Genomic DNA, 144,179 nt, shown 5'->3' on the forward strand with positions numbered 1-144,179 from the left:
TAAATGATTTTATTTTAATTGAAAATCCCAAAATTCCTCCCACTTGCATTCTCCTACAAAATCCACTTGCATGCCTAAATCCTTTCTAGATTCTTCTAACTCCTAATTAGCCCTATCCTAATCATTATCACATTCCTAAATAAAAGGAAGACACTTATCAAAAACCTCCAAAGTCTTCAATAACCATTAAAGGCTTTATGTCTTCAAATGGTTAACCTTTAAAGTCTTCCAAACCATTAAAGGCTTTTACATGACCATTTATGGTTAACTCACCTTTTACCTTTGGCTAGAGACTTTCCTCTAACTTAACCATCCTTTTGACTCATGGGTCTCTTCAAAGCATTTATTTCTTTGACTAAGGTAACCATTTAACCCTTGCACATTCATTTGTCCCTTGGATAAAAGGAATATCCATTAACCTAACCCTAACCCAACCCCCTGGGGTAACCATCATGTCCCCTCAAACATTTAATGCTCCTTATCTCTCCTCTCAAGCCTCCTCATGGTGAGACTTGTCAACATGGGATTGGGTTGAAAGTCTCACATGGATTGAATATCTTTCAATCCTAACCCTTGTTAAGATTTTTCAATCTCAACCCTTCATTTCCCCATTTGTTCTATAAATAGAACCCTTCTCCTCAAGCAAAGAAGGAAGCATTAGAGTATTGTTGTTACATGGTATTAGCATAGAGCTTTTTCATAGCATCACTATCTACACTTGCATAGCATTTGTTTATCATATTCAACCATCTTGAATCTCCATATGACATCCATGGCTAGTGCTAAAAGATGAGAGCTACACTCATGTGGAACTTGGAGAGGAGAGGAACAAGGGAGGAGAAACTATGAGCATCTTGATTAGCATTTGGAGGAGTATAGTTTATCTATTATATGTTTGTATGCTTTCTATTTCATGCTTAATATCTCTCTTGATATGCCTATTTAGGATAATCTTTTGTTGCTAACACTAACGTTTGTTTCTTGTGCTCTTGTGTGTGTTGCCATCAAACAAATTTTCTAATCCTTTTTGCAGAGCATCATATAGAATTATTTGATTGCAATATGTAGAATACTATTTTTTATGAATTAAATTAGAATCCTTAATTTAATGTAAAATAATTGTTAGAGTTAAGGTTAGCTTAAGGTTAGGGTTAACAATTGGATAAAATTAAAGTTTCCATCCTAATATAAAGCTTAAGTTAGAGCTGGGGTTAGTATTAGAGATCAAATAAGGTTAGGCTTAGTGTTAGAATTGAAGTACATGATTACTTTGTAAGATAAAGCTTGGGGTTACTGTTATAGTTGAATTGGGATTAGGGTTAGCATTAGAGCTCAATCAAGATTGGAGTTGGTGTTTCTAAGAATTAAATTAGGGTTAGAAATAGTGTTATGGTCAGGATTGAACTAGTATTAGGGTTAAGGTTAGTATTTTGGTTAGAATTAATGTGTCTTATATCAGGGTTAGGATGTAAGTAAGGTTACAGTTCTTTTTGTAATCCTAACTATAATCATATTCTAGACCCTAACCCTATCTCCAACCCTTGAACCTAATTCAAGTCATAAACCTAACACTAACCTTGAATAAGTCAATTATTTTCTTGTATTCTAAAAAGGCTATAGTGTACAATGGAGGATCCTAGGAGACCACTGAGGAGGATCTCACTTGTTGATTTATGTTCGCTCTAGCATTCTATAAATTATTATCACTATTCCTTTCTATTTGTACCATCCAATATATTCTTTAATGTATATCTTACTATTGACGTAACCATTGCACCTCTTCTTGGTGCAAGTGCTAGTTGTAAGGAAAAAATTAGTCAACATTTGTTTATGTTGTGAGGGACCTAATTCACTTTTCTATCATGAAAGGTAATTTAAAGTTTTGAGGTTTGATGATTGTAAAGCATAAGATGTGATGGGTTCTTTGAAAGAATTATTTTCAAGTTTTGTGTTGGAATATCACAACATGTAGTTTACATCAGTCTTTCTCTGCAAAAATATTCTAGTTTGTGAAATTTAGTACACCTAAGAATCCATAATATTATCTAAAGAAAGGATTAAAGCATCTTGCAACACATCACCTGCTACATTTGATTCCTTATTTTTTTCTTGTTGTCCATCTCCTTGTTTTCCTTTTTGCGACCAACAATCTTCTTTAGGTTTCCTTTCTTCCCAAAATGCTAGCACTCCAACCTTGCACTATATTTGGATCTTCCCCTCTTATATATTTCTCACCATTTTTTGGGCTCTTTCCCCTTTCCCTCTATCTTTACCTACTCAACAGTCAAAGCATTATTTGACGTCTCATATGTGTTTTTTTGTTGCATTTCCTCATTATGGATGACATCAACAACATCATAAAAATTTAAAGTGTTCAAGAACTAGAGACATAATTACTTTGACCAATCTATTATTGCTTTCTAACAATGAGCACAAAATCAAGAGATCCTGAACCTCATCATCAAAAGTTACTTTTACAAAAATTAGCTAACTAGTGACCATGTTAAACTCATTCAAATGATCAACAATAGACACACTTTCTAGAATCTTCATATTAATTAAATATTTTATAAGAAATACCTTATTGGAAGTTGTGAGTTTTTCATATAGTCTATTTAATGCCACCAGTAGGTCCATCGTTGTTGTTTCCTTTTCTATATTGAAAGCCACCAATGGTGTTAGGCATGACTGTATTATCCCTAGTGCCCTTCTATCGAGAACCTCCTATCGTGGATATGTCATAGTCATTGGCTTCTTTGCTTTTCCACCCAATGGTATGTGAACATCCTTCCGATATAGATAATCTTCCATTTGCATCTTCCATAGTTGATAGTTTTGGCTATTGAACTTCTCAACCTTAAGCTTGCCTTCTTATATAATTCGAAATCTCATACCAAACGACTGAAATACACAACTTTGATGCCAGTTGCAGCCCGTTTAGCTAGAGGAAAGCAATAAACAATATTAAATACAATGCAAAAATAGTCATTCGCTTTCTTTTGTTATCCAACAAAGAGAAAATTATAATTTGATGATTTTACACATTCCACGACCACTTATTTATCAGGCCTTTTTGGTGGTTTACAAAGGTCAGTTTACAAATCAAAATAACAGTCAACTCCTTTATTAAGTAATGGGCGATTTTTGCTTTGGGGGCACTACCCTTACTGGCTCCCAATCCCCTATTATAGGCTCCGCCCTCGGGCCCCTACCAGAAAGATAGGCCCCCTAAGCCCCATAGGAAGGGCTCTATCCCCCCTACACTCTCTTGTTAATTAATTTGAGAGGAAAATGTCTCTACTTCTCTTTGTTTTCTTATCTCGATGTCTCTATCTCTCCCCTCATCTCTCTATCTCCTTATATCTCTACCTCCCTATCACTTTATTTCACCATCTATATCTCTCTCTCCTTCTCCCTTTTCCTCTATATCTCTCTATTTCCCTCTCTCTATCCTTATCTCTTCCTCTTCCTCTATCTCTTTATTTATTTATCTCCCTCTTCTTCTCTCACATTATCTTCATCTGCATCTTTATTTTACCTCTCTCCCTCTTTTTAGACCTCTATATCTATATATCTTTGCCTCTCTATCTCTCCGTAAATATCTAGCGATTGTAGCAGGAAAAGATATACAGATAAATTAATATTTGATGATTGTTGCAATTAAATATATAGAGGATAAATTAATATTTGATGATTGTTGCGATAAAATATATAGAGGATAAATTTATATTTGATGATTGTTACACGAAAAGATATAAATGATAATGTTACTGTTATGTGGTGATGCTCCTCATCCATAGTAGCGGGCATGAAGACGACTTTATCAAGAAAGGGGAGGGGGTGAAGTGGAGTGAGTATGGGCGAGGACGAGCGAAACAAACATAAGTGGTATTGATGGACAAACAAATAAGCTCATCTTGATTCTAATTCTATCAATTGTAATAGTAAAGCATACAATTATTTCGTACAAGCCTGTTTTATTGCAGTGAGTGAGTTCAACAATATGACAGTGGTTCTTTATATCATTGGATATATGTGCTACCACAAAAAAAATTCTAGGCCACTATAGGTTAATATTTTGATTATAAAAATGCTAATGTTGTAAATGTGTTGATATGCCTACCAAGCACTCACATTGTAAACTACACAAATTATAAGCCGCTTAAATATCATGAGGCTTTTATTGGAGTCATCTTAAAAGTTCAAAATAGGAGATTGTGGTTTGCATCTTTTCCTTGACACCTAATAGCATTGTTTTAGGTAGATGTATTCAAGATATCTATACTAGTTAAATATCATGATAAAAAAAAGTAATAGAAATTAATAATAACAATTACAATTAAATTGATATTAGCACTATGTTCTTGCAGTGAAAACATGAGATAATGTAATTGTGGTGATTGTGTTTTTACAACGAAGACATGAGATAATGTAATTGTGGTGATTGTGGTGATTGTGTTTTTACAACGAAGACATGAGATCATGTAATTGTGGTGATTGTGTTTTTACAACAAAGACATGAGATAATGTAATTGTGGTGATTGTGTTTTTACAACGAAGACATGAGATATTGTTCTTGAATGTTGTCCATGGAATGTTGTTCATAGAATGTTTATATTAGAAATGAGAAGATTTATGACTTCATTTCGTAGTGTTGGAAAAAAAAAATTTCACAATTAAGAGAGGCACGGGTATGCAATTTTTGGAAGATCGATAAACTACGAAATTTGGTTCGGAAAACAAAGATGGCGCACCCAAGGGCACGAGAATAGTCCTTAGTGGCGGGAAAAGGCTGTTTTGTCCGAATTGGGATTTCAGCTGAGTTGTCGCTGGAGATAGCAATAAAATTCAGCAACTAGAGTGGAGACTATAATTTGAATGCTGGTATTGGAGGTACAATTTAATAGAAAGAAATGGACTTTAGTGGTTGTGATGTTGAGCAATGGAGAAAAGCGCTGTCCGATTATGCCCTTCACATAAACAGTAAGCTTGCAGAGTTGGATAAGTTCTACACGCAGGCTCTTCCTCCTATATTACAAGCTCGAAACCCTACTTCCTACATTACCAAAGAAGAGCTCAAAAAGATCATGGAATGGAAACTAAGTAGAGGCAAATGGAGGTAAGTGCTGTCTATGAAGAAAAGCTTTTGTTCGTTGAGTGTAGTGTGCTGAATTAAGAGTGGAATGCAGGCCGAGGCTTTTGAGCTTTGTTTCTGCAGCGGATGAAGAGGAAGTGAAAAAAGCATCACAAAAGGCCTTTGCAGCGCTTCCTGATTTGAAAGAGGCAGTGACTGCGATGTGTGTTGTCAAAGGAGTGGGCCCCGCCACTGCTTCTGCCGTTCTCGCTGCATATGCGCCCCAAATTGCACCCTTCATGTCCGACGAGGTGAGCTTCCCATTTGCATTGCACCCTGTTTTCTTACATAAGACTTAAACAGCTGGCACATTCTTATTTGAGATATTTAAAACTTGCTGAAAACTAGTAGAAATCACGAGTATGCGTGAGATGCAAGTTGCGGGCTGGAACTAGTGGTGAGTACTCGTGAGTGCTGGGCTAGTCTGCGCTGAAAACTTGTCCAATACCGGGTTTTGCCCAGTTGCGAGTTTCAAAACTATGATCGTAATTCCCAAATAACAAACAACATGCAGACTGTTTACTTTTGAGCATTTTCTTAGGTTTTCTAATTCTTCTTTCTCTCTTTTGATATTCACAGGCCATGCTGGCAGCTCACGGCAGTTCAAATGACTATTCCTTAAAAAGATATCTTGCCTTTGCAGAGAAGCTTCAAAACAAAGCCAAGGTTTGTTGTTTTTTCTGAAGCCTTTCTTAGTCCCACAGAGCTAGACATTTTATTCCATTTGTCGTTGTTTATTTGAAATTTGGAGTCCAACTTGTTCTTCAATAAAAAATGATATATATACATGTATGAGTACCACAAATCATCATAAATCACATATCGCAGAAGTCTGAAACGTGAGAAGCACCGTAAACATCAGCCTGGATAGCTTATTTTGTATGAGGTGAGAAAAAGTAGTTTTTATTCGATGACTATATCAGTAAAACATAGGATTAATGGGAGTTAGAATCACTCCCGGGCAAAGCTAATGACACAACCATGGCACCTGGTTTGATCCTTGTTTAAATGTGCTTACTGCTATATATGAATGTTCTTCCATTGATCGATTTTCAAATGAAATGATTCTATGAATTCAATGATTGGCTTTCCATTTTAAGGGATGATATCCCTTTATTTTCATGGTTATTTGTAGTGGTTTTACATAAAATACAAACTCAAGATTGATGTGGAGGACCAATGCAAGGAATGAAATTGCACGAAGAAAGGGAAATTGGCCAAGGTAATGACAAGGCCACGGGCACAGTGGCTACACTTGGTTTATATTATATATTATCAAAGAAGGCCATTGGGAACTTTTTTACGAGAAAAAATGTATTTACAATCTATTTCTAATCTTAACAATTGCATTTGAATATAATTAAAATTAAATATAAGATGGTATCAATGAACAAGTAACAATACTTTGTCATAGAAACTATGTTGGAAAAATAATCCATAATATCAAGTTTCCACAATCCATCGTACTATGCGTTGTAATTCTGGATTCAGTTGTGTTGAAGTTTTTGCATCAACCTTTCAGATCATGGGGTGTGATCCGGAACATTGATGCAGAAGCTTCAACACAATCGAAACTATAATGCACAAATAATCCACTTTGGACTACAAAGGTACTAGAAGTTTAACGGTAGAATCCCTTGTTGGACCCATATAGAATTTTTGTATTGAGTCACGTTTCATGTCAAACATGGTCATTTTCATAATTGCAAATCATATTTCAGGTCTTGTCTAGTTCGTTTTGTCTTGTCAAGTTTTGTCCTTTTCAGACTTTTGTAGGATTGTGGTCTAGAGGCTCTTGAAATCATACGTCTTGATGAAGGAAGGGAGGTTGCTGTTGGAGTGATGTGCTAAGTCCAAAGATTTTCATGTACTTTTGGAAAAGAGATTAAGTATCAGAAAATCAAATTGTAGTGCTAAAGTGTGTAAAGGCAATTTAGTTTCAAAAATAGAAGCTCACAGATTGTATTGAGTTGTGCGAAGTATGGAAGAGAAATTGTTTTTCAAAAGAAAAATATATGTCCTATTGTGAGTTGCGTGCAGTAATTCAATCGGTATGTCATTTTTTTGAGCATTCTATGGCTATGACACTCTTTCCTTTATAGATTCAGTTATTTCTAATAATAGAGTACCAAGAGCATGAGACTTGCTTGCACAAAGCCAAGATATATAGAGCGTCTTGAAAGAAAAACTCTTATGCTCAAAACCAGCAGAAATTATGTGTAGACCAACATCGCACAAAGAGGAGTTCGATGTAGGTGACATGGTTTTCTTAAGGATACAACTATATAATATAGATAGTCTTATATCAAGAAGAGTGGAGTTGAAAAGTTCAAGATTCATTTTAATGGGCTAGACAGGTTCACACAAAGATTTGGTGAGGTGGCTTAGGAGCTTGAGTTACTAGAGCACAATAGGATACACAATGTGTTTCATGCATCATGGCTCAAAAGGGCATTGGAGCAGCTTGTTAGTCCTTCTACGTGGTTGCGTCCTTTGGATGATGAAGGCAAACCTATATTGGTATTTAAAACTATCTTGGATGTTTGGAAAAAAAAATGAAGAAACAAGACGATTATGGAGCATCTTGTACAATGAAAGGATCTTCTGATTGAAGATTCCTCTTGGGAGGGTCCAAATCTTCTTGAGCATCCTAGCTTGCAATTTGCTTGAGGGCAAACAATTTCAAGAAGGGCGGACTATAATGTCCCCTTTTTCAAACTAAATTAATCGGAGGACTTGAAGCCTATTCTTATTCCATGGAGATTGAAGGGGAGGATTTGCAAAGGAATAATATAATAATAATTTATTAAGTTGTCCAAAGGTAGTATAACTATATCTTTGGAAAAAGGACACTTGATTTACTATTAAATGGGGCCAAAAAGTGAATAAAAACTATAAAGTGAAAAATGGTAAATATTCAATCAAAAGGAATATTAATTATCCAAAAGGTAATTAATAATTAAAAAGGAAAATAAAACGAATATTCAAATAAAAAAGTAATTTTTTAATTACTTTAAGGGTTGGATAGAAAAAGGATTAAAAAACAATTATTAAATTTTTTTTTCATTCTATCATTATTGATTTCCAAAAACCCTTGTTGCAAAGCTTTGATTCAACATCTTTTCTTGTGGATGTGATGTCCCCATCATCTTCACATCTTGTCAATCAAGTATCTTCAATTTTGTGAAGTCTTTCAAAGAGACAAAATTGTAATTGGTATCAAAAGATCATACATGAAGATGTTAGATATATTATCAATGATAAAAACTAATATATCAAGGGTGAAATAAGTTTGAGCAAACACTTAGAACCGTTAAGAAGAAACATCATGAGCACATATCAAGATCAACCTAAAGTGACTAAGCAACAATTCAAGACTTCATCCATATCGATCATCACCCATACTTATAACTTGCAGTGGATCAGTTGACATTATCGGGTTTCCCTATGTCTATTACTACAATCTAAAGCGGACCATATGTTTGGATAAGTCAAATTGACATTGAGGAAGTAATACAAGTTGCTTTGAGATTATTATCAAACTGTGGTCATGTTAATAGTGATAAGGATATTCATGATTCAACAAAGTAATAATCATCGATTATTAGTAAGGAAGTGATTAGTCATGGCCATTGGTGTTAACACCTAGTTGTTAAGAGATCATCAATAACCTATTAAGGTGGCAGTGATTACAATCAATTAATTATGGAGTAGTACAAAGATGTGTTTAGGAAGAGACATCGGACACGTCTCTTGGAGGCATTCTATCTAATTGCAAAGATATAAGAAGGCAATATGTAATGTTCCCATTTTCAAGTTCTCCACTAGTGCAGTTGCTGCTAACTTTTTGGATTTGTGTCAACTTATTCAGAGGGGTAATTTGATGTTACCGGTGAGCTTAGATGGTTTAGAGGAGTCACATGATGCTATGATGCTTTCAAATGTTATTTTTGGCTTATGGTTTGGGCTCCAAGATTCTTGGAGGGAGCATCTATTTTTAATAGGTCACCCAATTGGGTCCGTTTATCATCTTTCATCATCAAGATTACTCCTACACAGTTAGATTTCAATTTTGATGCATTTCGACCATTGTCACTAATTGGGTGTATTATTGAGCTATATTTAATTAATTTCACCAAGGTTGCCATTTTAATTAAAATAATGTATTGGGCACCTTAGTGTTATAGCTCGTTGGAAAGAGAACAAAGAGTTTTAAATATTGAGACACTTAAAAGTGACTTTAAGTGATGGAAATGTTTAACAAGTAAATTAAATCTTTTTTTGGAGTTAAAAGGCTTAATAAATTAATAATGTGATTTTAAAAGGGGGTTTCTGGAAAGTCCCTAAAAGGCTTATAAAAAGGTGAATTGAGAGTTCATTTGGTATGTTGAGTTTGGATTTTGATATTGCTTTTGTTTGGAGGAGGTTACTTCTTCATCTTTGGTTTATGAGGACGAAAACCCTTGTAGACAACATGTTCTACGTTGTTGAGAGATACAATCTGGAGAATACTTGGTGATTTCATTCAGAGGTCAAAGCTGGGCTCATTGAAGAAGATCTACATTTCAGTTTTGGAGAGTTTATTGAATATCTAATTGATAGAGATTGATTTGGAAGGTGATTTGGAGGGTTTTGTTGTTGTTCATTGTTGGTTATACTTCCTCATGTTAGTTGTACCATTTCAAGAGCTTGGATGTGGGGGTTTAATGGCAGAAGATTGGTCTTTGAGGGTTTAAATCTGCCTTCTTGGTGTTTATAATTTGCTACTAATCAGTTCAACCCCCAGCCGTACCATTTTGAAATCACTTGGTGCAGTACCTAGGGTTTCTGGACATTGTATTTTTTGGTCATTGCTGAAGTAGACCTTTATTTCATCAAATCAGCAAATGGGTATGTCTGAAATAGATATGTAATATCGTTTTATGATCTAGGTTGCTCTTACATTTGATAGATTTTGTTAAATCAGATTTGAAATTAATTCTAGAATATTTCAGCTACTTGTATTTATGAGTTTCTTCAATAGGAGAATGGTCACCTCTAGCCACATCTATCTTCCCCTCAATACAAGATAAGACCACCTCTATAGGAAAAACCAGAGTAACCCCAAGATGCATAAATTGAAGCACAACGAGCAAAGCAGTGGAACCAAGAAGGAGAGGGACAATATAACCCTCATCACAAAGAGACCCAGGAGTCAAAAGATATAAACATAGAAAACTAGACCCCATCATTAGGAAAACCACATACCAAAGAGAGTCTGCAGGAATCCATAACAAAAAAACCTCTCCCAATAGATCAATATAAACATAGGAGCTCAAGGAGAGAAGAGAAACAATGATACCACCATATTTCCGCCTCAAGGGCCAAGAAGAAGCTGAGACATCCAAAGAAGCCCTCAAAGAAACAAACTTGAAGCTCTCCCAGTCAGGGCAGAAACAACTTCCACATAGCCTCTCAGAAATATGAACAACAACAAAACCCCATAAGAGAAAAATGGATCTAGAAAAGAGCAGGGGCCAAAGATCAAGCAAAAAAAAACCCTTATAGGTTCTGAGACCTCCATCCGGCAACCAAACAGGAGCCAAGCCCCATAAGAGCATTTGTCACAGTCATAAACCGAATGGGGGCAGAAAACACCAATGAAGTCTCCCACCAAAAGCATCCACACTTGAGGAAAGGAGTCCTCACACTAGACTGAAGCAGAAGATGAAGACCTCCATCCAAACAAAAACCGAATGCTGGGCCAATCGAGCACGACAAGGAGAGAAAAGCATTGAGGAAATGGGCTTCCAAGAGTTCGCAAAATCAACATGATGAGCACCCCACACAAGAGCGTCCTCCAGAGAATGAAACAGAGGAACAACTGCCTACTCTAGAAAACCCAACACAAATTGCAAGTCAGCGCCCTCGAGCATCTTTCTCCTGCTCAAGCAAGCCAACCAAGAAACAAGAAACAAGGCCGAAAAAAGGAAGGAAGAAGGCGAGGCAGCCCACACCATCCACCTCACCATCGAGATCTCCCTCATCTTCACCGCTTGCATCTTCCCTTGCAGCCCTAGCCGTTCTTGCTCCACGCACGTGCTCTCCCATTTCAAATCCTCCTGCTAGTTTTTCTATCTTTCTTGTATTGCTATTCATCAGTATTTTCTCCAACCTTTGATATAAAAGGTTAACATATTTGGATGATATGAGAACCTATACCTATATATTGAACCATTCCTAGTAAAGGTGTACAAGTTATTCTTTGGAAGCTATATACCTAAGATATGGCTGAAAGCAAGTGCACTCTTGCCCTAGGGTAGGTTAACACTCTTGAGCTGAAGAAGACATGCCTCAAAAGCACAAAGATGGGTGATATCAATCCATATATTGGACGATAGTGAATTTGTGAAGAATTTTTACATCAAGGCATACACGTCTAAAGTACCACCTTGTATACTTCTTTTATTAATCCATATATTGCACAATAGTGAATTTGTGAAGAATTTTTACATCAAGGTACACAAGTCTAAAGTACCACCTTGTATACTTCTTTTATTTCATATGAAGAGGAATGTTTACGTTGTGTTTGCAAGGTAACTTGCCTCTAGGAATAATTATTTCTCAAAGAGTAAAATGCACATGTTGTTTTGAATGCCCAACACCCTTATTAGGATCACTTTCAACAAGGAGAGCCTTGGTAGCAAAGAGTTGTGGCTTGTGCCTATAATTTTGGATCAAATATGGTTGAGGAATTATGATTTGATAGGTTTGTACTGGCATAATGTGCAACACACAGAATTGGAGGAGTTGAACATGAGTATTGCACTATAGAATGGAGATGGAGTTACTGCTTGTCCTAAGATGTCTTTTATCTTGATTCTTGACCAAACCTTTCTTCATACTATCATGTGTAGAATTATTTGCCCCATTTTCTCTTCCCATGTGTTTCACTACTTGACTTTGGAAATTAATTTTTATTGGCATTTACCTTCATCTTTGTTATAGTGTTTTGACAATATCTTGGGATAGTGAAATGTTATAAAAGTTGTTAACACCCATTCTAAAAACCTTTCTTTCAACTCTTTTTTTGAAAAATTGTTGATGACTTGAAGTTTGCCTAAAATAAAAGTATTCACATCCAATGCCTATAACATCATTTTTTGTTTGAAAAATCAGTTTTTTGTGGCCTAAATGTTGTTTTTGGTGAAATTGATCTTTACATTTTGTTCAAAAGGGAGATGTTTTTTTTTCATTCAAAATTGCATTCTACTACTTGGGCTGCATTTTTGCCAAGAGGTTGTCAATAGGGGTTAAAAAAGGACAAGAGGAAGTGAAAAATTGCATTTTTCTCCCTTTTTCGTCATGATTTTATGACTTTGGCATTGTTTTTGTTAAAAATGGGTTTCAAAATTCAAAAATGGCAAGAAGGGAGAAAAAATGTTTACTCATGAAGACATTTTACATTGTAAGTCGCAAATTTCGCAAATTAGGTGTCATTTTTTCTAAAAAGCTATATAAAAGGTATTATGCCTTTTTAATACTTCTTGCAGTGTGTTTTCCCTTTTCACAACTTTCGAGCAATTCTTAGTCGAAGTGGGTCTGTTGTAATATCCCCAACAATTTTTTTTTGATTTTTAACAGATTTATGTAATGTTCCCTAATAATTTCCTAACCTAAGTTAAGACAGGGAAATATATTAATTATTTTATATATTAATTTTCCATTTCATTAATATAAATTAATTAATAAATCATTGTAATATTAATTATTTTATGTTAGTAATTTATTCACTAATATAAAATAATTAATAAGTTAATAAACCATTATTTACTAATATTTAATTATTGATGGTTTATTTTCTAATATCTGGAAAATGGAAGAAGTATCGAAGACATGTCAGGTAGTTTGAATTCAGTTTGCGGAACTAATTTAGTTCTTCATTTCAAAGCTTTTAAAGGAAGGCTTCACTGTAGGGAAAAATATACGAAGAATCTGGTTTGTGAAAGCATTAAAGTTTTCCAACGGAGTTTGGGAATAAGACTCAGTTCCTTTCGTCGGGTTATGCCTGGCCTATTGGAAATTAAGAAGCTAGTGTGGTTTGAAGGATATAATACGTTCCAGCCAAACGGAGAATAAACTAAGTAGATTTTGTCAGAGAAAAAGACAAGAAATTGATCCTTTCGTCAGAGTAAATCTGGCCCATTGGAGTGGAAGCGAAATTTGAAAGATGATTGTTTGAAGATATCGGGTTTAAACAGTGCGGAATTTCTGTCACACATGGCTCCAAATCTAATTTAATTCTGTAGAATCGTGAGTTGAATTCTCATTACTGTTCGATAATAAAGGTGTGCCGTGGACAGATTACGGCTGGTGACATATGTTGAGCCGTTCCATTGACAATGCTCAGAACCGAAGCTTTATGCAATCAACAAAATACAGCCACAAAGATTTGTGACGGGTCTGTATATTCTGGTTTTGAAGATATCGGAAGTGAAGAATCAGCAAATAAGAACGCCAATTGGAAGATTGCGACATCTGGTCTGCAATTGGTATTTTCCTCTACATTAATGCTACAAATTTCAGGTGCATATTAATTCGCAAATATTCTATAGCTTGTCAATTTAGCATCCTTGTTTTCAATAATAATATTATTGTGTGGAGTGAATTTCATGTTTTGAATAATGTATTACGGAATATAAATATAGTGGGAAAGAGTGAATGTATACATTGTTATGATGCAGTCTTCAATCACTGGGAAATTAAAGGTTGTTAATTCGTGTGAAACAGAAACATAAGAGTAATGGCTATTTATTTACAAATTATATTTAATATGGACAATCTCATAAACCATTGAACCTGTAGAATGTATATGTCCATTCAAAAATTATCTAGTTGCTGCAATGGACCATTACTTTGTCTTTTGAAAAGGGAATACGTCTAGGAAGGATTTTTACAATTTACAACACACCAATCACTCGTTAGGGTTAGAATAATGTAATCCAAATCAATTGAAAGGAACCCTTCCACCTTTTGATCACTGAGAGCCCAAGCTGGAGGGTGGGAGCATACAGTGACAGGGGATCGTTAGATGCAAAATTTGAAATGCTGATTACAATACTCGGGCGGCAAGCCAACCCTTTCCGCTTATACATCGGGATATTGAAAACAATGCAATCACCTGACAGTAAACCAGCCAAGGACAAGCCAAAGAACTGAGAATGCAATCACTCAACCGCTTGTGCAGCGGGAGGACTAGAAGTGAAAATTAATATCAACTCCATCGCTTATTTAGCGGGAGGACTAGAAGTGAAAATTAATATCAACTCAACCGCTTATGCAGCGGGAGGACAGTATTACAAACTCAGGATAGGCGGCCAAGCCAGCCTCTTCCACTTATGTAGTGGGAACCAAATAAGAAATCAGAAGGATAGCTGTTAGTACTACTAACCAACTTTACAATTCATTACAGATAGTCCTGAATATAAGAATTATTGCTAATCTAAGGTAGGTGGCTAAGGCAGCCTCTTCCACTAATGTAGTGGGACAACAGAAAGCCAAAATGTTGCTGTTAGTACTACTAACCAGTATTACAATGAATATAGAATTTGATAACCAAGTGCTGATTAAGAGCTGACAGCTGCAACGAGACCTCCAAGCATCATCTAACAACCGAATCTACTCACTCTCTCAAAATCACACCCAAAATCCAGCTTTCGAAAATCTGATATATATGACTGCAGGCTGGAAATGCATAACCAACAACACCAATCCACACCAAAATGCTCCTATCTCACTCAAAACTCACTCAAATCACCCCACAACACACCCAAACTGACAATAAATCTTAAGCAACCAAATACCAACTGAAAGACAGCATGAACACGACCTCAAACCAACAACACGCTTCTCAGTGCACATCCCAGAGAAGTACGTCTAAGCTGAAAGGTATGGTTTGCATTATAAAATTGAAGACTCAAAATTAGAAGCTGAAAACTTACAAATATCATTGCCTGATGTATAGAATTTTTTTGAGCCAATACCCAGAATCACCAGGAGCCCGCACAAAGACTTAGGAGTGAAAATATGCTTCAGCCATGACGCCCTCCAACAACCAGGAAAACCACAAAAACTCGCACAAAACAAAAAACCAACTGTTGCAAACCATTCTCAATATGCTCTATCTATTCCTCTGAGTGAGAAATAGTCTCTCCACAGCTAGGTGCTATATCTCAAGCATGAAATTGACATAGGCTAGGAAGCTCGCAACTTCGAAGCACAAATCTGGCACCATTTCGGCAACACTTCGCTATACAAATTTCATAGATACCAAAACAAGAGCCCATCACTCTTATTTATGACTTTTTAGAGCCCCAAATTCAAATTCAACTCCCTCCAAATGCGCCCAAACCAAATGCCATTCCATTTCATACACATTTGGCATTGCATTTCATTTCATTTCCTTGCACAAGTTCGCCCAATTCATTTTCACTGTAAATCGCCATATTTGATAAGTATAAGACATATAAAATAATGTATTAAGTGGGCGCTCAAATATGACTTCAAAAAATAAAAATACAACGGAGGCAATTTACTTAAGAAATCACCCATTTGCATTGAGTTATAATTTAATCCCTTACACCAAGTTGATCCTTAGAAGTCATAAACAAATTTCGCCTAGGCCATGGATAAAAAATAAAATATTTAAAAAATACTTCCTCTTCCAAATGCTGAATTCTGTCAAATGAATTGAGGCCAAAGTACTGAACTGCATTGCTGGAAATAGACATTGAGCTGAGTTGTTGACCCCTGCTAAAAATAGCACTGCCAAAAAGAGTACTTACTATAAATAGTATAGTGCTAAAAATAGTGAGTGTTTCTAAAGTGATAATCTCCACATTCTGAGCAACTGCTGAACTTAGTAAAAATAGTAAGTCTCGGAAAGGTCTTCAATTTGGTTTGCATGTTATACCATCGCAGAGCTCTTAGAAAACTCAGAAAAACCCAAAGAACTCAGCTGCTTTTACCTCCACTTACTAAAAATAGTAAGTCTGTCAAACTCCATTACTCACTATGCATGTACCCTCATTGTGAAGCTTTCTGAAAACCCAGAAGGAATCCAAAACCCAGACTGACAAACTCCAACATGCAAGCCTTCGAAAATGCAAAAACATCCTCCCAAAGGTAGGAAACCCTAATTTCTGCTTCCGAATATCCTACGTGTCTCCGTAATAGGCTAACGGTTAACTGCATTGATTATTGTCAAGAAGGGGACATTATAGTTCACCCTCCCCAAGATTGCTTGTCCTCAAGCATCCGCAAGCCAGGATGCTACAAAATCTCGTCATTATCCCAAGTAGCATTTTCCACAAGTAAGTTCTTCCACTTCACCAAATGCTCTTTGATTGTCCTTCTCCTCAAAGAACGTTCTCTAAAATCAATGATCTCCTCTGGAATCAATACTAACTGTCCTTCCTCATCCAAGGGAGGCCAATCAGAAGAGACAACTACATTGTGTCCAAGTGCCTTCTTGAGGCGAGACACGTGGAAGACATTATGAACTTTGCTACTCATTGGTAGCTCTAACTCATAAGCCACTCTCCTGATGAATCTAAATGGCCCGTAGAAACGTGGCTTGAGTTTCTCTGCTCCACTCTTCTTGAGAGTAGATTGTCTGAAAGGCTGAAGTCTAAGATAGACCATGTCTCCAACCTCAAATGAGCACTCTACACACTGCTGATCAATGTACAACTTTTGCTGATTCTGTGCAATTTGGAGGTTATCCTTCAAAGCTCTAAAAATATCTTGACACTGCTGCACCATATGCTTTGCCTAAGGGGCTTTGCTATCACCAAACACCAACCCAATAAAGCTAGGGGTCTCATACCCATAGAGTGCCATGAAAAGGAGAAATTTTGATGGACATGTGGTAGGAAGAATTGTAGCAGTTTTCCCCTACGTGTAGCCATCTCACCCAAACTCTCTTCTGCTCCACATGATTCCTGAGATAGCTGAAATCAATGCCATGTAACATATCATGCGAAGACAACTCTATAAAATCCACATTAGCAAACTCACTGACAATCACGATCTTGAGTAAAAGAAAGAATATTCCACTCAACCAAAAACATAAATTCAAGTATCACTTCTCATGATGTCCTCAAAATGAAGAAGATCAATCATTGTTACTACTCTAAAATCTACCAACCAAGGAATGCCTCTACTGTCACCAATCGAAATCATAACACCAACCCTTAACTTCCATGTCTCAAGGGAAGAAACTCGAGTACCCCAACAAGCAAAACTCACTGTAGTCAACCAACCATCATCTAGAAGTATGCATACTATCACCATGAAGTGACGATAGTGACCCAAACTCTCCCATGTAGAAGTGGGGAATAACAGATTCGTACCCAAAGGATTTCCTGTGGCTGGTTGCATAATCGTCTGCAAATGCTCAAAATCAAACTTCCCAAATTGAGAGGTCACCAAAAACAGTGTGGAACAACTCGGACAGCTATAAACGATCTGAAATCTCCCTAAATGCATAGGGGACATGAGTGTGGGAGTAGCTGAAAAGCCAACTCCTCTAATCAATTCATCTCTACCATCAATCCTCAACCATGAACAACTCATCTGCTGCCTTGAAGGAACCATCCAATACATCTGCTGATCAGAATCTGAACTCATGTGTAAGCTGATTAGATTGTGGACAGTAGTGGTAACGCCCATCATCACAACTCCAAGGCTCTCTGAAATATGAGCCATAGCATAAAGAAGTTCACTGTCCTAGACCAACTTTGGAGGTAAACTGTTAAAGTTTACAACACAAACCTACATAAAGAGAACTCCTTGAGTTTGGAAGGTCTGAAACAAACAATAACTACTGCAGTAAATGATGGAAATCAATGAAGTGCAACCTGATTGAAGTGCTCTACAAAGGAGACAACAGTAGTACCAATGAAATTTCCAAGTATAAGCATGAAAGTTGAGCATTGCAATGCTCAAAAATAAATCAAAAGTGGCTGGAAAACACCTCCAAGCAATCTCCAATTGAAAATCATTACTTACATGACCACAAAAATTGCCCCAACTCCCTTGAATGAGAGCAAACCATAAAGTGAAGTGACTAATCTGCAACCAATCAGCAAGCCCAAATCTGAAAATCTGATCCATTCTTTTGCAAAGAAGAAGCCCGAGTGTAAGCATTTGATCAATGTTCCAACCCTTACTTAAGATTTCTCTCCAATCCACCTGTAGGTGAAACAATGGTAACACACAATGGCTGGTAAAGAAAGGAACAAGACCTTTAAGTCTGAAATCTTGATCCTTATCACTCCAAAGGTCACTCCTATGACTCCCAGTACTCTATTAACTCTTGTTGACAATCCGAAGCAAGGATAGCCAACCAAGAATAATCTCTTGCATACCTCGAAAGTTGCACACTAGAACTCCAAGTGCCATCCAAATCAACATGCACTTTAGCGGAATATGTGACTTCTTGTGTATCCTCATATAAGTCATCCATGAAAGCATTAATGGCTAAGGTACAAGGAGTAATTGTTGACTTCAAAACCAACCCCAAAGGAAGACTAGTATATGCTAAAACATTACTCAATTCGAGGGATGGATTGTCAAGTATGTAGATTTCATATTTATATCCTTTCTCCAGAGCTACATAAAAAACAAGCTGGAAACTACCTTTCCTTACTGCTGTTTTGAAAATTCCAACAAGCTTAAGAACAATGTTTGGAACCCTTTCAAAATACAAAGTGTAGAAGTCTCTATGAATCAATTCATCCCATGAAGAAGCAATATCTCCAACTACATATGAAAGGCATGCAAGACTACTCATCAATTCTGATTTGGTATAAAGTGTCCCACTTTTTGGCCAATTCCAAAACTCAAGACCACACTTACAACTCGTGTTGTAAGAAACAATGATGCCTCCTACTTTCATATCACTCCAAATGCATCCTCCTTCTATCTCTTCATTTTCATATGTCATATCTAATGGCTTCCCAAGAGGTAGCCAATCACCTCATAAAGTGAACATGAATCAAAACCAAGCTGGAAAGCACACTCCAATTGAAGTCCTGGATCCCACACCTTGCTGTTTTCACCAAGTGCAATGCTGCAATCGTGAGTTGTTCCATCATCCAACTCAAAAACTGGATTGTCATATGTCTTCTCTATACCCATCTCAAACAATGGGTTATCATTGGAAACCACAAACTGATTTTCCCAGCTGTTATGATGAATACCAAAATTAGAATCTTTGTCATACTTTTCAGCAGCGACTCCATGGCTGCCCCTAGTCTCATGTACCTCCTCTTCGAAGCTTGTCTCATCATCATTATACCCAACAAATCCCAAACTAAGGTTTGATTCCTTGCCAAGATGAGGTGAAGGTGATGAAACAATGCTAGGCTCAATTAGAGGGGAACCAAAAGAATTCACACCTCCTTGTGGCTGATCTATCATAGCTGCTTGTATAATCTCAATGACAGTATCTTTTTCAATCTTCATCTGCTCTTCCTTTGAAAGCACATGAGTGCATTCAACACCATCACTAGCTCCATAAGCAACATTAAGGGGTTCATCATGCAAAACCTCAAATATTGATTTTTCTTTTTCTTGAATGACAACCTCATCAATGGTGGGTGCATGCATGACATGGGAATCATCATCAACATTCTCAAGCTCCTCACTTGAAGTTTTTCTTTCCTCTTCTTGAGCAAACAGAGTAAGAGCTATCATATGGTATATTTTCTTTGCAAACTCAGTCTTGTAGCATAATTTTGAATGGTGGTTCATGAAACAATTGAAAGGTAATTCTTCCTCAATGACTTGAGGAAGTGTATCATATTCCTCAAACATGCCAAGAATTTCTTCTCTAATCTTCTCCTCATATGAACCCATCATTAAATTCTGAATTTCTGCTGAAAGCACAGGATGGTAGGAATAACTGATTTCTCTATCACTCATGGAGAACTTTGATCAATCTGAACTCACAGGTTGGCAGGAAAACCAACTCTGATACCATTGTAATATCCCCGACAATTTTTTTTGATTTTTAATAGATTTACAACACACCAATCACTCGTTAGGGTTAGAATAATGTAATCCAAATCAATTCAAAGGAACCCTTCCACCTTTTGATCACCGAGAGCCCAAGCTGGGAGGGTGAGAGCATACAGTGACAGGGGATCGTTAGATGCAAAATCTGAAATGCTGATTACAATACTCGGGCGGCAAGCCAACCCCTTGCGCTTATACAACGGGATATTGAAAACAATGCAATCACCTGGTAGTAAACCAGCCAAGGACAAGGCAAAGAACTGAAAATGCAATCACTCAACCGCTTGTGCAGCGGGAGGACTAGAAATGAAAATTAATATCAACTCCATCGCTTATTCAGCGGGAGGACAACATTACAATCAACTCAACTGCTTATGCAGCTGGAGGATAGTATTACAAACTCAGCATAGGCAGCCAAGCCAGCCTCTTCCACTTATGTAGTGGGAACCAAATAAGAAATCAGAAAGATAGCTGTTAGCATAGTTGAACTACTCGCGACTCGGCTCGACTCGCCAAGCCCCTGGGAAAAAAACTTGGGGAAAACTCGGGAAAAACTCGGCAACTTAAAAACATGCTTAAACTTAGTAAAAAGTGCATTTTTTTTGCAAAATTTAATGAGAAGATGCATCCAATGAGTCAATAAATGATAACACAAAAGAAACAAGCTGATTCTAGATATATTTAAATGCAAACTGTACAAAATTGCATCCTCCTGAGGAATGCTGATGGTTGGAAGCAAAATAGTAAATAGTTTTTGTAAAACCAAAAGTAAATAAATCATTACAAATTACAATTACAACTTCCTCTTCCCAGCTGTAGCTAAAAGCCTAAAACTATTTACTATTCCTCTTCCTCTTCCCAGTGGAGATCTTCCCAGTTCTGAGGGTGAAAAAAAGAGGGGTAGAGAGATAGGTCTAGATCTTGGTGGAGATCTACAAACGCGCAATATTTGAAATTTCATCATTCATACTGATAGTTTCAAACTTTCAACTCTAAAATGTATAATACCAAGATTTCTTCAATGCTAATTATGTTGTTATATGGAGCCTAATTAGACTTGGAGGTTAAATTTTCCCTACTTCCATCAACACAGTTTCCCCCTATATTTTTCAACGGGGGTTTGGGGGCAGAGCCCCTTGCGAGGCCAAAAATACTTTTATTATTTTATAAAGGCATCGGGTGTTATAAAGTATAAGAAAGGAAAAAGACATATTGAAATGCCACTTATACTTAAATGTTATATTCCATGTGTATATTCTGATGAAGAGAATGAAACTGACCTGAAAAAACGAAAAATGATAATTTTTTGACATGTTTGGGCCTAATTTTTTAGTCTAGCCGAGTTTTTTAAAGAAACTTGCCGTGCAAAAACTCGGCGAGTTTTTGCTGTGAGTTAAAGTCAGAAAAACTCACAGAGCTCAAAAACTCGGGGAGTTTTTGAAACTCGCCGAGTACTCTACGAGTGTGCCATCTATGGTTGTTAGTACTACTAACCAGATTTATAATTCATTACAAAGATTCCTGAATATAAGAATTATTGCTAATCTAAGGTAGGCGGCTAAGCCAGCCTCTTCCACTTATCCAGAGGGACAACAGAAAGCCAAAATGTTGCTGTTAGTACTACTAACCAGCATTACAATGAATATAGAATTTGATAACCAAGTGCTGATTAAGAGCTGACAACTGCAACGAGACCTCCAAACATCATCTAACAACCGAATCTACTCACACTCTCAAAATCACACTCAAAATCCAACTTTTGAAAATCTGATATATATGACAGCAGGCTGGAAATGCATAACCAACAACACCAATCCACACCAAAATGCTCCTATCTCACTCAAAACTCACTCAAATCACTCCACAACACACCCAAACTGACAATAAACCTTAAGCAACCAAATACTACCTGAAAGACAACATCAACATGACCTCAAACCAACAACACGCTTCCCAATGCACACCCCAAAGAAGTACGTCTAAGCTGAAAGGTACGATTTGCATTATAAAATTGAAGTCTCAAAATTAGAAGCTGAAAACTTACAAATATCATTGCCTGATGCATAGAATTTTTTTGAGCCAATACCCATAATCACTAGGTGCCCTCACAGAGACTTAGGAGTGAAAATATGCTTCAGCCATGACGCCATCCAGCAACTAGGAAACACACAAAAACTTGCACAAAACAAAAAACCAACTGTTGCAAACCATTCTCAATATGCTCTATCTATTCCTCTGAGTGAGAAATAGTCTCTCCACAGCTAGATGGTATATCTCAAGCACAAAATTGACATAGGCTAGGAAGCTCGCAACTTCGAAGCACAAATTTGGCACCTTTCCGGCAGCACTTCATTATACAAATTTTCATAGATACCAAAACAAGAGCCCAACACTCTTATTTATAACTTTCTGGAGCCCCAAATTCAAATTCAACTCGTTCCAAATGCGCCCAAACCAAATGCCATTCCATTTCGTACACATTTGGCGTTGCATTTCATTTCATTTCCTTGCACAAGTTCGCCCAATTCATTTTCACCATATATCGCCATTCTTGATAAGTATAAGATATATAAAATAATGTATTAAGTGGGCGCTCAAATATGACTTAAAAATAAAAATACAACTGAGGCAATATACTTAGGAAATCACCGATTTGCATTTAGTTATAATTTAATCCCTTACACCAAGTCGATCCCTAGAAGTCATAAACAAATTTCGCGTAGGCCATGGATAAAAAATAAAGTATTTAAAAAATACTTCCTCTTCCAAATGTTGAATTCTGCCAAAATGAATTGAGGCCAAGGTACTGAACTGCATTATCGGAAATAGACACCGAGCTGAGTTGTCGACCCCTGCTGAAAATAGTACTGCCAAAAAGAGTACTTACTATAAATAGCATACTGCTAAAGATAGTAATTGTTTCCAAAGTGTTTTTCTCCACATTCTGAGTAGTTGCCGAACTTACTAAAAATAGTATGTCTCGGAAAGGTCTTCAGATTGGTTTGCATGTTACCATCGTAGAGCTCTCAGAAAACCCAGAAAAACCCAAAGAATTCAGCTGCTTCTACCTCCACTTACTAAAAAAAGCAAGTCAGTCAAACTCCATTACTTGCTATACATGTACCTTCATTGCGAAGCTTTCTGGAAACCCAGAAGGAATCCAGAACCCAAACTGACAAACTCCAACATGCAAGCCTTCGAAAATGCAAAAATATCCTCCCAGAGGTAGGAAACCCTAATTTTTGTTTCCGAATAGCCTTCGAGTCTCCAAAATAGGCTGACAGTCAACTGCACTGATTACTGCCGAGAAGGGGACATTACATCTACCTTCCCTATTTTTCCTACAAGGGTGTATGTTGCAAAGTGGATGTATTTCGGAGTTGGGTTCCTGATGCAGAGAGTCTTGGAGCTTGATCCAATTCACCTTCTTGATTGACTTGTCTTACTCAATCTTTCAACTACTCAAGCCCATCCAATAGCACTTAGTAGGGGTTTTGCTATTAAGACCTCCAAGGTCTAAACCACTTTGGCTTGCCTCCAAGGTTTAGCCCCTGGTCTTAGACAATCAACTCCTCCTATTGAAGTTGCCACCTCAATCTCCACACACCACTCCTAAGGCTCCAACAACTCCTGCAAGGATCACAACACTCCAACCTCATTCAATGGACTCAAAATACATCTACATAGTGTCTTTGAAGTCTTTTGAGGCTTTTAGCATCTTCAAACCCAACAACATGGTTTTCTAGCCTTTCTTTGCCTCTACCGGGCTCAAATAGGCCTAATTCAATTAGCTCTCCCTTGGCAGTTTTAAGGACTTAGTTTGAAAACTTCCCAAACAAGGCCACAAATAAATTATAGTTTTGGATACCCTTTTCAAGGTTACTAACAATATTTCAAATCTGCATTTGGGTTCTTCGTACAAATATGGGAACCAAATTTGTCCTATTTTCAAGGGTTTTGATCTACTCGGGTGACTTGGAAAGTTGTGCTTCAAAACCTTCACCAGTCAAACTATCTGCTCAAAACAATTTAGGATTCTTGAAGGGTATCCACAAGGCTTTCCAACCATGCCTTAGTTGTGACTCCACCAATCCATATGTGCTCAGAATTTGCACACTTGCTGCTGTCCTAACTCACCAACTCCTAGCGGTGAGCCTAGGGCTTCATTGTATTTCCTCCACAAAGGTCTGCAAAACAACAAAACCTATTCTAAACTTATGTACAGACCCTAACCTAGCATTCCACTTGATTTCAACAGGTGCCATCAATGGATGCTCAGGTTAGAGCCATTTTGCTCTTAAACCCTACCTTGCAAGGGTTTTACAACTAGTTTCAGAGAATGAATGAGATCTCTGCAAACAAACACAAACAAACTTGCTAATCTACTTTGCTGGAAAGTACATTCAACAAACACTCATGCCCAACAATGAGATTCTATAATCAAGTCCGTACTGGACCGTACTATGCAATGAAAACAAGGAAAAACTGTCAAAAACAGTGAAAAGACAAGATTTCTTGAAAACACAAAACTTGCTCTTGCATTCCAGATTCTCCAACCCGTACAACAAAGTAGATTTTGGCTTATATGTTGATGGTTTAGTTGGTTCAACCAACTTTGCAAAAAGTTGCAAAATGTTGCTCAGCAACATTTACATCTTTTGACACCCGAGATGCAACTTTTCATTCTAGTGCATTCCAAGGCTCCCAAAGGCCCTCAAACACCCTAGAAGACCTAAACACAATACAATAGACCCCTATTACATGATAACAATGATCTGGAGTACTACTCCTGTGATCTACCTTAGCATTTCAACTTCTTAGGCTGTCAGCATCCTGAACACAAATGACACAACCCAAAATTTGAACCATGGCTCTACTGAGTCGCAAATGGTTGGTCCATTATTACATCATAAAAGACAACACACAAAACTTAGAAGAAAAACAAAATTGCATGCTTGGAGTGTTAGGTGCCCTGCACCAGTTCCTCAAGCAAATCATGTATTTTAGTGGCTCTTGAAAATTTGCTAACCAACAATCCTACTTATCCTCTAATGCAAAGAAGTAGACTTGATTGCTTGTGGTCCTATCATTGGCACATTTTGTCAAAAGTGTGACACCTTTAGTAGTAGAAATATCCCAAGAAAATCTCTTGGCTAGAGCCCATTTGAATTGCATGTATTTGCATGATCACACCGACTCAAGCTTCTAACTATAGATGTCAACCACCAATTGTACACCTATCAAGCACATGCTCCATGGGTTATCACATCTTGATGATTTCAATCATTGAAACCAATTGAACTTCACAAGCTTATTTAATGGTTTCCCTTTGCTAGATCTCATAGGAACACCACTTTTGGTTGGTAGATTCTTTGTTGGGATTTCAATAAGCGTAATTATTTGAAGTTGAGGAATTGTGGAAGACTTTCACGTCTCATCCTAGCTGTTTATTTGATGTTTTCAATTGATCATCAAGAGGATTCCCCTCCTTTGGCATTTTCCTCCTTTTTTCTTTTTCTACAATTCTTCTTTGTTGGCTTAGATCATTGGAGGTGGTGTGATCTCAAAGTTCTTATTGTATAAATATGAGCTTCACCCTCTTATAAGTCCCTTTGGCTATCGTTAAATTAAATTGTCTTTACATGTTCTTATCCAATGCCTTGTCTAGGAGAAAGTCCTCAAACTTGAAGAGGTTGTGTGTTTTGTGCTTGCTCATGGTTCTCTAGTAGAAGTAGTTCAACCAATATGTATGAATATGTGCTCTTGACATCACCGATTTTGTTGATGAAATGCATTAATGCTTGTTAGTTAAACTATGGAAGCATGTTTGAACCAACTTTGGCTGCACTTTGCACTTCAATGTGGATGGAAGGTTGGACACCCTAAGGAGAGTTAATTGATCATGTTTTTTTGGGATAATATTCCCAACTTTATTTCCTTGAACCATATCCCCCTTCTAACCTTTTCCCTTGACATTTAAAAATGGGAGTAAATTAACATTTGAAATGGGTTTTTATTTTTTACACTTAGAGTAGCACTAGCTACCTTCTTTGGAGATTCCTCCATGGCTTAAAATCATTGTTGGCTTGTTTAGGTTCTCTAGGCTAGCAGACACAACATACACAAATCATTCCATTGGGTTTGGTAAACAATGTAGCAAGCGTACAAGTTCCATTGCATAGGGAGAGCCTTTTGCAACTTGATCCCCTTTGGCCTTGTATATAAGCTTGTTGGGTCCCATTGCACCCTCTCTTCTCCTTGAAAGGGGAACTTCTTTTGTAGTGGTCAAGGCTACACTTGTTACCCTTTGCCTCTTTCCCCACTTCCCTAGGGAGTAAACCTATTGCGAGGCCAAGAGTGCTACTTCAATTCCCCAACAAAAGAAAAAGGAACACGAGTGAGCGAGAAGCATGACCCTTAAAGGCATTTCTATTGTAAGTTGTGTTTTTGCAACTTGGGCAACTTTATTTCAAAAAGAATGTCAAACAAAAAAAATATAATATGTAAGGTAGCAAAGTTGTGAGTCACAAAGTTATTCACACTTTAAATTTCACTTTCTACTCATGGATGCTTTTTTGGTAAAAAATGCTTGTAAACAAAAAGGGATAGTAAGATGGAAAACATGATAATGCATTTTTCTACTTTAAGTTGCGTTTTGGCTCTTTGATTGCCGATTCATCCAAAAGGCGCCAAATTGGAAAAAGTGACTTAGGGCCATCAAAAACTTGTTTAGGGCATAAAATTTCAAAATTGTTGAATCTGCACTCAATCTACCCATAGTTGTAGAAATCTTTAAATATTGTGATTTGTTCCAATAAATCACCACTCAACCTAGATGCCATTTTTTTTGTAATTATTTGCGCAAACCCTTTTTGTTGACTTTTTTTGACAAAAAAAGTGCAATTATCCAAAAAAAGGTGATGAAATCATGATTTACTGAAAAATCACAGGTAAATCACAATTAAAAAAAGGGATGTTTTTTCTCTTGAATGGCAATTATATGATTCATTTCTAGGTCTTTCTCTCATTTCTGCAGCAATTTGTGCTCTTATCCTAACCACAACCCTAACCCTAACCTGATTTTTTCTTGATTCATTGAAAAATTCTGTCGTCTAGTTTGTCAAGATATTCTTTAGATAGATTTTTGCTACGATGAATCTATCAACCATGTGTGAGACTTTATAGCTACCTAGGTCACCTTACACCATAGAATAAGGACAAAATTGGCTTCTTTTTCATAATGAAAAACAAGAAGAATATAGTTCTTGCTGTAGAAGAGTCCAATGATTTAGTGGTAAATGACCATCAGAAGAAGGAGATTGTATCTAGATAAGAGTTTATAGAGAAACACAAGCATCTAGGGTTTGCTAAAAAAAGGGGCTTAAGGTCTTAATGGAAAGAAAAATGAGAAGAAGGGTTTTTAGATAATGATAGAGATGCCTAGGGTTTATTGTGCAAGGTAAGGAATATACAAGGTTTTCTCAAGAAGGAAGCTAGAGTACCTAGTGTTTTGTTTTCACAATTTTACAAAAAAGAGAGCCTAGGGTTTTCTTTCTAAATTTCACAAAAGAAGCATACATGGTTTTCATGAGATGAAGGTTTCAATGTCTAGGATTTATTCTTGCAATATAGAAACAATCACTTTGGCCAATTGTATCAAAAGCTAGTGGGTACAATAATAATTATTTTAGAAATGTAGTATCACTATCAACTCATTAAGCCACCCTTCGAAATAATCTTTGGTTTTCCTCTTAAAAAGAGATGAATTTGGTATATGTTGACATACAAGATTTGTTTCCTGAAGACAAGGTCAAGAAAGGGAACTTTGTGGTAGCTAGACTTTGTGACAGTGGGTTAGTTCAAGCGACCTCATTCATAATTTCCATGCAAAGCCAAGAGATGGTGATTATTGGTGTAGAACACTACAACAACAATACTCAAGAAAATAGGGTAGAGAATGATGAAGTAATGGACAAATTCAGCTTTGATTTCATTAATGAAGCATCTAGTTTGTTACCCTATGAGGAGGCCCAGATGGTTGTTGGCGGCAATATTGTACATGGAAATAAAACTAGTTAATTAAGTTGTAATTGTGTTGGTTAGTTGGCAACCGAGGGGTGGCAGTTGCGGTGCGACGGTTGGCGCTCGCACCCCCTCGATATCTTTATATACTTCCGAATGTAACTTGTGAGGGACAACAATTATGAATGGAATAATTTCTCTTATATTTGACCTGATATCTATGGCATTATTATTCTGCATTACGTGCTTTATCTGTGTACTTTAAGCTATTCACCCGAGAGGTTAAACATTTGGCGTTGTTGCCTAGACGTACTCAGGAACGGAAAACGCGGATAGCGCACAGACACACGATGGGCCTACCCGTCGGTGAGATTAACCTAGAGGCCGACGACGCGCAAACGGAACAATCGTTGTGGGACGCAGAGCGTGATGGCAAGAGGCAAAGGGGAAATTGAACCCTGTAATAATCCCGACACAATGTTGAGATAAATTGTGGTTGAAAGGAAAAATAATAAAAGTTTTTTTTTGTGTACATGGCGTGTGCTTGCTATGTACGGAAGTGATTTATGCCCAATGCATTAAATAAAGATAAAAAAAAAAGCAGAAACAGACGAGTGGGAGGCCACGCAAAGGGCCTTGATTCTGGAGCAGCAAGTAGAACGTAGACGGAGCTGAGGCAACTTGCCAAAGGGTGGCCCGAGGGGAACCAAGGAGGTGTCACGGAGGGTGCAGAAGCCGACGGAAATTTCTACGCGTCGCTAGAACACCATAGGGTGCGGAGCCATGAAGAGTTTTTGGAGGAAACAAGGTTACGGAGAGATCTAGTCGAAGAGACCCAGGATTGGTTCAGAAACTTATCCCTTACACCACAAAGTGAGGATCACCAAAGGGAGCCAGGAGTGGGTGCGGGTGACAACGAAGGGGAGGATAACCGTACGGTAGGTGCCACACTCGGCAGGCAAAACACCGTACCTCTAGTCACCCACGCAGAACACACCACTGGCACTGGAGGGAGCGGTGCAGGGGCACAGACACAGCCACAACCACCTCCAGGAAGACGACCCCCATCGATGGGGAGTAAACAAAAACTGTCGAAGTTCAATGGCGACGGGAAGGAAGATCCCGTCCGCCATTGTCGAACGTGCGAAACCATATGGTCAGCGAACGGTGTTACCGACCAAGACGAATGGGTAACACAGTTCCCAACAACTTTAAGGGGAGTGGCCATAGACTGGTACTCAGACATGGATAAGGCCAAAGTCGGCACATGGCCCGACTTGAAGGAGGAGTTTGGGATAGAGTTCCGCCTCCTGAGAGATGACAACGAAATAGTCGCCGAGATCTATGGAACGAAGCAGAACAAGAATGAGACTGTTCGAGGCTATAGTCAGCGGCTGAAGGAACTATAGGGAAAAATGGAGAGTCAACCAGCAGATGGGTTGAAAAAGCGATGGTTCGTGGAGGGACTAAAGCATTCCCTCCGAAAGAAGATGAAAATCATTCCACCTACATCGTATGAAGACGCATACAATAGAGCGATGGATCTCTAGAGTGAGACCAAGACATCGAAGAAAAAGAAGAAGAAGAATAGCTCGTCCGAGGAGGATGACTCGTCACAGGAAAGCAGCAGTGACAGCGAGGCTGGCAAATGGGTGCAAGCGCTCCAAAAAGACATGGAGCGAATGAGGAGGGAATTCAAAACAATGAGAAGCACTGGTCGGATCGAAGGGGACATATGGTGCACTGAGTGCAAAGAGGAGGGGCACACAAAAGGTACTTGCCCGAAGAAGGCATTCTGCGAGATTTGCCGAGTGATGGGACACTCCACCAAGGAGTGCCCATACAACATGAAAACCCGGAATACGCAAATGAACCAAGTGCTGTTCACGGAGCAGGCAACAACGTCCGCACCAGTGGGTATGGGCCAACAAGCAAACAACAATGCAACCTCGGGAGGCTACCGAGATAACTGGTGGGGAGGATGAAACAACAATAACAACAATAACAACACAAGGAGCCGGATCCAATACGACTCCAAAGGTCGACCGATGGTACAATGTAGAGCGTGCAGCCAGTGGGGGCACTTCGCTCGAGATTGCCCGAAGGGAGAGGCCACACAATATTTGTGCAAATGGTGCTGACCGGGAGACCACGAAGACGCCACCTGCCCGAAGTCCGACGTCAACTTGCTCAATGTTGAGGAAACCAAAGAAGAGGAAGTGCTGGCCGTAACCCGCACCCAAGCCAAACACGCAATGTGCCCAGACCCGGAGATGGAGAAGCGAAGGGCACAGGAAGCACGGGAAGAAATTGAGAAAGAGATACGAGAAAGGGCGAAGGCGAAGGGTACGACGAGTACTTCCAGCCGACTGGAGGTGGAGGATGCTATACAATCAAATTTTAAAATTAAAACTGGAGGTGCTTGTGAAGGTAGACGACCTCCTCCAGACGATGCCTCAATTACGAACAACGTTGCTGAATAATTTCTCCCAACCACGCACCAATACCAACCACCACACAGATGTTCCTGGGGGGTCTGCAATAGACCCCATGCTGTTGGCAGTTAACACTGGAAGGAACCCGACCATTGTGGAGATGGGTATCCTTGGCACCATTCTAACCGATACCATCGTCGATGGTGGATCAGGAGTGAATGTTCTTCCAGAAGAAACTTGGTGGAAGCTGGGGAAGCCGACGTTGTGGCCATCTACATTCAATCTGCTCGGAGCAGATCAACATGGAATCAAACCCATCAGGACACTGATGAGCCAACAAGTTGCCATCGAGATGCAACCCTTCATACTGGACTTCGTGGTAATCCCACTAAAGAAAAAAGGGTATGATGCGATCTTAGGGAGAGGGTGGTTGGTGGCAGCCAAGGCCACCCACAACTGGAAGAACACTGTCTACGGAGAATGGAGGAAGGAAGTTTATCATAGACCTCGGGACACAATTAGTTAGTGAGGAACTGGCATCATCTTCGGAATCGGAGGGTGAAGGAGAAGGCAACCTAAGGAACGAAGGACGAGGCTGCAGGGAGCCCAACGACGAAGGGATTCTCAAACTAGGAGAGTGCTCCGAGGATGAGACAGGGTCATTGAACGGGCTCTTCCATTGGCAGATGGAGGATTATGAAATGTTCCAGAGCTACAGGCTCGAAGTAGAGGAACCAGAGCAAGCAATAGAGGAGGTGTACCTGCCAGAATGCATAGAATATTGGAAGGGAGACGCCCCAAACCTCGGTGACGTAGATAATCCGAAGATCAATTGTGTCGGCAACGATTGGAACCTTGAGTGGAAGGCCGCAACTTTCAAAATCTTTATTATTCTTCTTATTCTTATGTACGGGAAGGAGACCGTGGTCCTTGTAGAATTTGTGGTTCCAGGTCTTCGGATGACCATTGAAAATAGACTTGCCACCAACGGATCCAAATTGAAACCCTACCACGCGAAGCGCGCAGGGGACCCGAGAGGCCGGAGGGGGACCTGAGAGGATGGAAGGGGACTCGAGAGGCCGGGCAGGCGACTTGAGAGGCATGGGACCAACGCGGGAGACTCTTGGGCGAGGAAAACCGAGAAGGATGAAGGGCGATCCCAGAGACAGGGGACCCGAGCCGACGACTCTCTAGACAACTAAATTAGGAAATTGGAAAAAAAAAGAAAAAAGAAAAAAAAGAACACACCGTATGCTTGTATGGGTATGTACGGCAGTTGACCGTACGACTGGGGAAAAAAAAGAAAAGGCGCACGATGGTGGGGGCCACCGTGCGGTGGACCACCGACGGTGGAACCCCTGCACATAAAAGCCCCGCATGAGTCCGCACATGCAAAGGAGAAGAAATAAAAACCCCGCACGAAGAAAGACATGCAGCCCACGCCAAACAAAAAAACAGATGAAGAGAAAAAAAGGAGAGACGCGCACAACAACGTAGCCATACACGTAGCCCCAGCACAAACAAACACATAGCCGTACGGTGGAGGGGTGTTGACTGCACGGGAAGGTGGCCGTACGATTGGAGGTGTCAGTGTTGTTGTTGACCGTACGGGGAGGTTGTATGGCCGGGGTGCCATCGGGGACATTACAATGGGAAAAAAAAAAAAAAGAGACGACGACCAGATTGAAAAATTATTCGATGACATCTGGAGGCAGGACACTGAAAATATTAGAGTGGAGAAGGGTTTTGACATCATAAAATATCACAGAAATGATGCGCGCCATGGACTTTCGTGTGGTTCTGAGGGTTGTAAATTGGTGTTGGCGGTGGGGGCGTTGCCTCGGACCTCGCGAGGGGCATTGCCCCTCGACCCCGCTGGGGTGCTACCCTAGACCCCGTTGGGGGCACTGCCCCTAGACCCCCAGTTTATTTTTGAGCTACAATACACTTTTTGAGTCTGGCGAAGGGCATTAGAGAAGGCACGATAAGTGTTGGGTTGTCCCGTACTGTGAGAAAGAAGCCTGTAGCTAAGCATTGGCGGGGAAGCCATAAGCCATAGAGGGAGACGTATTTGGAGGTTGCGAATAAACAGAATTTGAGGGAAGGCATTGCAAGAACGTGAAGTTATACGACACCAGAGTTATTCAGTTCAGTTATCAGCCTTTGGGGAGTGTGATGCAGGATTTGAGGCGTCTCCTAGCCTTTGTGCTAGAGGGTTGTGGCCACCTCCAGGCAGAAATGGTACGCTTTGAGGAACTTGGAGTATGTCTCGGCTGGACGTGAGGTTGCCTTGGTGGATGCACAGAAGGCTCGGGAGGAGCTGACCACCAGGTTGGAGGTAGTACTAGCGTGAGACTTATCTCAGCGTACCAAGGAGTTGGATGCCGAGAGGGCAACGCCAGTGGCTATCGAGGACAAATTGGCTAGGGGGATAGTATCATTTGAGTAGCAGTTGGTGGAGGTTGAGACTGAAAAGCATGTTTTGCAGATAAGCTTGGTTTAGGCACAGGAGAACTGTGATGTCAAAGAGGCACTTGAGCATCGGATGGTAGCAGCCAAGGGTTTTCAAGCGAGGACACAACAGGTGTATGGGTTCTAGGCTCAACTGGTGTCAGCAGTTCTGTTTAATGTCATCTCTATTTTGTATTAAGTCGTCCGGAGATGACTTCTTTTCTTTTGGGGGGGATGATGTTGGCGGCAATATTGTACACGAAAATGAAACTAGTTAATTAAGTTGTAATTGTGTTGGTTAGTTGGCAACCGAGGGGTGGCAGTTGCGGTGCGACAGTTGGTGCTCGCACCCCCTCGGTATCTTTATATACTTCCGAATGTAACTTGTGAGGGACAACGATTATGAATGGAATAATTTCTCTTATATTTGACCTGATATCTATGGCATTATTATTTTGCATTACGTGCTTTATCTGTGTACTTTAAGTTATTCACCTGAGAGGGTAAACAATGGTTAATCTTGAGGAATCAAAAAATGTTTGGAAAGAAAACAATTTTGATTGCCTCAAACAAATTGCAAAACATTAACACAAGGAGAAAAGAGTAAAGCATTTGGGTTGTTACTCGACAAGGAGGTTTAGATGGTTAACCTCGAGGAATGTATAAACATATGGAAATAAAACAAATATGATTGCTTAAAACAAATTGGAAAACACTAGTACAAAGAGAAATGAGTTTCCAAAAGGTTTCTAGGTATTGCAAAGAAATGAATCTAAGTGTGACTTTGGGCTTCATGATCACCCTGCTCAATCAAGTAATAGGGCCACGAGTAGGATGTTCAAGCCATGGATGTTTTATATTACAAACTTGATTTGTGAGGGGAAACAATACTTGGATTGGGGCATGTTGATCAGTGATTGTATTCTTAAACAAGTCTACAAACTTGAGAAAGCCGAGTTACATGTAATCTTGTACCATTGTTTATAGAATGTTTAGAATCATTGTATGTTGGGTTGGTAAATGAGGTTATTCTAGATACACTTCTTTTTTATAAGCATTGCCCTCAACTTAAATATAAGGAATTGCTTAAATATTTTAGGAGGATGAATAACTCCTCTGTTCTTTATAGTGTTCGAGTGCCAGAGACTCGAGAGAATTTCAAGAGAAGTTTTTTGAAGAAGTCAAACAAATTGTTTCTGATTGGGGGAATCGGTTTACCCAATTTTTGACATCCATCTATGTTTAGGTTTTCTTTTCCGGTTGCTGCCCTTACATGCTTCTTGGAGTCCTAGTGACCAGGTTGCACTCATGGGATATTGTAGGCAGTTAGTATAGGAACACATCTAATTAAAGTCAAAACACAAGACGGGTCAAATTCTCAATCAAGTTAAGAGCATATAAATATCCAACAGTGGTAGATGCTAGGTATTAGAGAAAGAAATTTCAAGTTTGAATCTTAAATACTTAAGAAAAGAAGAAATTGTGATTCAAAGGGAATCATGATTGAAATACTTGGCAGTAAATATGGATATCTCCTTCATTTGGAGGATTTTTGTGTCGATTGTGAATTTGTGACAATAAGCTTATGCAAAGAGGGATGACTATTATTGATTGACATTACAACAAATAGCTGATTTGACATTTATACATTTACCTAGGAAATTCTTGATAATGAAGATAAGATTCAATCAGCTTTATATGAACGCAATCAGATTCCTCAAATGCCTCTTCTATTGGTTGGTTGGTGAGTTAAAGAGAATGCCTCACTCAAAGGGAGGACCAAAAAGGTGAGTTGAATATAGAGTTTATTATATCAAGATGAAGATTGCATAGGGAGAAATGGCTACAATCAGGTATAGAGCAAGAAAAGAGAAAATTAAGGGGGAAAGACTGTCACTGAGCACCATATGCAACAGAGGTCAAGCAGGCATTCTGCATCAGCTCCACAACTCAAATTTTGGGAAGACCTATTGGTGCTGGTGGGGGAGACAATGAAGAGGAGAAATCGAAGAAGTTGGACTCATTTGTGGCAGAGATATTCTTGAAAAAGGTAAAACTATAAGATAACAAAAAGAGTGAAATCTCATTTCATTAACCATTCGATCCTAAATCTACTAGGGTATCCTTCAAGGATACGACTTCACATAGCCATGTTTCCCTTTCGTCACCTTCCCATCTTACAATTTTATCTCCTTCTATACAAAATTTCCTCTCTGCAAATCCATCAACCCACTCCACGACCTTCTTGCCTGTCCTCTTTACATCTACCACCTTCTCATTTCACACCTACACCACCTTTATCCCCTTCGGCTTCATAGGTACCTATAGAACAATTGCAATAGATGGGGAAATCAGCAATCTCAGGCTAAAAGAGTTTTGGAATGGGTTGAATCGGCGTTATCAAAGAAGAGAAAGATTGTGGCTTCTGTGTCTTGTCCCCAATTTTTTCCCTTCCCTAGTAACAACATTTCTAGCAAGGTTGGTCTATTATCTGGTTGCCGTAGGCCAACAGAGCGTGGAGGGAACCAATTTAGGGGCTTAGAGAGTCATGCATGAGCCTTTCAGGCAGCTTGGAGCAATTGACGACAGTTTCCTAAAATTTAGGAAGGATCCTTATTTTTTAGGGGTTGACTGGGAGTGGTCTATGGGGCATCCAGAGACCTTTGGGAACGTTTTGGAGACTTTGAGTGCATCTCCTATTTTTTAGTAGGAACTCCCAGTTCACTAACAAACCTTCCAGAGGTGCACACAACAGAGGAGGACCATTGGGATTCAATTTTAGGTTGACAGGTCTAGTCTCCTACTTTTTAGGAGCATCCCTAGATTTTAGGGGAAAACTACTAGTTGGCTTATGTGGCTCAGCCATTATCCATAGGAAGGTGGCTTCGATCAATTTACAGTTCTAAGTTTATTTGAGCACTTGATGAATAAAATAGGAAATATTAAAATATTTCCTAAGTTGATTAAATAATTAAAAGGTGATCATATTAATCACTTATTATATTATTAAATAAAAGCCATAACACCTTTCCTAGGCGTGGCAACTTGGAGCAGTTCGTCTAAGTGATTTTGGCCCCATTTAATGAATAATTGACCCCTCTAGCCAATAGAACTTCTAAAGGGATTGTCTTGCAAATAAAATAAAGTTATTTTATTAATTAAAAAGGGCAAATGAAACCTTAATTCGAAATTAGGGTTTGGGCTGAAAATAAAAGGTGTTTGGGAGCTCATTTTGCACATCTATGATTGGAAAATTATTATTTTTGAGAGCCGTTTGGTATTTGTAAGTTTGCAACGTTTATTGCAGGTGTCTAAACTGAATTTGGAGATGGAAATCTTCATATTTGGGTGAGAAGATGAAATCCCTCTCATATTTAAGCTACTGATTTTGCCTAGAATGTTCATATTTTGCCAATAAGGGTCAAAAACCAGTATTTGTTAGCAACTACAACAGGGTTACAGTCTGATAATCAGATTTGAGCACTTTGGTTGACACTTTCAGCAAGTTATTGTTTATTCATGCCAGCCGTACCCCTCCTAGGTCAGCCGTACCATCCCAATCAGCCTGTGGGATGCAAATAAATTAATAAACGAAATTTAGCAGCAGCTATTGGTTGGAAAATCATTGTTGGGAGTTCACTAGGGCAGATCAATGATCTCTTATGTGAATTCTGGGCACATTTGAATGATATCAGCAAATAAGAAGGGAAAATAGGGTCAATTTGGTGATCTCTCCTGGCAAGATTTCAGAATAAGCTTCAGAATTGCCAGCCATCCATTCAATTGTTTTTGATAACTATTGTTTAGAAGAATAAAATTCATTGGAGCTGTTGGTGCACTTTGGAAGCTCCTGTAGTAGTATTTTCTTTCAATAAAGTCAATAAAGAAGCCCTCCAGGCAAGGCGTTGGACCCCTGATAGGCCAATTTGGCATGTTAGTGTTGAAATTCAATTATTCTTTGCATTTGTTAATTGTTGTTAATAAATTAGACATTCTGAAATTTAGTTGCAGTAGTTGTCATTTGTCATTGCTTGCATTTCTACATTGCATCATACATTCTATTATCTAAAAACCCCCCCAAAACGCATTACACTCAAAACTCCCTCAAAACTCCAAGTTACAATACGCTGGTCAAAGATTGTATTTGGAACAAAACAAATCAGAATTGGTTCATCTCCAAGTTGACATCTTTCATTTTGCTCCACTAAATTTATTTGTAGTCTCTTCACTTCTCAAGGAACCTTTTTAAGAATCTTAAGAAGTAGACATGGCTTAAGAAGAATTTAAAAAGTCATGTAATTGCAGAAACAACTATCCCACCTGAGGAAGAGATGAGCAAAGCATCAAAACCATTGAATTTTGTGTTTCTGAGGTGGATCTTGGAGCAAACATTAAAGGAGTTTTGCACATACTGCAATTTGCATCTGATATGATAAAAGAAAGAGCCAAGAAAGATAATGAGGATAAAGCAGCATTAAAGGACCACATTAAAGATTTGCAAAGTTTTTGATTAAGGTAAAAACAGGTTTTGAAGGGGCCCCGAAACCCTTTACAAAATATCCTTACGAGATAAAAGCATTAAGAAACCAAAAGGAACATACAACTAGAAAAAACCAGCATAACAACTAGAAAAAACCAGCAAAAAAGCCCCAAAAAACCAGCGATAACCAGCCAAACCAGACAAAGCACAAAAAAGGAACTAATTTATGTTTTTTAGGGCATTAGCCAAGTTACTGCTAATCCCATACAGATCTTTGATATTATCCCTAAGATTAGGGATTTCCTTAGCAGACGCCACAACAACTTTCTTCACACTCGCCCTAGTTCTCTTTGCCGCTCCACCAGGCGTAGCTTCCTCGCTCCCAGTCTTGATAGCATCTTCATCAATGTCGAGGTCCACCACCGGTTTGGGAGAGCTGGAGTTTTCAAGGACCTTCGAAATATCCTCTAGGTTCTTTGTAACAGCGGACAAGATATTCGAGATCATTCCCAACAGGTTTTTCATTGCCACTTTACCTTCTTCCAGATAGTCAATCTGAGCAGCCATCTTTTTAGCTTTTTCCTCCATGTCCAGCTTCCATTGCCTCTGGTTCCTGTCGTATTCCTTCCTTTTCTCATCCATCTACTTCCCATTTTTTTCCAAATTCTTCAAAAATTCATATGTCCATCTGTCAAAACCCAATCTAGCCTCAGTAAGGTTTTTGAGGTTATCCAGGAATAACCCTTCTCCGACACACTCCTTATCCTTACTCAGGCTATCCTTAGCCGTTTCCTTCTCGGGTTCCTTATTCTTCTCCCTCTCAGAATCCATATCTTTTTCCTCATTATCCTTATCATCCTTATCCACCATAGGTTGGCTGTTGTCATTGCCTAAGCTAGCACTGTGAATTGGACTATCTTGGTCGGACACGTCCTCAACTTCATCTTCCTCTGCACCCACGTCCTCATCTTTCCAACTTTCCTCACCTCTTGACTCGTTCGTTTCCATTTTACTGCCATCTTTTCCAGTTTCCTCTGTGTCATTCTTGTCATCTTGGGTTTTCATCCCAGTGGCGCTCTTGCTTTTTTTTTGCTCTAAGTAGACTCTTCCTTGCTGGGTCCGCCTTCCTCCAGCTTTCTCTTGCCTTTCCTTGGAGAAGCAGACAACCTCTTGTTTTCCTGAATGGCAAGGATTTTGCAGTGCTCATAAATGAGCAGAATGAGGCTACAATGAAGCACCGAGTTCGAGGGATTCTTGCTGTGTTTGTTGAGAGACCTCGACAAGGACCTGAAGAGATAGTAAGGCAGGGAAACCCTTTTCTCATGCCTGAAGTGGTTTAATAGCACAAAGTTATGTTGGACACTTGGTCAAAGTTTTATTTGAAACAACTTTTTTGCAGCTGACATTTTCAAGTAAACGCACCATTAATGAAGCCTATAAAATTTTATATAAATAAAAGATGGTGACAAACTCATCATTGGTTGGAGCATCAAATGTTGGATGATATTGACCTCAAATGAGATCTTCATAATATGTCAATCTTGTGTATGCAAGAGTTGATCAAGATACATGTTTTCAAGAATGAGAAAGGTCATATTTTTCAATGGATGTAGGCATTTGAAGTTTCTACGAACTCCTAGAGGCAAGTGTGAAAGTTCCAAGGGGGAGAAAAGGTCAAATATAGGATGCTGAACATAATATTATCATGTCAATTCCATGCTCATATTGTGATGATGACATGGAAGAAAATGATATATCTGAGGTCAAAGAACGATTTGAGAAATTGAGCAAGAAATAATTTGATGCAGTTGATAGATTCAACAATGAGAAAATGAGGATGTTTACTGCTATATCTGATAAATAAAATATAGGAAGTAATAATACAAATGACAATGCATATTGGATATAGGAGTGAAGTATATCTTTATTCGCTTATAAAATTATTACAGAGAAGAAGACCAGAGATGGTTGACCAAGGATTACAATTGATTTGACTATACCATGCTACCTTCCTTGGCGTTACACAACATATTTAAGGACCCGATGGTTGCCAAGAGGAACACAATCGTCAACCAACTGACGCATATAACTACCTAAGAGTGACAACCTACTTAATACAAACAATTAATACATTGGCAGATAACCAATATTATTGAACATAACAATAGGCATTTTATGCCGACTACATCATCCCCCCAAAAAGAAAAAGTTGTCTTCCAGATGACAAGTACAGATCAAGTAATAATCGAGAAAACTAACGACAAGACTGTAGATAGTGACTTATATTGGACAATCCCAACTTGTAGTGTACTTGCCAAATTAAATGGGGGTCTGGGGGCAACACCCCTAGTGAGGTGGAGGGGTAGCGCCCCTTGTGGGATCCTGGGGCAACACCTTGGGTGTGCTTCTTGTTACGATACAAGGCAAGGGCGAGGGGCGGAACCCCCGCCACCAACACCAAATTTGGACCTCCAACAAAACTGCAAGTATGTCATTGCGATCGGAGTCAAAAAAGAACATAGTTCGACAAGTGTTACAAACAACCGTACCCATCAATTAGGTGATAGACCTCTTCAAGCTATGTTGCAACTAGGAGTGGCAATTACCGACATGGTCAATGACGACAACTACAGTCATCAGAAACAGAACAAGCCACAATAGAAATTGATGGAGAAACTGCCATGTGACGGGGATGGGGCTAGTGACTAGATGTTGCTAACGGTGAGCATTGCCAAGAAGCTAGCCATCGTAGAGATGGAAATTATCGGAATGAAACTAATAGACGCCATCATCAATGGAGATTCGTGAGTCAATGTACTACTAGAGGAAACTTGGAAGAGCTTTGGAAAACCTACACTCTAGCTGCCAACTTTCAACTTGGTGGGTGCTGACCAGCATGGCATTAAGCCATTGGGGACTTTGATGGCACAAAAGGTAACAATTGGCACACAAAGCTTCTTCCTAGATTTCGTCGTCATCCCATGACAAAAGACGCATACAAGGCTCTCCTTGGGAGGGGCTGGTTAATCATTACGAAGGTAGATCACAATTGGAAGTGGAACACACTCTCCATCGAGAGTCAGGGAAGGAAGTATGTCATCGATTCGAGGAATCAAGTGGTGAGTGAAGAATTGACATCTTTAGACTTGAAGTTCGAAGATGGAGAGTAGAGTACGTCATCCCATGATAGAAGAAGGTGTACGAGGCTTTCCTTGGGAGGGGTGGTTAATCATTGCGAAGGCAGATCGCGATTGGAAGTGGAACACACTCTCGACTGAGAGTTTGGGAAGGAAGTATATCATCGACCCGAGGAATCAGGTGGTGAGTGAAGAATCGGCATCATCAGACTCAGAGTTCAAAGACGAAGAGTAGAGTACGGAGGAAGAGGATGAAGCCGAATGATGAAGGGGTACTAGAATTGGAAGATTGCTTGGAGGATGAAACAAATTCCCTCAATTGACTATTCCACTTGTAAATGGAGTACTACGAGGTATTTTCACTGTCGTGTAATTTTCTTGAAGCTACAAATCTTGGTGAAGAGAAACCGAAAGTGCGTAAAGTTATGGATGATACATCTGATAGTACGAAGATAGCAAATGGAAGGAAAAAGAATAGAGAATCAAAGAAAATAAAAAAATTAAGAAGGCAAAATATGGAGTTGGCCAATAAAGAAAAATTTAAACTTGGGAGTGTGCGACATCAACCTTCTTGGCATACCATATGACAGGGCTCCATTCAGACTATATGACATATTTTTGTACGGTGCCCTTGGCACCATGCACGACAACTTGCCATCACTCCCATATGACAACTTGCCACCACATCTGTACAACGCCTTGTTTTCTATCCATATGACATCCTTGTTTTTATCTTGTATGGCAATTTTCATCTAATCTTGTATGGTGGAATTTCATTACCTTTGAATGGAAATTTCTTTTTGCTTTTGTATGACAAGATCTTGCCACTCTCGTATGACTTCATCAGCAACGTACAACACCATCCTCTGGTTGTGGCATGACATTTCACGCTTGTATCACTTGGCACATTTTTTTTGTATGACATCATTTTATACAACTTGTACGACGACTTTGGTAGCTCTCCCTTGTATGACAACATAATCCCGTACAACAAAGGTCCCAACATGTATGACCTAGCTTCTACCACGTATGATAGTCTCTTGTATGGCATCCACTTCCTCATCCAGTAAGAATCTCATTTCCATTCAGCATGTACGATGTCCTTGCCCCCTTTAGGATGTACAACAAGGTTCATGTGTACAATGGTGTTGGCAATCTGAGTTCCCTGTACAATGCTGCTTGGCTATATGACAACCATATTCTATTGTATGGGTATGGGTCATAGAAAAGATCCTTCACACTGCACGGGTACATCTTCCTAGCTCATGGTTTGGCAACGTATAGGTACATCTTGGTTTGTGGCATATCGTTCAACGTCTTTAAGAGCAATGTGTACATTTCATTTGCATCGTACGTCTTCTTAGTTATTGAGTATGGCAACAAGTGGTAGGATTGATATGGCAATCTTATGCAAGTTCTATATGACAACTTTTAGTGTGGCAATCAATTCTAAAGTGGAGATTACAACTCGATCAAAAATTTGACATCATATGTTGATTAAACACTGTGAAATCTCCATTTTCTATCTTCATGTGGAGTTTCGTGTGGTTTTGAAGGTCTAAAATTAGTGTTGGCAGCGGGGGCTCCCCCCTCGACCTCGGGGCGTTGCTCAAGGACCTCGAGAGGGGCATTGCCCTTTGACCCCATTGGGGGTGTTGCCCCCAGACCCCCGCAAGGGGCATTGCCCCTTGACCCCGCTGGGGGCGTTGCCTGTAGATCCCCGTTTGATTTGGCAGGTATACTACAAGTTGGGGTTGTCCAATATAAGTCATTGCCTACACTCTTGCCATTAGTTTTCCTTAATATTACTTGATCTATACTTGTCATTTGGAAGACGACTTTTTCTTTTGGGGGGATGATGTAGTCAGCATAAAATGCCTATTGTTATGTTCAATAATATTGGTTATGTGCCAATGTATTAATTGTTTGCATTAAGTGGGTTGTCACTCTCGGGTAGTTATAAGCATCGGTTGGTTGATGGTTGTGTTTCTCTTGGCAATCGTCAGGTCCTTTAAATATGTTGTGTACCATCAACGAAGGTGGTAGGATAGAGTCGGATCAATTGTAGTCTTTGGATGACCATCTCTAGTTTGCTGCTCTGTAATAATTTCATGTGTGAAAAAAGATATATTTTACTCCTGTGTCTAGTATGCATTGTCATCTATATTATTACTTCCCTATTTAATTACTAGATATAACAGTAAACACCAAAGTTGGTGATTCATCCTTTTCTTGAAATCAGGTTGGAAAGTTGCTGATAAGATCATGGAGAATGAGTTCTATGTAAAAAGTAGTCTTGTGTGCTTACTAACGAATATTAGTTAGGATGTTAGATTTCCTGGTAAGAATAGGAAGGAGAAAGAAGCTAGGATGGACTATTTAATTGGGTCTAATAAGCAGATGCACGTGGAATTTAGTTGTAACATGGGGGAAACAATGGGGCAATGGGGACTGAGAAGAGGTTAAAGGAGTTTCAAGAGGCCATCAATATGCAGAAAATGAGATGATATATGCAGAAAATGAGATGATATGATCAGGACATGATCAACCACACCAGCACATCCCTTATAGGGAAAGAAAGTAAAAACTGTAGAATTAGAACACAAATTTTCACTTAAGATAAAGAGGCCATTTGACTTTTCCACCTTCTAGTGAACCTCTTGATAGGAATGCTGAATGAATTTTGTGTTTCTTGCTTTCCTGTTAAGATATCTTCCATAGGTTGTATTTATATACTTCTCATGAGCTGAGGATTGGTCCAAACCAAGTTCCTTTAAATCAAGTTGATGAATCTGCTAATTATCTTTAGTAATATCACGAGCAGAGGACTGTCAATAAGCACTAAAAGGATTGAAGTCTACTAAAAGATTATGTTAACTAAGGAGAATTAGTGTGCAATATTAGAATAAAGTTTGTGGTACAGATTATCATAAACACAAATAAAAGGACCAAAGAACTTGAGGGATAAAACAAAGATCAACAATTACCTCTCGACAAAGTGATCCTCTATGAATTTGAAGGCACATGTATTTGGATCATCAGAGGTGACCAGAGTGGCCATTGATTGCTAACAGTTTTGTATAATGCCATCTACATACGAGAATCATGGATCCTATCTTTTCTATACTGCTGAAATATGAGACACAAATATAGCAAAAACATGGGAGATTGAGATTTATTGGGACTCTTCCGAGTCTCAGCCAAGGGAACTAGCCATGACCAGGAATTAAATCTGAAAAGCATCCACAAAAGATAACATATTACATTCCAAATGCAGCAACCATGGAGGTATATGACGTTGGAAAGCTTGTAGGTAAGACCATTGGGGAGGGTGAGTGTCATGTATTGGATATCCAGTCTGCAATTTCAGATGTCTGCATATTATTCTTTTTACTAGCTGCCAGAACCTGTGCACCAGCCATTAAAATGTATTTAATCTCCCCAACTAAGAGTGGAGTAAGGTCCACAATTAAGAAAATCTTGTTGAGAAGTGCAAAAAACTTTTTCCTTAGCTTGCAAGGATCTTAAGTTGTATTCCAATGACTTAAAAAGTTTGATTGGACAGGAGTGTATTATATCTTATGTTTTCGTGAGTAAGGTATCTTACAATAGAGTAGTTTTGTTTACAAAGTTCTACCTTCCTGTTGATGTGTGTTTTATGCACATATGAGCACAGAATAAAATACCGAAGTATTTTACCCTCTCTTGAACAAAATCACTGAATATGCTATGATTGCGAGAAAGATCATATTGCGATTCCAAGGTTTCCACGGTCAGTTCTTGACATGTGGGTAACTCAATGGTTTGATGTGATAATGCTGTTTTCACTTGGGGACTTATGTAATTGTTCAATATGGAGACTTATCATGAATCGGATTTGGAATAGGAATGTTGATGACTTAGGATTTTGCAATTAAGCTCTTGATCTATTCTAAGAAGGATTTAAAAAAATGGCAAAAGGAATAGGGTTTAGGAATTCTATTCTAAAGCCTAGAATGCAAGAAAAGGGCAAATGATTCACTGGAATCCTACTGGGCAAGGTCTCATCATCAAATCGAACAATTTGACACAAGCTCAGTGCAATCATCTAAGGTATAATTCAAAGATGTTCAAATCATTACCATCCAACATTGATCACCATACAAGTTAATGCATAAACAATGGACGTATAACAATTGAAATAAAACTGATATAGAAATTCCAGCTGACCATGCAAAGCACACTTACAATCAACAAGAGGCTAGTGGTATGGACTAATGGATTCCACACAAATGCATTCAACAAGATCTTTCATTCAATCTAACAAAACTTGAAAGCAAATTTCTAATCTAACTTGGAGGAATTGAGAACCTCAAATGCACACAACACTTAAACAAAAATCACCATCAAGTTGAACAATGATTTGTATTCAAATCTGCAGCATATACTTACAATTCTCAAAAATCTCTTACAAATGAGAGGCAATGGGGTATATAGAGTCTCAAATGAAATGAATGACCAAGATTGATTTGAAATCAAGGGCCAAGATCATGCCAACAATGCCCTAAAGTTGCCCTAATTAGGGTTTACATCAAAATTGGAGCCACCAACATATGGCCCAATAAAATAATGCCTAATCATGAAACCAAGAATTTTCTAGAAGATTTCGTCCTGTATCTGTCTCGCACAACATACTCCAAGAATCTAACCAATACAAAATCTAACTCCTCCATGGAAATGTTGGGCAAGGCATCCTGTTGCAAATCAATCATGTCCAACGCATCCAAGCAAGCATCCAAGGTGTTCTCCCAATCTAGCATAAGCTTCTGTGAATTGTGGACATGAATCAACAAGGAAACCAAATCATCAATCTGATTCTTCTTCAAAGAATCCAACTGATTGAAGTACATAAACTTCACTTTATCTCTCAATTCTACTAAGTGTAGACCGTTGGCATCATTGACATCTATTGCCAATAATTCCTCAATAGATGCAACGATCCTTGATTGTTGAGACATGGACCAGCTAGGACTCGAACCTAGGACCTTCCATATGCTGCTGGAGTGTTCTACCACTGAGCTACTGGCCCCTCTTGGACCACTCCATCGTCGGTCCGGGTGTGGGTTATTTCCAACACCAACACCCCCCCTTAAGCCACACCTCTCGTGTGCTTGGGGCTCCTAGCCTGGACCTGGCTCTGATACCATGTTGAGACATGGATCAGCTAGGACTCAAACCTAGGACCTTCCATACACTGCTGGAGTGCTCTACCACTGAGCTACTGACCCCTCTTGGACCAGTCCATCATCGGTCTGGGTGTGGCTTATTTCCAACACCAACACCACCCCTTAAACCACACCTCTCGTGTGCTTGGGGCTCCTAGCCTGGACCTAGCTCTGATACCATGTTGAGACATGGACCAGCTAGGACTTGAACCTAGGACCTTCCATACGCTGTTGGAGTGCTCTACCGCTGAGCTACTGACCCCTCTTGGACCAGTCCATCGTCGGTCCGGGTGTGGCTTATTTCCAACACCAACATTGATTGTATCTCTTGGATTGATCCTTCCATCTCCGCACAATCCTTGCGCGCGTGCTCATAAGTGGATTTCTTCATGGCTAATGAACAATACCAGCCATGGAAATCATATCTGTCTCCATCATGCACAACACCTTCCCTAATCAATGTGGACTTCAAAACTCTGAGGCGGGAAATAGTCCTCTCTTGAATAAGATGGAATTCATTCCAAACTCCCTCCAAATATTGTATCTTGAATATGAGTGCCATTGTCCTGTTAAATGCTTGGACAAAATGAGTAAGGAAATCATCTGCCTGTTTCTTCACATCTTCAATCCATTTTCCCAATTCCGAGAGTGTATCTCTCGCTTCCTTGTAATCTGCATGTAGTCCACGACAACTGTAATAAGAGAAATAGGGGTGGGATTCTCATGCTTCATACCTGCAAAGTATTCCTTAAGTTTGATGTTCTCTTCCTTATATTTCTTTTTCTTCTCATTTTGCCTATCCATTCTCGCATTGATCACCCGAACTGTACACCAAGTTCCTGGAATTCTTGCTCTTTTGTAGTTCGTCCAAGGGCAAACGAGGTAATCTAGAAATCCATGGGAGTAGCAGCATCCTTAGTCACATCTCCAATAGGAACAACAACATGTGCAATCTACATTCCTGTCTCATCTCTAGCTATGTGTGAAAGTATCTCAGCCCTCCTAGGCTCTCTCTCCTGATTGCTCCTAGCTAGGTTGTCATCAATATCATCAATGGGTTGCACCTCTATCATCTTCTTACTATTCTCCATGCTCTTCATTAGCTAATCGGGAATAGCAGTCATCTCCGTCCCATCATCAAGACACATCTCTCGATCAAGTTCCTTTAATGTCGAGATAACATCATCATCATCATCATCATCATCATCATCATCATCATCATCATCATCATTGTCTTTGGTCAAATCATACACATTCTTTCCCAAGCTAACGTCCAAAAGGATAGTGGGAGATCCCAACTTATCATCATCTTCATTAGGTGGTGTCGATGTGGCTGTGGCATGTAACTCCTGAGTATTATTTGGTAATATCATTGTATTGGAGCATTGTTCAAACTCTTTATTTTGGTCCGACATATCAATTTCCTTAATTGATGAGAAACGGAGGCGAGGCGAAGGAATGCTAGGCTTTTACTTCTTCTTTACTTCAATCTTCTTCCCTCTAGCCTTGGTTTCTCCTGGTGTATTCTTCCTTCCCTTTGGGGCTTGACTCTCCTCATTAGCATGAATCTTAATGTCGTTGATTGTCCTCGGATCATCCTCAGAAAAGGATTCCTCCTGTTTCTTCTTATCATATGTGAAGATAACACCCATATCAACTAAGCTGTTCATCTGTCTATCTACCCATCCTTTGGAGAAACTCAGGACTTCTCTCATCAATTCATTCAAATCTGTCACTTCTTGTTTTGACCAATTAGGCAATAGGATAGCCTTCTTCATTTCATTCTCATATTGTGGATGGGTATGATCTTTATCATCCAATACCTGATTAAGAATGAGAAAGAGTTCACACTTTCTCATGAAATCCACAAACATTCTGGACCACATTCTTCTCTTTACTGCTTGCTCATCCATTTGATTGGCTCAATAATCTTCAATGCCCACCTTGTGTATTAATCTATCTCCCCAGATCCTTCCAACCTTCTTGTGTGGATCAAACCTCTCTCTCTTCTTGTATGTTCCAAGGTGGTAAAATGCAAGTTCTTCAATCATTGTACTAGTTGCAGCAGCAGAATGGCAAACCTGCAATGTCCTTCCTATGGAAATAGGAAATGTCATCCCCATTCTATGCTTATCCTTCTGGATGGAATCGAATTCCAGAAGTTGTCTTACCACCTCCAATTGATCATTCTCTCTGTAGGATACCTAGGAAGCTTGTAAGGTTCGTATTGAAATCCATGAATCCTAAGGTATGTGAAAGTGGGAAACTGTATGTATCACGATCCGTATTGCTCTATCAACTCTGTCGCCTCCTTGGACAACCTCTTGTGGATTCCACCTTGCAACATCCTTGTAATGTACATAATGCATCGTTCACCCTCTTATAATCTTCAATTCTATACATGTTCAATTGTTGATAACATTCATAACTCCTGTATTGCCCTTGTCCATTCTTGACTTCACCTCTGCATATCAATCCTTTATAAGTAACAAATCGTGCAAGTATATACACCAAGTAAGTAGTCATGGCAAATGACTTGGATCTCTCCACATTCCTCAACTAACAATCTAGATTGTCACTTATGATTTTTTGACCAACTGTTCACTGTTCCTTTCAAACAATCCTGGATAAAATAGAACATCCATCCATGATATATTACACCTTGAGACATTCCCATCACTCGATTAAGTAGGAATACCAAGTCACTATATTCCTTCTTCAAATCTGTGCACATGGGTGTCTTGGGAGCCTTGGAATGATGAGGCCTCGATTCGATCATCCATTCGTTGTTCACTATAGTCCTACATGCATCCACCTTCAATTTGAACTTTGCTTCATACTCATCCTTTGTTCTGTCCTTCATGTCCGCACTGCATGGAATTCCAAACACTTCAGCAACTACATCCTTAGCAAGTTAGGCAATAGTCACACCTTTGGGAGTCTTGATCATTTGGGAAAGAGGATCATAACATCTTTGTAATGTCCCCTACCTGATCTATTTCAACATATTAAAATTGATTGATATTCTTCAATTAGTTATTAACAAGTGCTTATCTATTTTCCTCATTAGATGATTAAATCATTATTAATATAGATATCAGACCCTGTTACTACTTTAGTTTTAAGGGAGAAGGGTTTACACATGTTACCAAAGCGCTTAGAGACCAACTACAATAGGTTCCCTCAAAGTTTACAGATCCAAGCCCTTACCTATCTTGGGTCTATATCCTCAAGGCTTATGGGTTGCTGATCCCCACTCTATCTTGGGACTTAACCTATTGCTTGGATTTAGACTACCCCTCTTTGGAACATCTCATCCCCATCTTCTTAAATATTGACAGTATTAACATGATTTAGACTATAAGTACACTAACTTCTCATGTAATATAAATATGTGTGAAATTAAGTATGACTGTCATACATATTGCAGTTTATAACAATATTATTACTAGATTCTGCATAACAACTTTATCAGGCTTCATATACTAAGCATACATATTAAGCACATCCCCATGCATACCACCAAGAACACAAATGTTACTGCATGTAACTTGATAACAATTCTGATTTGATCTGATCGATGGTGATGTCACTAGATGCTTTTGATTCCTTCCCTTTATATCTCTCAATTTGAGGGAGAGGTCACACCTCTTCATCATGTATGCCCTTTGGCAAGAGACATACCCTTTCACCATTAGCACCCTTTGAAAGAGTGCAACCCTTCATTATTTCTACCCTTTGAAAGGGACACGACCTTTCATAATCAGATCTGCACTTCTCATTTCCAAATTATCCCCCCCTCTCAAATGAGGTTTTCTTCTCCCTTTTAAATCTCATTGTTGAGGGAGTCACAGCTTTTCCTTTCATGTCTTTTGACTTTTCATTAACTTAATTAATTTTTAATGAATCATATTTAATTATATTATTTTATATTTTAATTTAATGTTTTAATTTTATTATTAAATTCTATTTCAAAGTGGGGACATTACAATCTTGCGCATTCCAAGACTAGCTCGCTGCACTGTATGGATTGTGGAAATCTGTAATATCCCCCTTAATTTTTTTTGATTTTATCACAATTCACAACCAACACCAATCACCTGTTAAGGTAGACAATGAAAATCAACAATGCTGAAAGTAATCCTTTCACTTTTTGATCACCAAGAGCCCAGTATGGGAGGGTGAGAGCATACGGTGTTAAGGGGATCGTTAGTTCAAATAACTGTTGGAAGTGAAATCTCAAATACAATAGTGGGCGGCAAGCCAGCCCCTTCCGCTTATCCAGCGGGTGTAAGAACTTCTACAACAATATGGCGGTGCAACTAGCCAATTAGAAGATTACAAGACTGAAAGAACAACAATCACTCAACCGCTTATGCAGTGGGAAGACTAGAAATGAAATAGCAATCAACTCCATCGCTTTTCAACGGGAGGATTGAAAATGAGATTACAAATCAACTCTACCGCTTATGCAGCGGGAGGACAGTATTACAATATTCAAAGTAGGCGGCAAAGCTAGCCTCTTCCACTTATGTAGTGGGACTAGGATCAATAATCCAATTAGATAGCTGCTAGTACTACTAACCAACTTTACAATGCACAATATGGATTACAAATTAAGAGAAAACACTTATCCAAAAGATAGGCGGCAAGGCCAACCTCTTCCACTTTGCAGTGGGTCTAAGAAAGATCAATAGAAATTGCTGTTAGTACTACCACCAGCATTACAATATGAATCATAGAAGAAAAGAAGGAAGAACCAACAACTGCAAATAGTTACCAAGATCTTTCTCTCCACACCAATGAACCCACACACCCTAAAAACAACTCCACACAAGAAAGACACTCCAAAATCAGATATCTCTAAATCTGATATACTCCCAGCACGCTGAAAACACACAGACCAGCAACACCAAATCCCACTAAAACACTCACAACTCGCTCAATTCTTAACCAAATGACATGAAATTGAAAGCATAAGATCACTAGGTGGTAAGCGATCAATAATAGGACAACAAAACATGGCGAACTGACCCCGATAATTTATGCATGCATCCCAAAGCACTCAGCCACATGGTACGACCAACTAGGGTACGATTTTGCAAAAATAAAATCCAAAAAACCATTTTAGACTCTACAAACTCACAAAATGAATCGCCCAAACCAAAAAGAGAGATAGAAGAAATACCCAGAACGAGGAGAATGACACACTGAGACTTGGGACCAATAATCTACTTCGGCACGCTCTGCGACCAATAATCTACTTCAGCACACTTTAGCACACTCCGCGACCAGCAACAAGAACACTCTGAAACCACACAAATCTTCACCAACGTTGAGCCCAATTTGCTCCTCTGAATGAGAAACAGTAATACATTCAGCTAGGCGCCATCTTTCAAGCACAAAACTGAGGCACTAGGAGGTATGCATCCCTCGAAGCAAGAGTCTACGGTTGTTATCCTAACAAGATTGGATACCCAAATGAGAGCCCAAAGCCTATATTTATAACTTTTCGCTAGCCAAATTCAAATTCAAATTCCACTCAAATGGCGCCCAAATTCCAAATGCACATTCACTTCACATTATTTTGAAATTACATTTCATTTCTCCTTTCTCCAAGTTGACCTTCTCATAGAAGCAAATATACTTGATAAAATGACAATAAAATCATAATGTGGCATCCAGGGTAGATAAGTGAAATATATTATAAAATTAACTTATTTTTCCATAAGGAATCCATCTTGCCTTATTAATATTTCACTTTATAAAATATTTTTCCTCAACAATAAATCGCCCAAGGAATAATAATATTTTGTTTGGCAACAAATACATTATTCCCTCAAGTGGATGCCAACTTTAGCCAATGCTAAAATAACACTACGTATAAACCTTTTTTAATGAGAATTTCCTCCAAAGGTGTCCAACCAAAAGTTACAAAATTAAATTGCATTTTGGCACCCCATTATGAAGGTAAAATATTACGCCAAATAGACTTAGGATAAAAATATTATTTTCTCCTTTTTCCTAAGTCGTCCATCCATAAAATAATCAAATATTAAAACCTTATGCCTGAGGTATTAGTATAATAAAAATGCCTTCTCAAATACTGATTATTGCCAAATTGAGCCGAGGATTGAAATGCTAGAAATCACCAAAACTGATCTGAGTTGGAGCTTTGAACTGAACTGCTAAAAATAGTCATCTAAGTGAATCTAGGATCCTGCCAAAATAATACTACCAGAAATAGCCACTGAGTTGAGCTGCAGAACCCCTGCAAAAAATAGTACTTATTATAAATAGCACACTGCTAAAAATAGTAAGTGTTTCCAAAGTGATTTTTGCCACATTATGAGCAGCTGCCAAGCTTACTAAAAATAGTAAGTCTCGAAAAGGTCCTCAAATTGGTTTGCATGTTATACCATCGCAGAGCTCACAAAAAACCCAAAAAAACCCAGAGAACTCAACTGCTTTTGCTTCCACTTACTAAAAATTGTAAGTCAAACAAACTCCATAACTTGCTATGCATGTACCCTCACTGTAAAGCTTTCTGAAAACCCAAAAGGAAACTAGAACCCAAACTGACAAATTCCAACATGCAAGCCTTCAAAAATGCGAAAACATCCTCCCAAAGGTAGGAAATCTTAATTTCTGCTTCCGACTAGCCTACGGGTCTCCGGAATAGGCTAACAGTCCCCAAAACAAACTAGAGCAGAAAAGGGGACATTACAAAATCCAATGGCCTGATAGATGCCACTCTTCATGATATTTGCATAGGTAGGAGAGGGAATCTGGTTTCCAATTCCGAACATCCGTTGGCGCATCCGGTCCATGTTTAGGAAATGCATATTTGTGTCGGTAATCTCCTTCCATCTGGATGACATCTTGGATTTTGGATAGAATCCCTCCTGAACTATCTTCTGTTGCTCTTTCCGAATTCCAATATCGTATTTCGACATTGCACCTTGTTGACGTGTATTTTGTACACTATCAAACACAGAATAAAATACCCAAGGGTACCTTATCCTCTCTTGAGTAAAGCCTCTGAATGCTGAAGATATCGCGAAAAGGATCAATCAGGGTGACTTCAAGGTTTTTCGCTGTAGGATCTCTACGTGTGGATAAGCACCAGTGGTCGTTGTAAATGCTGTTTCTTCAAGGGGTCTTACACACTTTGAAAGCTGGTCCGTGTTGCTTTTACTTGACTGCAGGAACAGGAATTTCCTAACACTAACAAATTCCAAAAAAAAGATCAAAAGATAGGGTTTTCAAGAGATGAATTCTAATCTAATCCTAAGAATAACTCAATGTAGGCTAGACTTGGTAAGATTCTACCAATTTCAGTATTGCCAAGGAATTACAACTCTACTGAAATTGATGCGATCTTCTAAGGTGATTAGAGGTTTTCAAATCATCAAAAACTGTAGATACTATCATAAAGATACATATCAATATTCCAATAATGATTGAATGTTCAAGCAATCTCAATATTTTCAGTTGACCACACGAGGCGTCCTTACAATCAGTAAGAAGCTAGTGGTTTGGATATGAATCTCACCAAAGATCAAGCACAACACTTAGTCCTTCAAACTTAAATACTACTTTGACTGAGAATGATTCAAGAAGATAAACAACCATGAAGATAGCCACAAGAATTGCAATAAAACACCATAACTTCAATATTTTATTGATCTCAAAGCCAAATGGACAACAATTGTTCGAAATTCTTTCTTCACTACTCAATCTTGCTACAAACTAACTTTCTTCTCTCCAAAGCTCTAACTATTAGCTCTTTCTCTAAAATCTAATGACAAAATGAAAATGAGTGAGGGTATATATAGCATCCTCAATTACAATGAACGGCCCAGATCAAAAGAAGATCAAAGGTTGAGATTTTGACACCTAAACCCTAATTAGGGTTTATTACAAAAAGTCCCCCTTTTAGATGAACATTATTAAATGCATAGCCAAATATTTAATTGGCACAAAAGTCGAGGAAACATAGACCAATGATAATTAAGATGCCACATCATCCTATAACAACCTTTCTTCTAGAACCTTGTTCCCTTTTCTATGCTCTTTCTTAGCATATCCAATGAATCTGGACACAATTCCTTCAATCTCAGCAATGGGAATCTCAGGAAGATTCTTCATTCTTTCCTCCAAGTGAATGACCTGATCGAAAGCAGTGAGAAGAGCTGATTCCCATCCAGGTTTGAGTTCTTTGATCTTCTCAATCAGGAGCATGGTAGTGAACATCAGATCTCGTTGCTCATCTGTGATGACATTTTCCTCTTTGCAAAAGATGACCTTGATTCTATCCTCCAACTCTTGGATGTCCACATCTGTCTCAATCTCGATTCGTCGGCCAAGGATGGTACACAATACTTCAAACACTTTATCCTGAATTGGATGGATGACACCTTCAACTTGACTGCATTTTGAGCTGATGTCTTCAAAAAGGACCTCTTTTATCTGGAGCAGAGCTGACCACTGTAATAGGTTATGAGATCCTCCATCCATTATCTTTTCCTGTGCCAGGATCCGTCTTGGTGTTTGCCTTATTACTTGCAGGACAGGAATGATAACATCTCTAGTATGAGCGAAAGCGGCTACAGTAATCAATAAATTATGAATAATCTCAAGGACCTGGATAGCTCGATGGATTGTCTTCATCATCCTTGTCACAAACTCGACGGCTATCGTGTGGGATTTATCAATCCAAGAACTCATAAGCTGAACCAAGCTTTTGACCCTTTCTGCTTCTCCAACTGATTCAAGAGGAAGTGCTTGCACAGGAGATATTGCTGGATCCTGACGTCTCAAGGGCTGATTGAGATGACTAAAGTAGCCTCTCCAAGAACCAACCTCTCTCTCAAGCCTCTTATTCTTTTCCACTTCTTCCTTGAGTTTGTCCTTAAGTGTCTCAAATGAATCGGTTGCCTCATCCATTGCCTGTTCAGTAGTGAGTGGACCAAGCTCAAATGTTTCCACATCATACTCATTTGCAAGAATTTCGTCTTCATACTTGTCCACTATTGGTGTAGCTATTTGCAATTTCCTGGATCCTGCCTCATCTCTGATCACCTTGGACATCTTGGTGGCCTTCTTCTTTTCCGTTACTTCTTGAGAATTTCCTATAAGGCTCTCTAAATCAATCACATTTTCTTCCTCCTCAATCACGATCACCCTTGTCAGTCTCTCTTTCAGCCAATCTGGGATGGCGGATCTCGTCTCTCTAACTTGTATTTCTTTAAGCAAGGGTTCATCTTCTCGGAGAGGAGATGTCGCTTCATCATCATTTCTTTGATCTTCCTGTAGCTCATCAATTTGTAGAGGTTGACTTGATGAATGTTGAGGTGTCTGTCCCCTCTCTGGCTTATCATTCTGTACCATGGATTCCATAGATTCATCAACCTCAGGTACCATCTTCTCTTGACCTTCAGCTTGACTTGCCTTCTTTCCATGTCGAGAAGATGTGCCTGATGGGCGATCTCGATTGGCCTCTTGCTTCTTCTTGGAGGATTCTCTTTTCTCAGGTCTTTCTTTCCTCTTTGCGCCTCTAGGATGAGAAGTGTCGTCACTCACGCTTGCTCCTCCTCCTTCTGGTCTTTCCTCCATAGTAAAAGTCATTGGTACGTTCTGCTCTCTTAACTTCTGATGTTGTACATCCACCCATCTGCGAGTACATGAGAAAACTGGAGCCATCAAAGCTCTCAAGTCCAAAATCTCAGGCTCATTCCAATCTATCTTCACTCTCTTATCTTCTTTGTCATAGGATGATTGGAGGTATCTACCGTTGTCCTGGGCTTGATCGGCTACTCTGTAAACTTTGCATTTTCTGATGAAATCTAAAGGCAATCTGGAATGCATCTTCCTTTTAACTTCTAAATCATTTGAGAGATTCATCCAAAAGTCTTCCACCTGAAACTCATGTCCGTACTTCCTAGCAATTGTTTCCTCCATATAACCATAAGGATCAAAATTCTCCCGTGGGGCAAAGAAGGTGAATGAATACAAGGCTAATTCCTTCTCTGCATCCTCTGAAGCTTGAGTATTAGGACATACCTCAACTGAATTCCCCAATATGATAGGTACAGGCACTCCATTTCCATGCTTGTGTCTGGATACCTTTGCACAAGCTACCAATTGTCTGGTTACCTCAAGTAACACTATTCTGTCTGTTAGATATCTCGGCAACATGTAGGGAGGTGAAGGGCACCCATGAACTCTGATGTATGTAAACTTTTGAAACTGGATGAACCATGCACCATACCTCTTCACAAGCTCTTGTGCATCCAGAGATAGTCGATTGTGAATCCCGCCTTGCAATATCCTAGTGATGTTCATCGTGAAGGTATCATTGACTAACTTGTAGTCACTCCCAGGTGGATGATGCAGATGAACATAAGAGTCACAAACTCTCACTTCTCCGGGTCCTCTTCCGATCACACCTCTGTGAGGTAGCCCTGCATACTCTAAACTCCTGATCAAGGCATATATGACATATGAGCTCATGTGGAACGACTTGGTAGGCCTTAGTCTTCTCAACTGCACATCTAGGCTATTGCTAATAATTCTGGCCCAATGAAGTGTTCCTTTCCCCTGGACTATCACTTGAATGAAGAAGAACATCCACTTCTCGAAGTAGAAGGCTTGAGGAGCCCCTGTAACTCGATTGAGCAAAGTTATCAAATCTCTGTACTCCTCTTGGAAATCAATCCTATGGGGTGTGTTAGGAATCTTGTTCAGACGAGGACGACTTTTGAGCAACCAATTCTTGTTGATGAGGTTCAAACAGGTGTCAGGATCATCTTCGTACATCGACTTGGCTCCTTCTAAACTTTTGTAAATTATATCTTTATGCTCTGGAAGATGAAGAGCCTCACTTGTAGCCTCCTTTGAAAGGTAAGCTAAAGTGTTTCCTTCCTTGGATACGATCGATCTCGATTGTGAGTCATAATGGCAGGCACACTCGATCATCAGCTCATGACAATGGACTGCTGGAGGGAATCCTGCCGCCTTGATGATGCCACTTTCAATTATTCTCTTCGTGACAGGTGATGGCTTGCCAATGTAGGGGACCTCTCGGAACTTCTTCACACTGAAGTTTCCCAAGTTGGTATCTCCGATATTACTCCATTTGGACACGATCCTGGTCTCCAATTCGTCGTTCTTCTGATCTTCCTTGATGAGAGCTGGACGACTAGTGGATGCTCCTGCCTTTGGAATCGCCATCTTGACACCTACACAACATTTCACAATTAGCAATAAATCTTAAAGTGTAGAAATTAAACTTAAAAGGAAGATATAAGATTTTAATTAGGAAACTTCATGATAAATCTTGAGTTATCATTTCCTAATTAACCATGTGATACTTAGATTTTTCCAAAACAAATGTTCAAAAATCAAATCTTCAACAAGGGTGTCAAGATGATTTGGCCATACCTCCTCTTGAGTATTAAACTCTAAGAAATGATGCAAAAATAGATGAATTTCGCTAGGCAAAATGTAGATCAAAGCCTTATCCTGAATGAATTGTGCCTCCTCTAGCTTTTGAAAAGATAAAACTCCACCTCCTTCTAGTCTTCAACACTTGAAAGAAATTCGCTCCAAGTACACCAGATTTCGCACCTCCTTCTAGCTCCCCAAATTCACAATTAAGGCAATGATTGAATGATTTGAAATGTGAGAAAAAACTCCTCCAATATATAGAGCGCTCACCCTTTTGCTCCCTCTAGGCCGACTTGGCAAAAAGAGGTTAAAAAAAAAAAAAAAATTCCAAAAAAAGGGGGCCGACTTGGCAAAATAAATCAAAATAAGGCCTTGAGCATTTAATATTTAATTTTTAAATTAATAAAAATTAATTTTAAATGCCTCCAAGATAGAAGTTCGATTTTTTAAGGCTTAAAATTAATTTATTAAATGCCAAAATGTTTTTAATTTAATGTCAATTTAATCTTAATTTTCCAAAATGCCTCAAAATTAGCAATGTTGGCGATCAAGTGCAATTTGGAGAATATGAATTTTTAAAACAAGGCTTAATGAGATTTCATGGGGATTTCGCCCTGGACCCTCTTTGAGGGTCAGGAGCGATTTTTTGAATTTTAGCCTTGAATATTTCACATTTTGACTTGAAAATCTCCTGGAGGGTAAATTGATATCCAGTTAACACGTTGCACTTCCAATCTGACATTTTTTATGAGGAAAAATAGGTAAAAATGTAAATTTCGCCTTGGACCTTCACTGAGGGTCAGGAGCGATTTTTCATTTTCTAGTTGGAATCCACCTCAACTTGTTTGTTAAACTCACAATGTCACTCCCAAAATCCATTTCCTTGCACTATAAAGTTAATTCATCAATAATTTTGAAGGAAATAATGCCCTTGAAGGCAATTTCGCTCTAGACCTTCACTGAGGGTCAGGAGCGATTTTTGAATTTTCAACAAAGTCCTTCATCATTTCTAGTCAAAACTTCTTCAGGTGGGTGGAGAAAGTCCTTTATTTTCCATTTATGATCAAAACTTGGTCTCTTTTCATTGCAAAATGAAGGAAATCAAAATCTCGCTGTGGGCCCTCTCTGAGGGTCAGGAGCGATTTTTCATTTTTTGCTCAAATTTAGCATTTTTCAACCTCCAAAATCTCTTTAAGACATTTCAACTAGGCCCCCTCACTGACTTGCAAACTTAGCTTTGTCAAATTTTGGGGAAAAGGTGCGTTTTTGGTGTTTTTCGCTCTGGGCCCTCCCTGAGGGTCAGGAGCGATTTTTCGCTGTGGGCCTTCATTGAGGGTCAGGAGCGATTTTTTGTTTTCTGACCAAAACCATCAAGTTTCAAAGGCAAAACAATATTCATCATGTTTTTGGAGGTCTCTTCGCCTTATCCTGACCTTGCCTTGGCACCATTTTGAAGAAAACATGCATTTTTTGAAAATCTCGCTCTGGACCTTCAGTGAGGGTCAGGAGCGACTTTTTGGTTTTAGGCAAATTCCTTTATCTTTTAATCTTCAAATCACCTCCAAGGCATAACACATGACGTTCCCTTCTTGTCCAAGCAAGATTTTATCTCAATTCTTCAAACAAAGGAGAGAAAACTGGAAAATTGCTATGGGCCCTCTTTGAGGGTCCGGAGTGATTTTTGTAATTGCCTTCAAAATATTGACTCTCAAGGATCTCTTTTCACTTCAAGGCTTTTCAAACATCGTTTCAAACCCATGCCTAACCTTAGCTTTCCTCAAACTTGGATGAAAAGTTCCCATATTAGGTTTCTCGTTGTGGGCCCTCTCTGAGGGTCAGGAGCGATTTTTGAACTTTAGGTTGATTTCATCTTGTGTTGATCCTCCAAATTATATTCAACGGATAGAACACGCTTTCCTTCATTCCTTCCAATCATAAAACATACTTTGATCTTGTAAGAATAGTGCATATGTGAAAATCTCGCTCTGGACCTTCACTGAGGGTCAGGAGCGATTTTTGCTACCTGGACCAAAATGCTTCACTTTTCATCTAAAAATCACTTTGCCAAGGAAGATGTCATCTTGTTCTTTGCTATGAATAAAAATTCATGTCCAAGAAAGGTCCAAAAATGTGCACACAAAGAAAATCGCTGTGGGCCCTCTCTAAGGGTCAGGAGCGATTTTACCTTCCTTGGGCAAAACCCCTTCAATTCATCATCTTTGATCAAGTCTAGATACTTCATTGTGCTCATTCTATCCTTTACCATGCTTTTGACATCTTAAGTCAACCAAATAAGGTTAGCAATGACCCCTATAAGATTTCTCGCTGTGGGCCCTCTCCGAGGGTCAGGAGCGATTTTTCCCTTAGTTTCCAAAATTCACCATCTTTCACGTCTCCAATCCGTCCAAAGCATCAAGTCACGTTCAATCATCCTTCCAGGAGACCCTGCACAAAGCAATTTAGAAAAGTCAGTGACAAATATGACTTAAACAACATTTTTGCCCTGGGCCTTCACTGAGGGTCAGGAGCGATTTTACCCTTTTTGGCCAAACTGCTTCAAATTTAAGTCTCAAACTGCTTCACAAGGCAAAGTCAAGTCATTTTCAAGGTCAAGAACCAGTTAGCAAGTCCATCAAAAATAAGAAATTGCACTCAGGATAAATTTCGCCCTGGGCTCTCTCTGAGGGTCAGGAGCGATTTGTCTGTTTCAGGCATCATCTGGCTTCAAAAATTTGATCAAAACTCATCTAGGCAAGAACACACAATTTTACCTTAAAAAATGCTAACACTTAGTCAAAGTTGGATTTTACCCTAAAAACCTTTATCAGACCTAACCTGAGACCTATTTGACTCTCCTAAAAGACTTACCTAATTTCAATCATCTCAATTCTTCGGGAGGACACTTAACAATTCTCCAAAATTTGACTGGACTCAGCCTGAATGACGCCCAAAAGAACCCCTAAGGTTTAGCCCTAGTCCAGACAGACAACTTACTCACTCAAAACCCCAAAAACAGAGAGAAGAACAAGCAGAGAGAAGCAAAAAAAAAGCAAAAAAGAGGGGGTCCCCATTTTAATGGGGCGATGTGTGAAATGGTCACAACACACCTGCACGAAGCTGAAAGTCAATAATTTCGGAAGAAACTTATCCTGATAGCAATTTTCAGAATTAGGCAAGTTCTGATTTATAATTGTTTAGACACTTTTATGAATGGAAATCAGGATTTTCATCTACATTCTTAGTGGATTCTGAAAATAAAACATAAGTATAATAAGGACAGGGTCAAAAGTTAAAACCCTCATAAAACCTCTAAAAATCATCATTTTCAGACTTAAAAATCATCATTTTCAGACTTAACTAAGTCTGAAGACACTACTATACTCAGAAAATTTATTGAAAATCTAGGTCATAGGAGTATACCAAATCTGGCAATGTATTAGGAAAGGTGTGAAAAGTCTGATTTTCACTCTAAGAATGTCTGAAGACACCTTTCCAAGCCCTCTAATGGCTGCCAATAAGTCTGAAGATAACCTGAAACACTTAAAATCAGTCACTAAAATCATGTTGCAGCCACCTAGAATGCAAATATATGATGAAATAACCTTCCCAAGGTCAAAACAATCAAATCTGGGCATAAATATAGGGCTGGTAAAAGAAAATTAGTCCGAAGACAAGTCTGAAATTTTCAGACTTACCAGCACCTTAAACAGTGATGATAAACCCAGAAAATGACCCAAAAATGGCATAAAAATGCCTTCCAAATGAAATCACCCAACTTGGAAGGTGGCTGGAAATGGAGTTAAATCCGAGGACAGCCTGCAACAAGGGTGATTCAGAGTCGAGACCTGCAACAGCGATAGCAACCTCTGAAAATGCCCTAAAAACTCCTCCAAAATGGTCTTCAACAAAATCGCCTTAGGTAAAAATGCTGGGAATGAAATGTCAAGTCTGAAAAGTATGTTCCCAGCCAACAATGGAGTTCAAGTAGCGCCCAGCAATGCAGGTCTGAGAACAATGGCAGCAAGCAACAATAATGGCAGCCAACCAAGATGGAGGAAATGTCACAAAAATGGAAAAATTCAGCCTCCAAACCAAAAATGCCCTACTCCAATAATGGTGCCACTTCTAAAAATCGCCCAACTTAGAAATTTCGCCCTTCAAGCTTGCTCCAATGGCCTCAAGAAAAATCGCTCAGGTCTGGTCAAGCATAAAATTGATCTTCAAAACAATCTTCAGCTCCAATGGTGTCAAAAGATACTGAAAAAAAAATCACTTAGCTGGAGAAAATCGCCCAGCTCAACCACTTAGCAATCACCATCAGCAAAGATAATAATATTTTATTGCTGGCATCTCTCCTTTAAACTTGTTTTCGCCACACAAGCAATGTGGGATAAACTTTGCCTTTTATACTTGCTTGGGGAAAATCGATTTGCTTCTAGAAGTGTCTAATCATTAATTAATTGTTTTTGATTTTAAATAATCGTCAACAATTGCAGAAACAATTAAATTTGGGGTTGATTTATTTAAAATTTTTGAAGTTTAATTCATTTTTGATCCCTAGGGGAAAATCGCCCCACATTTGGATTAAAAAATCCAAATAAAACTTATTAAAATCATCAAAATTTGCCTTGGGGTGAAAATCGCCCCTTATTGGGATAAAAATCCCAATAAAAAAAATCCATCATTTTTGCACAAAAAATATCTCCAGGGGAAAAACGCCATCCATCTGGAATGAAAATTCCAACTTCATTTTGTCATTAAGCTAAAAAATTCACCTTAGAGGAAAATCGAACCCTATCTAGATAATTATCCAGATCAAATTTCATCAAAAAAATGCACTTGGGGAAATTCACCCTCCATCAGGAATAGCCATCCGCATAAAAATCCTCAAAATTTGATCATTAACTGCTTTGGTGGAAAATCGATCTACATTAGGAACATGAATTTCATCCACATCAAAGTCATCTGCACTCCTAGGGGAAAAACGTGGGTCATCAAAAGGATATCCCAACACTTAGTCATATTTTGCCTTCCTGGTGGAAAATCGCCTTGCATTAGGAATCTGAATGGGAAAAAAGAGGTCCATCAGGAATCCAATGGAATTCTTCTTCCATCAGGATTTTGAGTGGGGGAAAATTATGGGTCGTCCGAAATGTGGGGGGGAAAACACCTCCCATTAGGAATTTTGACATTTAGACCCTTAAAACATGGATTTTCATAGGAATTTAATGATTAACCACTCAAAATCATCCAGACACTTCAAATTTTTAATAAAATGCATTGGGACTTGGGCAAATTTACCAAAATTGAGCAAGACAAAGGAATTTTATCGGGATAAAGTGTGAATTTAACTTGAATTGCTTCTTAGGAGCAAGAAAAAAAACCCCTAAAGGACCTTAAAACACTTAGGCACTTAAATATGACCGACTTGAACATTTAAAACACGTCTACACTCAAAAGGTCTATACTTAGACAAAAATCTAGGATCACTTAAACGTTCAATATTTTACACGCTTGATCCTATACAAAAACTTCAAAACCCTAATGACAACTACGCATGATCAAAATTTCAAGACTCAGGCACTGGAACTCAAAATTGCTAATTATGCTGCCAAAACCCTAACCTAACGAGACGTGAAAAGCAAGAAAGAGGGGTCCTGTTGTGACGTTTTCACACATCGTCCCATTGCAAATGGGGACCCTTGCTTTTTTGCTTTTTAGGGTTTGTTCTTTAGGTTTTTTTAGGGTTTTGTTAGTTAGCCTTTGCATTTTGAGTGCTGTCGGGGAGATTAATAGGGTAGCAAGTCCGGCTTGAGTGAGGTCCTGATCCTGAAATTTGGCTAAGTATGGAATGTCCTGATCCTGAAATTTGACTAAGTCTGGAAACTGAAAAAACCTCCAAAAACTAGATTTTGCAATATAACTCCTGGAGGTCTGAAACCACTCTCAAACATCCTGAAAGTATATATGGAATATAACTTAAAGTATAAGACTCTTATACTTAAATGTTATATTCCATAAAAATTATCCTGATAGAGAGCTCGAAAAGTCAAATTTCGCTCCTGTCCCTCTCAGGAGGACCAAGGCGAATCGCTCCTGTCCCTCACCAAGGGACCAGGGCGAAAATGCTTAGTAGAGTCATTCCTGACCTTGTTTGAGCAAATTGAGACATCAAAGGCATGGTGAAGGATGAAATGAGCATGATAGAGCATCCAGACTTGATCAAAAACAATGAAATGATGAAGTTTTTGCCTAGAAGGTCAAATTCGCTCCTGTCCCTCACTGAAGGACCAGAGCGATTTTCTTTAGATACACAATTTTAGACCTTTTTTGGACATTAACTTTTATTCATAGCATTAAGTAAGATGATATCTTCCTTAGCCAAGACATTTTTTGATGAAAATTGTAACGATTTGGCCTAGAGAGCAAATTTCGCTCCTGTTCCTCAGTGAAGGACCGGAGCTTAAAGTCTGACATTGCTTTGTCCTCGCAGGATTTTAACGACTTGATGATTGGAAGAAGTCCAAAGAGATGCATTTTACCAAATGAATATAACTTGAAGTGCCGTCGTGAAGAAAAATGAACCAAAATGCAAAAATTGCTCCTGTCCCTCAGTCAGGGACCAGGGCGAAGTCTATTGTAGCTCCCGTCCCTCTTTCAGGGACCAGAGCGAAATTCTTCATAGGGTATGCACTGGGCAAAGATCAAGCAAGTTTTATGTTCGAAGGCAAGAAAGGAGGTGAATTGAACCCGTTGAAGATAAATTGAAGATTACAAAACGTCAACAAGGGACCCAAATGCCCAAGTTCGCTCCTGTCCCTCAGTCAGGGACCGGAGCGATTTTTACTTTTGACAAATTTCTTGCCAAGTTACAATGATTTCCAAGCCAAAGATGAATAAAATGGGGCACAACAAGACCATTGAAGATAATTTTTGAAGGTGGCAAAGTGTAGTTGAGCTTGAAAGTACAAATTCGCTCCTGTCCCTCAGGCAGGGACCAGAGCGATATCTACTATAATTGCCAAATCTCTCAAAAATCACGTTAAGTCAAGGTTATGCGAGATGATAGAAGGTCTAAGGTGTCTTTAGAAGGTGAAATACAAAGGTTTCGAACGTCAAAAGACTATCCAATGAGCCAAGGAAGCTATATCGCTCCTGTCCTTTGGACAAGGACCAAAGCGATTTTTATTAAAACACTCATGTTCCTTCAAAATCATGACAATGCAAGGATAGGCAAGATCGAGGACGTCATTTGGAAGGTAATGAACGAAGAACAAAGGTTAAAGGTTAGCAAATTTGAGCCAGGACACATGGATCGCTCCTGGCCCTCTCCAAGGGACCAGGGCGATGATCTTCCAAACATCTAAACGCCTTGTAGAAGTCAAGTGAAACAAGCGTGGAATGAAGAAACAATGTTATTATTTGCCTTATGATGGAGATTAAAGATCGAAGATGCAAGATCAAGGAGAAACTATGAAGTTCGCTCCTGTCCCTCTCCAAGGGACCAGGGCGATATTTGCTAAAGCACTTGTTATCCTTCGAAGATTATGTCAAAACAAAGTTGCAAAGGGTTTGAAACGTCATTTGAAAGGTAATGAACGAGGAGTCAAAGTCAAGAACGAAGAATTTCAAGTAAAAACATGAGGATCGCTCCTGTCCCTCAGCCAGGGACCAGGGCGATATCACATCTAGAGGGCTTTCATCCACCAAATCAAGACGATCAAGCTCGAGTTTTTTGACAAACATGCCGGTTTCAACGTGAAGATGGAGGTTTTGAACATAAAAGTAAGAGGAATCAAGATCAAGGTGATAATTCGCTCCTGTCCCTCTCCCAGGGACCAGGGCGATGAGGTTTGTACTTTTCCACCTTCAAATTTTGGCGCTAACAAACATTTTTTGAATTTATTTTAAATGCTAAATCGACAAAATAAAAAAATTCAATTAAAATAGCATTTAAAATTAGCGCATGGGCCTTTATTAATTAATTTTTGCCTTTTAAAAATCGAGCTTATTTAAAATTATAGGCATTAAATTAATTAATTATAAATAAAAAGTGGGGCGCTTGGGTTTTAATTTTCAATTATTTACAAAAGTCGGCCTTTAAATTTATTTAAAAATTTGCTTTTTATCACCAAGTCGGCCTTAAGGTAAATGAGAGGTGAGCGCTTATAAAGGGAGGGTGAAAATTTTCATTTTCACATTATCATTTTATCATCTTTCATATGCGATTTTGGAGAAGTGTGATTGGTATTCAAGTGGAGCGAATTTCCATTTCAAGCAAGGTACGAACATCATCCAAAGGAGTGCGAGTTGAAGTTGAGCGAATTTGCCAAGGCTACATCAAAGACCCCCCAAAGGTGGCGAAGTTGCTAGCTTGAGAGAGATCACGTTGAAGCCATCAAATTTTGATTTTTGCCTAGGCGATTCCTTTGTTTTGCATTTTAGAGTTAAGCTCTCAAGTAAGGTATGGCAAGATCCCTTGTTTTAATTTCAAATTTTGATCGTCATAATCTTAAATTTTGAATTTTGAATTTTGAATTGTAATAGCTCAATCGTTTTTTTTAGGAAATAATAACTCAAAGACTTATCATGAAGTTTCCTAAAATTTAATCTAATCTATGTTATATATTGCAAAATCATGTTTCTAATTTTGAAATGTTGTGTAGGCATCAAATGGAGATCTCATCAAGAAAAATCAAGCCGGATCAAGGATGGTCTTCGCCGGGACGATCAAGCCAGGACAAGGGTGACCTCTTTCAATCCAGCGTTCCAAGGCGAGGTACATCATCATCCTGCACATCAAGGACACATGGAGTTAGAACAAGGGCTCGTTGAAGAAGTAAATAGTTCTAGATGAATTAATTAAAGCAAGCTTCTCAACAACATCAAGTTGAATATTTACCAAGTTACAAGTGTCAGATGAGGTGGCATCCTAGTCATCACGTCTCCAATCAGTGAGGTCCATCTCAGCATGTCCAGATTCAATGTACTTAACTCATGGAAGGTGACACAAACTTCGATGTACCTACCTCGGCTATCCATTGGTCGATTTTTCTAGAGGGGACATGTGTCCAAGCAATACAATTTTGTCATTGGTCAAGCATTAAATGTTATGTAATGGTTGTAACAAACCCTAATTAGGGTTTTCATTGTTGAATCTTGGCCATTGATCTCGAATTGATCTAAGCCATCAAATTGTATTGTGGGCACTATATAAGCCCTGACATTTCATTTTGTAAAGGCAATTAGAGAGAGTTGAAAATAATAGAAAGCAGTTAGTAGATAGAGAGTAGTTAGAAATTGATAGAATAGCAATTAGAGTAGAATAGGAGGACAAGGCAAGGAATTGTTGCCATTGATTGTAAACAAACTCCATTTTCATTGAAGTAATGGTGAAGTGTGTCGTTTCTTGCAATTTGCATGGTTCCTTGTTGAGTCTTCAATCTTAGATGGTAGATGATTAGATGAATGGAGGAAATGTGATTGATTGATGGTGGAATTCGTATATCCATACTACTAGCAGTTTGTTGATTGCAGACTTGCCTTGTGTAGTCAACTGGAATCGTTCAGCTTAAGCTCAATTTCAATTTGTCGCTTCTTCATTGATATGCATCAACTTGATGGTGTCTATGCCTGCAGTGATGATTTGAACATCATAAAGCTTCCCTTAGAAGATCGCACTAGCCTTGTGTAGATGGTCCATTGATGTCAAAACAAGACCTAGTTAGAGTTTCATCAAAAATCAATCATTGCTCCTACATTCTTAGTATTAGGATTAGATCCTCTCTTCGTCCTTATCCTTTTTCCATTTTTTCAAATCTAAGTTAGTCAGAGCCTGTGTTCCAGCAAAGCAGATCGGAAGTTCAATCATCAAATGTAAGTCCCCTTGTGATTCCAGCAAATCACATCATACCACGGCGAGCTTATCCACACGTAGAGACCCTACATCAAAGAACCTTGGAGTCATCCTGATTGATCCTTTTTCGCGACATCTTCAGCATTCGGAGGCTTTATTCAAGAGAGGATAAGATGCCTTTAGGTATTTTATTCTGTGTATGATAGTGTACAAAATACACGTCAACAGGTCCCCATTTGCAATGGGGCGATGTGTGAAAAGGTCACAACATTTCCTTGTAGGGGATTTCCATGCTTTGGGAGATGAGAAACCCAAAGATTCAATGGCTTAGCTATCCTAGCTCGTTTCTTCTTCAGCGTTGTGTGTACATCAGTATTGTCAAGGCCTTTCCTCTTTGACAACCTGGACATAGGATTTATTTTCATCTACCAATTTAATAATGAACTCATTTTGAGGCAAGTTAAAATCTTTATTTTGTCAATGACGATAGAGTTTCAGCCAGTGTTACTCGGGGATGCGTTTCCGGCATAATTTGACCTGTCCCGGAAACTTTCGGAAACCCGTACTCTGGCTGTCCCATAAAATTAATGATTGAATTTTGATTATTTGTTTGACTTTCACTCTCCTGCAAACTCTCAATTTAAATTATTTAACACAAACGTTATATGTTAAGGTTTTATAATGTATATAAGCATGCTTTATCCATGTTTTTATACAAATATTTAAAATTTCCCTATATATTTAAAATTTTCCCTAGTTTTTATATAGCTGTCCCCACTGACGTCCCCTGCTGTTCCCTACTCTGGGAAAAAAAAATCTGTCCCAAAAACCGTTTCCCCGTCTCCCTGTCCCGGAAACTCGGGGTAACATCGGTTTCAGCTTGTTTATTCCTGATATCTGATCCTTCAGGCTGAGGAGAACCAAAGACATGTTCGGGGAAATGAGTTTTAATTTTGTGGGTCCCTTCCCATAGTTTTTGACCTCATTTTGTTTGTTTATGAAGGGAATGTTGATGACAGTTGTAATTTCTCATTTTGATTTTACAAGTGTGGATTGAAGATCTTCTATGGTCTTTAATAACCTGGCAAAGTGGAGAATTAATCAATGAGACAGCCTTTGGATTGTGTTGTGCAAATTGCTGATCTCTCTGCGATATTGTAGCTCATATGCCAAAGCCACTACAGAAGGATTTTTGTCAAACATTTCCCTGTTAAAAGGTTACTAAAGGTACAAGATTGTTAAGAGCCAGCTGAAAATGACTTCAAGATTCTTTTAGATGATGTGAATCAGAAAGCCCTCATGATTATTTAGTAGTCACCACACAAGAGTTCTCAGCATTCAAATTCTAATTTAGAATGGACAGGTTTGACATAATCTCCAATATAGGTGGTGTTAAGAGCAGCGTGAAACTGAAGATCCATATGATGAGTGCAATCTCTGTGGAAGAACAGAGAATTTATGTGCAATGATATGAGCAGCCTGAAACTTTACCTGACAGTGGGTTCTGTCTGGATAGGTCAAAGGAATCTGAGACCTTTTGACCCTCTCGTCTTCAAGCTGTCTTCAAGTTAAAATATTGATTGTTCTTCAAGATACAATCCTGGTCCTGGTAGAGGTCATGGTGTGTTTAGAAGTGCGTAGAGAGATCAACAATCAAGCTGAGTCAGTTGCTATGCTAAAGTGTTTGCAGATTATATGTTGCAATTGAAGGTTTATCATAGATAATGATAAAGTTAATGAAAAGGGGATAAGGTGGAGCTTTGAAAGTGTTGTACCCATACAGTTTTTTTTGTATTGTGTCTAACTGCAAGCTAAATCTTTGTTTCTATCAAAACAAGAGTCATGTTTCAAGCTTGGTCATCGTCATCTGTGTTGTTTTGTTGTCTCTCATTTGTACATTTGTAGGATCAAACACCTGTCACGGCAAATAACAGAGGTCAATTGGTGAAGAAGTAATTGAAAAATTACTAAGGCATGAGAATGTGCAGATCCATGTCTGGTTTTGTGACATTATAGACTCTAAAATGTTTAAAATTGGCAGAGGTTATGATATAATGGATCCATGAGTCCTGGATTTAGGGTCAGCTAAAAACTAAGTAAAAATATACCATCATGTTCATGAGCATGCTCCCCTGAACATGAAACATGTTTTCTCAACTTAGATATGCAAACATGCACTCAGCCAGACACCTTTGAATATGCATATGGACAGTTTCAAGCACAAAGTTGCAAAGCAATGCTCAAATGTACGTCAAACAACATAGGAAGCAGAGTTTTAAGTTGAATTTTGTGTGAGCACAAGGCTCTCTATGCCTTAAAACAGGAGGAATATGTTTCATGCTGTGAAAACCTGCAATAGCATACGATGGCACTTGGCATGTAAAGACATCGACAACGTGTGTTTTGAAATATTGTGATACTGATGGCTATGCAATGGAGTGTGCTGTCCAAAGGAATGACAAGTTTTGAATATTTGAAAATCTGCATGAAAGGTAAATGGCATGCACCAGTCATAAGGGAAGCAGGATTTTTACCAAAAATGTACAACTACACACACAGTTGTGCACCTTATAACATAGACACAAATTTTTGATAAACCAAATCTGTCAATACCTTAAAGGTACACATCATATAAAGGAAAAACATAGTTTAAGTCTTAAAAATTACAAATAGCATATATTGGTTTTTAAAAAATGACAGGATGCGGCATGCTTTCAAATCAAATGCTGTACCTACATGTATATAAATGCACTTATTGTAGGAGATAACTTGGTTTGTCAAAAAGCTGCAAGTGATATATAAAGGAGTACTCTTTCATGGATTGTCATGGCTTTTCCATAGCAAAATATTTGTTATATGTAGATGTTCAACCGGTTTATAGGTGATCAGTTAAATATCAGTTGAAAAGCAAAAGTAAAAACAATTTCTGTATTTGGGTGACCAAGAGAAGAAGTAGCAGAGGTTTGTATTTAAATAGACCTTCAAACTTTATAATTTCTCATCACTTCATTCATAAAAAGTGAAGCAGAAGAGTAGAAGGATTTATATCAATTTTAGGGTCTCAGTGTCATAGGCAGTCATCACTGATTTATGACATGAGTGCCTAAGTATTGTTCTTAATTAAAGGCAAAGTTTTCACCAAATTTTTCATCTGCTTTTGATAGAGGCACCGGATATTAGCAAAAATTTTTGCTGAATTTTGGCAAATTGTTCAATCAATCATTGGCATGTCAATCAGACGGAGAGCAATTTTCATTTTTTTGGTAGGGTTTTACCTTCATCAATAGGATTTTACTTTCAAAAAATTCAAATTTTCAGACTCACCTAGGATTTTGGTTTAATTTTCTGTTCTCATCTATATTCAAATGCTTGGCTTTTACCTTTTCCAAATTGCATAAAATCATCATTTCAGCCAGATTTACGAGCGTACGAGTATTTAAACAGCAAATTTGCAAGAAATATTTTTCCTTGGTGGTGGTTGATTTGATATGGTTTTTGAGCTGATTCATCAGTGTAATTGTAGTATTCCCCTTATTTTTTTTTTGTTTTTAAGCAATAAGAATTACAAAGCAAACACCATAACTTGTTAAGGTTAGAGAAATAATCCAAACAACTGAAAGGGAACCCTTCCACCTTTTGTTCACTGAGAGCCCAATCTGGGAGGGTGAGAGCATACGGTGTTCCGGGGATTGTTAGCACCATAAACCAAACTGAAATTACAATGCACGGGCGGCAAGCCAGCCCCTTTTGCTTATCCAGCAGGATAGAAACTAAACTTCTTGGCGGTAAACCAGCCAAGGGAAATTAAACAAGAAACTAAAACTCAATCACTCTACCGCGTATTACAGCGGGAGGACATTACATAAAGCTATCATTCTACCGCATATTTCAGCGGGAGGACAATACATAAAAACTTATCACTCGACCACTTATTCAGTGGGAAGATTGAGTTACAAATACCAGAAAATAGGCGGCAAGCCTGCCTCTTCCACTTGTTCAGCGGGTATTCTTACAGTCCAGAATTGGTTGGTAGTACTACTATCCAACCTTACACAATACAGGAATAGAAGAAGAATGCTGATCACAGAAGATATTATCACCAAACCAGTTCAACACCACTTCCTAAAATCTGATATAAATAACAACAGGCTGGAAATGCATAACCAATAGCTAAGTCACAGAATACGGCGATTTTCAAGGATGAGGTTCGAATTTAATCGAATTTCAAACATTTATAAAAAAATCGTTCAAATTTGACCATTAATTCGTACGGACAAGGACTACATTTTTTTTTACTGTTGCGTCAACGATTTCTGAGTCTACGACGGGTTCTCTGTGTCTGCAACGGGTTCTTTGTGTTTGTGGCGGGTTATATCTGTGTTTGTTGTCGCTATCGTGCATACCTCCTCCATTGTTGCTATGCATAACTCCTCCATCGTTGCCAACAGCTGTATTTAGGAAAGCTTCTTCAATTATTAATGTTTTGGTTTGCCCGACGGTATTCATATAATCCGTATTCAATATTCACATAATGTTTTGGTTTGCCCCAATTTTTAATGTTTAATGTTTTGTTTAATGTTTTGGTATTCATATAATCTGTATTCAGTATTGCCCGACAATATAATGACTTCAAATCTATAATGTTAAGCAATGTTAAGCAATTACATAATGACAATATAATGTTTTGTTCAATGTATTTATAATGTATTTATAATGTTAAGCAATTATATAATGATAATATAATGTTTTGTTTAATGATTTCACATGCTTCTTATATAATGATAATATAATGTTTTGTTTAATGATTTCACATGTTTCTTATGGTTTATATTTTATAAATGTGCCATCTTTTTATAATGACTTAGCAATGTTTAGCTATTTTGATAGTTTATAAGAAGTATACATATATTTAAAAATAAACAAAATTATATAAGGCGAATTTTATCCGATTTTTTTTTTTCCAATTTTTCCCTTGCTGAATTTCATCCGAATTTCATGGCTGTCGAATTCGAATTCGAATTTGAACCTTGTGACTTAGACCAGCAGCACAAAAACACACTAAAATGCTTCCAACTCACTCCAAACTAACTCAAAACACCCCACAACTCACCCAAACTGACACTAGGCCCAAAGCGATTGAGAACAAACTGAAAATGAACTTTTAAACACCCCCAAACATCTAGCACGCATCCCAATGCACTCCCCAAAACCCACGGCTAAGCTGAAAAGTACGATTTGCAATATAAATTCTAAGACTCCAAATTAAGTGCTGCAAACTTACAAAACATATAGCCCAAAGCATAGAAATAGTTCGAGCCAATACCCAAAATGATAGGTTGCACAGGCAGGAAGGTAGGATTGAAACTTTGCTTCAACCACACTGAAAATTACAGCAGCAAACCAACTCTCTCAAATCCACACACGCAAACCACAAGAACACCACGAAATCCACATAAAAGAGCCTCAGCTAGGAGTGATGTGCTACACTTGAAATTGCAATTGAAAAGTCTAGGAGGTTTTCCCCCTCGAAGAAGTCTGGAATCAATCCAACAACATAACTTATATTTTCTCTGAAGAACCAAATGAGGAGCCAAACGCCTGTATATATAGATTTTCAAGTCTGAAATTCAAATTCAACTCTTCCAAATTCCCCCTCAAATTTGCATTTCATTTCCCCCATGGTGGACCCAAGAATGGTGCCATATCCAAGTCAAAAACACGCCTAGGAAGAAGACCATGATTTTTGGGCATAGAAATATATTTGGTCAAATAAAATAAGGTCCCCTCATTCACTTAGGCGTCCCTCTTAAACACAAAATAATTCGCCTAATTCAACTCTTCCAAATTCCCCCTCAAATTTGCATTTCATTTCCCCCATGGTGGACCCAAGAATGGCGCCATATCCAAGTCAAAAACACGCCTAGGAAGAAGACCACGATTTTTGGGCATGGAAATATATTTGGTCAAATAAAATAAGGTCCCCTCATTCACTTAGGCGTCCCTCTTCAACACAAAATAATTCACCTAGGCAGACTTAAGAAGAAAATCATATTATGCACAATTCCCAATTTCATTAATCAGTACAAAATAATTAAATATTAAACCTTGGGAAGGAAATAATATTTAGTTGAATAATTTATAACTTCAATACTGATTAACAACAAAATCCAGGATGAAGCTGAGCAATGAAGACCACAAAACTGCATTGGATTAGGACCATATCCAAGATTGCCAAAAATAGAAATGCCCAAACTGCCACTTACTAAAAATAGTAAGTCATGAAATACTGAAAGATCCCAAATGGATCCTTTTGCTGTTGCTGCTGTAAATTCTTAATTAAACATACTATATTTTTGTAATTTTCCGGTGATCTTATAGAATAGACAAAAGTTGTAGAAAGGGATTGTTTCTTTTTGGGTTTTGATGTTATAAGTAAAGTAATTGATAAATAGCAACAACTGTGAAATAAAACAGTAAACAATGTTCATATGTAAGAACACTTAAGCAATCTGAAAATACCGCAAATCATACCAGGCAAATAACCTAGTTTTGTATTCAGCAAGAATCCATACATTTAGTTGGAGCTGTTCTCAATCTGGATTGATGCTAGATGGAGGAATATTACTGGCAACGAACAAGGAAGACCAAATAAGCTGAATACAACCCTTCAAGCCAACAAACAAACAAGGCGTGGTTGCAAAGGAGGCGTGGAAGCTGTTGCAAATCACGTGCCAGCTGAAATAGACTAGCCGCCTTGTTGAAACCCCCAATATGCACGCTGAATCTTTAGGACAAGAAAATGTGTCTTCTACCTCTGACAATCTCTGTGCAATCTTGGATAAATCCACTGTCAACTCCTGCTGAGGGCTATGTCTCAGCAAGCTCAGACCTGGGGTTTGCGTCCCAGACCAAAATCACTCTTCCAGAGCGATTCCCAAATTCACAAGTTTCAAAATGATCAAAGATGCTATCAATTAGGTTTTCATCTCCTTATAACTCCTTTCCCTTTGCAAGTCGAACCCTAAAGAATAATAAAGCTTGCGCTTTATAATTAAAGTGACACTTTCCCAATTATGGCGTCAAACTATAGAAAAATATCACTTTATTGCGAATAAATAGCTTCAAGCATCCAAAAAGACTCCGGGAGGTGAGAATCATGTAGCAAAGTTCAAGACGTTTCTAAGGACCTATAACACATAGGCATATCAAACCAGATGAAGCCAAAAACCCCTTATTAGTCCGAAATAGCTATATACATAGCCTTATTTTAATTTATTTAATCGCTAACTTAGGAAATATTTAAATATATTAAAATATTTCCATAGATCCAATAATAGCCCAAAATAACCAACCAAACATGAATCTGACTTTGTCACCTGTCTGTGATTGATGCCAAATAAGATGGGCCAACTGGCAGTCCCATCCCTAAAATCTAGGGATACTCCTAGAAACTAGGAAACACACCCAATCTTTCTGAAACTGAAACCATGGTATGGTCCCGTGGAACCTCAAATATGGAAACTACCACAACCTCCTAAAAAGTAGGGAATCGCCCTAAAAAGTAGGAACCTCTCTCCAAACACCTGTAACTGCTCAAAAGGATCCTGCTCTACTCCTTGGTCCCCCAGGTGGTCATTCAGTCAACTGCCAGTTCTCCCTAAAAAATAGGAACTGTCGTTTGATGGTCCAAAATGGCTCACAGAGCCCCTGCAAAGCTCCATGACCCTCAGAATGAGTCCCCTAACCATGTCATTGACCTACGGGAACTCGAATGGTAGGTCAACCCCTGCTCATCTCATGTCACCTAAAAAAGGGGACATTACAAATACTTTTTCGAAAATCATGATCTTCGCATCCAAAGAAAGAGCTTGGAAAGCTCAGTAAGACTGCACCATCCGGACAGCCAAACCCTAACTTACTAAAAATAGTAAGTTCACATTTCACCAAAGAGTCAACTGCATGTTATGCCACACTGGAGTCCATGGAAAACCTAGAAGGAAACCACAAGAAGGATTGAAGAATTCCCTCCTGACTTACCTTGACAAGCTCGAGCAGAACTCCACAGAAGATGGAAACCCTAATTCTCCTTTCCACATAGCCTACGGGTCTCCGGAATAGGCCAATGGACCACTAAATGCCTCATCACAAAGAAGGGGACATTAAAGTAATGCTTTTGCAACAGTGGTGTGAAGGTTTCAACAAATTTTATTGATTGAAACAAATAAAATCAGAAAATCTTAGCCGTTCAATACAAAATATTACTCTTAATCTATTGAGGATGCATCAGTTTTGGTCAGCAAATCTCCAAAGGTCCTTGAAACCAATTTGTGCGGTGTCAATGTGGAGTAGCTGATTTTGAATGAGAAGATAAAAAATGGAAACAAGATGAACCAGAATTTAATAGACAATGGTGTCATTCAAGCAGGCTCTTTCCTCCTTTTGGTTTAAGTCATGAATTCATCTTCTTGTGTTGAGCATTATGATCCCCAAAAGTAGGAGATAAGATTAGTGAATGATCAAGTTCTTTGCAAGCTATATCTGGAGGAGATAGAGACCACATTTGCCTTGTCATCCTACAAGGAAACATGGAATGCCAATTTTGAGGAGTGCTAAAGAGTTTGGGAAAGTAGTGTGCTTGAATTTGAGAAGCATTTTGGCAAGAAGTGGCTGAAGGAAAAGAAATCACATGAGCTGAAGATTTTGAAGAGAGGTGAATTCAAAGGTGAATTCTCAATCATGATTATCATGTTGAATTGATCTATAGCATAGGAAGAAGCAAAATGTTCTAGGCCATGGATGTTCTGCCTCTTGTACTCTATATGTGAAGGAGAGGTACACTAAACAATTGACAATTTGAGAAAATTCACGAATTCTAGATTAAAGTTTTGTATTGTCTAACTCATGGCATTGATGAAGGGTACTCCCCTTACAAACCCAAACACACAACAATAATAGAGAAATAAATAGAAATTGGAAGAAAGAAATACTTGCCTTCTATTATGTCAAGGAAATGAAATTACAACATTCAGAAAATAACATGCTTTAGTCACATGGGCTTTCTTATTACATAAATTTGCAAGGTAGAGCCACAATTTTAACTACTAGAACCTTTATTTGTCAACTCCCGTTTGCCTTCTTTATTTGGAATGTCAATGTATAACTGCCCTAGAATGTTCTGGAAAGTGTAATTCCTATTTTTTTGTCTGACCACTTTTCCCTCCTTTTTCCTTACCTTGGAATACACTGAAAATATGCCCAAAATGGGTTTTGGCACCCACTGGAGCATTGTAGTAAATTTTGTGATTTTCCCTTCTAAAGTAGCACAACTTCCAGAGGCCATAATTTTTGATTTGGGAACTTGATTGAGCCCTTTTTAAAAAAAAACTAAAGATCTCAGAGTGATCTACTGAAGAGCACACAATAAATATTACCAATTTAAACTTTAATAATTATAATAGCATGATTCACAATCTTTCTACACTCATGCACATAAGAACACAATAAGACAATGTTTTATGTGGAAACCCAAATGGGAGAAAACCACGACAAATTAATGCTTTTATATAATTGTTCTTTTACAATGTTTGTAGCCACCAACCTACTAGAGGCACCAACCCTTAAGTTTGTTTGTGAGCACCAACCCACTCAAAGCACCGACCCCCACTTCAGAATTAGTGAGCACCAACCCACTTCACATAAATCTGAATTTCCACCTTGACAATGTAGCTATGACAATGGATGATGGGTGACTTATTCTTCCACAATCTGCTATAATCTCTTCCACAAATCTGCTATATTCTTTTTGCAAATCTGCTATAATCTTTTCATAAATCTGTCATAATTTCTTTCACAAATCTATAATAATCTTTTCATATTCTTCTCATCAAGTCTGAGATAATCTTTTCATGTTAAATCTATATGAGATAGTCTTCTTAATTCTTTATATGATCTTCTTGTTATGAATATTTTTTTTTGTATATCTCACACACTACATTCTCCCATACCACACACACTCTGATTATAAATCTTCTTGATGATCTGTCATACATCTGCTTGAAAGATATATTACTTTTACTCTCTTTTACTATTCATACGTGAATCTGAATGTATTTCTCTGATGTTATTTTAGTTCCATACGCACCCTCCACACTTCTCTTAAAGATCTTCTTGCTGAATGCACATTCACAGCTTACACATTCACTCCACACACTTTCTTATATCTGCATTTCCACTATTTTAATAATCTTCTTTAAATTCTTCAAATGTAGATCTGAATATGCATTTTATCTTCTATTCCTCACGTCTCCACCACACAAAAAAATGATTTCAAAACTGCTTTATATATCTTCTATTTCGTGCATGCCTCTTGAAATGAATAGACGTGACTTTGCATCAGTTATTTTAATTGCACCCTTTTGTAATTATATTCTTGTCTTTTTACAAGAAATGTGTTTCTTCACATCGAATGGTTGTGTTCCTTTAGGAATGCGATTTTGTTTATTAACTTTTTATCATTAGTCATAATCGTATTTCCTTGCACCGTTTCCATATGTAACTCATATTTTTGATTGCTACGCATTCATCTTAGTATTGGTTTTAATATTGTTTGACTTGTCAAACATTATACTATAATAAGACTCTTCACCCGATAAGATTATAGTTGGTTTTTTAATTAAAACTCATGAATTGTTTCAGACTGAATGAATTAACCACTGCCTTATAACTCTTATACGTGGGATTATTTTGTCTTTTAGTGGGGCTGTATTATAAGGAGGTGGACACCATAAATATTGTCTTTTACTGGGGTCTCAAATATAAGCAGGTGGATCCCATAAATAGTTTATTTGTAATTCTTTTGATGCACAAAGTGAAAGATCCCTAGTCAGATCTGATCCGAATTTCGTGATTTATATGTTTCGCTGGTTGTGGTTGAATGATTTTGTTTGTGAGGTTTCTTGCTTGAGTTTTGATGTCTAATATAATTGCAAGGGATTTCATATAATTTATGTGCAATTAATTGACTCTTACTGAACTTTCCAACAAATGCATAAACTGATATAAGAGTCAGAATACTGAATTATAAGGATAGCAACATATAAATGCAGATTTAACCATTAGAACACCAAATCACAAATAACATCATACCCAGGAAATTCCAGCACTGCCTTAATGAAGTTTATTGAAGAATGCAATTGCAAGATGCAAAGTATTGCTACCAGACAGGTACAGGAAGTCGATTTGTGTTTTAAACACCAAATCGTTATTTATGAATGCTGAAAGTGCCCTTATTACAGTGGATTGATCTGCTGGGCGAATTTATTGAAGAAAGAACAAATGAAATTTTAAGGCTTATAAATGCTGGATTGATTCCCAGTTTGCTGCACACACCTCATTGATGAGCCATTGCTGGTTGACCTCAATGCACCACCTCTTTGTTTTCAGAGAAATTGTGGAGCTTAAAGTTCAACGTCGGAGATAATTCGTGATTTATCTGATCTATGCTAGAAGTTTTAGCACATCATTTGAACTTGTGCATGTAAGCGCTGGATCCTAAGCTTGTGATATTTTCAACGAAGGACAAGATTCTCCACACAAAATTTGGGATACGAAGAGGCTAAATAGTAAATAGTATGTTGTTATACTATCATTCATGTTGTGCTTAAGTGTGATAAGAGAAAGTGCACATGCTTTAGGATTGACATTTAGCTAGTTTTGGTGAATATTTTGAGTGTTTGATTATGTTGAAGGACATCTCTGAATTCTCTTTGGCATTCATATTATAGAACAGCAAGTGCAACTTGTGAGACAATTCGTTTGGCACACTAATGAAGAGGAAGATTTCTTCACTATGGAATTTGCCCTTGTGTTGAAGAAAGAAGGTAATGAATGTGTACTTGAGCACTAGTTTGTAGTGTTTGGCTGTGAAAATTTTGAGGTTGGATATGCCATATGATTTGATTATGTTCACAAGTGGTAAAAGATCTTAGATTGTAGTCAAGTTTTATTAGTTTTACCCAATGAAGCAATAGTCTGCAAAAAATCGCGATTATACTCGATTAATCTTGAATCCTGGAGCTAGCCGATTTATTCCCCGAAAAAATCCCGATTCATGAAAATATCGTTGACCAAGTCTTGACCCAATTTTCAAAGTTTTTTTGCATTTATATCATGTTAAAAACCCCCAAAATGGCAAAAAAGTAAAAAAAATCATTTAAAAACTTGCAAAACCCTACAAAAATGCGTGGAATTACTGAATTGCTTAGAAATAGGGTTGGTCTGAGACAAAATCAGAGTCAATGTGGAATCAACGTTGAAAAAGTTTGTTATTTTTTCCATTTTCGGGGGTGGGGAGGGGGTGTTCATCATTCCCCACACTTGTTCAAACCCACAAGCTCAACAACCCAACAAAGGTAGAAGACCCACAAGATCAATGGCCTAGTAGGGGTTTGAACCTTGGTGGCTACCTCACCAATGGAGTTTTTCTACCACAACACTAAACGTTCAAAGACATATTTCATATATGTAGATATAGATATATGATTTTTAATTTATTATTGATATAGTTAATTTTTGCTCAAACAAAGACATACAATTCATTATGTGAGCAATATATCTAAAGTGCTGCACGAAATAAATCTGAAAATGACAACAAACGAGCTTACATAGTTTAATAAAAGAGCCTCCAACACACAATCATTAAAATTTGTCTCTACCTAAAATAGTAGTTGCAAGCTAGGTATTGCCAAAACCAGTGGCTTGCTAATCTTTTACTTCAGCTAAACAAATGCCTTTTGTTGAATTCTACCCCATATAAAAGACTTACCAATTGCCATCAGGGAATATAAAGCATTGCAACTATGGAATATGATTTGATAAGCTTTCTCAAATATTGAACTACCCCAAGAAAAATCCTTGCCTCAATCACAATGAAAGTCTTGGATCACTTCAAAATGGCTTCCACTTTTACTAAATTCCTAACGATTGTTGGATCTTTGTTCGATAAATTCTGATCTCAGCTACTTCATAGACTTAGCTAATCTTTGATTTCAGACTTAGACAACTATTTGGTGTATTTGGTGACTACCCTTTTAAAAATTTAAATGAATATTTGCCTATGTAATCAGCAATATGAATATAAACAACAAAAATCTATTTTCTACAATTCATGGGTTTTTCTACAATTCATGGGTTAAACTCCTTGTCTCAATCACAATGAAAGTCTTGGATCACTTCTAAATGGCTTCCACTTTTAGTAAATTCCTAACAATAGTTGGATCTCTATCTGATAATTTTTGATCTCAGCTACTTAATAGACTTAGCTAATACCCCTAGAAAACTCCTTGCCTCAATCACAATGAAAGTCTTGGATCACTTCAAAATGGCTTCCACTTTTACTAAATTCCTAACAATAGTTGGATCTCAGTCTGATAAATTTTGATCTTAGCTACTTCATAGACTTAGCTAATCTTTGATCTCGGACTTGGACAACTATTTGGTGTATTTGGTGACTGCCTTTTTAAAAAGTTAAATGAATATTTGCCTATGTAATCAGCAACATGAATATGAACAACAAAATCTATTTTCTACAATTCATGGGTTAAATTCTATTTTATTTACTCTCTATATCTCTATGTTATGGAAATGCCCTTAAGTTTTAAAAAAAAAGTAGTTTGTGTCTATTTTTCTACAAATTTTTATGATTTTTTAAAATCCAATTTCTTAACCATTTTTTCAAAAAATCTTATACTTTTGGTTTGCCAATGTTTCCCCAAATGATTTTTGTTACTACGATAAAAGGTATTGCAATTGTGGAATATGATTTGATAAGCTTTCTAAAATATTGAATTAACTCTACAAAACTCCTTGCCTGAATCACAATGAAATTCTTGGATCACTTCAAAATGACTTTTACTTTTACTATTTGTCTGTTAACTTTTGATCTCAGTTACTTCATAGACTTAGTTAATATTTGATCTGACTTAGACAACTATTTTGTGTATTTGGTGACTGCTCTCAAAAAAAGATAACTGATTATTTGCCTATGTAATCAGTAATATGAATAGAAACAACAAAAAAATATTTTCTACGATTCACAGTTGAACTCTAATTTATTTGCTCTTTATATCTCTATGCTATGGAAATGCCCTGAAGTTACTTAAAAAAATATTTTTTCTCTTTTTCTACAATTTTTTATGTTTTTTTTAAATCCGATTTTTTCCCAATTTTTTGCCAATTTTTTTTAAAAAATCTTATACTTTTGGTTTGCTGATTTTTTCCCTAAACAGTTTTTGCTGCTATGGTTTTACCATAGTAGGTTATTATTTATTGTTCAATTATCCTTAGTTCATAAGGAGATATATTGTGTCATAGTCAAGTTGTATTATTTTGTTGACAATAGCGTCCATTGTTGTGCCAAAATGTAAAAGTGTAATAAAAAATAAAAAATAAACAATTGTGTCAATTGGAGTGCATCATCGGTGGTACCTAACACTCCTTGTAAGAAGTTCACATCAAGGGGGGGGAGATTATTATTTCCTCACAATTGATGAAATGAGCCTCAAGAGTCAAATTTGCTAAGTAGCAAACTAACTGGAGGATGGAGGCACAACCTCGGAGGACATTTAACTACCTCTCGTTAGTCACTAGCGACAGAGTCATGAAATTGCATTAGTGGCAAAACTATTCGCGCCAAAATGACTAAAGCCGAGATCAGTTTTTAGGTGCTAGCAGAAATTGTCTCATATCATTTGTGATTAGAGTGGCAATGATCTATAATGGTGGCTGCATACGTGACGAGGGCTTGGTGTTCAAGCTTTTTATGTAAGTGATTGGATGTGTTTGTCCCCAATCACTATTGTTGGTTGTATGTGTTTGTCCCCATTCACAAGATGGTGTAAGTGATTGGAAGTGTTCGTCCCCAGTCACAACAATTGGTGATTATGATTGGATGTGTGTGTCCCCAATCATAATTGTTGTGAGTAGATCTGTGTGTCCCTATTCTTAACCTTGATGTTGGATAGATGTGTTTGTCCCTATCCTAACTTGATGTAAGACCTTGGATAGATGTCTTAGTCCCTATCCTTGGTTCCATGGATAGATGTGTTTGTCCCTATCCTTGGATGAAACTACGGTAAGCGTGGTGAGGCTAGTTCTACCATTGCTTGTCATGAGTAGATGTGAATGACCCTACTTATACCTTATAATGAACTATTGAATGTGGGTTGGTCCACTACCCCCATTTGGAGAATGATGCAATATGGGGGGGGGTGTGCTAGGAATATTGCATCGTTAAGTTTATTAGGTTTGATAATTAGAATAATTTAATGTTAAAATAAAAGAGTTATAATAAAAACTCACGTATTTATTCTAGGTGTGAAACTAATTAGTTGGGATTGTAATATGAGTTGTTCAATCAACTTGAAACAACTCATATATTTGGAGAGTTGTTTCCTATAAAATAGGATCTAAAAAGTCCTATAAACATGTATTCAACAAAATGAGAGATATAGAACAATCGTATTTATTATTGTTTGCATATTTTCTTGTTATCTATCTCTAGTTTTCAATAATGATTGCAACAGTCGGCAGCTATACGCAATGTACACTTCACCCCTATAATTGTCACTAAGTCAAGCCAAACTAGCTGCATGAAACCTCATATATAGCCAATTTAACACCTTGTACATGTACCTTTAGATAACAGCAGCATTAAAATTCCTAGGGATGCCTTTCTTTTATATCAGGGAGGGCATTAAGTGGATGTGAGAGTGTGATAGCAATGATAGATATTGCACAGAAACTGATGCCAGATCCAAGAAATGATATTGGGAAGGAATGTATATAATGTGGCTCATAACCTATCTGTTATCCTGATTAGTGCACTGATTGGTGGTTCCTTTTAGACCAATAGAAATGTAGTGGTGCATGAGAGCTGCCAGATTAATCATGGTTAAATCAGGAGGAGAACAAAGGAGGAAATGCATGCCTTAAGTACCTTACAAATGTGTGTGACATGGCAGCTAATGCACTCAACATTCATCTGCCTCCAGGTCAAGTTCACGGTGAGGTGGATTCTGTTGTCAAAAGTAGGCAAGACGGTGCTCTTGGTGATCAAATCAAAATAGATTGAAAAATCCTACTTATGTTCTCAGTATGTTGTTTCACTTCACTCTTATATGATGCTGATACACAAACATAATGTTACCGGTCAAGTTGGTCAATACCTTTCAGTATGCTTGCCTGACTGAGTCTTCTCCACTCCAGGGGGGAGCTTCTTTGGTTTGATGTTGGTTCTTTGGAAATAGTAAGTTACACAATAATTCTTTTTTTATATTTACTTTTCTTTCCTGCTCGCTCCATTGGGAAAGAGGACTGGAGAACTGATGTGGGAGGAGGATTTTGTGAGATTGTAGTCTGTCTTGGCCTTGATCTTTAAAATGAAAGAGAGAAGGCACACAAATAAAGGCTGATGATGAGAAAATCGTGTCGAGAGGAGAGTTTACATTTTCCTTCATTTGTTGCTGATAATAGTCTGTCACTTTGACGTTCCAATCTTTTATTTTGCTTGTGGATAATGATTGATGTTGAGCGAGTAAAGTATAAACAGAGTTACAGTGTTTTTGTTTCTAAAGCAAGTATAGAGGAAGGCTGAAAGATCCTCAATCCCGGATACCAAGACAATACTGTTTTTGTTTCAATTGAATCTTTGGCCAACGGTTTAAAGCTCTAAATGGAATTTCTAGAAATCTGATTTTTTTCTTATTTTTGGGAATATAAATAATTGCATAAAAGATAGCAAACAGATTCCAACTATGAAAGGTAAATACATAACAAGAAATTAATCAATACTGTAATCTGAAACAGTACATTCCCGGAATAAGCCAGCAAACTGATTTTTATTTCACAATGGAATTAATGCAAAGATTCAGTGCTGTCTTACAATAATGAAATAACGCCAGCTATAGGAGAATGCTTGGTGTGAGTCAAGAACCTGAGGAAAACTCTGCCTCAAACCCTCCAATACCAATCTGAACACAATGGCGTCCAATGCAAGAGGAAAATGCCTCCAATAACCTCACATGAGCTGCCCAGAGAGAACGCACAAGCTGAAATAGGTAGCCGCCCCTACTGAAACTCCTCAATACTGCCAATATGTGCATTCCAGTACAAGTTCGACCTCTTCCTCTATCAATCTAAGTGCAAGAAAGAACAACTTCAATCACCAATTCCTTGTTGAGGTTTGCGTCCCAACAATCCAGACTTGAGGGTTTTGTCCCAAGCCACTAAATCGCTCCACCAGAGCAATTTCAAGTTTCACAAGTTTCAAATGTCAAAAGATAATGAGAAATTAGGTCTCCATCTCCTTATATCCTCTTCCAAGTGCAAATCAAACCCTAAAGGGGAATTACACTTTGCACTTTAAACAAAATATAATAAAATAACATTTTCCCAATTAAAGGCATCCAGACTATATGAAAAACACTACTTTATTAAAATATCATAACTCATAGCACCAAAAAGCCTCCGGATAGTGAAAATAGTTTATAATAATTTGAGACCTTTCCAATGAGCTATCACACATAGGCATACACGCCCAAATTATTCAGTTATCCCCTTATTACTCCGAAATGGCTATATAAATAGCCTTATTATATTTTATTTAATTCCTAACTTAAGAAATATTAAAATATTTCCCTTAATGCTTTTGAAAGCCCAAATCAACCAAATAATCATGCAACTGACCATGTCACCTGTCTGTGACTGATACCGGACAAGATGGGTCAACTGGCAGTCCCTTCCCTAAAATCTAGGGATGCTCCTAGAAACTAGGGAACACGCCTTGTCGTCCTGAAACTGAAACCATCTGAAAGGTCATGAATAACCTCACGACTGGCAACTGTCATGACCTCCTAAAATTTAGGGATATCCCCTAAAATCTAGGAACTGCTCCAAATTGGCTCCAAATTGCTTGTAAAGCCAAAATCCAGTCACTATATGCACTGAATGAGTCCCAATCAACCTCTGCTAGCCTACGAGACTCCAATGATAGGCCAACTCCTCCGTCTCTGATGTCCACTCTAGAAAGGGGACATGACAAAGGCAACATAAAATCTTTTGTCTTCCTTCTTGTTACTGAAAATAAAGGAGGGGTGATACTGCATCAGGAAGCAGCAATTTTTGATAATTCCAAATGTTGACTGTGAGTGGAAGAGTAAAAATGGCTGTACTTTCCCTTTTCTCTTCTTTTCTGTGATCTCAAAATGTTTCTACCGGAATAATCTGCCTTCTGTATCAGCAGCTACTCCTAAAAAGTTTATGCTAAGAGGAAATGAGTGATATGTGAAAAGAACAGAGGGCCCTTGAGTTCTTCTAGTTAGTTTGGTGAGATATGAAGTGTGTTAGTGGAATGCATTTTCTTGCCAGTTTCTTCCATTTCTATATGCTTGAGAAGAGAGGTAAAAAATGTTTTGGGAAGAGAATGGCTATATGTGCTTGTGTGCTGCCCTTCTCCATTTAAGGTCATTTGACTGTTTTTGATGCCATCTGAGAAGGGGATGAGGAGGATAATCGTTTATTTATGAGTCATGCTAGAAGGATGATATGCTTCTTATGTTTTATTATATCCTTTACACGTATTGATGGTTGTTGTAGCAGATTTGACTTGTCAGAAGTCTTGACAGAATGGCAGTGAGCCTGGATAAAATGGAGCGTTTATGACCTATTATTCATGTTCACTTTTCCTTTAATTTCCCTTCCTGACATCATTAAATAGATATCTCTTGGGTTTTTGCCCCTTGCCAATTCTTTTGTGGGTTTAGTGTCCATAACCATAGGTATTAGTAGCAAAAATATGATAAGCCAAATAACCATATATCTGATAATGCATATTACTTATTAGTCAACACACCTATTTATTGCTTTTCTGCCACTACTTTTATGCTACCTGTCTTTGTTGATATTAAATCTATGGTTTGTTTTAGCAACATTCCTAATCAGTGGAAGTTTTTCCAGCAGAAAGTTTTCTTCCAATGACTTTTTTGGCAGGGATGACCACGCTGTTGCTTGCTCATCCTCCAAGAAGGATTGATTTTTTGATTTGAATCAGTGATCAGTTCTGAATAGATGTAAATTCATTGATTTGTTATGTTTACCATATCGTTTGGCCTTTCCTTATGTGGAGCTGTTTGCATTCAATGCAGGAACTAAACATTAAAGCGGGTTTTGCTATGGAAGGTGATAATGGATCTTTTACACCATCAGATATTGAGCGGGCCCTTTGGAGTGCAGCCATGGGTGTCAAAGAAAAGGTAGATGCATCAGATAGCAAAGAAATAAAAGGTTCAAAGGAAAGTGATGGGCAAAGTAAAAGAAAAAAATCCCGAAGACAATATCATTGATTTCCTTGAATACAAACAAGGAAAGGAACTTGAGATTTTTTTATGTTCCCAATGCCAGATTTTTTGATAAATTGAATTCAAAAAGTTGAATACTCTTTTAACATTCCCTATTTAACTAGTAATCTTGCAACAATTTCCAAAATGATGAATATGTAAAAACACGAAAGAAAATTTGTAGAAGTACCAGTGTAAGGGCTATATAGCTTATGACACCACCTACATGTGGAGAAGGAAGATTATTGTCAAATGTTATGCAAGTTAATTTTTGTGTATACGCAGTCAAACATTACATATGTGATATTGATGTTAATGAAATTCATTTGTTCTATAGAATTCTAATTTCCATTTGTCCTTGGATGATAATCTTCTGGTGTTGCAGCATCGGATGTCAGCTGAATGCATTTGATAACAAAACCCATGTGTAAGTGCTATCAGATTTCCACAATCCATGCTAATGTGTAATAATTTCTTCTGGATTCGATTGTGTAAAATTATTAAACAAAACCCATGTGTATGTTTTTATGTGCTCTACATACTGTTATTATTCAGCCAACTCAAAGCTTTATATGTGCATATTTAATGATAAACTATAAACCTTAAGCTTAATTTTCCAAGGGAATGGCATTTCATGACAATATGTGAATTTAGATTTTAAGTTATTTTCATATTTCTGGGAGGGAGATATTAGTAGTTTATTCCTCTAAACCTAACTTCATTATATTTATTTCATTTTTTTGATTCCTAGGTTCTGTAAACACAGAGAGAAACCATGGTATAAAATAGTTAAGGGACACTACTACTAGCCAGTGTTCCGAGTAATTTTTTCCCCCATAAGATTGATATTTGAATAGTAAAAACAGGGCCATAATCCAAAGTACATACGAGAATATCATAGGCGTAAAATAGCTTTGAGGCCAAGGAACTGTAATGTTCAGTCACTTAATAGGCCGAAGAGGTCTGGATAACCAGAGTTCTTAATCTGTTGCCACGAGAAGTTGAAGCTTTCAAAGCCTAAAAAGATTGAGTTGGATACATGTTATTCTGTCCAACCTCAAACAGAACTGAAATTTTTTGATAAGAAAATAGAAATTGGCAAGTAGCTTGATTATCACTGATCTTGTGTGAGCTATTTGATTGTAGTTCGATTTCATCGATTCCACCAGACATTTCATTTTCCATTGTTCTTTCATAAATTTCCTCACTCCTTTGAATTTGTTCCATTCGGATTTGTATGGACTTCCTTTGTTAGTATGTAAGTGGGGAGGAATGATATACGCCAGTGGCCATAGGATTATGATTTAGGTGAAATAAGGAGTGGACACATTATAGCACACAACTCATCTTAGATAAAGATGGGCCCAAATGTTAGGAAGAAGAAACGAATTTAAACAGCAGATAAACATAATTAAATACACACAACACAGACAAATGAAACACACAGATTTATTATGGTTAGCCTACATCCACATTGAAGCAGGGAAATCATAGATTAATAACCAATCTGGTTTACACATATACACAACTGCAATCAGCTCCAGAAAATTAACCTTTACAAATGAATTACAATCAGCTCTTAAAGAGCTTGCAAGGAGAAGTTGAATAGCCAAGAGTTTTGGCGGCAAAGGAAGGATTCCGTTGGACTTCACTTCCAACAATCTCCCACTGAAGGCCAACGAACTGCTGCAACAAGTAGATTCCCCCACTCAGTCCTGCTATCAGTTATTGGAAAGGCTGAGAGAAGCTCGACAGAAATCGAACTTCTCCCACTTAACCACTTTATAAGTTTCATGTGCATATTTTATCTACATGAAACTTGTCTTCTTCGACCATATGGCGAACATAATGACTGCGAACATCAACATGTTTTGACCGCGGCTGAGATGTCTGATGTTTAGTCATAAAAATGGCATTGCTGTTATCACAAAACAAAGCAAAATCTGATTGCTTCAAACCCAACTCGTTGAACAAGAGTTGCAACCATACCATCTCTTTTGCTCCCTCAGAAAGAGCTATGTATTCAGCTTCCACGGTTGATTGAACAACTGTATGTTGTAATTTTGAAGCCCAACTAATCATTGCCTCGACAAATGTGAAAGCATAACCTGAAGTAGACTTTCTTTTGTCTAAGTCATCAGCAAAATCAGAATCGGTAAACCCTTGCAAAATTGCCTTGTCCTTTCCAAACCATAAACAAAAATCAGAAGTACCCTTGAGATAACGCAAGATATACTTCACTGCCTCCCAATGTGATTTGCCCGGATTAGACATAAATCTGCTCACCAATCACACGACATGAGCAATGTCCGATCGAGTAGACACCATAGCATACATGAGACTTCCAATTGTAGATTTGTATGAAATTATATCCATAAACTCCTTATCTTGTGTTTTTGGACACAATTGAGAAGACAACTGAAAATGAGAGGCTAAGGGTACACAAACAGACTTAGCATCCGCCATACCAATCTGTCCAAGACTTTTTTAATGTAGTCTTGCTGAGATAGTTTGAGTTCTCTCTTTTTCTTATCCCGAAAAATAGTCATTCCTAGAATCTTCTTTGCTGCCCCTAAATCTTTCATGGCAAATTCCTTTGCTAAATGAGTTTCTAGTTCACTCACAATCCTCATGCTTGTGCCGGCCACTAACATATCATCCACATAAAGGAGAAGAATGACAAATTTGCCATTAGGAAGCTTCTTGTAATAGATACAAGGACCAGACTTGCTGCGAGTAAACTTGTGATCAATCATGAATTTGTCAAATTTAAGATACCATTGCCGGGGGGCTTGCTTAAGCCCATACAAACTGCGTTTCAATCTACAATAGAGGTGTTCCTGACCCTTTTTAATGAACCCTTCCGGCTGATGCATAAATAGTTCCTCATCAAGATCACCATGGAGAAATGTCTTCACATCCAGCTGTTCAAGTTCAAGACCCCAGGCTGCAACTAAGCCCAATATTGCTCGGATGGTAGTCATTTTGACTACTGGCGAGAAAATTTCTTTGAAGTCAAGGTCTTGTTGCTGAGCATATCCCTTTACAACTAGTCTTGCTCGAAATCTTTTGTGACCATCAACTTCATCTTTTAGTTTATACACCCACTTATTTCTTAATGCCTTTCTATCAGGCGGAAGTGGCACCAAATCCCATGTCTGATTTCGCAATAGTGTGTCCATTTCTTTGCACATTGCAGCGTGCCAGTTATCACAGTCTGCAATTTTACAAGCTTTTTTGTATGTTGTAGGCTCTGTTTGATCAGAGATGAGCAAAGTAGGTTCAACTTTTTCACAAAACAATAAATCATAATCAAAGAACTTTGCAGGTCGCCTCTGTTTGGTTGATTTCCTCAATTGGCTCTCTGTTTCAGTAGTAGAGTCATTCAATTTTTGTGATCCTTGTTTATCTCTCCCATTGTTAATATGCCTAATAATGTCCCTGTTTTTGTGTCTGGTAATGTCCTTGTCTGCAGGGTAATCAAAGGCTTGTGGATTGTTGTCCACATTGGACTCAGGCAAGTCGCGAGAAACAGAGTCCGCAGAGACATCTTTCTCTACCGACGTTGAACGAGAGAGCAGAGGTCTACGAGAGGGGGCTGCCACATCACTGATGGCAGGGAAGCCATGCAGTGGTGGCACAAGCCCCGTGGAAGCATGCGAGCGCGGGGAGAGGAGCAGGGAGGGCCTGTGGGGTGGGGAGCTCGTGGGAAGCCTGCAGCGGTGGCGAGTCACGCGAGGAGGGAGGTGAGGGAGGCTGCTGTGGAGCTCGTGGAGGTGGGTGTGCTGCATGTGAAGATTGCGCAACATGCTGTGGGGAGAATAGAGCACAATGTGCAGGATGCGATGGAGGTGTAGGGCACCGTGGAGGATGCCCAATCAATTGGGAAGAATGTGAGCCAAAATGCTCACCATAAGGATGATCTTCCAAGTTTCTTGCGACATGAGTGCTATTTAGGGGAGGATTTGCTCTGTTCTGCAGACCCCCAATTTCATAATCGAACGAAGACCAAACATTATCGACACTTACTTTTTCATTCTCAGTTTGAGAATTATATTCAACCGAGGTAGATGTCATAGGGGCTCTCATTGAATGAGAGACCGGAGGCAGAGCACTGGTAGTCGAATTTTGAAACAAAGACATAGGGACATATTCTGTCTCTGATTTATTTGAATCTTGTAGTGCAGGAAAGGAGGTTTCATGGAAAATTACATCCCTGTTGCGAACAATCCTTTTGTGAGTTGGATCCCACAATCTGAAACCAAATTGCTGTGTTACACGCTTCTGCCCAAAATTCCTTGCCTAAACCTGCATTTGACAACATACATCATGCCTTTTCAAGAATTGTTCTATTCATCCTCTCGGCTGCACCATTTTCTTGAGGAGTGAAAGGAACAACCTTGATTCTTCTAATCCCATTATCAGCACAAAAATCATCAAATTCATGTGAACAAAACTCCCCACCGTTATCGGTTTGTAAGCATTTAATCTTATGCCCAATCTGATTTTCAACTAAAGCCTTGAAAATTTTAAATTTTGAAAAGACTTTAGATTTCCTAGAAAGCATATAAATCCATACTTTTCTTGTACAATCATCAAGAAAGGTTACAAAATAGTTAGCTCCTCCAACGGAGGTTACCTCGGTAGGCCCAAAAATATCCGAGTATACAAGCTCCAGCGGTGTTGTCTTTGTGTCACGCCCACCTTTCAAAAAATTGACTCTCTTTTGTTTTCCATAAAGGCAATGTTCACAAAAGGCTAAGTCAACAAGTTTGAGGCTCGGTAGCTGATTTCTTGTGTGGATAACATGGAGTCCTTTCTTGCTAATATGGCCAAGTCTTTGATGCCAAATATCCGCTTTGCTGTCCTCAATTACCATTGCAGCTTCCACTTCACCATGAGTCTTAAAAATCTATAGACTACCCACTTTATTACCATTTGCAATCAGCATGGTACCATGAGTTACCTTCCATGTATCCGGAAGAAAAATTACATTAAAACCTTGATCAAAGAGCTGTCCAACGGATATCAAATTCCGCTTCAATTTTGGGACATGGCGAACATCTTTGAGCAGCCATATTTTACCACCTTCCAATGGCAGCAATACATCCCCTTTGCCTGTAATTTCACAAGCTTTGTTATCTCCTAAGAAAACATTGCCAAAATGACCTTCATGGTAGTTAATGAACGCTTCAAGACATGAAGTAGCATGATGGGAGGCACCAGAATCAAGCACCCATGAATCCGGAGTAGTGTCGGTTGTTGAAAGGATTAGTACACTATCATCTTTATCATAGACTGTATTTGCTTCACTGTCCGGCACCCTCTCTTGTGCCCTTTTGAAGTTTCTACAATCCTTCTTCACATGACCAGCTTTGCCACAAAACCAACATTCACCATTTCTGTTTCTAGACTTCGATCTCTTTGCTGATTTCGAACGTCTATGGTAATTATTTCTGCCTCTATTATGACTTCTACCTCTATTTTCGATGCTGACCACCGTTAAGGCTTCACTGGATGAAGGTTCATCATTCTTTCTTCTCAAATCCTCGTTGACAAGAGTAGCTGCTACATCATTAAAAGCCAACTTATTTTTACCGGATATAGATGTGCTAACTGCTGTTACAACGCCATCCTAGCTGGCTTGGTAAAGAACATAATAACAAAACAACCTTACTTTCATCATCTTGTGTCATCCCCACCGAAGTCGCTTGACTAATCAATGTATTGAATTCATTGATGTGGTTTGCCATAGGACAACCTTCCTTCATTTTCAGTTTGTACAAGCGCTTTATAATAAACACTTTATTTGCAGTCAATGCCATTTCATACATGGCTGTGAGTCTATCCCATACATCTTTTGTTGTTGCATCACCCGTGACATTGAAGAGAACATTGTTGGACAGCGAGAGAAAAATTGTCGCTCTTGCCTTCTTGTCTAATTTTTCCCATTCTTCATTAGCCATCCCAGTTGGTTTCTTCGCTTTCCCTTCAAGCGCAAGTGAAACGTCTTGCTTTATCAACAAAGACTCCATCTGGACCTTCCATAACCCGAAGCTCTGACCGAAGAACTTCTCTATCTTCGATTCTTCCATGATTCTGGAATTTCAACCACCAAAATCTAAACAACGATCTAACCTCGCTCTGATACCAATTGTTAGGAAGAAGAAACGAATTTAAACAACAGATAAACAGAATTAAATACACACACAACACAGACAAATGAGACACACAAATTTATCGTGGTTCAACAATTGCCTACATCTACATTGAAGTAGGGGAATCATAGATTAATAACCAATCTGGCTTACACATATACACAACTGCAATCAGCTCCAGAAAATTAACCTCTACAAATGAATTACAATCAGCTCTTAAAGAGCTTGCAAGGAGAAGTTGACTAGCCAAGAGTTTTGGCGGCAAAGGAAGGAGTCCGTTGGACTTCACTTCCAACACCAAATAGGTAACTTACGTAGAAGGATCAAAATAACTACTTTTGTGAAATAGTGTTCTCCCCCAGTGAAATATTATAATAGTGGTTAAATATGTAGGGATATATATTTTTGTAAAACAAGTGGATTGTGGTTTATAATTTAGTTCTATTGATTGGTAAAGATAGCGTATTGTAGTGGGTTTTAATCTCATTGCAAAAGAGGCTAAGGCTAAGTGAAAGAATGTTCTCACCCATTAAATTATAAAACCACTCGATAGCTTGTCCACCTAAACTTTTTTGGAATAATCGCATTAAATAAGTACCATTATGAGCAACTTCCATACATGCTGCACAAAATTCTTTAATATGATCGCGTGGATCACCTTTACCCTTATATTTATCAAACTTTGGAATTTCAAAATTTGGGGGAAATCGAAGCATTACCAAGCTTTTGTCAAATTTATAAGGAGATATGTCCTCAAATGAGTATTGTTTGGTAGATGGTCTTGATTTCATTTTGGTAACTTGAGCTTGTAACTTTTGTATTTGTTGAACAAGAGCACTCAAAGGATATCATGAGAGAACTTTTATCCTTTTTGCTTTTATGAGTTTCAACTTGATTGGTTCCATCATTTGTATTGGTATTGGTGTTGTCATTGGTATTATCATTGCCATTATTTCCACTTGTTACCTTAAGTATTGATAAATCAAAGTTGGATGGAAGTTTTAAATCTCTTGTGGCGCATCAAGGACATTTTGTTAATCCAAATCACTATCACTATCGTTATCAAACAAGGGATTTGATTTTTGTCCAAAGAAATATGTTGAATCATCCTTATTCTTCCCTTTAGTATACAATGACATTGTGGATCTATTTGCTTTTTGACTATTTGCTTTTTGACTTCTTGTCTCATCCATATAAGTTTCCTTCCAAACTACGTTGTATGTTGGGATATCTATAATTGCTACTTGTTTAAACCAACAAAAGGTTTTCTATCAAGATTCCTAATGTGCAATTTTGATATGATTTGTCAAATTTGGTAATCTTGGACTATTAAGGAATAGTGATATCAAAGTAAGTCAAGATTAGGAGATGATAGATCTCTAAATGATAATAACTCACTTTGCCAAGATTTTGATTATAGTTCTAAGGTTGAAAGGATGATAAAGCCCTGATGATAGAACTAAAGCAACCAATGAATAGCGTAGATCCTAAAGGCACCAAAGTATATCATGATTTTTGTAGGTAAAGTGGTCTTGTGTGTAAAATCTTCAAAAATTCTCTTGGTTGGACAAGAAAGTGATTTTATGTTGATTAGAATGTGTTCTTCTTAGAATAGGGTATCTAAAATAATTTTCATATTTTTTTACAAACCCTTGGAAGTGCTCACTATCGCAGATGCGCAAAAAGTTTTGGCAAATGTGCTAGTTTAATTTGTAAATGCGCCACTCTATAAGACAAATGTGTTATTGTTCTGTATAAAAGCGCTAAAGTAAGATTCAAATGTGCTACTATGGTTGTCAAATGCATTACTCTGGTGAATATAAGCACCACTCTTGGTTAAAAGTGCTATTTTGTTCAACAAAAGCATTATTCTGGAAAACAAATGCACTATTTTGTTTATCAAATGTGCTAATCTAAGTTGTAAATGTGTCGTTTTGGGTTTATGTCACAAATTTTCAGTTTTATTGAGTTGATTTTTTTTCTCTGTTTTGTTTGATGATAATAGGGACGATTTTCTCTGTTTTGATAAAAATACACAACAGGCACAACATACACAGTGTTTGCTTAAAAATAAAAATAAAAAGACAAGCACAATCCTAATGGCTATCCAGGACTATACTTATTGAATCCTCTGCATCAATAAAATACTTCACTTGACCAGATAGGTAGAAACATGATAGCACTGGCTCCCCCATATAGCGCACTCACTTCTTGGGCATATCAAGTTTCAAATTTCTAAAAATCCTAGGATTTCTATAAATTTTCTCTCAAATCAAGGAGTACATGAAAGGCATCTTCGGAATGCGCGTATCATAACTCTTGCGTCAACAGGTAGAAAGGGTAGGATTCTAAAACAAAAAGATTTTCAGTACGATACTCTCTTTCAGGTGTCCATATATGCTCTCTCCCTCGGGAGGCTTCCTTCCTTTACAACACAAGTACTGGAGAAGTCGGCGTATGTAGGTAATTAGCACTTGTTATGAATACTTTCGTCCCACATATTTTATGTAGCGACAAAGAGGTGACTTGGCGACTTGGATTTAGCCCATTATCGCTTGGGTCGTTCCCTCTCACTTAGCCTTATGAGATACTTGGGTGGAAGGTCCTCTAATGGGTAACACAACCTATGAAGTGAGTCTAGTTTTTTGATCACGTAGTTAAGGGGAGAGCATAGTCACCTATCACCTTGTGCAAACAAAGCAGATAGTAATCAATTAACCACCTAAATTATTCTATGTGCAACTAATTTAAGAAAACAGAGATGCAATTTTTTTTTTTTTTTTCCAAATGCTGTAAGTTACCTTCCTAGTTAAACTATGTGAAACAAACTATGATCAAGTTACTATCCCCTAATTAAGCTAGATTTTCTAAATGCAATTAAAAATCCCTACAAAACCACCCGTTAGTATTTTTACTCTGTTCAGTCTTGGATAGTTGAAAGTACCTGCAAATTGTCATATGATAAAATAGACTACAAGTATCTGATATAAATGCGCTACAGGGTCACACAAATGCGCTAAAAGAATCTAAAAATGCACTATTTTACTCTATGAATGCACTAACTTGTGATGCAAATGAGGTAATTTAAAAGGTAAATGTGCTACTTTGAAAAATAAATGCACTAAAGTAAAGTTTATATGCTCTAATCTAACTAGCAAATGCGCTACAAGATACAGTAAATGCGAAAAACTGCAAGACAAATGCGCTTTTGTGAAAGACAAATGCATTAAAACAAAGCACAAATGCGCTAATAGATTAGATAAATGAGCCAAATTGGGGAATAAAAGCGCGAGTTGGCAAAAACTTATAATTTGCAAGACTAAAACAAAAGAAAAATTAGAAATTAGTGAGACAAGGCCCCACGATGAATGCCAAAATGTGTAATCTAGAAAATTGAATGAAAAACTTGTAAGATTATTCTAAGCTACTGCACACTCAAATCCTATAAAACATCTGAGATTACCAATGAAACAAAATAAAAGAAGAATACTAAAACTAGTAAACTTCTAGTTGCTGTCTCATTGTGTCCTATCACCTTTGATCTTGCTTTCTGATGTGTTGCTCTCAGATTGCACAAGTTTTAGTTTTCAAGATGACGAGAGATGAACAGACAATGGTATTTGAATGCTAGATGCAACCTAAAAAGATTATGCAAAGATAATATGAAACTATATGAGAAACCTAAGCTAAGAAAAAGGCACACTGATAGAGGAAAAGGAGGAAGAGGAGTCCAAGTGGCATCATGCTCACATTGACCACAGTTGGAAACCCTAAAAATGTAGGAAGGTTGGAGATGATCTAGGAGATGCAGGACAAGTGGAGTTGGACTAGGGTGAGGTGGACAAAACCTCCTCCAAAGATGTAGGAGTAGTGGAGAGACTATAGGGAGTAAGTGGACAACTAAGTGTCTTCTTCCTCTTGACTAGGAATAGAGTTTGGAGATTAAATGCAACTAATTTAATAAATAGGAAAAAATAATTTATTTAGCCACATAGAAATGAGTTGGCAAGATAAGATGATGTGGAGAGAAAATGATGTGAAAAAGATATTTAATTAATAATATGATTTAACATAGAAGAATAGGAGTAATGAATTTAATAAATAAAATTTTCAATTTATTTATTTAATAGAATAATAGATATTTATTTATAGTCATAGCCATTTTTAGGTGTATACAATAATTAACCCTATAATTGAGTTGAATTGAAATGTAACACATGCCCTAAAATGGTTAGAGACTATATTTGAATTAAAATGTTGAATATTGGAATGTGATAACTCAATGAATCTTGCCTTGAAGTCTTCATGCAAAGGTTGTTTTTGTTATATGTGATGTATGATTTTTACATAAAATTTTGATCATGAATGCCATCTCGAATGCTTGAAACTTGAATAGTTGACCTCTCCTTCAATCTCTTGAAAATGCTTGATTTCTTGGTCACTTGATTTGAATTGAGGATAGATGGACTTGTTCAAATGAGGGGTAAGGATTGCATTTATACCCCACTACATCACACATGTTTGAAATTTCTAGAGAGACTGACATATGAAGGGAATTCCTACTGAAAATTTATGATCATTGTTGGGATCAAATTGGGCCCCTTTAAGCAAGACAAGGGCGCCTGATGCACCATTGTCCAAGGACAAGGGCACATGGGTTGCCTTTGTCCATCTTATCAGGGTTGAACAAAGGTCCACATACAAGATGCTAGGTGAAGATTTCATTTGAAGCTGATGTGAGAAGAATCAAACATGGTCAAAACATAGAAGGCTAGAATGTCGAAGTGAGGCCTAAGTGAGGATGAAAATTGTATAGGAATATGATTTATGATGCTACATTTAGCCCCCACTTTAATAAGATTATGAGACTACACTCATACTCGGTAAATTACAAAATAGTAGTGAGAAACTTTTAGAAAGATATTAATGAGACTAGACACACCAATTCCCTAGGGACTTATAACTTATCAATCTAGTATCAAGACAAAAGGAGCAACACATGAATAGAAGAGAGATCATGAATATGCTGGCCTAGTAAGGCTTATTCTTACTATGAGTCTTGTTGAGAAAAAAATTGAATTGAACAAAAAGTAGTGCAAAAGACTACAAAGAAAAAGACTCAATTTTCAAAGTAATTTGAATAATGAATTGACATGTCACTGTGTGTAATCAAAGTGTACAGACCAAACCTCGTGGTGTGTGCACAAAATTTAACAAAGAGAAAAGTGTATGCCACCTTGTTAAAGTGATTATGCCTTACCAGGAGCAATTGCTTTAAGGTAGCATACATGCATCCAAAAGACAAGCAAGTCGTCACAATGATATGCCCCCAAGCAAGGACAAGTCAAGGTCAATGGAGCACATGACAAAAAGAGAGAAGCACATAAGGATCCACTAACTAGGGTCAATATGCACATTTGATAAATCATTTATATCAAGTATGATTGCATTGAATTGACCTAATCCCCAAAAGGTAGTGAAATTGTGAACACAATGGAAGAAGAGAACATAAGATGAACACAAAGGCACATATATGACAATAGCACATGTACATCATAACATGAATATGATATATATAAGAATTTAGATACAAATAGAGGAATGTCACAATAGATTCAACCTTTTTATCACCTTGTGCCAACTGAGAAATAAGGGTCATCCAAAGAGAACCTAACATAACACAAATACATATCAAGAATCACCTCGCAAGGGAAGCACATTACTTGCAAGCAAACACATGGAAGAGAATCCATTGCACAAGTGAGGCTAGTGTATCAAGTCATCCACCTCCCACCCTTTAGGGATGGTGGACAAGATGCAAGAGAACCCACCACATGCACGATAGGTAGAACTACAATAAGTTCCAAACAAGGACCATGTTTTAACAATGCCACTTTGTTTGTGACTAGGAGCTAGGATTAATGCAATTGAATATCTTGAAGATGGATCATGATTAATCTCAATAATCTCATATCATCAGAATTATTAGTATCCACACTATTAGCTTTAACAACATTATTAGCATCAACATTATTATCATCATACAAATTAATCACAATAGGATCTTTAATGTGCACATGAAATGAATCATCATTTTTATTAGATAATTTTAATTTTTGACATGGTTGATTATGATGAAATTTATCCCTTGGGCTAGGAAAAGATTGGACAAATGAAATCAATTTAATATTTGGCATCTTAGGGGTGGAAATGGTTTGGAAAGCAAGCTCACAAGCCTTAATATGATGTTTTCATCAACATTCTTTCGCACTGCAATTTCTCTTGGTTTGATTCAAGACTTGTGAAGGTTCAAGATCGATCAACATAGGCTTCTTTTCTTCCCTTGGAGGGGGAGGAATGGAAGAAACCTTGCTAGGTTGAGAGATGCAAGATGCTAGGTGCTTTCCTCTATAGGATGTAGGAGGTGGAACTGCAACATGTATGAGAGGAATAAAAGATGTAGGAATAAGTCCATGCCTAAGATGAGGAGAAGGAATATCCATAGGTGAAAGATTATTAGATTTAGTCAAGACCAATATCTTTTCATGTTTGATTTTTTGATAAGACAAGAAAAAGAGATCTTCTTGGGGTTTTAAAGGTTTGGGTTTCTGAGGCCAAAAGCAATATTAGTTGAAGTTTCTATGAAGGGCTTATAAATGCTATGATTAACCATGATAATACAACCATCATGAGGGAACTTCAAACATTTATGGACAGTATAAAGGATATGATTCAAGGAATGGAGCGAAGGATGCCCCAAATTCACACAAAATTGGTTAGAAGTAGGAATAATAGTAAAAGTAACATATAAGCTCTTAGTGCCAACCTCAATGGGAAGAGTGATGGAACCTATAGTAGGACAAATAAATCCATTACGCACCTTAATCATAACATTAGATTTGTCATAAGTATCTTGATAAAATTGTTGAGTATAAAGATGCTCTTCAATAATAACATTCACAATACATATTGGATCAATGAGCACTCCTTGTGAGAGCTTTCCTTTAATTTTTGTAGTAATGTGTAATGGTCCATTAGGTGCATCAATAATCTCTCTTGAGTCAAATGTAATGCAATGTTCAGTTTTAGGCTTGGATTGCTCAATAAGGTTCACAACACTCATGTCTTCTATACACATATTATCAGGAGCTATATTAAATGAAAGTTTAGGCTCAATGATATTGGTAGAATGAGAAGGCAAAGGATTGGTAAAGAGTTTCAATTTTTGATTAGGAGGTACCACCTATTTGTTTCCTTCATCATTTACACCCTCCATAGTTATAGTATTGGAATCAATAAGGTCTTGGATCACATTCTTCAACCTATAATAGTTCTTAGTATCATGGTCGGGTCGACGATGGTATTGGCAAAATGTTTTAAGATCAAAGGAAGCTGCTAAAGGCTTATATATATATATCTATGGGTTTTATGGGAGGAATATTTATCACATTAGCATAAATTAATATAAGGATGATACTATACAATGATTTTTAAAGAGGAGTAAAATTATGATGTGTAAAGATCGATGTTAAAGGGACCACACTTGAAGTTGTGGTTTCCACTTGTGTATCATTGTGATTGGAAGAAGTTTTGTTGATATTGATGAAGTTATTGGTTTGTTTTTGAAACTTTTGAAATGATTGATGTCGAGTACTCTCATTCTTATTATCTTGAGTCATTGATTAGGAGAATTCAAATTGACTCACTTGAAGTTGATAATTATGAAACTTTGTTCACACATGTGTGAAAGATTAAAAATAAGAAAATAAAAGCTTATCTCTAACATCCTTTTCCTAATTATTAATGAAAATTCTTTGAAAATCACTATCAGACATAGTATAATCAATTTGCGCATGTAAATGTTTATATCTACCAATGAAATCAGTCACGTTTTCTTTAACTCCTTGCTCAAAATGTGTAGTGCCCCTACCCTAGTTAGCTTTGTAAAACCGGTTTGACCTTGGTTGACTTTTTATGAGGCATTCTTGGATGGTTGATTTACCATTATGTAATGTTGTAGTTAGATATTATGATTATTGTGCGTACCTGTTTGTATTAACCCACCATAATTAACTCGACAAAATTGACCATTCTTTTTTTGTTTAATTTAATCATTATGTTTGATTCAATCGCATACTCTAGGCATCCATCCATTTGGATTAGGCATTCATCCATCCGGGATGAGCATCTAACCATACGGGTTAGGCATTTGTCCATACGGGACATAAGATTTCATCTATCCAATATGAGATAGGCATCTACTCATACGGGGTAGGCATCTATCCAATCGGGATAGGAAGTGCTCTGGCCAAAGACTTAGACTCATTGAGACCATTCGGGTCCTGCGCCACTCACTAAGTACTACACTCTTCTAATAGAAGTGCACCAAGGTTGCCGTCCTTAGGAGTAATTAAATGACATAATACAAGCTTGAATTCTGCCTCGAAATTTGGCTTAAAGCCTCGGGAAGTCAATCGAATCCATACGGGATTCCTTCCGAGTATGCATTGAATTACTTTTTTTTTCCATTTTAATTATCTTTCAAATTAGGATTCTATTCAATCCTTCTATACCAAGCCTAGACCCCACCCACGAACGCTTGAGTACGAGGGACAACTCCGTCCCAAGACTGCCTACATACCCGCTTCGGCACGGGATCAAGGCGTAAAGTATGTAGTTTTATTTTCTACTCTATGGTTTGATGTAAACTGATTAGTGGGCACACAACCCTTTCTAGGGTCAATGTCCTAGACAGTTTCATTGTGGTTGCTACCCACGATGGTAGCGCTTAAGCAAAGGCTCAAGATGGCCTATTCCTTGTGGCCTAAAACAACTAGATCCTAATTCTTATCATAAGCGTCACCCTTGACCAATTGTCAATCGGCAACAATTCTTCGAGATTAAATCAATTTTATAAAAGGATTTCACTCATCATCCCTATAGGGGTTTACTATAGTTTAACTCAACGAATGAAATATCGTTTTAGAATTATCTTATTAAATTATTGATCCAAGGGGGATTACCCGCCCCTTGGATTTTAACTTCCAAGTGTCCCTTATTACTCCCCGATGATTTATAGGGACGATGCCACAGACGTCATTGATGTAGCTTTATTAGGCATTAGGTGCAGTAGTTCAACACAACGACATTACCCGTAAGCTGACCCAGAGACACTGTATATACCGAACGCTACTAGGTTTTGGTTTTCCAACTTCCTTTATTTAATTTTCTAACTTATGATAAACATCATGCTTGGAAAATAATTATGAATTGAATGCGTATAATTAGACATTACAAAGCTCAATTAATTGAAATAACTACTTGATGAATTACATGGATTAAAAACCATAACTAACATTATTTATTATTCAAACCTTGAAATATAACTTTGCATAATAATAACAATTAGGAAACTTGCATAATAATATTTAAACATGTAACTTGCATGGAGATGGAGACGCCAATAAATGTAATCAATGTAAGGAATTTGCATGAGGCGAAGGTAGTGTAAGTTACATGCAAGAATATCGCCTATAAAGTCACTAGTCCCAAAAATAGAATTTAGCTTCAGATCATATTGACGTGGATGAATTGCTAAGTGGATTTAAAAAGGTATAATTTAATTTACAATTTATAAATTTTCTAAAACTAATTATAAATCTAAAAATTTACCTGAGTTTAAATTTTTTTTATTAACCAAAATTTATATAAATAAAATATTAACATTATACAAATTGCCACGGATTTAATTGAAATGGCATTTAAAAAAAGAGAGGATGAAATGGAGGGAGTGGGAGTGGGACCCACGGGTCCCATCACCACTGCGGGTACTGCGGAAGCAGGCCCGCAGTGGTGAGGGGACCCCGTGGTCTCCTCTGCTACCCTGTGGCCACTGCTGTGACAGTGACCGCAGGGGAAGTGGAGGGTACCACTTCCCCGACGGTTACTAAACCGCCTCCACTAGTCTGCACGCTGCCCGACACTCATAAATGGCGTGATTTTAAAATTTAAAATTGCTTGCAATGCTTAATATGTTCATTTTCGTTGATATAAATTTAATAATAATTATATATATATATATATATATATATATATATATATATATATAAAATTTCCAGTCTATTTACAATATAAGAGAGATATAAATATAACAAATGGAATATTTTATGTGAATATAAATTTAATCATAGAGATAAAACAACCCAGGGAGATTAATTCGTTCCTAGCAATGTACAGATAATTGAAAGATAAATGATTATATTGAGAATACAAAGCTCACACAGGGGGATTTATATTTTATTTTTCAAATGATTATATTGAGAATACAAAGCTCACACAGGGGGATTTATATTTTATTTTTCAATCTAAAATTCACAGAGACAGACTTATATTTCACTTTCTCAGAGAATAATGGATATACTGAGATTTATATTTTGTTATTAGACGTCTTCTGTTCACAGAGAAGTTAACTTATTCATACAGGAGAATTTGATTCATTCACAACAAAAAAAAATGAACAAGATTTTATTCCTCGAATTTAATTCATAGCATGCATCTCAAACAAGGTTTTATTAAATTAATCTAATTCATAGCAAGGAGTTGAAAACAAGATTTTATTAAATTAATCCAATTAACAACAAGGAGTTGAAAACGAGATTTTATTCATCAAAACTAATTCACAGCATGTATCTAAAACAAGATTTTATTAAATTAATCCAATTTACAACAAGCAGTTGAAAACAAGATTTTAGTCATCAAAACTAATTCACAACATGTATCTAAAACAAGATTTTATTAAATTAATCCAATTTACAACAAGCAGTTGAAAACAAGATTTTAGTCATCAAAACTAATTCACAGCATGTATCTAAAACAAGATTTATTAAATTAATCCAATTTATAGCAAGGAGTTGAAAACGAGATTTTATTCATCAAAACTAATTCATAGCATGTATCTAAAACAAGATTTATTAAATTAATCCAATTTACAACAAGGAGTTGAAAACGAGATTTTATTCATCAAAACTAATTCACAGCATGTATCTAAAACAAGATTTATTAAATTAATCCAATTTACAGCAAGGAGTTGAAAACGAGATTTTATTCATCAAAACTAATTCACAACATGTATCTAAAACAAGATTTATTAAATTAATCCAATTTACAGCAAGGAGTTGAAAACGAGATTTTATTCATCAAAACTAATTCACAGCATATATCTAAAACAATATTTATTAAATTAATCCAATTTACAACAATGAGTTGAAACAAGATTGATCTAATCTAATTTTCAGCAATGAATTGAACCAAGATTGATCTAATCTAATTTTCAGCAATGAATTGAACCAAGATTGATCTAATCTAATTCACAGCAAGAATAAGATGCATGACTCAAGTAAAATAAAATAAACTAAATTTAAAGAACCTGGATACTTGCAACTTGATGTAGAATCCCTTATGAATCTTTCAATTAGCCTCCCTTGATCTTTCAAGCTTGGAAAAATTTCTCCAAAGAAACCCTAGCTATTCTCCAAAATGAAATATGACTACCAAAACAATTACTTGAGAAAATAATTTCTTCAAGGAATAACCAACTCCCATTTTTGAAAACTTGCATATCATTTATAAGAAAAATCCCTCAATTCCACTATCTAGAAAATTTAATTAAAAAAAAGGAGATTCTTTTCCAATATTGGATTCATGCAAATTGATTAAACTTAGTGGGGGAGTTACATGCAAGGTGGTGGAGAATCCTCTAGAAGCTTCTTATTCTTCCTACAACATGTGCCATAATTGGGAGTGGAAAATAAATAAATAAAAATAATGCCTTTTGAATTATATTCTCCAAGTGTGTGTGTGTGTGTTCATTTTATTCTTTTATAACATTTATTCAATCATTTTAAGTAGTTTAACCAAAATATAATAGAATTGTATTTTAAATCCAAAAGTGATAAAGGAGGGTTGTGACATCCTCCCCCCCTTAATTTGTACGTCCCGATGCTCTTATTGAACGCATCTAAAAGAGTCTATAGTTCATGATTATAACAAAAAAAGAAACAACTGCTGCATTTCCTTAGTATCTTCCCACGTGGCATTCCTTTCATCATATTGGTCCCATTGTACTTTGCACTGATCAACCTCTTTGTTGCGCAATTGGCACTGGTGCCTCTCCAAGATTTTGAATGGCTCTATCATTATTCCTCCCATTTTTTGGACCTCTATGGCATCCCAATTCAAAATGTGTTTCTCATCAGGTACATACTTTTTAAGAAGAGATACATGGAAGACATCATGGATTCGGCTCAATTGGGGAGGTAAGGCCAACCGGTAAGCAACTGGATTAATCCTTCCCAATATTTCAAAGGGTCCAACATAATGAGGTGCAAGCTTGGTTCTTTTCCCAAATCTTATGGAACTCTTGTGTGGCCTAACCCTTAGGAAGACTTTCTCTCCCACCTCAAACTCCCTTGGTGTCTTGTTTTTTGTCGACATAACTTTTCTACCTATCTGAGGCTTCCTTCAATCTTTGCCTAATTTCCTTAGTTTTCCTTTCCATTTCCTTCAACATATCTGGCCCAACAATTTCTCTATCTTCAAGACTATCCCAACTCAAGGGTGTTTGACATGGCCTACCATACAATGCTTCGAAATGTGCCATTCCCAAAGATGTTTGATATGTATTATTGTAAGAAAACTCTACCAGAGATAGGTACTCTTCCCATTTCTTCTGTTGGTCCATGCAGTACATGCGAAGTAGGTCTTCCATAATTTGATTTGTCCTTTCTGTCTGATCGTCGGTTTCGGGATGGTATGCAGTGCTAAAATTTAGTTGAGTTCCTAGAGCTGATTGAAGAGTGGTCCAAAATCTTGAAGTGAATCTAGCATCTCTATCTGATATGATTTTCTCTGGTATTCCATGCAACCTAAATATTTCCTTAACAAAACGCCTAGCCAAGGTAGGTGCATCATCCGTCAGATTCCCTGGTATAAAGTGTGCCACCTTAGTGAGTTTGTCAATTACCACCATTATTGTATCGTGTCTAGAAGGTGACGTGGGTAACCCTTGTACAAAATCCATGCTAATAACTTGCCACTTGTGTTGAGGTACATCATGTAATTGTAACAATCTAGCTAGATGTCTATGTTCTGCCTTTACTCTTTGACATTCCAAACATTTAGCCACATACTTGACAATGTCATTCTTCATCCCTTGCCAAAAGTATAACTTCTTTAGATCTGCATAAAGTTTGTTAACTCCTGGGTGCCCTAAATAAGGGGCATTGTGAGCCTCCGACAAGACTACTTCCCTTAAGTTCCTTGAATTAGGAATATAGATTCTATTATTGAATCTGAGCAATCCATCATCATCTAGTGTATACCCTTCAATATTAGGATCGGTTGGATCGTGTTCTAATGTCAATTTGACTTTCTCATACCATGGGTCATGTTCCTGCTCATCTATTACTTGCCTTTTGAAAGAAGTTTTGAAAGTTGCTATAGTCATCAAGTGTCTCCTACTTAAGGCATCTGTCACCCTATTTTCCTTCCCCTTGATATATTCAATTTCAAAATCATATTCACTTAGAAACTCTAACCACCTTCTTTGTCTGACATTTAAGTGGGGTTGTGTAAAGATGTACTTTAGTCCTTGGTTATCTGACTTTAACTCAAAGGGCTTCCCTAGCAAGAAGTGTCTCCATTTCTGTAGGGCATGCACAATCGCTGCTAACTCTAAGTCATGGGGTGCATAATTAATTTCATGAGTCTTTAGCTTTCTGGATTTGTAAGCTACTACCCCTTCATCTTGGACAAGTACTCCTCTTAAACCTTCAATAGAAGCATTAGTTACGACTGTGAAGTGTCCATTCAGATCTGGTACTTTTAGAATGGGTGCTGAAGTTAGTTTTCCCTTCAAGATTTGGAATGCCTTATCACTTTGTTCTGTCCACACAAACCTTTTACCCTTCCTTTGTAATGAGGTGATGGGGTTTGCTATCTTAGGGAATCCTTCCACAAACCTCCTATAGTAACCTGCTAGCCCCATAAAGCTTCTTACCTCTGAAACATTTTTAGGGATCGACCATTCTACTATTGCCTTTATCTTATCTGGATCAACTACTATTCCCTCCTTTGATATTATATGCCCAAGGTAGTGAATCTTTTCCTCAAAGAAGGCACATTTTGACAATTTCCCATATAAATTATGTTCTCTCAACCTTTGCAAAACAATTTGTAGGTGTACTAGATGTTCCTCCTCATTCCTAGAGTAAATCAATACGTCATCCAGAAATACCAAAACAAATTTATCCAAGTAGTCATGGAGTACACTATTCATTAGGTTCATAAATGCAGTTGGGGCGTTGGTTACACCAAAAGGAACTACTTTGAATTCATAATGCCCATATCTAGTCCTTAAAGTTGTTTTCGGAATGTCTTCCTTCTTAATTCTGAGTTGATGGTATCCTGAACGGAGGTCTATCTTCAAGAAAACTACTGCTCCTTTCATTTGGTCAAAAAGATCCTCTATGCGAGGTAAGGGATACCTATTCTTTATTGTGACCTTGTTCAACATCCTATAGTCGATGCATAGTCTTAAGGTTCCATCCTTCTTCTTAACAAATAAGACTGGTGCTCCCCATGGTGATACACTTGGCCTTATTAATCCCTTAGCTAAGAGTTCCTCTAATTGCATTTTGAGCTCTTGTAATTCAGTTGTGTTCATTCGGTAAGGTGCCCTTGATACTGGTTTAGCTCCTGGTAGTACTTCAATAGAAAAGTCAAACTTCCTTTTAGGGGGTAAGCCGGGTAATTCTTCTGGAAAAACATCCTTGAATTCTTTTAAGAAAGGGGTATTTTCAAAGGTCGGGGTATTTTCCTCCTTCCCTTCATCAATTTCAACCATATAGATTAGGCCTCCTCTTCTCCTTGGTGTTGGTCCACCAACTAGCTGCCTCCCCTATGAGTTGGTAGGAACCCCATAAAGCCTTGGTTGTTTCACTAAAATCTCTTAGTTCAAAATACTTTTCCATTTCATTTAACCAATTCTCAGCTCCTTCACCAATTTGCCTCCTATCGAACTTAGGAGGGGTGCTTTTCTTTAAGTCCTTGGAGAGTTCCAATATGTTATTTTCTTTTCTATTACCCATCATATTCCCTTTATTGCTACGAGGGTTTCTATTTTCGGTACCACTTCTATTTTCAAAGTCATTCTGCCTTTCCCTAAGGTCCTGCATTGATTGTTCCAAGAAGTTGATTTTATCTCTTTGTTCGGTTAGAAGGTTGATTATAGCTTCAACCCCATCTTCGTTATTTCCTGGGTTGTGTCGATCCTCTTCATGGTCTTCCTCATCGTTTTCTTCATGGTTTTCCTCATGGTTTTCTTCCCTTTGACTCCTAGTACGTCTTCCATTACCCCTTCCCCTTCCTCTTCCTCTTCCTCTTCCTCTTCCTCTTCCTCTAGCCATTCTAGGGTTTTACCTGAAAGTTAAATTATGTAGTTAGTTCTTGATTTAGGATTTAAAATTTAATTTCTACCATTGCAAAACATTCCCTCAGTTGTATAAATTGAAGTGAGCACAAGGCCTAGATTTGAACCTTTGCTCTGATACCACATGTAATAACCCACCATAATTAACTCGATAAAATTGACCATTTTTTTTTTTGTTTAATTTAATCATTATGTTTGACTCAATCGCATACTCTGGGCATCCATCCATTTGGATTAGGCATTCATCCATCCGAGATGAGCATCTAACCATACGGGTTAGGCATTTGTCCATACGAGACATAAGATCTCATCTATCCAATACGGGATAGGCATCTACCCATATGGGGTAGGCATCTATCCAATCGGGATAGGAGGTGCTCTGGCCAGAGACTTAGACTCATCGGGACCATTCGGGTCCTGAGCCACTCACTAAGTACTACACTCTTCTAATAGAAGTGCATCGAGGTCGCCGTCCTTAAGAGTAATTAAATGACATAATACGAGCTTGAATTCCACCTCGGAATTTGGCTTAAAGCCTTGGGAAGTCAAGCGAATCCATACGGGATTCCTTCCAAGTATGCATTGAATTTTTTTTTTTTCCATTTTAATTATCTTTCAATTTAGGATTCTATTCAATCCTTCTATACCAAGCCTAGACCCCACCCACGAACGCCTGACTACGAGGGACAACTCTGTCCCAAGACTGCCTACATACCCGCTTCAGCATAGGATCAAGGCGTAAAGTATGTAGTTATATTTTCTACTCTATGGTTTGATGTAAACTGATTAGTGGGTACGCAACCCTTTCTAGGGTCAATGTCCCAGATAGTTTCTCTGCGGTTGCCACCCACGATGGTAGCGCTTAAGCAAAGGCTCAAGATGGCCTATTGCTTGTGGCCTAAAACAACTAGATCCTAATTCTTATCATAAGTGTCGCCCTTGACCAATTGTCAATCGACAACAATTCTTCCAGATTAAATCAATTTTATAAAAGGATTTCACTCATCATCCCTATAGGGGTTTACTATAGTTTAACTCAGCGAATGAAAGATTGTTTTAGAATTATCTTATTAAATTATCGATCCAAGGGAGATTACCCGCCCCTTGGATTTTAACTTCCAAGTGTCCCTTATTACTCTTTGACGATTTATAGGGACGATGCCACAAACATCGTTGATGTAGCTTTATTAGGTGTTAGGTGGAGTAGTTCAACATGACGGCATTACCCGTAAGCGTGACCCAGAGGCATTGTATATACCGAACGCTACTAGGTTTTAGTTTTCCAACTTCCTTTATTTAATTTTCTAACTTATGATAAACATCATGCTTGGAAAGTAATTATGAATTAAACGCGTATAATTAGACATTGCAAAGCTCAATTAATTGAAATAACTACTTGATGAATTACATGGATTAAAAACCATAACTAACATTATTTATTATTCAAAACTTGAAATATAACTTTGCATAATAATAACAATTAGGAAACTTGCATAATAATATTTAAACGTGTAACTTGCATGGAGATGGAAACGCCAATAAATGTAATCAATGTAAGGAATTTGCATGAGGCGAAGGTAGTGTAAGTTACATGCAAGAATATTGCCTATAAAGTCACTAGTCCCAAAAATAGAATTTAGCTTCAAATCATATTGACGTGGATAAATTGCTAAGTGGATTTAAGAAGGTATAATTTAATTTACAATTTATAAATTTTCTAAAACTAATTATAAATCTAAAAATTTACCTAAGTTTAAATTTTTTTTATTAAACCAAAATTTATATAAATAAAATATTAACATTATACAAATTGCCACGGATTTAATTGAAATGGCATTTAAAAAAAGAGAGGATGAAATGGAGGGAGTGGGAGTGGGACCCACGGGTCCCATCAGCACTGTGGGTACTGCGGAAGTAGGCCCGCAGTGGTGAGGGGACCTCGTGGTCTCCTCCACTACCCTGCGGTCACCACCGTGACAGTGACCACAGGGGAAGTGGAGGGTACCACTTCCTCGACGGTTACTAAACCACCTCCACTAGTCTACACGCTGCCCGACACTCATAAATGACGTGATTTCAAAATTTAAAATTGCTTGCAATGCTTAATATGTTCATTTTCGTTGATACACACACACACACACATATGTGGTTAAATATTTCTGTTTTATTTCCAGTCTATTTACAATATAAGAGAGATATAAATATAACAAAAAAAACATTTTATGTGAATATGAATTTAATCACAGAGATAAAACAACCCAGGGAGATTAATTCGTTCCCAACAATGTACAGATAATTGAAAGATAAATGATTATACTGAGAATACAAAGCTCACACAGGGGGATTTATATTCTATTTTTCAATCTAAAATTCAGAGAGATAGACTTATATTTCGCTTTCTCAGAGAATAATGGATACACTGAGATTTATATTTTGTTATCAGAGGTCTTCTGTTCACAGAGAAGTTAAATTATTCATACAGGAGAATTTGATTCATTCACAGCAAAAAAAAATGAACAAGATTTTATTCCTAGAATTTAATTCACAACGTGCATCTCAAACAAGATTTTATTAAATTAATCTAAATCACAGCAAGGAGTTGAAAACAAGATTTTATTAAATTAATCCAATTCACAGTAAGGAGTTGAAAACGAGATTTTATTTATCAAAACTAATTCACAACATGTATCTAAAACAAGATTTTATTAAATTAATCTAATTTACAACAAGGAGTTGAAAACAAGATTTTAGTCATCAAAACTAATTCACAACATGTATCTAAAACAAGATTTATTAAATTAATCCAATTTACAGCAAGGAGTTGAAAATGAGATTTTATTCATCAAAACTAATTCACAACATGTATCTAAAACAAGATTTATTAAATTAATCCAATTTGCAGCAAGGAGTTGAAAACGAGATTTTATTCATCAAAACTAATTCACAACATATATTTAAAACAAGATTTATTAAATTAATCCAATTTACAACAAGGAGTTGAAACAAGATTGATTTAATCTAATTTTCAGCAATGAATTGAACCAAAATTGATCTAATCTAATTCACAACAAGAATAAGATGCATGACTCAAGTAAAATAAAATAAACTAAATTAAAAGAACTTGGATACTTGCAACTTGATGTAGAATCCCTTATGAATCCTTCAATTAGCCTCCCTTGATCCTTCAAGCTTGGAAAAATTTCTCCAAAGCAACCTTAGCTATTCTCCAAAATGAAATATGACTACCAAAACAATTACTTGAGAAAGAATTTCTTCAAGGAATAACCAACTCCCATTTTTGAAAACTTGCATATCATTTATAAGAAAAATCCCTCAATTCCACTATCTAGAAAATTTAATTAAGAAAAAAGAGATTCTTTTCCAATACTGGATTCATGCAAATTGATTAAACTTAGTGGGGGAGTTACATGCAAGGTGGTAGAGAATCCTCTAGAAGCTTCTTATTCTTCCTACAACATGTGCCATAATTGGGAGTGGAAAATAAATAAATAAAAATAATGCCTTTTGAATTATATTCTCCAAGTGTGTGTGTGTGTTCATTTTATTCTTTTATAACATTTATTCAATCATTTTAAGTAGTTTAACCAAAATATAATAGAATTGTATTTTAAATCCAAAAGTGATAAAGGAGGGTTGTGACACTGTTAATGTGCTTTCACATCAATTTTTATGTAAGTTTAATTGTTCTCCTGATTCTTGTTATTAATCTCGAGCTAACACCTTCATTAAATAAATATATATGTATGCTTGTGTGACTCTTGGTTGCAGGAGATTGCAGGTACAGTATCGCCTAGGTGTGAGGTTCGTCTTCTCCTAGATTCACTGGTTTGAGTATACCTCTTTCGTCTTTAGAGTTTGGATTAGGTGGTCGTAAAACCCTCATTTTACCCTAGTCATGCTCAAGTGAACATCGTCTGTGGTCCGTCAGTTTCCCTTTTCATTTGGGTTTGTGGGTCGTGTATTTGGTTGATTTTCTTGGGTTGCATGCTTTGCGTGTGGTAAAATTGAGTATTTAATCTTAAGTATTTAATTTGATTTAATGTGTTCATTTACGTATTTGTAATTGAGGAACTAAATTAAATAGGTTTCTTTTATGCGGTTAATCATTAAGTAAAAAAATCGCTCTATTTATGTTGTAGCAAGTTGAATTTAATGGTTAATTTTAAATAATGAATTTATTCAGTTTATGCATTTTGAAAGGAAAGTTTAAATTTATTCGAAATAAAAATAATTTAATCTTTTTTGCTTTTTGGAATAGAAAGGTTAATTTTAATTATTTAAGAAAATCAATTTTAATTAGAAAAGCACAGTTTAATATATATATATATATATATATATATATATTTGATATAGTGTGAAAGATTGATTTTGGGATTTTATTTTAATTAAAAATATTTTACTCTCATTAATATTTTGAAATATAAATGTTAGCTTTGCTAATATTGAGAAAATTAAAATTAAATGAGGGAGAGAAGCATTTTGATTTTTAATTAGAAAAACAAGTTTAGAATATTTGAATAGTTGAAAAGAATGATTTTTTTTCATTTTATTTAAAAGATGTTTAAATTCAAAAATACGAGATTAGGTCAAATATTCTTCCATTTATCCTAGGATTGAAAATATTTTTGGGGATTATTTTTGGAGAGGATTTTTGAAAATATTTTTGGGAGAAGGATTTTTGGAGGAGATTTGAGCATTTTTGGGAAGGAAGGTTTTCTTGAGTTACAGGTTGGGCTCTTCATTAGATCTTGCCAGGAATGCGAAATGAGGTAGGTTTCGGGTGCATCTCTTTGATTTCTTGTGTTATTGGGTTTGTCTTTTAAAAAAAATAAAAATCAAATATTGGGGAATGGTTGTTCTTGATGATTCTTGCTTAAAATAGCCATGAATGTTCTTAAATTTAAGTTTTAGTTTTGGGAATATTGGTTGTTTTTTGGTCAAGATTGGTTAAATGGAGTATATAAATGGTTGTAAATTCATCTTAGTTGCCAAATATGGTTTTCTGGTTGAGAAAATTTGCCTATTTGAAAGTTATTCAACAAAGATTGTGTATTTGGAAAACCATGATCATGCTGGAAAAATTTACAATATTTGTTGTTCTTGGACATTCTGGAGAACTGTTTGAAGTCTTTGTTTGAGACTGTGAATATTATTTCAAACTAGGTTTTTCCTTTATTTTTGTTATGCCATTATTAAATGTATTATAAAATATCACTATCGAAATTTATTTGGGTGTTATGGTTTGGCGGGCGGAGGAGCCGAGGCTCAACTCGTGCCGCCTCCCTTCCCCTCCTTTCCATAGGTTTGCAGTTTTTCCTGCGACCATAGTGTGGCCGCAGGGGACCTAGCCTGTGTCCACAAAGTGGCCTCAAGGACTTGCGACCACAGTGTGGTTGCAGAAGCCTGCGTCCACATTGTGGCCGTAGGGACCTGCGTCCACCTGTGGCTGCAAGGACTGCGGATTGGACAATCCCACTCCCGTGGATGGGAGGTGGGACCCACAGGGTTGGGCCTCGTTCAATTCTTTATTATTATTTTTTAATTTAAAAATAAAATAAAATAAAATAAAATAAAATATATGCATCGTATTTTATGGTGTGGTTATCTAAGAAGCTTTTAATATATTTTATTAAAAGTTTGCTTTATATAGTTTTCAATCAGTTATTAATTATTATTAATATATATTTTATTAATGAATATATATATATATATATATATTAAATAGTATTTAATTTGAAGTTTGGGTATTATTAATTATTAAATTGATTATATTTTATTAATCATGGATTAATAAATATATGTCAATTAATATTTAATTTTGTTTTCTATTTTAATAAGGAAGTATCTTTTTGGAAAAAGATTAAATATTATGTTAATTGAAAAAAAAATTCTTGAAATAAAATATATGTATTATTTGGTAAATTTTAAATAATATATTATTCAGGAATATATTATTATTGGATTTGAATGATAATAGGTCATCTGGGAATTTTAGAAATGAAATACTATAGTATTTGAGGAATTAAAAAAAAGAAAAAAAAAAAAAAGAAAAAAAAGAAAGAAATATTTTATCGTTGGATATTTTAAAAATTTAAATGATATGCTATTGGAAATATTGGAAATTTAATAATGTATCATTTTGGAAAATTGGTGACTTAAATGATATTCTCAATTAGTAAAGTAAATGGTTTAGTTTATATTTTTCCTCTGTATTGAGAAATAGACAAATGGACTATTGCAATTTTGGGATTGTATTCACCTTTTAATGGTGATTTTTCTGTTATTATATTTTGAAAACTTAGATCATTCAAAAATCTGGAACGACTTTCATGTTTAAATCAATATGGGAAAAGATTGCCTTTACATGTTTTTGTCCTCGATCTCGAGTCTGACTGTTGATTTGTGGTAGTGTTGTAATTGGTCATATCCTTTATGCAGGTGTCGTATGATGATTTGTGGTTGACCATAGCTGGTTAGGTCTCTAGTTAGAGTACCGTCAGTCAGAGCGCCTTGTGTGAAGTCTAGTTTGACCAAGTGAGTAATCCTACCCTATTGAACTCTGTTTTCTCGACCTTGGGTATTCCTGGGTTTTAGGAGTTCATTTGAATATGTTTGCCTGTTATGTTGTTGTGCTGCCATTGATCGGAGCTCTGTGGTGGAGTCGTCCATTTGCCTATGCCCTTGTGAGAACCTGATATCATGGTAAACCTTAGATTACAATGACTTAGTTTGCGGATGCTCCAGTGGACCTTTGTATTTGCTTCTATTATGTTCAGTTGGATTCTTTCCTATTCAGGGATCATTTATGTATTTATTTGATCGATGTGGTCATTTGTATATTGGCTATGTTCACCTTGATGGCAGGATTGTAAATGATGCGAATCTTATGTATTCTTAACTTATTTAATGATCAGAAGGGTCTTGCAGTTGAGCAGACTCGAAGATGTAGCCCTTAGGGGTGAACTCCGATATCAATTTGGTGTTATGTGATGCTTATGTTCTTATGTTTCCTGCTTAGTTTTAGCATGTATGGATGACATTTTGATAGAATGTATAAAGTGGATAAGATGAAATTTATCGTAAATGCATGTATGCAGTCGTCTTTTAAATGCAGTAATGTGGATCATGAAAGAGTGTAGTTTTGATTAGCAGAAAGTATTCAGTTATTGTTAATGAAATTAAGTATGCATGGAAAGATCTCATTAGTTTATGATGGAATTAAAGTACGTTTTAGAACTAGATGCATGACATGTGTTTAAGGTGAAATTGAACATAATGAATGGTTAAAAATTATTGGATGAACTCACCATGGTATCTATATTATTAACCTTAATGGATGAACTCGTCATGTTATCTAAATTTTAACTGTAATGGATGAACTTCATTATGTTATCTACATTTTAACCTTAATAAATGAACTTCATCATATTAGCTATATTTTAACTATAATGGATGAACTCGTCAAGTTATCTATATTTTAACCTTAATGAATGAATTCATATGTTATCTATGTTTTAACTCATGATTAGCCTCATCTTCAACAATAATGGATGAACGCGTCCTATTATCTATAATTTTAATTTACTGAACAAATTACATCCTGGTTTAAAGTAATAACATGAAATTAAGTTAACCTCCTTAATTGGATGAAATATCGTGAGTAGAGTTAGATGTTAAATTAAGTAATCACATTGGGAAACTCCTTAGGTATTGTTTAGTCTTCCGCTGTGTTATTTGAGCTTTAGATAACTCATTGTATCATTAGGTTGTGTCTTATTTTAAAAAAAAAATATTTGCACTCCATGTGTGTGTTTTAGCTTTATCCCTTTGGTGTTTCCTGGTGGGGCATTACACAATGCTTCAAATTATTTAAATTAATATGAGGACCGATATTGTTTTGAAAATGTTGCACAAATGCATTAACCAATTGTTGAAAATAATTATTTGATCAAGGAGGAAAGGAACAACACCATTTCAAAGTCTTATCTCTAAAGGTATGAGTGAATAATTTTTCTATGTCTATTATCAAAAGATAAGTCACTACACAATGTTTGAAATGTTTTCACATGAGTTTCCGGGTCACCTTTTCCATTGTATAAATCCAAATGTGGAACACCCATGTATTGAGGAGTAATAACATGAACAATGTCATCAAAGAGTGGGCTAGCTACATCACATGCAGAAAAATTGAATTTGGATTGGGTTATAAGGATGAAACAATTTGACCTAGATTGTTTATAGTGGTTTCAGTGGATGAGTTTGAATTGGATTGTGATGTAGGTGTAACATGAGGATAAATAGGCGAAGCTTGCGAATAGCAAGGTGGAACATTATGGTATGTGGTTATAGAAAATGATTCTGATACAAATTGAAGGGTAGAGGAAGGAGGTATGTAGGAGTATTTATGGATAGAATTGCCCCTATAGAAAAATAATGGTGAAGATAAATTCAATTTGATCCCATATAAAAATAGATAATTTCAAATGAAAACAATATCCTATCTCATTCAATAACCATTCAAAAATTGAAATAGTAAATATTTGACTTTTCTTATCCAAATCAAATAGTATAATTTTATCATACATCAAGAGGCATAGTTTAAAGGGGATGGCAAGGAGAGATAAGGAGGGGGTTCCACGAAAAATAGAGTTTTATGATGGCATAAATAAACAATAAGGGGGAGACAAATTGAATAGGGAAAGAAGGTTATTAATGGAAAATGGTTTTGATGGTTAAAGGGCATGCATGTATGTGATAATTTTTGCAATTTTACCATTCTATCATGCATATAGGAAAGAATCTTCAATAATCCATGGTTAAGTTCAAATTGGTAATTATATTAGATCTAAATTGTTTTGCTTACACACACAAAATTTAATGAAAACTAATCAGTTTGTCGTTATGATGTTATACAAAGTGATAGATTTTACAGTATTTTTTATAATTGATTTTAGATGTTCATTTTGACGATTAGTATATTGATAGTATTATAAATAGTTGAAGGTTAAAATGGTTGTATTACCCTTTTTAGATCAAATGATTATTAACATATCCTACATTCTTTTATTGGGAGATTTTTATTATTAAAAATCTATGATATGATAGATCATAATATGTATATGTGCGCATGTGTGTGTAAAAGTGTGTTAACTCATAAGAGGAAAAAAGTAGATTTTGAAGCTAATACAAAACTCTTTAAGACCAAATAGATGTATTTAGTCAATGTCTATTTACATAGAATACTAGTGAATATTATTACAAGATTGGATTTTCCTACATAATGAATCTTGTAGAATTTAGATCAACTTGTACAACCTTATGGTGATTAGAACCAGACCAAGTGGATAAGAATTAACCTCTTTAAGGAAAGTAGTTATGAACTTCCTTTGATTTCGAATGATAAGTTATATAAACAACAAGAATTATCCTTAAAATAATTTTAGTTATGCTTCTTAAAACATTAATTTGATATTCTTTCAAACCCAATACAAAGGGCACATCTCAAATGCAATAATTGTGTGTATTGGGGATGTAGTAGTCCAATGGGGCAAATTCATGTTTCAATAGGATAGTGGTATGGAATCTTTTGGTGAAACTAGGTGTAATGTTGGTGAAAAATGGTGAATGAGAGATCTAGAGGAAAGATACCCTTTCCCTCCAAGGAGAGATGAGAGTTTCACTATGGATTTCCCTTTAAACACTTTTCACGCATTACATTGGAAGAGGGGGGGGGAGAATACACTAGATTCAACCTCCAGGGAAGAAGATTGAATTTTGAATGAAATGATATGAGAATGATAAACAAACCCCTCTTCTTGGAATGGAAAGGAAATGGAAATTGATTGAATTGTGTATTAAAACTAAGTGAAAAAGTGACAAAGAACTCATTAAATCTCGAGACCGAAGCATGGGATGAAGTTGTGCACCTAGATCTGGCAATAACATGTTGAGATGAATCCGCCCTGCGAATTTGAGGAAAAGTTGCCCGGATCATGGTGAAAGTGTACACTGTCCTAAGAAAAATCCGCGAAATGAAAAGGGTTTTTCTGCCTCTGCAAATGGAGCCCAAATCTGAAAGTACAATTGCGCAACTAAAACCTACACATAGAAAAGAGAGGAAAAGGGGTTGGGGTTGGGGGTTTTGCCTTTAGGTCAAACCCCAGTTTTGGAATTAACCAAATGATGAAAGAAAGTACTTGCAAGTAAATATAAACGAAAGACTAAAATGTAAATCACCTCAAGGGAGGTTGCGATAGAAATGTTGAAAGAAATGATCGTATGAAGTTGAATGTTCAAATGGATCTCCTCTTCAATGGTTGAATCCTTGACTTGAATGCAACACCTAGCCTTGAAAGGAGACTTGAGATGCCCAATGCTTGAAAGGGATGCTTGAATGCTTGAATTCTCTTAAAGGATTGATTGCTTGAATGCATGATCTCATGTACTTCACTTATGAAAAACTTATGCAAATGGGAAAGTGAATGCAACTTTTATACTTGTCAATTAGGGTTAATAGGACTGATTTTCGTCATAGGCTGACATTGGGGGAGTTTTTCCACTCAATGTGAAATGTTCAATGCATAGTTTGGAAGGGCCCTGCCCCAAAATAGGGCAGGGACAAGGGCACCACACCCCTGTCCTACCCTTTGCTAAGGATAGGAAGCAATCTAGGCAGCGCGGGCAGCAAGGAAAGTGCAAATTTCAAGGGTTGAGCAGTCTCTGGTCTCCGATCAGGCTTGGGGATTCGATTGGCTCTGTGTGAGGACTCTAATGTGGTAAAAAATTGTTAGGTTCACAATTTCATGACACTATATTTAGCCCCCACTTTAGCGGGAGTATGAGCGTACACCAATACTACTGATAAAGTACAAGGAAACAAGATTGAAAAAATTCTACAACTTCAAGGAGGCAAGATGCACAAAGCCCCCAGTGGACTTAGGATCTTACAACTTCGATTGACAAAGTAAAAGGATTGATCGAGAAGGGGAAAACCATGTCTGGAAGTAGAAAGGTTCCCCTCACTATGAGTCATGAAAGCAAGGAGACCAAAGATTACAAAGCAAAAAAAAGTTCACTAAGTAACTCTAAGTATCAAGAAGGAAAATATGAGCAGAGTGTATGCCCCCATGTTAAAGCGATCACACATGCCTTATCGAGAGCGATTGCTTTAAGGTAGGATGCACCCAAGAGAGAGGGAAAACTTTATTGCAAGGATTTAGACCCCAATCGAGGAATAAACCCAAGGATAATGAACACAAAATATGAGGTAGTTTCTCTTTCCTCGAGGTCAGTATGCTGTATGATAACTCATGTATATCATATATGTATATGCATATAATAATCATCATTCCCCAAAGAAAGGAAACTTCCTTGGAAGAAAGGGAAGAAAAGAGTTTTTTAGTCAACATGAAAGAGACCAAAAGAGACCTCAATGCTTTGCTTCTTCCTCAAATAGACATTAAGGGGATAATAGAAGAACAAGGATACACATAGAGAATAGTCACAAAAGAGAAAGCGAGGAGAGGGAGAGAAGATCTACAGTGATAATGTTGCTAATATAGCATGACATCCACCTCCCGATCTTACTGATCACTATTTCAGGAAGGTGAGCAACACGCCAGAGGAGAGACATTGACCACATCAGATGGAGATATCACAAGATCCAAACAAGGACTATGCTCGTGTGGTAAGTCAAATTGTTCGGCTCTAGGAGCTAAGATTAGGGCTTTTGAAAATTCAGTTGATAAATGCTTGTCAACATCAACATATTCATAATCACTATCAGAAGCATTAGGATTTGTATTTCCATCATGAATAACATCGTCATTTATTTCCTCATCAAGATTTATAGAAAGAGGAGATCACACATGAATCGAAGTATAACCATCACATGTTTTTTGCAACTTATGTTTAGGAGATTTAGGCTCAATATCATGTTTAGGAGAAAAGGGAATCATGTCAACTGCCGAAGTTTTAGGAGATTGAATAGCTTGAGGGACAACTTCACGAGCTCGAGCACTATGTCTTCATCGACGTTCTCTCACACAACAATTTTGTCAAGTCTTAGTGGAAGACTGAGAAGGAAGAGGAACATTTGGTGAAGGAGGAATATTCTCCTCTTTGATAGTTGAAGGTTTAGGTTGAGATCTTTTAGGTTGAACAAGACGAGAAGAAGGCCTCTTCTCTCTATATAAAGAGGAAGGAGGTGGAACTGCACCATATAAAGGAGGAATGTTAGGTGTAGGAAGGAGACCAGGTCCATCATGAGGAGGAGGTACAGGTCTAACCTTAGGAAGGATATTGTTTTGTTTGTTAGGATAAGACATAGACACATCCATAGGAATTTGTTGAGGATGTTCCTTAGGAGGAAGATTAGTTTTATCCATTAGGGGAAGAACTTCATCTTCAAGAATGATAGGAATGCCAAGTGTTGGGGATCTAGGTTGAGTTAAGGATAATATCATATCTTTCTTCCACTTTTGATAAGATTGAAAAAGAGCATCGCTCCTTGATGGAAGAGATTGAAATTGCTTAGGCCAAAAGAGATCAATAGGAACACTAGGGCTTCTTTCAAATGGAGGAAATAAGCTATGGTTCATGGTTATGATTTCTCCAGTGTGAGGAAATTTTAAACACTTATGGATTGGAGAAGCAATAGCCTTCATGGAAGATAGCCAAGGATAGCCCAACTTCACACGGAATCGCTCGGAAGAGGGTATGATAACAAATTCAACATCCATGGATTTAGTATGAACTTCAACAAGAAGGGTGATACAACCAATAGTAGGACAAGAGAATCCATCAAATAACTTCACCACTACATTAGAAGCATCATATATTGGTTTATGCAATTGTAAAGTGAAAATATACTCTTTAGTTATGACATTAACCATGCAAGAGGGATCAATAAGGGTACCATGACAAGGTATATCCTTAATCTTCACAACTATGTATAAAGGGTTATTGGGTGCTTTAATGGTCTCACTAGGGTCAAATGTAATACAAGGATCCTTAGGTGCATCTTGTTTCTCTACCATATTTACCAAGTCCGGAGCCATAGAAGTGAATTCCTCCGAAGAGAAAGAAGTATGCATAGTCTCAATCACATTAGAGGTATGAGAAGGCAAGGGATCCATGAAAATCTTAATATTTTGATTAGGAGGAGCTACTAATTTTTTCCCCTTATGATTCACACCTGCTACAGATATAGTATTATTATCAATCAAATCTTGAATTTTACTTTTTAATGCAAAAAATTTCTCAGTATCATGACCAGGTTGACAATGAAATTGACAAAAGGAATTGTTATCAAAATAAGGGGATGCTACCTTAGGAGGGTCAACTAGTTGAATAGGAGGAAGTTTTATAAAATTTCTTTGAAACAACAGAGACATAATACTATGTAAAGATTCATTCAAAGGAGTAAACTGTCTTTCTCTTTTAAAAAAAATAGAAATAGAAGGCACACCTGTTGTAGCATTCACATTATTGTTGTTGATTGTATCATTGAACTTGATGAAACTTTTTGTTGGTTTGAACTTAGAAAACGGTTGTTGAACACTCTCCCCCTTATCACTCAGAGCCATAGGAGTAGATTGCTCCATTTGACTCAGAGCTAGTTGATAATTATGGAGTGTTGTGCACAACTGTGGAAAGGAAGTAAACTCAGACAAAATAAGCTTTTCCCTGATATCTTTTTGCAAATTAGAAATGAAAATTCATTGAATATCATTATCAGGTACATGAAAAGAAATTTGAGCGCACAAATGCTTATATCTACCAAAGAAATCAGTCATTATTTCTTTAACACCTTGTTTACAATGCATTAAATCTATTGGTACAAATAATTATTCATCATGGATATTATTACACCTTACTTAGGTTTACTTAGGAAATGTATTTCATAGTAGTTTGGGTATGAGACACTTGGGTGTTTGTGCCACATTGGGATAGTGTGTTTAGGATAATTTCCACCTTTTATGGTGTTGATCTTGTTGCTACTCTATCATATCCACTTATTGTGGAGTGATAATTCCACATTCGGTGGGTGATCCACCTAATGTGGAATATTTTATTATTTCTCCTACCTACCACACCTATTTCCTACCTACCCTTGTTTCTTATTGAGCCACATGTCATGTTTGTGTGCTCACATATCCATATAGCCTTGCCTATATATGCAGTCTCATCTACATTGTAAACAACAATATTTTTTTATCTATTGATGAGAATACAATGTATTCTTGTCCTATATTTTGTCTCTCTATTTTGTACATTTCATTGAGCTCTTGATCTTGGCAAAATCTCACATGGTATCAGAGCCTTTAGAGCGTCATTGATTGATCCTTGAGAGGTATTATTGCAACGTTAAGAGGCATATCTAAGGAGCTGTTAGCATAATCGGTGGACAAATGAGAGGGGGGGGGGTGAATCAGTTGTTAACAAATTATAACTTTTCATCCACAATACAACCTTAAACAAATCAAGTACCAGTAAAGCACATATAGATGTTGGTATGGAAAGATACCGGTAAACAATACAACTTAACAATTAACCAGATATGCAAAGCAACCATACCACATAACACCATGATTTGTACGTGGAAAAATCGGAAATGGAAAAACCACGGTGGGAAGCCTACCCACAGTCATATTATACTTCTGCAGAAAGTATGTGTTACACTGAGGGGCCTGCACTTGCAGGAAGACACACTACCTAGGGCATACTGCTCATTAAAAAAGAATCTCACTAACTATAGAGAGGCTCCAACCATCTCAAGATAAATGGACAACAATACAATAGAGTGAACTGCTAGAAATAACATCTACCATGCCTGATTATAGTCCCGGTTAAGCTTAGTGCCAGAGGACTAAATCCTCTTCTAAATCCAATTCGATCACCAATGATCGACCAACTCCTCTGCCTAAATGATATTATAATATTCGCACATTACATTCCTTGACTATGACCTTTTCAATAACCATGATACTTTACAAAGAGTTTCTACCTCTTATTTCTACAAACCCTAAGGCCAAAACTGATTAGGTCAACCACCTAAAAGATATTGCAATAAGATCATAACATGATTCCGTATTACAATGATATACCATGTCGGCTTAAGACCAAAATAATAATAACAAATCCATAAATCATCTCGAAACATCTCAGTAACGTGTAGAGTACACGTTAGCATGATACCGGTCCATAACCTAGATAGGTACCAGATCTATTCTAGGTCCACCACGCCAAAGAAATGCCTTCAAGAAGTTGAAGCAAAATCAAAGAACATCTTCAACATCCTCAAATCCATGAAGAAGGTACACCAACACCAACTATGCATCCTGTCATGATTCTTCAAGGAAAGCTCTGTCGGTAATGCCTTAAACCAGTACTGGTAAGGGTTTACCAGAGTGTATGATAGCATCTGATTACCAAGCCAATACCAACTAACCGAAACATTCTCATAGAGCATATAACACATGAAATCAAATATACTTCACTGATCCAAAGATATAGTCTCTTCTGCCGGTAACACTAGATCTTCTACCGGTAACCAAAACTTGTCTGCCGGTAACCAACCATATTAGCTAGTGTTGACATCAATGACAAAACATCAATGTAACACATAATCAATTCATCCATAATGCCAACAGGAGAAACATCTTTTGGAGGCATCCTAGACCAGATCCGACCTCGCCATTGCATCCGGGTGGCCGTTTCCATGAATTTTGAGTATACATTCGACCTATTTTGGTGAAAGTCATATTTCGGGCTTGGAGGAAAAATTTTGCCCAATTTGGGCCGTACTGTATGGATTTCAAAATATTTTAAAAAAAATTAAATATCTTTTTCTGCAATTTTTTTTATTATTTCGCAGAAAAATTCGAAAAAGTTTTTTTGTTGAATTTTGTTGTAATTTTTTTTTGGGGGTCTGCAGACCCCCCTGTGACCTGCTGTACTGCAGGTGCCATGCCTTCCATCTGCTGCAACCATACTTTTGCCAGCCCCCGCGACCTTCCGACATCTCCTTGACACCTCCCAGCATCTCCTCGACATCTTCCCGCCGGATGTTCCCTCCCGATGGCCAATCAACGATAGTCTTCCCACCCGCCAGAGCTCGCCTTCCCACCTCCCTCGGTGTTGTCGATAGTCTTCACACTGGTTAGGGTTTTGTGGTTCCCTGCTTCAGATCTCATCACCGATGGCCGACCACCCTGCGGCCATCTCGGTCGCCGATCACCGGAGTGACCCTACCGGCTCTGGCCTGACAACTTCCCACCGGCCAACATACCTCTTGCTAGACGACATCCTCCACCGGATGAATTTGTTCTGCAACGTGGGCCCCTTCGCCACATCATCTCTTCTGCTCGGTCCCACCACAACGCCACGTCAGAAGACAGTACCACGTCAGCTCTGCCACCTTAGTAGTCTAGTCAGCAGGCCACGTCATCCATCCGTATGGTATGGACGCCACGTAGGCAAGGAGACGAAGTTTGTGCGATGACTAGACGACCATCAAATTTAGACTCGCAGTTTGCTGACATTATCATTTTTTGAAATTTTTGCAGGCCCCTCTCATTGAACTTTTTGATTTTGCAATTCAACTTCAAATGACTATATCTTACTCATTTTGGCTCCTTTTTTGGTGCAATTTTTTTTTGAAATGGGCTAGAATTTCGTGTACTTTCTCGTGGTTGCATTATTTTCTAATTTTGAGGGACAAATTTTTTAGAAATCTTAGTTTTTGGTGACTATACCTGTCCAATCCTTGTTTCTGCAACTTTTGGGACTCTGTTTGGGCTCATACAAACTCCTTTTCAGGTGTCGTTCTTTTTGAAAGTGCATGATTTTTCATCTACTCTCATAATATGCTATCATTTTGCACCAATTTTGGGTAGAAATTGTACTTTCAACATATGGTCTTATTTTGACCAATTTGGCACTTGTATTGCATAGATATATCTTGTTGGTGTTTTGCTTTGTAGTTCTCAGCCTATTGGGACAATTGTAAGACAAAATCAGAAGTCCACCTTGCCATTGTTTACAAGTGGCCTATTGTACACACACTACATATAAAGTGCCAAAATCATCATTTTTGGGGGGGTACTTTGATTGATTGAATTTAGGGGAGTGGTGTCTCTTGTGCTTTTGTTCTCTTGTGTTCCTTCCTTTTTGTTGCTATGGGTTCTTCTAAGTTTCCTCTCTTAACTCCTCATAATTATGCTACTTGGAAAATTGATGCATGGAGTAAACTTATGGAAAAGTGACTAACTCATTACATTGATGGAACTATTGTTGCTCCCACTGATCCTAAGGCTGATCCTGTTGGTCACTTGGATTGAATCACTAAAAATATCATGGCAGTTTTTACCTTAAGAAAGTAGGTATCAAAGGATCTTATTTTTCATATTGAGAAATGTACTCTAATCAAGGATGCTTGGCAAAAGTTTCCAGACTTGTATGGTCAAGTTGATGAGATTAGGGGATATTGGATTGATAGTGATCTCACCATGTTAGATCCCAAGAACTTTGATACTATACAAGATTATGTCACTAAGGTAAAAGAGTTGAGGGCACAACTTAGTGTCATTGATAAGAAGGATACTCAATTGATCTTCAACTTGATGGGCAAGCTTCCATAGGAATATGCAACATTTATTTCTAGTTTCCAAACCCATAGGATGACAATGGGTTCAAGCTACACAATGCCTACATTTGATGCTTTCACTGAAATGTTGATGATGGAACAAACTAAGTTGATAAGCATGGGCATTCTTAAGGCTTCTAAGTCTCAAGCATTAGTGGCAAATAAAGGGAAGAAATAAAATCAAGGAAAGGACAACTCAAACAAGAATAAATGGCAACCAAAGCCTAAGGAGAAAGCATCACCTTCTCCACAACAAGGAGATTCATCCTCTTCTAAGAGGGACAATTCACCAAAGAGGGAGAGACCTACTTGTGCCTATTGTAAAAACTTTGGTCATGAGGAGCATCGTTGCCTTTCTAAGAAGATTGCCGAGCTCACTCACATCCTCAAAAAGCATAACATTGATTTGCCTAATGTCTACAAGAAGGATGGTTCATCAACTTCTACTTCCTCACATTCAAAAGGGAAAGGGAAAGCATTCAGGGCTTGTACAAGTGGGAAGACTCACTCTTTTGGGACAAGAAAAGGAAAAGCTCTTTGTTCTACTACAAGTCATAGTTCAGGGAGATGACTTATAGATTCAGGGGCTTCTCATCATATGACATCTTTGCAGTCTATGTTCTCTACATTTGAGCCTTGCACCATGCCGCAGATTTTGATGGGCAATCATACATACATGGATGTGATTGGGAAATGAACTATTGACATTGGGGATAACTCATTTAATGATGTGTTGTGTGTACCCCATTTGACAAACAATCTCCTTTCCATCTATCAAATAACACATGGCGCAACTAAGAGAATTGTGGAGTTCACACCCGAGTCAGTTTTCATTAGAGACTTGGAGACTAGAGCTATCATTGCAATTGGGGTGGTTGATCATGCATCTCGATTATACTCCTTTTCAGATTTTGTTGATGATGATGATTTCACATATGATGATTCTACACATGATGATTCAGATTTTGAGGAGAGCTTTGGGTACTTGAACTTGGGGATTCTCACATGTGACCTCGTTCTTGCACCTTGTATTTCATATCCTCCTATTGCTATCACATCACCTATTGCACCTAATGATGCAGCTAGTGCGATAATTTTGCCTTCTTGTGAATCAGTGCAACATGATATTTTATGTCTTCCAACTTTAGTTTCATGGGATGACTACTTGACAAACATTGCAGGTTTGTTTGTGGAATCCTACATTGCATATTTGGGAGACATCATTGATGATATTCATCTTCTCTTTGATGAAGATGATCCTTCTTCGATTGTTGCGAGGGAACACTCTGACCCTCTTGTTCATTCTCTACATGATCATTCTTTCAAGGTTGACATGATTGTGGATACTTATGTACAATAGTTGGAGGAGGTCTCTTTATGTTTTGAGGAGACATGCGAGTCTTTGGGACTTGTTCTACATTCATCTCCACTAGATCTTGGAGTGCCTTTTTCAGCAGTGTGGAGCAATTTACCATCTTTGGAGGAGATATATTTTAGCATCGACATGGGGACACTTGAGCAGTTTTCAGGGATTCCATTCATCATGAGTTTTTTTTCATACATCTTCCCTTCATGATTGGGGAGACTTCATGGATCTACCTTTGGTTTTGTGTCTTCCTAAGGGGAGGAATGTTGTTCAACGTTCTTGGAGCAGTTTCTTCATTCATTCTCGAGCTTCTATCATTGGTGCAGATTCTACATTGAGGGGGGGCTACCTATCTTCTCTTCTTCTCTCATATCGGGGAGACTTTTTCCTCACATGGGGTTTTGTTCCTTACATACTTCTATGAGAGTTCTTTGTATCTAGTTTTCATCTCTCTTTTGGGGGAGGGTTTTTTCCCATTGGGTTTTTCTATCTTTCCCTGCTTTGTGAGAGATTTCATTGTATTGGTTTGCATGCATTTGCATTTGTACATGGGTGCCTAACATGGCCTCATAGCCGAGACCCATCTTGCGTTTCTTAGTTGCATTGTAGACTTAAGTGCATTCCCCTAAGTTGCACTTAAGGGGGGGTGTTGCTGTAAATAATTATTCATCTTGGATATTATTGCACTTTACTTAAGTTTACTTAGGAAATGCATTTCATAGTAGTTTGGGTATGAGACACTTGGGTGTTTGTGCCACATTGGGATAGTGCATGTAGGATAATTTACACCTTTTATGGCATTGATATTGTTACTACTCTATCATATCCACTTATTGTGGAGTGACAATTCCACCTTCGGTGGGTGATCCACCTCATGTGGAGTATTTTATTGTTTCTCCTACCTACCACACCTATTTCCTACCTACCCTTGTTTCTTATTGAGCCACATGTCATGTTTGTGTGCTCAAATATCCATATATCCTTGCCTATATATGCAGGATCATCTACATTGTAAACAACAATATTTTTTTATCTATTGATGAGAATACAATTTATTCTTGTCCTATATTTTGTCTCTATTTTGTACAATGCATTAAATTAGTCAAAGTGATTTTAGGACTAATGTTATTTTGAAATTGTTGGATGATAGCATTTTCTAGTTGTTGAAAAGAAGCGATAAAGAAAGCAAAGAGAAATACCATTGTAAAGCCTTCTCTTAATGTTCTTGTAAACAGTTTCGCAAGCAATCTTTGATCATAAGCAAAATTAGTATACAAGGTTTGAAATGTTTTAACATGTGTAAGAGGATCACCTTTTACATTATAGAGTTCCAATTGAGGGACCTCAACATGATTAGGTGACACGACTTTAATAATATCAAGAGAAAGTGGGCTCGCAACATCAAAGGTGGGCACACTAAACTTGGATTGACTCATACAAGCAATTTGTTGTTGTAAGGAAGACATGGTATAAGCAAGATTGTTAATGGTTGCTTCAGTAGAAGAATTGATGTTAGACATGGTTGATTGAGAAGGTGGTGTGATGTTATTGAAGGAAGGAATGGGTGATGATTGAGTAGGAAATGGGACACTTAAATGAGGAATGAAATTGTTGAATGAATTGCCCTCTTGTGTCACATTGATTGGTTGAGGGATAATAAGAATACTTATGGAAGACATAGGTAAAGATGGAGGATTAAATGAAGAAGAGAGATTGCCCCCATGACCAATGGTTGTAGGAATGACAATTTGAGTTGATGTAGCCATGATGTTTGAAGTGAAAGTAGGAACACTAGCCATTGAAGTGGTCAAAGGAATAGAAGAATTCATTTGATTCGAAGGTTGTGAATAACCTAAGTTCTCAGCACAACTCTTGATAGGCATGACATTAGAATCGACAATATGAGAAATGCCACACAATATATCAATTTCATTCTTATCACTTTGAATCATGCGTTTAAGGCCTTCAATTAATGGAAGAGATTCACTATTAGGGTATTCTTGGGACATCCATTGTTGAAAGTTATCAAATTGATTGTCCAATTTGGAAAGTTGATCTATGGAAACTCTAGTAAGAGATTCTTCTTCATCATGGGATTCATCAATTGGATAAATAGGCACATGATTAGGAAGGGAAGAATTAGCATTATCCTCATTAAAGAAGTCACCCAAATTAGGCTCCATCTCCTCGGTAATTATTCCTTGGGAGGCCTTAATTCTAATGCTTCATCTAACGGGGATAGTATAGGTAGGACTAATGGTGGTAAAACTCATGCACTAGAGGGAAAATTTGAAATTTGAATTTTGAATTATAGGAACAAAGCTTACAAAATTGAGTAATGCAAAATTTAAGAAAATAATGATTACACAATTTGAACTTTGTTGGAGGAAGCAAAATGACACAATTTGCAAAAATAATTTTATAATAAATCAAAAGAAATTGGAATTTTAAAATTAGGGCCAAGGGGATACCACTTAATTTTAAAATCAACAAAAACAAATTTTTTAAAATTAGGGCAGAATATAATTAATCTCTTAATTTTAAAAATTTTCTTGAAATTTAAAATGTTGAATTTTGGAGGTATTTTCTATTCTAGAGGGATAAAAAATTGACAAAATTGACCAATCTTCTGGATTTAGGTTATAAAATATAGTCATAACAGTCTCCCAAAATTTCTGAAAAAAAAGCTGAGGATTGTGGCGGGAATGCACATGGTCCGACCAACTTTTTAAAAAATTTTCAGGGATGAATATTACGACGATTTTAAAGCTAACCTCACAAAAATGGCAAATTTTATGATTTCTAGATAGGCGAAATGAAGGTTCAAATGTGGAAATAGGACCCTATTAGGGTTTTGAAGAAAAAGAGGAATTGAATTGAAAATTTGAAAAATGTCAAACCTAATGGATAGGGACACCTTGGAAAATGTTTAGAAATTTGAATTTGAATGAAATTAATTGAAATTTGCACAAAATCCAATTACATTTGAAAATTAGAGTTTTATGACCTAACCACTTAATTTTGTAAATTTGAATTTTGAAAAAAAGGAGGGAAATTGAAAATTTAAATTGTAGGAATGAAGACAAATCTGAAAACAATCACAAATCTGAAAATTAAATAGAAATTCAATTTTTTGCACAAATTCAAAATGATTTTTGAGAGTTAGGGTTTTGACAATTAACCCCTTAATTTTGTAAATTTGATTTGCCAATTGAATAAGACAATGAGTAAATTGAATTTGACAAACAATTTTTAGATCTAAGATAACAACAAGCAATTTTTACAAATCACAAGTTCAATTCCAATTTTAAAAACTAGGGTTTTGAATGAATTAACCACTAAGTTTGCAGAAAAATTAAACTTGTAAATAAAAAATATGCAATGATTTTCAGAATAAAGCATGTAAGATGTCGTGTTCACCAAAATGTAATGTTGGTGAAAAATGGTGAATGAGAGATCTAGAGGAAAGCTACCCTTTCCCTCCAAGGAGAGATGATAGTTTCACTACGGATTTCCCTTCAAACACTTTTCACGCATTACATTGGAAGAGAGGGGGGGGGGGGTGAAATACACTAGATTCAACCTCTAGAGAAGAAGATTGAATTCTGAATGAAATGATATGAGAATGATAAACAAACCCCTCTTCTTGGAACGAAAAGGAAATGAAAATTGATTGAATTGTGTATTACAACTAAGTGAAAAAGTGACAAAGAACTGATTAAAACTTGAGATCAAAGTGTGGGATGAAGCTGTGCACCTGGATCTGACAATAATATGTTGAGATGAAGCCGCCCTGCGAATTCGAGGAAAAGTTGCCCGGATCATGGCGAAAGTATACATGGTCCTCCGAAAAATCCGCGAAACGAAAAGGGTTTTTTTTGCCTCTACAAATGGAGTCCAAATATGAAAGTACAACTATGCACTTGCAAACTACACACATAAAAGAGAGGAAAAGGGGTTGGGGATGGGGGTTTTGCCTTCAGGTCAAACCCCAGTTTTGGAATTAACCAAATGATGAAAGAAAGTATTTGCAAGTAAATGTAAATGAAAGACTGAAATGTAAATCACCTCAAGGGAGGTTGTGATAGAAATGTTGAAAGAAATGCTTGTATGAAGTTTAATGTTGAAATGGATCTCTTCTTCAATGGTTGAATCCTTGACTTGAATGCAACACCTAGCCTTGAAAGAAGACTTGAGATGCTCAATGCTTGAAAGGGATGCTTGAATGCTTGAATACTCTTGAATGCTTGATTACTTGAATTCGTGATCTCATGAACTTCACTTATGAAAAACTTATGCAAACGGGAAAGTGAATGCAACTTTTATACTTGTTAATTAGGGTTAATAGGACTGATTTTCATCACAGGCCGACATCGGGGGATTTTTCCCGCTCAATGTGTAATGTTCAATGCAGAGTTTGGAAGGGTCCTTCCCCAAAATAGGGTAGGAACAGGGGCACCATGCCCTTGTCCCGCCCTTTTATCAGGATAGGAAGCAGTCTAGGCAGTGCAGGGAGCAAGGAAAGTGCAGATTTCAAGGGTTGAGAAGTCTCCGGTCTCTGATCAGGCTTGGGGATTCGATTCACTTTGCATGAGGACCCTAATATGGTAAAAAATTTCTAGGGTCAAAATTTTATGACACTACACTAGGTTATTGTCATAAGGTACTAATTGTTTGATGATAGATTAAATGGTGAGTAATGATATATACTTGAATTGTGCCTTAGATATCATATATAACTATTGGGTGTTAAAAATGAGACATTGTCACAAATAGCCATTATTAAGCTCAAGATCTTTTCATGAATGACCATTCTATGTCTTCATGTTTGATATCCTTACAAGATTTTTATGAGACTCTTATATGCTTTCTTAAAGATACTCTTGATTACTCTTGTAAACTTATGTATGCATAGGTGTGTTGTAGTATCACCTATGATTCGAGTCTTGTATATTTCTTGAAAAGTTGAGTAAATTGAATCATGGTTCTGATTGGATTTTATAATTAATGGAGGTTTGATTGAAAATAAGATCTTGGATAATTTAACAAGTACATGGATTGCTGATATTATGTGCATATATGCTCATGCTAGTTATGTATTCTTAATATACATTCTTATCTAACTATGATGTTATATTAGCTTAGATATAGATATGTCATATTGCACTATTCCATTACTCTTGCCAGATTTGTATTTTTAGTCTACATCATTTTGGGTTGGGTATCTTTCATATCGTGAAAGATTTTGTGGAAGTGTAACTACTTCATGGTAGTGTGGATACGCACTTCGACAATGTTATCACTCCTGATTTGATTGTGGGATATAGATGTCCGTGTTCCTGTCTTGGTGGTCTTCACAATTTGTTTCTTATGTATTCTTATAATTGACCTTGTGGTCTATTGTAAAGGAACATGCTCCCTTAGTTTTAGCCTTGTATAGGTAGTGTATTAAATCTTTATGTTGAATATAATTTTAAGTCTCCATTCTTGTATATCTAGACATGTGGAATATTTAATGCTTTATTTTATGAATTTTTGTATGAATTATGTTATTTTAAAATTATGGAGGTCCTTAGATTCTCCTGGATCTTTTAATCAAGAGGATTTTCTCAATATTCGAGTATTCTTGACCCATCCATCATTGAAGCTTATCCAACTCATGGTCAAGATTCTCCAATTGGTCAATAGTTTATCAAGTTAAGGAATCATCCCCATCATGAGAAGTGCAAGTGGAATGGTTCTCCATAATGTTAGGTGTTGGTTGTTCCAATTGATTGTGCAAGTAGCCCCTATGAGGTAGCCAATTTCAATCAATAGGAACTTGGATCAATGACCAACCTGACATGATATTTGATTAGGGATGAGGAGCTAATCAAAGTCCTCTACACTTTAGGCTCTGTTAAACCAAGATGAGTGTGTCTATATCAACATCCTTATAATCTTAAATCCTGATAACTCAATGATGAATGAATAGTACCAAACCGGTACTGAGAGGGGGGGGGGGGGTGAATCAGTATAGACAAAAACACACCCTTAAACCAGTTTGTCAGCAGACACTGTGCATTGACAGACAAATAGTAACACCGGTCCTTAAACAGAGTACAACCAACAAAACCCAAAATAACTGAGACAAGTATAAACCGGTTGACACTTATCTTCTCATACAATCTAACACTTCATTTCCATTTCAACCTTATGCATGAACAAGTAATCTACCATCAAAGATATACATATAAGCAACTAGATCAACACGATTCACCGCTTGACAGAAAACAACATAGCATCACATGAAGAAGACATCATACATGACACACATATTTTTCACGTGGAAACCCAACTAGGAAAAACCACAGCGGGGATGAATACCCACAAGCTTGTTTTTGAACTCTTTAGAAGTCTGCTCTGTTAGGAGCCTTGTCCGGTTAAAGACTGATACAATAGGTTCTATTAGGAACCGATCCTGTTAGGGATCACCTGGTTAAGGGATGGCTAGAATACCCAGTTAAGGGTTAAACCCTGTTAAAGGTTACCTTGTTAGAGGATTTCAAGAACTCAATGGTTTTGAGTCACCCTGTTAAAGGATTTATAGCAAGTTGGTTAAGGCTACCCTGTTAAGGGATTTTCCAACTATTGAGGTGGTTAGAGATCAACAGGTATTACAATGATCTGGTAACAACACTCAATGCCAATGCAGATCCACTTAAGCTCCTCTTCACCTTCTACACTTCCACTCTGCAGGTATCACTTCTCTCCTCTGGTCTAGCAAGAATCATGTATCCTCTACTCTTGGATACACACACACAAGTTTTGCCAACAACCTCAGAAAGAAACACAACATCAACCTTATAGGAAAATAGATAGGTCGGTAGCATAAACCCTAAACCCTAAACCTGTTAGGTTAAGGAATTCAAACGGTTCAATCCTGACCATTGAGCATACTGCATTAAATGTAACAATCTTGATCCAATCTCAAGACATTCTCCATCGTTCATTTTCCACCAATTTCTTGGCGGCTGATAGCCCATCACACGTTATCACCGTTTATAGACTTCACACATGCCCGAGGTAGATAGGAACAATCTCCTTCATGCAAGATCCTTCACACGCAAAAGGCTTACGTGGCAACATGATCTGTTCTTCATTAACATTCTAACTCATCACACAAAGTCACCAGTTGAGCCACACAGGCTTGAAGCACTTCAACCGGAAACCCTGAAGTTGAGACTACCAACCGGTAGTCATACAACGCTTCCATGTGCCGGTTCCCATAACCATATGCCGGTTCACCTTGAACAAACACACCACTTCACTTTGGCACAAATGCCGATTCACAGTGTTATACCAGTTCTCTTCTCTTCACCATATTGACATCAATGACAACACACAATGTCATTATATCCTCATACCGGTTCACATAATGCCAACAAATCCTTGTTAAGTGGGTATTTTGACATATATATTTTCAATGTGTAGAAATCAGTTGGATATATGATATCATCCAAATTTGGCTATATCCTTGATTCATATGCCTTGGAAGTCTTGAGAAAAAATAATTCTAATACTAAAATTCTAAAACTAATACAAACTTAAAACAAAATAACATGGAAAGGAGATCTGTTTCTAATATTTTGATAATATATTAAAGTGATTAAGCCAAGAAATATCATTGATTCTTATCCTAGGGCATACAGAGTGACACATTAAACAAAATCACTGAAACAAGTACAATATGTCAATAAAAAACACATATTCTATCTGATTAATACCTTATATTGATCAAACCCTGATAATGAATTACAAGTCCTACTTATTATTCAAGAAAAAAATCTACAAAATCTTTGTATTTGATTCAAGCACTTAATCTTCTATTTTAGAAAGAGAAAAAATCAAACACACATAAGCAACACAATGTAGAGACAAAATCAAAGAGATCTCTGATCATTGATTTTATAAGGCTTTAGAATACAAATATTGGAGACAACTTGAAAATCATTGAATTTTATTTTCAACATGATTCAATATTACTGTAATGGTGTAAAACTAGGGTTTCACTAATTATGATAATAAAACCACTAATTTTACTTGGAAGACAACTACATTGAAAGAGGGGTGAATCTAATAGATCTAGACATAATCTAAATAGGAAAAGGGCTGAAATTCTGATTAGACTCACTGGTTTTTATTTTGCCCCCTTCGAGTTAAAAGTGGATGTGAATTGTGAAATTAAGGCAAAACAATGGATAATTGAAGAGAGACAATGAAAACATATTGCTAGAGATGTTCCACATATCCACATACTAGGATTTGGGCAAAAGAAGATGTTTAGAATCTGTATTAGGAAGTTCAACCTAATTTTTCAAGACTAGGTAGTATAGATTCGCCCAGGTCATTTGATTTTTGCTTCATCAAAAGTTGAACTTGCTTGTCATTATCAACTCTATTGGAATAACTAAGTACAACTCTTGATCCAATTCCTTGCACATAGAAAGAGAGAAGAAAGTGTTGTGGATAGGGGTTTGCCTTAGGTCAAATCCTTATTTATGAATTAACCTTGAATTGAATAATGTAAACACTTAAGTAAATGTTAGGATATATACCTTAGATCTGCAACTGTTGATGGAAGGATTGATGATGCAATTCTCTTTAAATGTTATCATAAATTTTGAATGTAATGGCATGACAAATACATGAGCAGGAATGACTTAATGAAACACACATGATTGCATAAAGATTGATATGACTTTTCTCCATGATGCTTGAAGGATGAAATGTTGCCTTGAATCTCTGTAAATGCTTGATCATAAATTCTTGAATGCATGAGTGATAGGTATGGAGTCTTTTATCTAAAATAAATTGATGTCTTTATATAGGGTTCCCTGTGTAAATGACCGATTAGGATGACCTCAATTGGTCAAGTGTATCCATAGGGACCGAATTCCATTGGGAAGGGAGAGAGCCTACCTGGTCCTAAATTGGGATATTTTTAAGGGTGCCTTGGTCCTTGAAAATGATGACCAAAAACTTAGAGACCGAGGGAGGGAGGATCCAAGTTGGGGCCGACCCAGTGGTGTCAACAAGTGACATCAAGGTTGGTATAAAATGGGCAAAAATGAGCCTAGGGAGAATGAAAATAAGACATTATAAAGTAGGAGCACAAACATGAGGTGTAAATTGCACCAGTTACAATTTAGAATGTCACATTATACCCACACTTAATTGGAGTATGAGCCTATGCATTTATACTTGCGGTAAAGTATAAAGATGAGAGAGGAGCAACTAGGAGTGAGATCACAAATAGATAAGACATCAATAATTTCAAGGAACCGATTCCACAATCTTAAGAACTTTACCCAAACAATCACATGCAAGGACACACAGAAGAAGACAAAGACAAAAAGCCAAGCAAAAAAATAAATAAAGACAAAAGACACACAATACAAGGGGTTAGTACTAAAAAAAAGGTTCGAAGTCAACTAGTTGAAGAGACCTCGATAACACATTTCTTAGAAACTAATGTCATTCTTGGAATTCTATCACAAGAACACAAGTGGTCACATAAAAAGAGAAAGAGCATGCATCAAGTGATGAAATATGATCCACAAATAAAAAATATATGATCTCATGGGGAGGAGAAAGGAGAGGACATGGACGCCACAGGCTACCAAGCTATGTTATGCTAGGTGATCCATGAGAAGAAGATTGTGTGAGGCTATGAAATTGATAGGCTAGCAAGCTATGCTATGTTAGGCGACCCACAGTAACATGAATACTCACGGGACAACAAGCTATGTTATGTAGTGTGATTCATGTAAAGAAGGAGAATCAAAATAGTTTAGTAAGCTATGTTATGCTAGTTACAATTATCTTGAAAAAGAAAGATCTGAATAGTCTAGCAAGCTATGTTATGCTAGTTAACTCACCCTGCTACATAAGTTGTCTGGTTTTAGGAATTAAGCATATCGTATAAGAGGTAAGTTTGGTTTTGACCATGCAACAACTTGTATAAGACATGTAATAAAAATAGATATATCCATTTTTTCAGGAATATCTCGTATAAGGACTGGGTCTGGTTTCAATAATATACACCCCATATAAGTAATATAAAAAGGTTGCATCTAGTTTGAGGAATGAAGCATCTTGTATAACAGTCAGGTTTGGTTTTGAGAATGTACAACCCATATAAGACATGTAAAATAAAAAATATAGTATAAAGAGGGCGATATGTATGCCCCCTCGACCCCCTCCTTAATATGTCAACATAGAGGTATGTTGATGTCTTAAGGAAGCTAGAAACAAGGATACAAACCTTCAACAATAAGGAGATATCCTTTAGGCAACAATGTACATAAATGCCAGCTAAAGAGGTAGGAATCTTACAAGCAAAGAAAATATAGTTTTAAAAGAGATATCTTACAACAAGTGTAAAGGGAATCCTTTGGAGGGGGAGGAAGAGATCTTTGCTCAAAATACATCTACTTGCAAGGGGAGATTTTGAACAAAAATAACATCATTGAGCAAAATAATGGAAGGAGAACACGAATTCATTCCTTCCTACTATTTCTCGGAAAAATCAATTATTGATGAAAGATAACACACTTTTGACCCAAAGTGAGGGATTTGTTTATAATAGACATAAATTGCCTAGTGAAGGAGAGGTTGTACACAATGATACACACCCCTTGCATTAGAGAGAATGTTTGAGAAAAAAAACAACCTCACACAAGGAATAACATTGTATCATAGGCAAACACCACTCAACAAAATAAAAGTGGATCCTTAGAAAAGATAAGAGAAATCAATGCCATCGAGTGACGATATCCATGTATGTCCTATTTTATGCCATATTTTACCCTTTTCCATATGCTTTCAATCCCATCCTCATATTCCATTTCCATATCTTAGCATAATATTTTACCATTTTACGCTGCATATGATTAAATATATATGAGTGATATTTAATATAATTTTAGGATAAAAATATGAAAATTAGTTATTGATTATATTTACTAATAAGTGTTGTCATTTTAAGCCTTGGAAAATATATCTCGTAGCATGCAGATTTCATGTCATCTTCATACAGACTTCATGTCACATTCATCACAGGAACTTCCTGTCACCTTCTTCATAGGAATATAGTTTGTGCTTATTGGTGTAGTTTCCTCTTTACCGTGGTTGACTTCTGTTTCACCTATTTATTCCTCCAACTACGTGCCACAGATTGAGACTATAGAACACTAAACTTCATCTCCACATCATTAAATCTAATAAATTACTATGGTTATTTTCTGTTATATTATTTTGATGACAAGAAAGCATGATTATTATATTGTTTTTAAGAAATCGGTTTATTATGTGAAGGAAAGATTGGCCGTGAGGCTATCAAAATCTTTCTTAACTGGCCAATTTATCTCAGCCACTGAATTGTAAACAAAAAAATGTATTTCAGTTTGTGCATTGAAACTATATAAGCACTCATATGTTATAACAAGAAAGCTAAGAAAGGAAGGAAATACATTCGATATAGTTATTAAAAGAAATGTTTTGAAGTTTGTTTGAGAAATTTCATGAATTCTATATTCATCGATTGACTAGGAGGAAGGACACCCACTCTTCACCTATCGATAAGTGTAAATATTTATTTATTTTCTACAGAGTATGTTTTCATGTGTTATGATTTTAGTTGATTATGTTTTGTATTCTTACGTTTTTACATTTGATATGTGCTAATACTTTTTCATGTATTAATGATGTGCATTTTATTTCCATGCTATAGAATTAATTGCTATGGTTTTCATGTTTAATATTTGTTGATCAAGTTTTTGTTTCAGAATTTATAGTCATAATTTCTACACAGCTCTTATTGCTTGAATAAAATAGAATAGCTCTCATCACGAAGAAGTGACGATGCTTGTTGCTATACCTCTTTTATTTTCATAGTTTCATTTATAAACACTCATCTCATGACTTTCAACCCTTTGTGACATATATCTTTGACATTTTTCACAAGCTTACGATTCCTGAATTGACATTTAGACCAAGTTGAAACTAGTTTTTTTACCCTAGTGTTGGCCTATCACCAAGCATAGGGACAAATAGAATGATTACACAACCTCCTAAGAGAGATTATACATAAAATATGTATAACTTCAAGCAAAGAAAAGGTCCTAAGAAAGGAACACATATGTATTCATTTGAAGAAAGATTCAATCTGAAAAAAGACATGAAGATATGAAAAATACAACTCAAAAGAAGAGGCAATCTTTGAAAGGAGAGAGGATTGAATATGCTATCCTTTCCCCACAAGTGAGGAGACAAGGATGAATTATGTTGCTATCTAAGTATGATTTTAAAATTAAGGTGCATCACCACACATGACAAAAAGCCCCCAATAAGGTTAAAATACTAGTGCCATAGGGTGAGGAGCAACATAATAAGGTGGATGGAGTGCCAAAGAACTACCTCTTCATCAAGAGAAATTGCAAGATCAGTTATAAGAGCTATGCAAGATCGATCATATTGGTCGAACAAATTCTTCAAAGGATTTACAATTTTCAAGAGAATGAGAATAACAACGACGAAAAAGAAAATACTCATCACCTTATTTATTCTTATTGTTATATCTTATGAAATGAAAAAAACATCATTCTTATCATACTTCAATCTCCAAAAGACTCTTGTAGCTAATTTTTAATGATTGTCAATAGGGACAGGTCTTGTCTCTTGAGATCAAGGACTTGGTGTGTTAGAAGGAGAAGGATTATTTTCTATTATTTGAGAGTTCCATTATCATTGAGTTCTTCTATTTCGTTTTGAAAATCAGGACATTCATTTGTATGGTGATCATTGGTTTGATGATATGTGCATAAAGGATTATTTGAGGAAGAAGCACATTTAGATGGATGATAGAGTTTATGTCTTGCAAGATACTAATTAAAAATTTTAACTTTAAGGAGATCATCCATAGGTGAATGATGAGGATAACATAGACCTTTTGTACTAGCTTGTGAAGAAGGGTTTATAAGGACTTTGATTACTTGTTCATATTTTTCAAGTCCTTGTCCACTATAACCTTGTTTTGATATTATATTATAACAACTCCTATATGAATTTTTTAATTGTGAAGAATAAGGATAATTATCATTAATTTATATAAAATATGTATTTTAAGGGCACATGGAGGATTCAAAGGGATGAGTAGATGAAGAAGGGATATCCTTTGTAGGTAATTTCTCCTTTCTATCATCATTCATGTCCTCTTTGATAGGTTGGAAGGAGGGTCCTTATCATCTAAAGCTTCATCTTTACTTAATGTTATGTGAGGAGATAGGTCATGAATAAAATGCATAACATCATCTTCTCTACAAATATGTTGATGATTAAGATAAGCTCTAGGAGAATAAGGAGGATCTAAAGAGATTGATACACTAATATTTTGATCTTGCCCCCCTTGCACTAGAGTATACACATGAGAAGAAAATGGCATCATGTTTCTCTTAAATACCTGTTCTCCATTAGAGAAAATTTTGACAAGAGTATTGAGTCTTTCCTCATTCACATGAGATATCCTAGGGGAGATACAAGTATTAGCTCTTTCAATGTCATCTATAGGATTATCATTGTCTACATAATCTTTTAGGTGATCTACATATGTAATGCATTTTCTTAGGAATATCATCATAAAACAACATACCATATGGATAAAAGCTTTGAGAGATGATTCACGAGTAGGAAATATGTTTAAAATTCTAGAGATGCAATATGCAAGAGTACTATGAATGAAAATAAGTAATGTAAAATGAAAGAAACCATTATCCAACACATAATTTTGATACATGTAACTAAGAAACAATGTAATCACACATGAAAGAAAGACAATTAGATTTAGTAAATTCCATTATGAAATAGCCCAATTCAAATTTGAAAACATGTGAAAAATTATGCAAGCCACAAGTCAATTTTAGAATAATAAATTAGGGTTTTATGAGATTAACCACTAAATTTATATAACTTAGTTACAAATATTATTTGAGTACAAAATTATGTTTATATACATTAGATTTGAGACCATGAATCATAAATAAGCATGTAAGGAGTCGGGTTCACCAAAATGTAATAGTGTAAAACTAGGGTTTCACTAATTAAGATAATAAAACCACTAATTTTACTTGGGAGACCACTACATTGAAAGAGGGGTGATTCCAATATATCTAGACACAATACAAATAGGAAAAGTGCTAACATTCTGACTAGATTCACTGGTTTTTAGTTTGCCCCCTCTTTCTAGTTGAAAAGTGGATGTGAATTGTGAAATTAGGTAAAAAACAAGGGATAATTGAAGAGAGAGAGTGAAAACAAACTGTTAGAGATATCCCACGGAGCCATAGACTGGGATCTAGGAAAAATATGATTTTTAGAATTTGTACCTAAAAGTTTGACTTGATTTTTTGGGACTAGGTAGTATAGATTCACCTCGATCCTTCAATTTTTTCTCTGTTGAAAGATGAACCTATTTGTTGTTGTCAACTTTGTTAGAATATCTAAGTACAACTCTTTTTCCGTTTTACTAGACACATAAAGAGAGAAGAAAGTGTTGTGGATAAGGGTTTTCTATAGGTGAAACCTTAGTTTAGGAATTAATCTTGAATTGAATAATGTAAATGTTGAAGTAAATGCTAGGAGATATACCTCAGATTTGCAGTTGTTGATGGAAGGATTGATGATGCAATTATATTTGAATGTAATCATAAATATTTAATGTAATGGAATAACAAACATATGAGCATGAAATACCTAATCAAACACACCTAGTTGCATAAATATTGATGTGACTTTGCTCTATGATACTCGAAGGATGAAATCTTGCCTTGAATCTCTAAAAATGCTTGTTTATGAATACTTTAATGCACAAGTACTAGGTATGGAGTCTTAGATATAAAATTTATTGATAACATGTCTTTATATAGGGTTCCCGAGGTAAATTATTGATAGGTTGACCTCTAGTGGTCAAGGGTAGCCACAACGAACAAATTCCATCGAGGGGGGAGTGATATTGTTTGGTCCTAAATTGGAACCTATTTAAGGGGGAAAAGGGTGCTAGGGGGTTCCTTTATCTAGGAATAGGGCATGAAGCACCCTGGTCCTCCAAAATCAGGAATAAAAGCTCAGAGATTGGGTGACAACAACTCCAGGATGGAGCCCACCCAATAGTGTTAATAGGTGACATCAAGGTTGGAGTAAAATGGGCCTAGGGGGAATGAAAATGGGACACTATAAATTAGGAGCACAAAAATGAGGTGTAAATTGTACCGATTACAATTTAAAATGCTACAATTACATATGCTTCAAAATGCAAACTATGCTCATGAGCCAACATAAGAACTTAAACAGAAACTTCTCATACTTTTGCTTAAAAACATGCAGACAATTATGTACTTAAAAATGTTCCTATATGGCCTACTTGGACCACTATAAAAGGACTTGGAACCCCTAAAATAAGGCTTTGAATTCTCTTTTGTGCGATAAGGGAGCAATAAGCTTTGAGCCTTTTAGAAAATATAAGTGGCAGTAGGTAATCGTCTGACACACTAGAAGACAAACAAATTTTTGAGTTGCTCATAGAATCAAACATTATCCTTCAGTCTCTACAGGTTGTACTTTTTTTTGATAAATTTAATCCTTATTTTTTCTTGAAACTCTACCTATCAAGTTGAAGAAAGTCTGGCAATCTTACAGACACATTAAGACTACCATGACAGAGAGCAACTTAATGTACATTTGTAATAAATGTAAATTCAATGCAGAAATCTTTACAATTAGTATCCAAAAACTTTTTAGCATAATTAAAATCAACCTTAACATAAAATGTAATCTAGATTTAACATCTAAGAAATAAAAAGGAAAAATCTACAAAAATTCAAAATTAGTAGGAAACAATGACTACTTCAAGTTTCAAAATTAAAAAAATATTTCTAAGAGAGAAACAACAAATCATAGAGCTTGAGCTCCTTCTTCCTTGAACTTCTAAATCCTTTGGAGATGCCTTTGATAATCTTTATTTTCAAATTTTCCTCTTTCTATATCCATATCTATCAATCACAATTCAAACTTTGATAGAACATCCAAATATGAATCCAAGTTCTACATTGTTTGTGTTTCATCCACATGTATGTCAACTATTATTGGATACAAAATTGTCTTGATTTTTCCTTTCCACTATGATTTTGATCTTAATTCCTTCCTTCCCTCACTATATTTCTTCTCTTTATGAAATAAGGGAGGCATATGATAGGTAATAAAGCTTCTAAACTTGGAGAGCTTTGTTATGATCACATTTGTATATATCTTTTGAGTGAAAAACATTTAAATCAGAGCATTCAACTTTTCCTTCATTTCACAAATTAGCTCTTACAAATAATGATGCAAAGGCTTCACAAAATAAACCTGTAAACCATATATAAGCCTTTTCAAAAAACAAACTAAACAAGCGACATATCTCTGCCACCTTACATGGGAGAGAAAATTCCATGAGCTATTTATGCTCATCCAATGCAACTTTTGCATGATCAAGGATTGCATTAAATATAGACTCTGAAAGAGTCTCAGTTAATTCCACCATAGTCTCAATCTTTGCTCTCCTAATTTTCTTGTAGAGCTGATCAATTTGTTGCTCCATCTTTGAATTTTCAATCCTTGCAACTGCTAGGTTATTCCTTAGACCTAATGCCTATTGAGAAGTTTGATGTTCTAGAGCTGGAAAATATTGAGAAGGTCTAGAATATAGTTGCTCCTCCAATTGCCTAACTCTATGTTTAAGAATAATATTCCCCTCTTCTACCCTTTTGGGCACCTTGTGTGTAAATTTAGCAACATTCATTGATAA

General features: G+C 37.0%; 1 protein-coding gene across 1 annotated transcript; it reads left to right on the forward strand.

Moving 5' to 3' along the window:
* Window positions 1-4,643: 4,643 nt before the first annotated feature.
* Window positions 4,644-86,984, forward strand: LOC131065318 (uncharacterized). The gene is made up of 4 exons (XM_057999795.2): window positions 4,644-5,119; window positions 5,190-5,385; window positions 5,714-5,800; window positions 86,430-86,984. The coding sequence occupies exons 1-4, from the start codon at window positions 4,914-4,916 to the stop codon at window positions 86,625-86,627; spliced, it is 687 nt and encodes a 228-aa protein (XP_057855778.1). The 5' UTR covers window positions 4,644-4,913; the 3' UTR covers window positions 86,628-86,984.
* Window positions 86,985-144,179: the final 57,195 nt, after the last annotated feature.

The sequence above is a fragment of the Cryptomeria japonica genome, chromosome 1 (genome assembly GCF_030272615.1).
Source record: "Cryptomeria japonica chromosome 1, Sugi_1.0, whole genome shotgun sequence".
Lineage (NCBI taxonomy): Eukaryota > Viridiplantae > Streptophyta > Pinopsida > Cupressales > Cupressaceae > Cryptomeria > Cryptomeria japonica.

Excerpts from the sequence above, each read along its gene's own strand:
- LOC131065318 (XM_057999795.2), top strand. The coding sequence starts at position 4,914 with ATGGACTTTAGTGGTTGTGATGTTGAGCAATGGAGAAAAGCGCTGTCC. Across the intron at positions 5,386-5,713 it reads CACCCTTCATGTCCGACGAG|GCCATGCTGGCAGCTCACGG; the intron begins GTGAGCTTCCCA and ends TGATATTCACAG. Across the intron at positions 5,801-86,429 it reads AGCTTCAAAACAAAGCCAAG|GAACTAAACATTAAAGCGGG; the intron begins GTTTGTTGTTTT and ends CATTCAATGCAG.